The sequence below is a fragment of the Acipenser ruthenus genome, chromosome 19 (assembly GCF_902713425.1).
Source record: "Acipenser ruthenus chromosome 19, fAciRut3.2 maternal haplotype, whole genome shotgun sequence".
Taxonomy (NCBI): Eukaryota; Metazoa; Chordata; class Actinopteri; order Acipenseriformes; family Acipenseridae; genus Acipenser; species Acipenser ruthenus.
In genome coordinates, this window is record NC_081207.1 from 594,290 (window position 1) to 703,086 (window position 108,797).

At 45.5% G+C, this 108,797-nt stretch overlaps 11 protein-coding genes across 22 annotated transcripts in view; 1 reads left to right on the top strand and 10 right to left on the bottom strand.

Moving 5' to 3' along the window:
- Positions 1-5,416, bottom strand: part of LOC117424263 (fas-binding factor 1 homolog) — a 14,744-nt gene extending 9,328 nt beyond the window's left edge. For 6 of the 7 annotated variants that reach the window (XM_034928314.2, XM_034928313.2, XM_034928312.2 and 3 more), the window contains exons 1-11: positions 5,133-5,416; positions 4,997-5,024; positions 4,387-4,428; positions 3,907-3,994; positions 3,411-3,468; positions 3,258-3,308; positions 2,643-2,757; positions 2,305-2,391; positions 1,056-1,100; positions 737-865; positions 257-395 (exon numbers count right to left, since the gene is read on the bottom strand). In XM_034928314.2, coding sequence (XP_034784205.1) covers positions 257-395; positions 737-865; positions 1,056-1,100; positions 2,305-2,391; positions 2,643-2,757; positions 3,258-3,308; positions 3,411-3,468; positions 3,907-3,994; positions 4,387-4,428; positions 4,997-5,024; positions 5,133-5,135 — 785 coding nt within the window. In that variant the 5' untranslated portion in view covers positions 5,136-5,416. The remainder of the gene's footprint in view (positions 1-256; positions 396-736; positions 866-1,055; positions 1,101-2,304; positions 2,392-2,642; positions 2,758-3,257; positions 3,309-3,410; positions 3,469-3,906; positions 3,995-4,386; positions 4,429-4,996; positions 5,025-5,132) is intronic. The other variant, XM_034928310.2, reaches the window with a different exon arrangement.
- Positions 5,417-7,376: 1,960 nt separating this feature from the next.
- On the bottom strand, positions 7,377-10,491 carry LOC117424720 (inositol 1,4,5-trisphosphate receptor-interacting protein-like). The gene is made up of 2 exons (XM_034041388.3): positions 10,418-10,491; positions 7,377-8,939 (listed from the first exon to the last, which is right to left on the bottom strand). The coding sequence occupies exon 2, from the start codon at positions 8,873-8,875 to the stop codon at positions 7,727-7,729; it is 1,149 nt and encodes a 382-aa protein (XP_033897279.3). The 5' UTR covers positions 8,876-8,939; positions 10,418-10,491; the 3' UTR covers positions 7,377-7,726.
- Positions 10,492-13,427: 2,936 nt separating this feature from the next.
- LOC131698730 (inositol 1,4,5-trisphosphate receptor-interacting protein-like) lies at positions 13,428-16,613 on the bottom strand. Its single transcript, XM_058992248.1, has 2 exons — positions 16,510-16,613; positions 13,428-15,033 (listed from the first exon to the last, which is right to left on the bottom strand). Exon 2 carries the CDS (start codon positions 14,967-14,969, stop codon positions 13,779-13,781), a length of 1,191 nt encoding a protein of 396 aa, XP_058848231.1. The 5' UTR covers positions 14,970-15,033; positions 16,510-16,613; the 3' UTR covers positions 13,428-13,778.
- Positions 16,614-19,301: 2,688 nt separating this feature from the next.
- Positions 19,302-22,391, bottom strand: LOC131698731 (inositol 1,4,5-trisphosphate receptor-interacting protein-like). Its single transcript, XM_058992249.1, has 2 exons — positions 22,311-22,391; positions 19,302-20,836 (listed from the first exon to the last, which is right to left on the bottom strand). The coding sequence occupies exon 2, from the start codon at positions 20,770-20,772 to the stop codon at positions 19,654-19,656; it is 1,119 nt and encodes a 372-aa protein (XP_058848232.1). The 5' UTR covers positions 20,773-20,836; positions 22,311-22,391; the 3' UTR covers positions 19,302-19,653.
- Positions 22,392-25,641: 3,250 nt separating this feature from the next.
- Positions 25,642-28,577, bottom strand: LOC117424778 (inositol 1,4,5-trisphosphate receptor-interacting protein-like). Its single transcript, XM_034041481.3, has 2 exons — positions 28,465-28,577; positions 25,642-26,992 (listed from the first exon to the last, which is right to left on the bottom strand). The coding sequence occupies exon 2, from the start codon at positions 26,926-26,928 to the stop codon at positions 25,810-25,812; it is 1,119 nt and encodes a 372-aa protein (XP_033897372.3). The 5' UTR covers positions 26,929-26,992; positions 28,465-28,577; the 3' UTR covers positions 25,642-25,809.
- Positions 28,578-31,216: 2,639 nt separating this feature from the next.
- LOC131698732 (inositol 1,4,5-trisphosphate receptor-interacting protein-like) lies at positions 31,217-34,126 on the bottom strand. The gene is made up of 2 exons (XM_058992250.1): positions 34,046-34,126; positions 31,217-32,565 (listed from the first exon to the last, which is right to left on the bottom strand). The coding sequence occupies exon 2, from the start codon at positions 32,499-32,501 to the stop codon at positions 31,383-31,385; it is 1,119 nt and encodes a 372-aa protein (XP_058848233.1). The 5' UTR covers positions 32,502-32,565; positions 34,046-34,126; the 3' UTR covers positions 31,217-31,382.
- Positions 34,127-37,093: 2,967 nt separating this feature from the next.
- On the bottom strand, positions 37,094-54,669 carry LOC117424681 (envoplakin-like). The gene is made up of 22 exons (XM_034041295.3): positions 54,527-54,669; positions 50,036-50,135; positions 49,656-49,810; positions 49,404-49,527; positions 48,768-48,899; positions 48,554-48,595; positions 48,306-48,467; positions 47,611-47,718; positions 47,055-47,150; positions 46,443-46,553; positions 45,899-46,045; positions 45,488-45,642; positions 45,195-45,292; positions 44,413-44,585; positions 43,875-44,053; positions 43,547-43,685; positions 42,953-43,146; positions 42,495-42,645; positions 41,973-42,056; positions 41,733-41,843; positions 41,336-41,428; positions 37,094-41,076 (listed from the first exon to the last, which is right to left on the bottom strand). The coding sequence occupies exons 1-22, from the start codon at positions 54,574-54,576 to the stop codon at positions 37,648-37,650; spliced, it is 6,033 nt and encodes a 2,010-aa protein (XP_033897186.3). The 5' UTR covers positions 54,577-54,669; the 3' UTR covers positions 37,094-37,647.
- A 3,933-nt stretch (positions 54,670-58,602) lies between these two features.
- LOC117424138 (signal recognition particle subunit SRP68) lies at positions 58,603-69,284 on the bottom strand. The gene is made up of 16 exons (XM_034040249.3): positions 69,103-69,284; positions 67,942-68,008; positions 67,414-67,527; positions 67,062-67,257; positions 66,783-66,865; positions 66,371-66,480; positions 65,471-65,553; positions 65,106-65,246; positions 62,842-62,940; positions 62,379-62,443; positions 61,972-62,125; positions 61,782-61,876; positions 61,430-61,559; positions 61,024-61,099; positions 60,785-60,840; positions 58,603-60,566 (listed from the first exon to the last, which is right to left on the bottom strand). The coding sequence occupies exons 1-16, from the start codon at positions 69,191-69,193 to the stop codon at positions 60,339-60,341; spliced, it is 1,788 nt and encodes a 595-aa protein (XP_033896140.2). The 5' UTR covers positions 69,194-69,284; the 3' UTR covers positions 58,603-60,338.
- A 688-nt stretch (positions 69,285-69,972) lies between these two features.
- Positions 69,973-76,106, bottom strand: polg2 (polymerase (DNA directed), gamma 2, accessory subunit). 5 transcript variants are annotated; one of them, XM_058992251.1, is made up of 9 exons: positions 76,054-76,106; positions 73,732-74,268; positions 72,853-72,970; positions 72,308-72,413; positions 71,883-72,056; positions 71,500-71,640; positions 71,115-71,195; positions 70,753-70,853; positions 69,973-70,213 (listed from the first exon to the last, which is right to left on the bottom strand). In XM_058992251.1, exons 2-9 carry the CDS (start codon positions 74,192-74,194, stop codon positions 70,048-70,050), a joined length of 1,350 nt encoding a protein of 449 aa, XP_058848234.1. In that variant the 5' UTR covers positions 74,195-74,268; positions 76,054-76,106; the 3' UTR covers positions 69,973-70,047. The 5 variants fall into 5 exon arrangements, with proteins under 5 accessions (XP_058848234.1, XP_058848235.1, XP_033896464.1 ...); XM_058992252.1 differs by having other exon boundaries at positions 76,004-76,099; XM_034040573.3 differs by having other exon boundaries at positions 75,857-76,099.
- A 2,164-nt stretch (positions 76,107-78,270) lies between these two features.
- On the bottom strand, positions 78,271-84,300 carry LOC117424620 (probable ATP-dependent RNA helicase DDX5). Of its 2 annotated transcripts, none has more exons than XM_034041160.3 (13): positions 84,134-84,300; positions 83,364-83,535; positions 83,075-83,171; positions 82,803-82,936; positions 82,502-82,567; positions 82,263-82,404; positions 81,964-82,124; positions 81,685-81,857; positions 81,414-81,524; positions 81,251-81,312; positions 81,079-81,138; positions 79,482-79,703; positions 78,271-79,030 (listed from the first exon to the last, which is right to left on the bottom strand). In XM_034041160.3, exons 1-13 carry the CDS (start codon positions 84,172-84,174, stop codon positions 78,615-78,617), a joined length of 1,857 nt encoding a protein of 618 aa, XP_033897051.1. In that variant the 5' UTR covers positions 84,175-84,300; the 3' UTR covers positions 78,271-78,614. The 2 variants fall into 2 exon arrangements, with proteins under 2 accessions (XP_033897051.1, XP_033897052.1); XM_034041161.3 differs by having other exon boundaries at positions 78,893-79,030; positions 79,435-79,703.
- A 1,344-nt stretch (positions 84,301-85,644) lies between these two features.
- LOC117424306 (centrosomal protein of 95 kDa-like) lies at positions 85,645-105,671 on the top strand. Its single transcript, XM_058992272.1, has 22 exons — positions 85,645-85,850; positions 88,293-88,421; positions 88,765-88,872; positions 89,790-89,903; positions 90,170-90,281; positions 92,687-92,793; positions 93,197-93,319; positions 93,503-93,696; positions 94,683-94,752; positions 95,753-95,838; positions 96,518-96,702; positions 97,128-97,257; positions 97,365-97,482; positions 98,030-98,199; positions 99,794-99,886; positions 100,115-100,265; positions 101,233-101,408; positions 101,732-101,806; positions 103,145-103,297; positions 103,704-103,850; positions 104,020-104,091; positions 104,646-105,671. The coding sequence occupies exons 1-22, from the start codon at positions 85,829-85,831 to the stop codon at positions 104,820-104,822; spliced, it is 2,712 nt and encodes a 903-aa protein (XP_058848255.1). The 5' UTR covers positions 85,645-85,828; the 3' UTR covers positions 104,823-105,671.
- The last annotated feature ends 3,126 nt before the right edge of the window (positions 105,672-108,797 follow it).

Sequence of the window (108,797 nt, forward strand, 5' to 3'; positions counted from 1 at the left end):
TAGGGAGGGGAGGGGGAGAGAGAAGTCACTACTAACCTGAAATCAGCTGGTAAGTTTGCACTGTAATTTTGCAGTTTTCCCCATGGTTATTCTACTCATTTACAATACTATGGATTGCCACATTTTGTTATATATTCTTTACCATATCTCGCCGAGCTTTACGTTGCTTGCCTGTTTGCACAGTGCTTTATTACACTTTGCTATGCTTTTACTGTGGTAGACTTTCACACGTGATTCTTGTGTGGCTGGTACTCACTCCTCTGCTCTCCTTCTCCCTTTAGGACTCTCCCCGAAGCCCAGCGCTTCGATCAGCTCGTCCCCATCCTCGTCGAAGCTCAGCTCCTCCCGCTTCCTGGGCACCGCAGCCGGACGAGTTGGGGCAGAGGCAGGGGGGGCTGCCAGGGGTGGGGGGAGAAGGGGGGTTTTAAAGCAAGTACCACAGCAATACTGTAAACTTTATTGTGGGGCTGTTTTGTTTTTAAGCATTTTTTTTATAGAAGTGATTATCCAGGATGGTTGTTTGTGTGCACCTACATTGTTTATGCATTATTGTACATTACATACATAGTGTTAAAATACAACTTAAATGAAAAAAGCATTACTACATAATGTGTCAGTTTTGTGTCTTATTATTTTGTCGATGGGATCCCAGGAACTGGCAAGGGGGCTCTCCGGGACTTGTCACTAACACGGATATACAGGGTCTCCCATGCAGCAATGAGGGGTCTCAGCTCACCCGCCTCCTCCTGTTTGGTGCCGGGAGCCTCTGAGGGGGCGAGGTTGTCTTTCCTCTGTGGTGCCCATTGTTTGGAATCCTTTCCCTCGTCCTGATCATCCAGGAGGTCTTCTAAAGGGTCTTCCTCCTCTTGATAAGGTAGGGAGAGAGAAAGAGGGGTCAAGAATAACACACACAAGCCAGCCACAGCCAGCCTGCAACTGCAGGCTTCAGTGAAGCGGAAAGACAGAACTGCAGTGGAGACTTAATACAGGGAGAGTCTGGGACTGCTAAAACTGCTCCAAAACTGAGGCTAAAGGATGCATCACTGTCTCGTTACCTTTAATGCCAGAACTCGGGCCAAGGATATCGCCATCATCATCATCTATTGCAAGGACAGTAAAACAGAATGGGTAGAAAGAGAAAAGAAGTACTGTCTAAAAAGAGTAAGAAGAGGGTAACAGATCTGAGGACAGGAGTTAAAAGTAAGAACAGTCACATTGATTACACTGTAATCACACATACACTAGTTACATGCACTAATGTGACATCATTACCTTCATTTCATTGTACATGTGATATAATTGTAACTATGAAACTGCATGTGTTTTTCAATGTAATTAAAGGTTGCCTCCCACAGTCCTGGTTTAGTAGCAATGGTGTTCTAGTTGTTTCTAGTCCTATATTGTTCCCAATGGTGGTGAGAGTGCAGACTGGTCTCAGTGTCTCTGGGTCAATTGCAGCGTACCAAATTTAGTTCACTTGATGTGTCTAACTAGTGGATTAAGCAGGTTTAAAGTTAGGACACCTTCAAATCCCGATTGCAGCGTACCAGACGTGAATCATCACCGGTGGATCATCTGCTAAATCAGACTAAACAAGATCCTGATTGCAGCGTAGCAAGTCAGACTTGTGATGCTCCTGTTCAAGTGGATTAAGTTAGTACTGTGAAGGATAAGTAAATTAGTACGCTTGCTCGTTCTAAGCATTTACTGCTTACTGTACTTTTGTTTTGCAGAAACAGCTGCATTTTCCCTCTGAAATGACTAGTGCATCTGAAAACTTTATTCCATACATGTCTTATGTCTGTCACGTTCGGGCAAACAGATCCATGAGAATAAAGTCTTGCACAATATATATATAGGCCCTACATTTTATTTTATTTATGGCGCCCGGCCAGACTACAGGGGTCGCTGGTGCGCGGTGAGCCGAGGACACCCTGGCCGACCAAGATGCGCCACTCGGGAGCCCTAGGCCCTACATTTACAATAAACCTTTTAATCATGTACCTTTGATACTGTAATTTAATATATTATGTAATATTTGACTTTATGAAGCAAAATTTGATAATTCTATAGGGTGATGCAAAAAAACTTTTGGCCATTATATTAGTCCCCATTATCGGTCTAACTTCTTCCACTTGTTCTGAGTACCAGGATCATCTGCTTGGTACACCGCAATCAGGATTAAGTTGATACAGATTTTCAGGATTTTCTAGTCCGCATTTTGGTCCACTTGATGTGACTAAATCACTGGTGCGCTGCAATTGACCCTCGGTGTCTCAGGGACCGGTAAGATCCATCACATACCCTCGAATGTAAACTTCTTGTAGTGCCGAGCCGAGCCCGCTGGGGCAGAACTGGGCTTCCTCCCCTCAGACCGGGGCCCAGGATCCTCTGCACAAACACACACGGGGAGCAGGTTAGTACACATGCAGCACTGAACCAGGTCTTATTATGATGTCTTCCAGATTGGGGCAACAATAATGACTACAGAGGAACTTTTTATAACTTTGAAAATACATTTTGTATATTGTTTTTGCGTTTATTACTACTACACTGAAAAAAAGTGTTTTAGCAAAAAAAACTAAAGAAATTCTTTGCGCATGTAACATGCCGCTGTGCAGGTGGTTGCAGGCGGGACCCACCGCTCAGAGCTGCTTTGGGTTTCTCCTGCTGCTTCAGTCCACCTGACAGAGAACGACTGGGGGCAGAACTGGGCTTCTTCGACCCAAACAGATCTGCATCCATGTCATCAATATCCTGGGAAGAGGTTCAAGAAATAATACAGGTCTGTTTCCCAGTGAAGCGCTTGGGGATTTAAGATCATTGTTATAAAAGCCAGTTATCCTATCTATGAATTGTTGAGAGGGCACATTTACAGGGAAGGCAATAAGACTCCTATTGCATAGCAGTTACACCCATTCCAGGTTATACACTGGAGCTTGATTAGCTCCAGTGTATAGGGAACAAGCTCAGGTGTGTCTTAGTAAAACCAAGAATGGATCAAAGTGTTAGGCAATGGGAGTCTTACTTCCAGCCCTGCATTTACAAAAGGCATAACATTTTTCATATCACAAGCAAATGCTTAACACTACTGCATTATTTGTAAGGAAGATTAACCCGAATGGAGATTTTTGCTAAATGAAGCCTTGATAACATGATATTTTGTGCTTAACAAGCTTATAGAGAAGGCTAATCGTTGCTTAATTTATTTTCTTGATGTTTTTTCTAGATTTATGTAAAAGAAGAAACCGTTTTACCTTCATGCTGTCCAACAAAGCCAAAGGATCAGCTTCAGAGATGTCTGACCCCTATACAAACATGGGACCCAAACAAACAGCATGTGAATCACAGACGAACCGCACGTAACACACGAAAAGAAACTTCAAACTGCACCCCAGCTGCATTCCTACCTCGTCCTTGCCAGCCTCCTCCGCTAGCTTGCTGAAGAAGTCGTCATCAAGCAGAGACCTCGAAAATAAATAAATAAGTTTAAGATGAACTTGAGTTAACTGGACTGGCAGCTGGAAGTATCACCGCACTCAATCAAAATCAACGACTCCATATATTCAACCAAACTCTACCAATGTATTACAAGGTTAAGAAGGCAGTTCAGTGGTACAGCTACCTATTCAGTGAGGTCACAATCTTCTGCACAGCTCTGGCCTTGAAACCCAATCCACTCACGTTCTTAAATGCCAGGCAGGTCCTAAATCAGTTAACTGAAATTCAAACCAGAGCGGAATGGATGGAGGGCTGGAGGAGTGCACCAGTGCTCTGACATTCTGCTTGTAATAATAATGACGGAGGTGGCTGCTCCACCTGAGGCTGTGCTGTCCCCCAGGATGAACGCCCCTCTGGCAGGGTGCACGGTGTTAGGTCTGGAGGCCGCAGTCCTCTGGTACTCACTTTCTCCCGCTTCTCGAGGGCAGGCCCGCTGTTCTACCAGTGCCCCCCACACCTGCTGGGGACCTGCTGGTTTTGCTGGGAGTAACATCTGGATTAAAAAAAAAAACCACAGTATTAATGACGGCATCATTCCCCTGCTTTTCTCCTAAATCATTAAAGTTAGATTTATAAAATAGGATGTCGCACATATAGCGCACACAGATCTTAAAATACAAGTATGCAAATGTACTCATTGCAACTTTACATTACACATTAATAAACGCGCAGCTACACGCATCTCCCTTATAGAAGTTTCCCATAGTTAAGCTCAGAGAGGTATATTAGAAAGCACATTCAAAAACATGGTAACGGTGCTAAACGATTAGTATAATTACAGGGTAAGCATGTCAAAAATTCCTCAAAACTACCGCGCAGATGTACACTGGTTCAACTGTATACGTAGTGTATATCTACGTGTCTGATTTGATAAAGAGGACACACCGTCATCCCCAAGAAGATCACCCAAAACATCATCGATGGAGTCTGAAAGAAAGAACGAAAACAAGGGTCAATGTAGGAAATGCAGCGTTCACACTGACTCACACTTTGCATTGGCAGCGTAATTTGTATCGGTTATACAGTACTATGTTTGAAATGTATATTGATTTGGGGTTATGTAGGGGTTCAGGAAGTGAGCATGAGAGAGAAACGTGAGTGGCACTGTAAGCGAGACTAAACTGCTGCAGTATCCCTGTGCTCTGTACGCCTCCTCATACCGTGTGCTCTCCCAATTAAGCCCCTTCTTGTGTCTCGACAACTGATACACAAGCCTTAATCCCACAATCTTCTCAAAGGAATTCGTTCTCAGAAGATGCCTCGCTAGAACAGCGGCCCGTTGTTTGTGTTGGGATTGGGCGAGTCAGCGGTTGTTTGGTAACGGAACATAAACATCACAGAGTGGGTTGAACTGCGGAGTTGCAAATCAGGGCACTTTAAAATCTGTACCTTCCAAGCTCAGGTATTCATGAGGTAAATAAAGAGACACTTTCTACAAGAGGACAGGAAGCCGTCAAGCAGGTTATAAACAATAACAAATTCAAAAAATACTTACTTCTCAGGGCTTTCTTTTGTTTCCCAGCCTGTAAAACATATTTTTAAATGATTCATATTATTATACTCACTAAAGTGGGTAGAAACTAAGGCTGGCTGACTGCATTTAATTGATGCATTAGCTTCGTTACACTTACCATATCGTCTTCACTGTTTTCGACATGAATGAATCACAGCAGAAGCGTCGCGCGGTTACCATGGCCACCTGCCTCGGTTCTGTGCACTTTGTAACACATTTCTATAGACGTGCCCGGTCTAATTGTCATGACGAATGCCCGCGAGTTAAATGCAAAAACCTCCCTTTGTAATCAAGCTGCATTAGGATATAAATAGAAGAAAAAGCAACAGCTCCCCAACTGACACGAAAAACTACTGTAGCCGGCCGGTTCCTCTTCCTGTCTGTGATGTGGGAGCAGCAGTGCACACTGGGATATGTAGTCCCCTCACTTTGAATAACTTTGTGGACAACCGTAACGCAGACCTTGTTTACACATCACCCCTTCCTTGAATATTCAATTTGCCAACAATATAAACCAACATATAACCTCCCTCCCTCTCTCTCTCTCTCTCTCTCTCTCTCTCTCTCTCTCTCTCTCTCTCTCTCTCTCTCTCTCTCTCTCTCTCTAATTGATATACAGTGGCAGGGCATCCTGTTGATCAGCTGTTTATCTGAGTTCTTCTGGTCGTGTATGTGCTTTGAAAGATGTCGTGTGCTGTTACTGCACAGCTCTGGCCAAACGTTTTGTATCACCCTATAGAATTCACTTTAAATTATGTCTCAATCCTAAAATTCTAGATGATGCAAAACTTTTGGCCATAGCTGCGTGTCGGAGGGTTTTGAATGGCAGGTAACATGAATATTATTTATTATTATTTATTTCTTAGCAGATGCCGTTATCCAGGGCGACTTACAATTGTTACAATATATCACATTTATACATTATACAGAGATCACTTTTTTTTTTTTTTTTACATACTTTTACTGGAGCAATCTAGGTAAAGTACCTTGCTCAAGGGTACAGCAGCAGAGTCCTCCACCTGGGATTGAACCCACGACCCGCCGGTCAAGAGTCCAGAGCCCTAACCACTACTCCACACTGCTGCCATATTGTGTGCAAGCCTGTTCTCATGCAGTGCTCCAGTACAGTGTGTCAATGTCACAGTGATGTGTTCTCAAGCAGTGCTCCAGTACAGTGTGTCAATGTTACAGTGATGTGTTCTCAAGCAGTGCTTCAGTACAGTGTGTCAATGTCACAGTGATGTGTTCTCAAGCAGTGCTTCAGTACAGTGTGTCAATGTCACAGTGATGTGTTCTCAAGCAGTGCCCCAGTACAGTGTGTCAATGTTACAGTGATGTGTTCTCAAGCAGTGCTTCAGTACAGTGTGTCAATGTCACAGTGATGTGTTCTCAAGCAGTGCTTCAGTACAGTGTGTCAATGTCACAGTGATGTGTTCTCAAGCAGTGCTCCAGTACAGTGTGTCAATGTCACAGTGATGTGTTCTCAAGCAGTGCTCCAGTACAGTGTGTCAATGTCACAGTGATGTGTTCTCAAGCAGTGCTTCAGTACAGTGTGTGTGTGTTACACTTACCATATCGTCTTCACTGCTTTCGCCATGAATCACAGCAGAAGCGTCCGGCGGTTACCATGGACACCTGCCTCAGTTCTGTGCACTTTGTAACACATTTCTACAGACATCCCCACGAGTTTAATACAAAAACCTTCCTTTGTAATCACACAAGTTTAGGACAGTTCAGGCTTTTCAACTCACTCCGCAATGCATTCTGGTAAGTGTAGTCCTGTTGTGAAAGGTACCCGAGACAGGTCAAACGTACCAGAATGAATTGAGGTGAGAGTTGAAAAGCCTGAACTGTCCCACACTTGTTGAACATGGAGTCATATGGTAACCCTAGACCAGAGGCGCTCCTGGAACTTCTGTACCCCTGACGTAGTGCACAGGGACTGGATCCTGAACTCCTGCACCCTGCTCTGTGAAGCTGGATCCTGAACTCCTGCACCCTGCTCTGTGAAGCTGGATCCTGAACTCCTGCACCCTGCTCTGTGAAGCTGGATCCTGAGCTGTGCATCCGGAGCATATCCCGTTGAGCGGTGCATTGTCAATCTGCAGTGTGTGGGGTTGGAAAGAGGGACACCTACCATCCTTGTGTTTTTTAAAGGGAGCTCAATGTTCACAAAACTTACTTTCAGGCAGCCTGTACCACTTGTGATCCCTGAGGTTAATTCTCTCACACTATACTGGATTAGTTACACAAGTTTAATAAGTGAGCAGGAGAGATGGAGAGATGAAGATAGAGAGGGTCTGCGCTTTTCAATTGGAAACTACAGCTTTTGAAAAAAAAATGAGAAAAGTTTTGCTTTTTTTAAAATGATTAGTTTATTTATTTAAGTGATTCCCATTGAGACTGTGACTTCCTTTCCAAAGGAAAAACCTGCCAAACAGAAACTGATACAATTCAGCAATAGTATATTACAGGAAAACATAAACCAACTATCTATCCAGGCTTTATCAGAACAACGATCCCGTTACACAGTAATTCACACTACATTCAGGGAATAGGAGGGTACAGAATTACTCACTACAATGGCATGCATGAATAGGTATCATTTATATCTGGATATTATAGCAGGTAAATTAAGGACTAGTCATTGCATATAAGTGGGGCTGGTTCACGTCATGCTACCACGCACCAGGACTGGCTCTCATTCAGATATTATTTCAGATGTTGGCGGAGGATCTCATCGAGGTTATTACTGATTTCAATCAGCCTCAGCCTGGCCTGCTCCATAGTGGTTTTGCTGACGTACTCCAGCAGGTTTGCTTCGGTGTGGTGGAAGAACTTCACAGGGACGCCCAGGTGCCATTGCGGATTCTCCAGATGGCGCTTGTTCCCCAGGAAGATGTGCGGGATCCTGTCTTCACCCAGTCTGTCAATCAGGTATTCGATCATCTCTCTGAGCCGCTGTTCCAGGCAGCCGGCAGCCCAGGCCTGGGGAGAGGACTTCATAACCAAGTGGAAGAGAGCGGTCTTCAGGTAGTAGGAGCGAAGCCCGTGGGTGAAGTGGGATGAGGGACGGAGCTTACTGTCGTTCTCTCTGAGGTACTTGAGGATCTGCAGGCACTTGAGGTGGCAGGAATTAGAGGGCAAGACACGCTTCATTTCCTTAAAAAAGTCCCTCTCGCTGGTGGAGAAGGACAGCCTCCATGTGGCCTCATTTGGAAGGTTGATCTCACTGGAGCACTGCTTCGCGACGAGGAAGGCGTTCTCATACTTGATAGCCGGCACGATGTCGATGTTCAGCTCCTTCCCATCCTTGGTCACGAGAAGGTTCCTGGCAGGATCGTGCTGCTGGAACCTGAAGGTGGATCCAGGGAAACGCTTTTCGAGTGCTGACAGGGTGCGGTCAGATAGAGACTGGAACCACTTCCGGATCTTGTCAGCCGACAGCAGAAACCCGTAACCACGAGCATCTGTGCAGAACTTGGTTTTGAAATCTTCATCCTTCTTCCAGGTGGATTTAGATTGTAATTGAAACTTTTGTTGAGATCCAGTCTTGACAATCCCGAAGCGGCTGGGAACGTGCGGATCAGTGTCGCAGAAAACGATCTGTTGCACGTTGGTCTGGATCGGCACCATGAAGTCAAACTCCAGCTCTGGCTTCACCTTCACGCCCTCGAAGGAGCTCCCGGTGCCGATGGGCTCTCTCCCGATCACCGGGTCTCCGTCCCGCCGGTGTATCTGAACCTCTTGCAGGAGAGTGCGGACCACCTGTTCTGCAAACTCTCTGTACCGGAGCAACTCTGAATCTGGGAACGTCACCTTCCTTGTGTAGAGATCTTCAAGCAACTGCGGAGTGGACATTTTGTTTTGTTTTTCTGCGTTTGTCTCTTTTCGTAGATTTCAAACAAATCCAGTTTCCACCCGCCTGTCAACAATGAAAAACAACACAAAACAGAAGACTAGTTTAGTGAATGTTTGCAAGAATCTGCCCTGTGATTCAAAGTTGTGTTTAGGATGACAATCCTTAGCTTTCCTGCTCTCCAGCACTATTGAGTCTTCCTCTGTACCTTTAACACAACATCATAAGCAAGTAATGATTATTATTAAGAAAAAAAACACATCTCTTAAAATTTCAGGATCTAGCCAACTAACGTTTCGACACAAGTGTCTTTATTGTGCTGATAGTCTTTCTAACACATTAGATAAGTTCAAAGGCATGAAAAGCATTCAATTACAAAGAGTCGAATTCTTAGGCAATTTAAAGCAAGTCATATCTGTAGAAAAAGGGACGAGCACATCCCTTTTCTTTATGTGGGGGGGGGATTCAACATGATAAGATAAGAAACTGGGCACTGAGGAAAATGACCACTGAGTGATAATTAAGAGTATGAATCTCGGCTTCAAGCTGAGAGAACACTGTATATGATATTAAAAGTGTAGGGAGAGCCACCTGCTTTGTTTTATGATAAGAAGTTGGATATAGAGGTTGGGGGCTTCACAGTCTCTGTTTGAGACGCCTTTCTCTGAGGAGACTCTACGGTAGGACTCTGAGGGCCTCTCCCTGGGATTTCCTTATTGCTTTGTAAGCTTGTTTAACACTAATAAAAGCGTGTGGTTTCACTCAACCCTTTGTGTGACCTTGTCTCTGTTCAACTGCTGGGGTTCCTAGAATCTAAATTTAAATAAGGAGCTTTTCATTCAGAAGGTTTTACCCTTAAAAGCAACTTCTACAAACAAATTGATTTATAACAGTATATAAATAAGTACTTTTTATTATGAATTGCAAATTTAAATATGTTAACAATGTAAAGTACAGCTTAATATCTATGGTGATATTTTCCGTATTTATTACATCATTTCTGTTGTGCAAATTACAAATATATATCCTTCGTCTAGATCAGGGGTGTCAAACTCAGTTCCTGGAGCGCCGCACTGTCTTCTGGCTTTCGTTCCACCGGATCTCTCAATCACTTAATTGGTCTAATTATTTGATTAACTGGACACATTTAACACTTCTCTTCAGGCCTCAATGTTTCACAGGTCGTGTACCTTGAATCAAGTGCATTTTTAAAACCATCAACTGTAAAAGACCTTGAAAAATATGAAATATGTCAAATTCAACAAATAATTAGATCAATTATGTTAATTGAGAGCTTAAGTTGGAATGAAAACCAGAAGAGGCTGCGGCCCTTGAGGACTGGAGTTTGACCCCCCTGTTCTAGACTCTTAAAAACTACAGATGATCGACATCAAAGAAAACAGATTTCAAACACACGGTTTTGTGCAGATAACCCTAAATAGTCTCCCGGATTCTTAATGTGTTTTACAGCTTTCATAAATACAGACCTGCAGTGCAGGCTAACAGATCCAGCTTTCTTTGTGCTGTTAATCAGCCAGACTTACCTGAAACGGAGAACTCTGCTTGTCCGAGGGTAAGGAAGTGTCTGTGAGAGGAGACACCAGACAGGCAAATAGGGTTCTAACTGTACCTTGTGACTTCCAGGAACAATGCAGTGCCCTGTTCAGAAAACGAAAGTGAAACTTACCAGACATACTGCTGATCTACCAGACATACTGTACATGCTATTGATCTATCAGACATACTGCACATGCTGCTGATCTCCTACCACACATACTGCACATGCTGGTGATCTCCTACCACACATACTGCACATGCTGCTGATCTACCAGACATACTGCACATGCTGCTGATCTACCAGACATACTGCACATGCTGCTGATCTACCAGTCATACTGCACATGCTGCTGATCTACCAGACATACTGCACATGCTGCTGATCTACCAGACATACTGCACATGCTGCTGATCTACCAGACATACTGCACATGCTGCTGATCTACCAGACATACTGCACATGCTGCTGATCTACCAGACATACTGCACATGCTGCTGATCTACCAGACATACTGCACATGATGCTGATCTACCAGACATACTGCACATGCTGCTGATCTACCGGTCATACTGCACATGCTGCTGATCTACCAGACATACTGCACATGCTGCTGATCCACCACACATACTGCACATGCTGCTGATCTACCAGACATACTGCACATGCTGCTGATCTACCAGACATACTGCACATGCTGCTGATCTACCAGTCATACTGCACATGCTGCTGATCTACCAGTCATACTGCACATGCTGCTGATCTACCAGACATACTGCACATGATGCTGATCTACCAGACATACTGCACATGATGCTGATCTACCAGACATACTGCACATGCTGCTGACCTACCAGACATACTGCACATGCTGCTGATCTACCAGACATACTGCACATGCTGCTGATCTACCAGACATACTGCACATGCTGCTGATCTACCAGTCATACTGCACATGCTGCTGATCTACCAGACATACTGCACATGCTGCTGATCTCCTACCACACATACTGCACATGCTGCTGATCTACCAGACATACTGCACATGATGCTGACCTGCCCTCGGCTCATGTTTTTGTGGATGGATTCTGGATTGAGCCTCTTTCCTATTATCCTCCAGTAGAACTAGCTCCCTGAGTGTAGGTGGGGATCGTCTCAGAGCTATGCAGTAGGACTAGCTCCCTGAGTGAAAGTGGGGATCGTCTCAGAGCTGTTCAGTAGGACTAGCTCCCTGAGTGGGGATCATCTCAGAGCTTTTCAGTAGGACTAGCACCCTGAGTGAAGGTGGGGATCGTCTCAGAGCTGTTCAGTAGGACTAGCTCCCTGAGTGAAGGTGGGGATCGTCTCAGAGCTGTTCAGTAGGACTAGCTCCCTGAGTGAAGGTGGGTATCATCTCAGAGCTGTTCAGTAGGACTATCTCCCTGAGTGAAGGTGGGGATCGTCTCAGAGCTGTTCAGTAGGACTAGCTCCCTGAGTGAAGGTGGGGATCATCTCAGAGCTGTGCAGTAGGACTAGCTCCATGAGTGAAGGTGGGGATCATCTCAGAGCTGTGCAGTAGGACTAGCTCCCTGAGTGAAGGTGGGGATCATCTCAGAGCTGTGCAGTAGGACTAGCTCCCTGAGTGAAGGTGGGGATCATCTCAGAGCTGTGCAGTAGGACTAGCTCCCTGAGTGAAGGTGGGGATCATCTCAGAGCTGTGCAGTAGGACTAGCTCCCTGAGTGAAGGTGGGGATCATCTCAGAGCTGTGCAGTAGGACTAGCTCCATGAGTGAAGGTGGGGATCATCTCAGAGCTGTGCAGTAGGACTAGCTCCCTGAGTGAAGGTGGGGATCATTTCAGAGCTGTGATCATGGTACCTGGTCAAGGGAAGCAACCATTAACTCCTAATGCAATCGCAGCCTGGCAGAAACTTCAAGAGCATGTTTTTCCTCTGTTTCAAAAAGGGTGGACTTGTTACATACATGCACCAAACTTAAAAGACAAGAGTCTATAACATAGGGCTTATGCCCTTTATATATATATATATATATATATATATATATATATATATATATATATATATATATATATATATATATATATATATATAACCCTTTTTACACACTTTAAACTTCAGTACAGTTTATAATGACAGTGCCCACAATAGACTGCATTACCCAAAAATATATTCAAACAAAACACTGTACAGCTGCACCACACACACGACTACAGCTCTCATTGCGCTCGCGCACCTTCTTTTTTTTAAGCACCCAAACAAAAATAACTAGAAAAAACAACTATCCTTAAACGTTATATCTTTGGCAAATCATATTTTTAAAAATCATATTTTTTCCCCTTCAACAGAACGAATTCAACTTTAGTAAGTCGATCTAATCAGTAAAATCTGTGGATTATAAAGAAATTCCTAAATATATTTGCAAAATATAGCTATACTAAACACAACTGTATCGTTGGCCTATTAATTTTTGAACACCATTTGTTTGCTCATCTTTTGACAAACTGAGTTAATTAATGACAATTACTGTTAATAACAACTGCCTTTTTTAATTTAGTTGTCTCGACTGTGCAGTGGAAAAGAGGCAATGGAGTCATATGGTAACCTGTGGGGCTCCATGAACTGTGCACCCCTGACATAGTGCTTTGGGACTGGATCCTGAACTCTGCATCCTGCTCTGTGAAGTGGGTGAGCTCATCCCCTTGAGCTGGAGCAGTGCATTGTCAATCTGCAGTGTGTGGGGTTGGAAAGAGGCACACCTACCTCATCCTTGTGTTTTTTAAAGGGAGCTCAATGTTCACAAAACTTACTTTCAGGCAGCTTGTACCGTTTGTGATCCCTGAGATTAATTCTCACATCATAGTGTTCTGGGTTGCGCTGCCACACTATACTGTATTAGTTACACGTGTTTAATAAGTGAGCAGGAGAGATGGAGATGAAGAGAGGGTCTGTGCTTTTCAATTGGAAGCTTCCGTTTTTGAAAAAGTTATGCTTTTATTTAATTCTTAGTTTATTTATTTAAGTGATTCCCATTGAGACTGTGGCTTCCTTTTCAAAGGAAAGCCTGTCAAACAGAAACTGATACAATTCAGCAATAGTATATTACAGGAAAACATAAACCAACTATCTATCCAGGCTTTATCAGAACAACGATCCCGTTACACAGTAATTCACACTACAGTCAAGGAAGAGGAGGGTACACATTTATTCGCTACAATGGGTAACATTTATTGCATTATTAGGTATCATTTATTACTGACTATCATCGCAGGTAAATTAAGGACTAGTCATTGCATATAAGTGGGGCTGGTTCACGTCATGCTACCACGCACCAGGACTGGCTCTCATTCAGATATTATTTCAGATGTTGGCGGAGGATCTCATCGAGGTTATTACTGATTTCAATCAGCCTCAGCCTGGCCTGCTCCATAGTGGTTTTGCTGACGTACTCCAGCAGGTTTGCTTCGGTGTGGTGGAAGAACTTCACAGGGACGCCCAGGTGCCATTGCGGATTCTCCAGATGGCGCTTGTTCCCCAGGAAGATGTGCGGGATCCTGTCTTCACCCAGTCTGTCAATCAGGTATTCGATCATCTCTCTGAGCCGCTGTTCCAGGCAGCCGGCAGCCCAGGCCTGGGGAGAGGACTTCATAACCAAGTGGAAGAGAGCGGTCTTCAGGTAGTAGGAGCGAAGCCCGTGGGTGAAGTGGGATGAGGGACGGAGCTTACTGTCGTTCTCTCTGAGGTACTTGAGGATCTGCAGGCACTTGAGGTGGCAGGAATTAGAGGGCAAGACACGCTTCATTTCCTTAAAAAAGTCCCTCTCGCTGGTGGAGAAGGACAGCCTCCATGTGGCCTCATTTGGAAGGTTGATCTCACTGGAGCACTGCTTTGCGACGAGGAAGGTGTTCTCATACGCGATAGCCGGCACGATGTCGATGTTCAGCTCCTTCTTATTCTTGATAGCCGGCACAATGTCGATGTTCAGCTCCTTCCCATCCTTGGTCACGAGAAGGTTCCTGGCAGGATCGTGCTGCTGGAACCTGAAGGTGGATCCAGGGAAACGCTTTTCGAGTGCTGACAGGGTGCGGTCAGATAGAGACTGGAACCACTTCCGGATCTTGTCAGCCGACAGCAGAAACCCGTAACCACGAGCATCTGTGCAGAACTTGATTTCGAAATATTCATCCTTCTTCCAGGTGGATTTAGATTGTAATTGAAACTTTTGTTGAGATCCAGTCTTGACAATCCCGAAGCGGCTGGGAACGTGCGGATCAGTGTCGCAGAAAACGATCTGTTGCACGTTGGTCTGGATCGGCACCATGAAGTCAAACTCCAGCTCTGGCTTCACCTTCACGCCCTCGAAGGAGCTCCCGGTGCCGATGGGCTCTCTCCCGATCGCCGGGTCTCCGTCCCGCCGGTGTATCTGAACCTCTTGCAGGAGAGTGCGGACCACCTGTTCTGCAAACTCTCTGTACCGGAGCAACTCTGAATCTGAGAACGTCACCTTCCTCGTGTAGAGATCTTCAAGCAACTGCGGAGTGGACATTTTGTTTTGTTTTTCTGCGTTTGTCTCTTTTCGTAGATTTCAAACAAATCCAGTTTCCACCCGCCTGTCAACAATGAAAAACAACACAAAACAGAAGACTAGTTTAGTGAATGTTTGCAAGAATCTGCCCTGTGATTCAAAGTTGTGTTTTTTATGACAATCCTTAGCTTTCCTGCTCTCCAGCACTATTGAGTCTTCCTCTGTACCTTTAACACAACATCATAAGCAAGTAATGATTATTATTAAGAAAAAAAACACATCTCTTAAAATTTCAGGATCTAGCCAACTAACGTTTCGACACAAGTGTCTTTATTGTGCTGATAGTCTTTCTAACACATTAGATAAGTTCAAAGGCATGAAAAGCATTCAATTACAAAGAGTCGAATTCTTACGCAATTTAAAGCAAGTCATATCTGTAGAAAAAGGGACGAGCACATCCCTTTTCTTTATGTGGGGGGGATTCAACATGAAAAGATAAGAAACTGGGAGCTGAGGAAAATGACCACTGAGTGATAATTAAGAGTATGAATCTCGACTTCAAGCTGAGAGAACACTGTATATGATATTAAAAGTGTAGGGAGAGCCACCTGCTTTGTTTTATGATAAGAAGTTGGATATAGAGGTTGGGGGCTTCACAGTCTCTGTTTGAGACGCCTGTCTCCGAGGAGACTCTACGGTAGGACTCTGAGGGCCTCTCCCTGGGATTTCCTTATTGCTTTGTAAGCTTGTTTAACACTAATAAAAGCGTGTGGTTTCACTCAACCCTTTGTGTGACCTTGTCTCTGTTCAACTGCTGGGGTTCCTAGAATCTAAATTTAAATAAGGAGCTTTTCATTCAGAAGGTTTTACCCTTAAAAGCAACTTCTACAAACAAATTGATTTATAACAGTATATAAATAAGTACTTTTTATTATGAATTGCAAATTTAAATATGTTAACAATGTAAAGTACAGCTTAATATCTATGGTGATATTTTCCGTATTTATTACATCATTTCTGTTGTGCAAATTACAAATATATATCCTTCGTCTAGATCAGGGGTGTCAAACTCAGTTCCTGGAGCGCCGCACTGTCTTCTGGCTTTCGTTCCACCCGAGCTCTCAATCACTTAATTGGTCTAATTATTTGATTAACTGGACACATTTAACACTTCTCTTCAGGCCTCAATGTTTCACAGGTCGTGTACCTTGAATCAAGTGCATTTTTAAAACCATCAACTGTAAAAGACCTTGAAAAATATGAAATATGTCAAATTCAACAAATAATTAGATCAATTATGTTAATTGAGAGCTTAAGTTGGAATTAAAACCAGAAGAGGCTGCGGCCCTTGAGGACTGGAGTTTGACCCCCCTGTTCTAGACTCTTAAAAACTACAGATGATCGACATCAAAGAAAACAGATTTCAAACACACGGTTTTGTGCAGATAACCCTAAATAGTCTCCCGGATTCTTAATGTGTTTTACAGCTTTCATAAATACAGACCTGCAATGCAGGCAAACAGATCCAGCTTTCTTTGTGCTGTTAATCAGCCAGACTTACCTGAAACGGAGAACTCTGCTTGTCCGAGGGTAAGGAAGTGTCTGTGAGAGGAAACACCAGTCTGCACACCTGTATACCTGTACCTGACAGGCAAATACGGTTATAGCTGTACCTTGTGACTTCCAGGAACAATGCAGTGCCCTGTTCAGAAAACGAAAGTGAAACTTACCAGACATACTGCACCTGCTGCTGATCTACCAGACATACTGCACATGCTGCTGATCTACCACACATACTGCACATGCTGCTGATCTACCAGACATACTGCACATGCTGCTGATCTACCAGACATACTGCACATGCTGCTGATCTACCACACATACTGCACATGCTGCTGATCTACCAGACATACTGCACATGCTGCTGATCTACCAGACATACTGCACATGCTGCTGATCTACCAGACATACTGCACATGCTGCTGATCTACCAGACATACTGCACATGCTGCTGATCTACCAGACATACTGCACATGCTGCTGATCTACCACACATACTGCACATGCTGCTGATCTGCCAGACATACTGCACATGCTGCTGATCTACCAGACATACTGCACATGCTGCTGATCTACCAGACATACTGCACATGCTGCTGATCTACCAGACATACTGCACATGCTGCTGATCTCCTACCACACATACTGCACATGCTGCTGATCTACCAGACATACTGCACATGCTGCTGACCTGCCCTCGGCTCATGTTTTTGTGGATGGATTCTGGATTGAGCCTCTTTCCTATTATCCTCCAGTAGAACTAGCTCCCTGAGTGTAGGTGGGGATCGTCTCAGAGCTGTGCAGTAGGACTAGCTCCCTGAGTGAAAGTGGGGGTCGTCTCAGAGCTGTTCAGTAGGACTAACTCCCTAAGTGGGGATCATCTCAGAGCTTTTCAGTAGGACTAGCACCCTGAGTGAAGGTGGGGATCATCTCAGAGCTGTTCAGTGGGACTATCTCCCTGAGTGAAGGTGGGGATCATCTCAGAGCTGTTCAGTGGGACTATCTCCCTGAGTGAAGGTGGGGATAGTCTTAGAGCTGTGCAGTAGGACTAGCTCCCTGAGTGAAAGTGGGGGTCGTCTCAGAGCTGTTCAGTAGGACTAACTCCCTAAGTGGGGATCATCTCAGAGCTGTTCAGTAGGACTAACTCCCTAAGTGAAGGTGGGGATCATCTCAGAGCTGTTCAGTAGGACTAGCTCCCTGAGTGAAGGTGGGGATCATCTCAGAGCTGTTCAGTGGGACTATCTCCCTGAGTGAAGGTGGGGATAGTCTCAGAGCTGTTCAGTAGGACTAGCTCCCTGAGTGAAAGTGGGGGTCGTCTCAGAGCTGTTCAGTAGGACTAGCTCCCTAAGTGGGGATCATCTCAGAGCTGTGCAGTAGGACTAGCTCCATGAGTGAAGGTGGGGATCATCTCAGAGCTGTGCAGTAGGACTAGCTCCCTGAGTGAAGGTGGGGATCATCTCAGAGCTGTGCAGTAGGACTAGCTCCCTGAGTGAAGGTGGGGATCATCTCTGAGCTGTGCAGTAGGACTAGCTCCCTGAGTGAAGGTGGGGATCATCTCAGAGCTGTGCAGTAGGACTAGCTCCCTGAGTGAAGGTGGGGATCATCTCAGAGCTGTGCAGTAGGACTAGCTCCCTGAGTGAAGGTGGGGATCATCTCTGAGCTGTGATCATGGTACCTGGTCAGGGAAAGCAACCATTAACTCCTAATGCAATCGCAGCCTGGCAGAAACTTCAAGAGCATGTTTTTCCTCTGTTTCAAAAAGGGTGGACTTGTTACATACATGCACCAAACTTAAAAGACAAGAGTCTATAACATAGGGCTTATGCCCTTTATATATATATATATATATATATATATATATATATATATATATATATATATATAACCCTTTTTACACACTTTAAACTTCAGTACAGTTTATAATGACAGTGCCCACAATAGACTGCATTACCCAAAAATATATTCAAACAAAACACTGTACAGCTGCACCACACACACGACTACAGCTCTCATTGCGCTCGCGCACCTTCTTTTTTTTAAGCACCCAAACAAAAATAACTAGAAAAAACAACTATCCTTAAACGTTATATCTTTGGCAAATCATATTTTTAAAAATCATATTTTTTCCCCTTCAACAGAACGAATTCAACTTTAGTAAGTCGATCTAATCAGTAAAATCTGTGGATTATAAAGAAATTCCTAAATATATTTGCAAAATATAGCTATACTAAACACAACTGTATCGTTGGCCTATTAATTTTTGAACACCATTTGTTTGCTCATCTTTTGACAAACTGAGTTAATTAATGACAATTACTGTTAATAACAACTGCCTTTTTTAATTTAGTTGTCTCGACTGTGCAGTGGAAAAGAGGCAATGGAGTCATATGGTAACCTGTGGGGCTCCATGAACTGTGCACCCCTGACATAGTGCTTTGGGACTGGATCCTGAACTCTGCATCCTGCTCTGTGAAGTGGGTGAGCTCATCCCCTTGAGCTGGAGCAGTGCATTGTCAATCTGCAGTGTGTGGGGTTGGAAAGAGGCACACCTACCTCATCCTTGTGTTTTTTAAAGGGAGCTCAATGTTCACAAAACTTACTTTCAGGCAGCTTGTACCGTTTGTGATCCCTGAGATTAATTCTCACATCATAGTGTTCTGGGTTGCGCTGCCACACTATACTGTATTAGTTACACGTGTTTAATAAGTGAGCAGGAGAGATGGAGATGAAGAGAGGGTCTGTGCTTTTCAATTGGAAGCTTCCGTTTTTGAAAAAGTTATGCTTTTATTTAATTCTTAGTTTATTTATTTAAGTGATTCCCATTGAGACTGTGGCTTCCTTTTCAAAGGAAAGCCTGTCAAACAGAAACTGATACAATTCAGCAATAGTATATTACAGGAAAACATAAACCAACTATCTATCCAGGCTTTATCAGAACAACGATCCCGTTACACAGTAATTCACACTACAGTCAAGGAAGAGGAGGGTACACATTTATTCGCTACAATGGGTAACATTTATTGCATTATTAGGTATCATTTATTACTGACTATCATCGCAGGTAAATTAAGGACTAGTCATTGCATATAAGTGGGGCTGGTTCACGTCATGCTACCACGCACCAGGACTGGCTCTCATTCAGATATTATTTCAGATGTTGGCGGAGGATCTCATCGAGGTTATTACTGATTTCAATCAGCCTCAGCCTGGCCTGCTTCATAGTATCTGGTTTGACCCCCTTCAGCAGGTTTGCTTTCGTGTGGCGGAAGAACTTCACAGGGACGCCCAGGCGCCATTGCGTAATTGCCAGATGGCGCTCGTTCCCCAGGAAGATGTGTGGGATGTTGCCTTCACCCAGTCTGTCGATCAGGTATTTGATCATCTCTCTGAGCCGCTGTTCCAGGCAGCCAGTGGCCCAGGCCTGGGGAGAGGACTCCATAACCAAGTGGAAGAGAGCGGTCTTCAGGTAGTAGGAGCGAAGCCCGTGGGTGAAGTGGGATGAGAGACGGAGCTTACTGTCGTTCTCTCTGAGGTACTTGAGGATCTGCAGGCACTTGAGGTGGCAGGAATTATAGGGCAGGACACGCTTCATTTCCTTAAAAAAGTCCCTCTCGCTGGTCGACAAGGACAGCCTCCATGTGGCCTCATTTGGAAGGTTGATCTCACTGGAGCACTGCTTCGCAACGAGGAAGGCGTTCTCATACGCGATAGCCGGCACGATGTCGATGTTCAGCTCCTTCTTCTTCTTGGTCACAAGAACGTTCCTGGCAGGATCGTGCTGCTGGAACCTGAAGGTGTATTCGGGGAAACTCTTCTCGAGTGCTGGCAGAGCTTGATCAGATAGAGACTGGAACCACTTCCGGATCTTGTCAGCCGACAGCAGAAACCCGTAACCACGACCATCTGTGCAGAACTTGGTGTTGAATTGTGACTGAACAGGTGGTTGAGATCCAATCTTGACAATCCCGAAGCGGCTGGGAACGTGCGGATCAGTGTCGCAGAAAACAATCTGTTGCACGTTGGTCTGGATCGGCACCATGAAGTCAAACTCCAGCTCTGGCTTCACCTTCACGCCCTCGAAGGAGCTCCCGGTGCCGATGGGCTCTCTCCCGATCACCGGGTCTCCGTCCCGCCGGTGTATCTGAACAGCTTGCAGGAGAGTGCGGACAACGCGTTCTGCAAACTCTCTGTCCCGGAGCAACTCTGAATCTGGGAACGTCACCTTCCTTGTGTAGAGATCTTCAAGCAACTGCGGAGTGGACATTTTGTTTTGTTTTTCTGCGTTTGTCTCTTTTCGTAGATTTCAAACAAATCCAGTTTCCACCCGCCTGTCAACAATGAAAAACAACACAAAACAGAAGACTAGTTTAGTGAATGTTTGCAAGAATCTGCCCTGTGATTCAAAGTTGTGTTTAGGATGACAATCCTTAGCTTTCCTGCTCTCCAGCACTATTGAGTCTTCCTCTGTACCTTTAACACAACATCATAAGCAAGTAATGATTATTATTAAGAAAAAAAACACATCTCTTAAAATTTCAGGATCTAGCCAACTAACGTTTCGACACAAGTGTCTTTATTGTGCTGATAGTCTTTCTAACACATTAGATAAGCTCAAAGGCATGAAAAGCATTCAATTACAAAGAGTCGAATTCTTACGCAATTTAAAGCAAGTCATATCTGTAGAAAAAGGGCACATCCCTTTTCTTTATGTGGGGGGGGGGATTCAACATGATAAGATAAGAAACTTGGCACTGAGGAAAATGACCACCGAGTGATAATTAAAAGTATGAATCTCGGCTTCAAGCTGAGAGAACACTGTATATGATATTAAAAGTGTAGGGAGAGCCACCTGCTTTGTTTTATGATAAGAAGTTGGATATAGAGGTTGGGGGCTTCACAGTCTCTGTTTGAGACGCCTGTCTCCGAGGAGACTCTACGGTAGGACTCTGAGGGCCTCTCCCTGGGATTTCCTTATTGCTTTGTAAGCTTGTTTAACACTAATAAAAGCGTGTGGTTTCACTCAACCCTTTGTGTGACCTTGTCTCTGTTCAACTGCTGGGGTTCCTAGAATCTAAATTTAAATAAGGAGCTTTTCATTCAGAAGGTTTTACCCTTAAAAGCAACTTCTACAAACAAATTGATTTATAACAGTATATAAATAAGTACTTTTTATTATGAATTGCAAATTTAAATATGTTAACAATGTAAAGTACAGCTTAATATCTATGGTGATATTTTCCGTATTTATTACATCATTTCTGTTGTGCAAATTACAAATATATATCCTTCGTCTAGATCAGGGGTGTCAAACTCAGTTCCTGGAGCGCCGCACTGTCTTCTGGCTTTCGTTCCACCCGAGCTCTCAATCACTTAATTGGTCTAATTATTTGATTAACTGGACACATTTAACACTTCTCTTCAGGCCTCAATGTTTCACAGGTCGTGTACCTTGAATCAAGTGCATTTTTAAAACCATCAACTGTAAAAGACCTTGAAAAATATGAAATATGTCAAATTCAACAAATAATTAGATCAATTATGTTAATTGAGAGCTTAAGTTGGAATTAAAACCAGAAGAGGCTGCGGCCCTTGAGGACTGGAGTTTGACCCCCCTGTTCTAGACTCTTAAAAACTACAGATGATCGACATCAAAGAAAACAGATTTCAAACACACGGTTTTGTGCAGATAACCCTAAATAGTCTCCCGGATTCTTAATGTGTTTTACAGCTTTCATAAATACAGACCTGCAATGCAGGCTAACAGATCCAGCTTTCTTTGTGCTGTTAATCAGCCAGACTTACCTGAAACGGAGAACTCTGCTTGTCCGAGGGTAAGGAAGTGTCTGTGAGAGGAAACACCAGACAGGCAAATAGGGTTCTAACTGTACCTTGTGACTTCCAGGAACAATGCAGTGCCCTGTTCAGAAAACGAAAGTGAAACTTACCAGACATACTGCTGATCTACCAGACATACTGCACATGCTGCTGATCTACCAGACATACTGCACATGCTGCTGATCTCCTACCACACATACTGCACATGCTGCTGACCTCCTACCACACATACTGCACATGCTGCTGATCTACCAGACATACTGCACATGCTGCTGATCTCCTACCACACATACTGCACATGCTGCTGATCTACCAGACATACTGCACATGCTGCTGATCTACCAGACATACTGCACATGCTGCTGATCTACCAGACATACTGCACATGATGCTGATCTACCAGACATACTGCACATGCTGCTGATCTACCAGACATACTGCACATGCTGCTGATCTACCAGACATACTGCACATGCTGCTGATCTACCAGACATACTGCACATGCTGCTGATCTACCAGACATACTGCACATGCTGCTGATCTACCAGTCATACTGCACATGCTGCTGATCTACCAGACATACTGCACATGCTGCTGATCCACCACACATACTGCACATGCTGCTGATCTACCAGACATACTGCACATGCTGCTGATCTACCAGTCATACTGCACATGCTGCTGATCTACCAGACATACTGCACATGCTGCTGATCTACCAGACATACTGCACATGCTGCTGATCTACCAGACATACTGCACATGCTGCTGATCTACCAGACATACTGCACATGCTGCTGATCTACCAGACATACTGCACATGCTGCTGATCTACCAGTCATACTGCACATGCTGCTGATCTACCAGACATACTGCACATGATGCTGATCTACCAGACATACTGCACATGCTGCTGACCTACCAGACATACTGCACATGCTGCTGATCTACCAGACATACTGCACATGATGCTGATCTACCAGACATACTGCACATGCTGCTGATCTACCAGTCATACTGCACATGCTGCTGATCTACCAGACATACTGCACATGATGCTGATCTACCAGACATACTGCACATGCTGCTGATCTACCAGTCATACTGCACATGCTGCTGATCTACCAGACATACTGCACATGCTGCTGATCTCCTACAACGCATACTGCACATGCTGCTGATCTACCAGACATACTGCACATGATGCTGACCTGCCCTCGGCTCATGTTTTTGTGGATGGATTCTGGATTGAGCCTCTTTCCTATTATCCTCCAGTAGAACTAGCTCCCTGAGTGTAGGTGGGGATCGTCTCAGAGCTATGCAGTAGGACTAGCTCCCTGAGTGAAAGTGGGGATCGTCTCAGAGCTGTTCAGTAGGACTAGCTCCCTGAGTGGGGATCATCTCAGAGCTTTTCAGTAGGACTAGCACCCTGAGTGAAGGTGGGGATCGTCTCAGAGCTGTTCAGTAGGACTAGCTCCCTGAGTGAAGGTGGGGATCGTCTCAGAGCTGTTCAGTAGGACTAGCTCCCTGAGTGAAGGTGGGGATCATCTCAGAGCTGTTCAGTAGGACTATCTCCCTGAGTGAAGGTGGGGATCGTCTCAGAGCTGTGCAGTAGGACTAGCTCCCTGAGTGAAGGTGGGGATCATCTCAGAGCTGTGCAGTAGGACTAGCTCCATGAGTGAAGGTGGGGATCATCTCAGAGCTGTGCAGTAGGACTAGCTCCCTGAGTGAAGGTGGGGATCATCTCAGAGCTGTGCAGTAGGACTAGCTCCCTGAGTGAAGGTAGGGATCATCTCAGAGCAGTGCAGTAGGACTAGCTCCATGAGTGAAGGTGGGGATCATCTCAGAGCTGTGCAGTAGGACTAGCTCCCTGAGTGAAGGTGGGGATCATTTCAGAGCTGTGATCATGGTACCTGGTCAGGGGAAGCAACCATTAACTCCTAATGCAATCGCAGCCTGGCAGAAACTTCAAGAGCATGTTTTTCCTGTTTCAAAAAGGGTGGACTTGTTACATACATGCACCAAACTTAAAAGACAAGAGTCTATAACATAGGGCTTATGCCCTTTATATATATATATATATATATATATATATATATATATATAGATATATATATATATATATATATATATATATAGATAGATAGATAGATAGATAGATAGATAGATAGATAGATAGATATATATATAACCATTATATATAACAATTTTTACACACTTTAAACTTCAGTACAGTTTATAATGACAGTGCCCACAATAGACTGCATTACCCAAAAATATATTCAAACAAAACACTGTACAGCTGCACCACACACACACAACTACAGCTCTCATTGCGCTCGCGCACCTTCTTTTTTTTAAGCTCCCAAACAAAAATAACTAGAAAAAGCAACTATCCTTAAACGGTATATCTTTGGCAAATCATATTTTTAAAAATCATATTTTTTCCCCTTCAACAGAACGAATTCAACTTTAGTAAGTCGATCTAATCAGTAAAATCTGTGGATTATAAAGAAATTCCTAAATATATTTGCAAAATATAGCTATACTAAACACAGCTGTATCGTTGGCCTATTAATTTTTGAACACCATTTGTTTGCTCATCTTTTGACAAACTGAGTTAATTAGTAACAATTACTGTTAATAACAACTGCCTTTTTTAATTTAGTTGTCTCGACTGTGCAGTGGAAAAGAGGCAATGGAGTCATATGGTAACCTGTGGGGCTCCATGAACTGTGCACCCCTGACATAGTGCTTTGGGACTGGATCCTGAGCTCTGCATCCTGCTCTGTGAAGTGGGTGAGCTCATCCCCTTGAGCTGGAGCAGTGCATTGTCAATCTGCAGTGTGTGGGGTTGGAAAGAGGCACACCTACCTCATCTTTGTGTTTTTTAAAGGGAGCTCAATGTTCACAAAACTTACTTTCAGGCAGCTTGTACCGTTTGTGATCCCTGAGATTAATTCTCACATCATAGTGTTCTGGGTTGCGCTGCCACACTATACTGTATTAGTTACACGTGTTTAATAAGTGAGCAGGAGAGATGGAGATGAAGAGAGGGTCTGTGCTTTTCAATTGGAAGCTTCCGTTTTTGAAAAAGTTATGCTTTTATTTAATTCTTAGTTTATTTATTTAAGTGATTCCCATTGAGACTGTGGCTTCCTTTTCAAAGGAAAGCCTGTCAAACAGAAACTGATACAATTCAGCAATAGTATATTACAGGAAAACATAAACCAACTATCTATCCAGGCTTTATCAGAACAATGATCCCGTTACACAGTAATTCACACTACAGTCAAGGAAGAGGAGGGTACAGATTTATTCGCTACAATGGGTAACATTTATTGCATTATTAGGTATCATTTATTACTGACTATCATCGCAGGTAAATTAAGGACTAGTCATTGCATATAAGTGGGGCTGGTTCACATCATGCTACCACACACCAGGACTGGCTCTCATTCAGATATTATTTCAGATGTTGGCGGAGGATCTCATCGAGGTTGTCCTTGATTTCAATCAGCCTCAGCCTGGCCTGCTTCATAGTATCTGGTTTGACCCCCTTCAGCAGGTTTGCTTTCGTGTGGTGGAAGAACTTCACAGGGACGCCCAGGCGCCATTGTGGATTCACCAGATGGCGCTGGTTCCCCAGGAAGATGTGCGGGATGTTGCCTTCACCCAGTCTGTCGATCAGGTATTTGATCATCTCTCTGAGCCGCTGTTCCAGGCAGCCAGTGGCCCAGGCCTTGGGAGGGGACTCCATAACCAAGTGGAAGAGAGCAGTCTTCAGGTAGTAGGAGCGAAGCCCGTGGGTGAAGTGGGATGAGGGACGGAGCTTACTGTCGTTCTCTCTGAGGTACTTGAGGATCTGCAGGCACTTGAGGTGGCAGGAATTACAGGGCAAGACACGCTTCATTTTCTCAAAAAAGTCCCTCTCGCTGGTGGACAAGGACAGCCTCCATGTGGCCTCATTTGGAAGGTTGATCTCACTGGAGCACTGCTTCGCGACGAGGAAGGCGTTCTCATACTTGATAGCCGGCACGATGTCGATGTTCAGCTCCTTCTTATTCTTGGTCACGAGAAGGTTCCTGGCAGGATCGTGCTGCTGGAACCTGAAGGTGTATCCGGGGAAACTCTTCTCGAGTGCTGGCAGAGCTTGATCAGACAGCGACTGGAACCACTTCCGGATCTTGTCAGCCGACAGCAGAAACCCGTAACCACGACCATCTGTGCAGAACTTGGTGTTGAACTGTAATTGAACAGGTGCTTGAGATCCAATCTTGACAATCCCGAAGCGGCTGGGAACGTGCGGATCAGTGTCGCAGAAAACAATCTGTTGCACGTTGGTCTGGATCGGCACCATGAAGTCAAACTCCAGCTCTGGCTTCACCTTCACGCCCTCGAAGGAGCTCCCGGTGCCGATGGGCTCTCTCCCGATCACCGGGTCTCCGTCCCGCCGGTGTATCTGAACAGCTTGCAGGAGAGTGCGGACAACGCGTTCTGCAAACTCTCTGTCCCGGAGCAACTCTGAATCTGAGAACGTCACCTTCCTTGTGTAGAGATCTTCAAGCAACTGCAGAGTGGACATTTTGTTTTGTTTTTCTGCGTTTGTCTCTTTTCGTAGATTTCAAACAAATCCAGTTTCCACCCGCCTGTCAACAATGAAAAACAACACAAAACAGAAGACTAGTTTAGTGAATGTTTGCAAGAATCTGCCCTGTGATTCAAAGTTGTGTTTTTTATGACAATCCTTAGCTTTCCTGCTCTCCAGCACTATTGAGTCTTCCTCTGTACCTTTAACACAACATCATAAGCAAGTAATGATTATTATTAAGAAAAAAAACACATCTCTTAAAATTTCAGGATCTAGCCAACTAACGTTTCGACACAAGTGTCTTTATTGTGCTGATAGTCTTTCTAACACATTAGATAAGCTCAAAGGCATGAAAAGCATTCAATTACAAAGAGTCAAATTCTTACGCAATTTAAAGCAAGTCATACCTGTAGAAAAAGGGACGAGCACATCCCTTTTCTTTATGTGGGGGGGGGGGGATTCAACATGAAAAGATAAGAAACTGGGAGCTGAGGAAAATGACCACCGAGTGATAATTAAGAGTATGAATCTCGACTTCAAGCTGAGAGAACACTGTATATGATATTAAAAGTGTAGGGAGAGCCACCTGCTTTGTTTTATGATAAGAAGTTGGATATAGAGGTTGGGGGCTTCACAGTCTCTGTTTGAGACGCCTTTCTCTGAGGAGACTCTACGGTAGGACTCTGAGGGCCTCTCCCTGGGATTTCCTTATTGCTTTGTAAGCTTGTTTAACACTAATAAAAGCGTGTGGTTTCACTCAACCCTTTGTGTGACCTTCAACTGCTGGGGTTCCTAGAATCTAAATTTAAATAAGGAGCTTTTCATTCAGAAGGTTTTACCCTTAAAAGCAACTTCTACAAACAAATTGATTTATAACAGTATATAAATAAGTACTTTTTATTATGAATTGCAAATTTAAATATGTTAACAATGTAAAGTACAGCTTAATATCTATGGTGATATTTTCCGTATTTATTACATCATTTCTGTTGTGCAAATTACAAATATATATCCTTCGTCTAGATCAGGGGTGTCAAACTCAGTTCCTGGAGCGCCGCACTGTCTTCTGGCTTTCGTTCCACCCGAGCTCTCAATCACTTAATTGGTCTAATTATTTGATTAACTGGACACATTTAACACTTCTCTTCAGGCCTCAATGTTTCACAGGTCGTGTACCTTGAATCAAGTGCATTTTTAAAACCATCAACTGTAAAAGACCTTGAAAAATATGAAATATGTCAAATTCAACAAATAATTAGATCAATTATGTTAATTGAGAGCTTAAGTTGGAATTAAAACCAGAAGAGGCTGCGGCCCTTGAGGACTGGAGTTTGACCCCCCTGTTCTAGACTCTTAAAAACTACAGATGATCGACATCAAAGAAAACAGATTTCAAACACACGGTTTTGTGCAGATAACCCTAAATAGTCTCCCGGATTCTTAATGTGTTTTACAGCTTTCATAAATACAGACCTGCAATGCAGGCAAACAGATCCAGCTTTCTTTGTGCTGTTAATCAGCCAGACTTACCTGAAACGGAGAACTCTGCTTGTCCGAGGGTAAGGAAGTGTCTGTGAGAGGAAACACCAGTCTGCACACCTGTATACCTGTACCTGACAGGCAAATACGGTTATAGCTGTACCTTGTGACTTCCAGGAACAATGCAGTGCCCTGTTCAGAAAACGAAAGTGAAACTTACCAGACATACTGCACCTGCTGCTGATCTACCAGACATACTGCACATGCTGCTGATCTACCACACATACTGCACATGCTGCTGATCTACCAGACATACTGCACATGCTGCTGATCTACCACACATACTGCACATGCTGCTGATCTACCAGACATACTGCACATGCTGCTGATCTACCAGACATACTGCACATGCTGCTGATCTACCACACATACTGCACATGCTGCTGATCTACCAGACATACTGCACATGCTGCTGATCTACCAGACATACTGCACATGCTGCTGATCTACCACACATACTGCACATGCTGCTGATCTACCAGACATACTGCACATGCTGCTGATCTACCAGACATACTGCACATGCTGCTGATCTACCACACATACTGCACATGCTGCTGATCTACCAGACATACTGCACATGCTGCTGATCTACCAGACATACTGCACATGCTGCTGATCTACCAGACATAGTGCACATGCTGCTGATCTACCAGACATACTGCACATGCTGCTGATCTACCAGACATACTGCACATGCTGCTGATCTACCAGACATACTGCACATGCTGCCGATCTACCAGACATACTGCACATGCTGCTGATCTACCACACATACTGCACATGCTGCTGATCTACCAGACATACTGCACATGCTGCTGACCTGCCCTCGGCTCATGTTTTTGTGGATGGATTCTGGATTGAGCCTCTTTCCTATTATCCTCCAGTAGAACTAGCTCCCTGAGTGTAGGTGGGGATCGTCTCAGAGCTGTGCAGTAGGACTAGCTCCCTGAGTGAAAGTGGGGGTCGTCTCAGAGCTGTTCAGTAGGACTAGCTCCCTAAGTGGGGATCATCTCAGAGCTTTTCAGTAGGACTAGCACCCTGAGTGAAGGTGGGGATCGTCTCAGAGCTGTTCAGTAGGACTAGCTCCCTGAGTGAAGGTGGGGATCATCTCAGAGCTGTTCAGTGGGACTATCTCCCTGAGTGAAGGTGGGGATAGTCTCAGAGCTGTGCAGTAGGACTAGCTCCCTGAGTGAAAGTGGGGGTCGTCTCAGAGCTGTTCAGTAGGACTAGCTCCCTAAGTGGGGATCATCTCAGAGCTGTGCAGTAGGACTAGCTCCATGAGTGAAGGTGGGGATCATCTCAGAGCTGTGCAGTAGGACTAGCTCCATGAGTGAAGGTGGGGATCATCTCAGAGCTGTGCAGTAGGACTAGCTCCCTGAGTGAAGGTGGGGATCATCTCTGAGCTGTGATCATGGTACCTGGTCAGGGAAAGCAACCATTAACTCCTAATGCAATCGCAGCCTGGCAGAAACTTCAAGAGCATGTTTTTCCTCTGTTTCAAAAAGGGTGGACTTGTTACATACATGCACCAAACTTAAAAGACAAGAGTCTATAACATAGGGCTTATGCCCTTTATATATATATATATATATATATATATATATATATATATATATATATATATATATATATATATATATATATAACCATTTTTACACACTTTAAACTTCAGTACAGTTTATAATGACAGTGCCCACAATAGACTGCATTACCCAAAAATATATTCAAACAAAACACTGTACAGCTGCACCACACACACGACTACAGCTCTCATTGCGCTCGCGCACCTTCTTTTTTTTAAGCACCCAAACAAAAATAACTAGAAAAAACAACTATCCTTAAACGTTATATCTTTGGCAAATCATATTTTTAAAAATCATATTTTTTCCCCTTCAACAGAACGAATTCAACTTTAGTAAGTCGATCTAATCAGTAAAATCTGTGGATTATAAAGAAATTCCTAAATATATTTGCAAAATATAGCTATACTAAACACAGCTGTATCGTTGGCCTATTAATTTTTGAACACCATTTGTTTGCTCATCTTTTGACAAACTGAGTTAATTAATGACAATTACTGTTAATAACAACTGCCTTTTTTAATTTAGTTGTCTCGACTGTGCAGTGGAAAAGAGGCAATGGAGTCATATGGTAACCTGTGGGGCTCCATGAACTGTGCACCCCTGACATAGTGCTTTGGGACTGGATCCTGAACTCTGCATCCTGCTCTGTGAAGTGGGTGAGCTCATCCCCTTGAGCTGGAGTAGTGCATTGTCAATCTGCAGTGTGTGGGGTTGGAAAGAGGCACACCTACCTCATCCTTGTGTTTTTTAAAGGGAGCTCAATGTTCACAAAACTTACTTTCAGGCAGCTTGTACCGTTTGTGATCCCTGAGATTAATTCTCACATCATAGTGTTCTGGGTTGCGCTGCCACACTATACTGTATTAGTTACACATGTTTAATAAGTGAGCAGGAGAGATGGAGATGAAGAGAGGGTCTGTGCTTTTCAATTGGAAGCTTCCGTTTTTGAAAAAGTTATGCTTTTATTTAATTCTTAGTTTATTTATTTAAGTGATTCCCATTGAGACTGTGGCTTCCTTTTCAAAGGAAAGCCTGTCAAACAGAAACTGATACAATTCAGCAATAGTATATCACAGGAAAACATAAACCAACTATCTATCCAGGCTTTATCAGAACAACGATCCCGTTACACAGTAATTCACACTACAGTCAAGGAAGAGGAGGGTACAGATTTATTCGCTACAATGGGTAACATTTATTGCATTATTAGGTATCATTTATTACTGACTATCATCGCAGGTAAATTAAGGACTAGTCATTGCATATAAGTGGGGCTGGTTCACGTCATGCTACCACACACCAGGACTGGCTCTCATTCAGATATTATTTCAGATGTTGGCGGAGGATCTCATCGAGGTTGTCCTTGATTTCAATCAGCCTCAGCCTGGCCTGCTTCATAGTATCTGGTTTGACCCCCTTCAGCAGGTTTGCTTTCGTGTGGCGGAAGAACTTCACAGGGACGCCCAGGCGCCATTGCGTAATTGCCAGATGGCGCTCGTTCCCCAGGAAGATGTGTGGGATGTTGCCTTCACCCAGTCTGTCGATCAGGTATTTGATCATCTCTCTGAGCCGCTGTTCCAGGCAGCCAGCGGCCCAGGCCTTGGGAGGGGACTCCATAACCAAGTGGAAGAGAGCGGTCTTCAGGTAGTAGGAGCGAAGCCCGTGGGTGAAGTGGGATGAGAGACGGAGCTGATCATCGTTCTCTCTGAGGTACTTGAGGATCTGCAGGCACTTGAGGTGGCAGGAATTATAGGGCAGGACACGCTTCATTTCCTTAAAAAAGTCCCTCTCGCTGGTCGACAAGGACAGCCTCCATGTGGCCTCCTTTGGAAGGTTGATCTCACTGGAGCACTGCTTCGCAACGAGGAAGGCTTTCTCATACGCGATAGCCGGCACGATGTCGATGTTCAGCTCCTTCTTCTTCTTGGTCACAAGAACGTTCCTGGCAGGATCGTGCTGCTGGAACCTGAAGGTGTATTCGGGGAAACTCTTCTCGAGTGCTGGCAGAGCTTGATCAGACAGCGACTGGAACCACTTCCGGATCTTGTCAGCCGACAGCAGAAACCCGTAACCACGACCATCTGTGCAGAACTTGGTGTTGAATTGTGACTGAACAGGTGGTTGAGATCCAATCTTGACAATCCCGAAGCGGCTGGGAACGTGCGGATCAGTGTCGCAGAAAACAATCTGTTGCACGTTGGTCTGGATCGGCACCATGAAGTCAAACTCCAGCTCTGGCTTCACCTTCACGCCCTCGAAGGAGCTCCCGGTGCCGATGGGCTCTCTCCCGATCACCGGGTCTCCGTCCCGCCGGTGTATCTGAACAGCTTGCAGGAGAGTGCGGACCACCTGTTCTGCAAACTCTCTGTACCGGAGCAACTCTGAATCTGGGAACGTCACCTTCCTTGTGTAGAGATCTTCAAGCAACTGCGGAGTGGACATTTTGTTTTGTTTTTCTGCGTTTGTCTCTTTTCGTAGATTTCAAACAAATCCAGTTTCCACCCGCCTGTCAACAATGAAAAACAACACAAAACAGAAGACTAGTTTAGTGAATGTTTGCAAGAATCTGCCCTGTGATTCAAAGTTGTGTTTAGGATGACAATCCTTAGCTTTCCTGCTCTCCAGCACTATTGAGTCTTCCTCTGTACCTTTAACACAACATCATAAGCAAGTAATGATTATTATTAAGAAAAAAAACACATCTCTTAAAATTTCAGGATCTAGCCAACTAACGTTTCGACACAAGTGTCTTTATTGTGCTGATAGTCTTTCTAACACATTAGATAAGCCCAAAGGCATGAAAAGCATTCAATTACAAAGAGTCGAATTCTTACGCAATTTAAAGCAAGTCATATCTGTAGAAAAAGGGACGAGCACATCCCTTTTCTTTATGTGGGGGGGGGGGATTCAACATGATAAGATAAGAAACTGGGCACTGAGGAAAATGACCACCGAGTGATAATTAAAAGTATGAATCTCGGCTTCAAGCTGAGAGAACACTGTATATGATATTAAAAGTGTAGGGAGAGCCACCTGCTTTGTTTTATGATAAGAAGTTGGATATAGAGGTTGGGGGCTTCACAGTCTCTGTTTGAGATGCCTGTCTCTGAGGAGACTCTACGGTAGGACTCTGAGGGCCTCTCCCTGGGATTTCCTTATTGCTTTGTAAGCTTGTTTAACACTAATAAAAGCGTGTGGTTTCACTCAACCCTTTGTGTGACCTTGTCTCTGTTCAACTGCTGGGGTTCCTAGAATCTAAATTTAAATAAGGAGCTTTTCATTCAGAAGGTTTTACCCTTAAAAGCAACTTCTACAAACAAATTGATTTATAACAGTATATAAATAAGTACTTTTTATTATGAATTGCAAATTTAAATATGTTAACAATGTAAAGTACAGCTTAATATCTATGGTGATATTTTCCGTATTTATTACATCATTTCTGTTGTGCAAATTACAAATATATATCCTTCGTCTAGATCAGGGGTGTCAAACTCAGTTCCTGGAAGGCCGCAGTGTCTTCTGGCTTTCGTTCCACCCCAGCTCTCAATTACTTAATTGGTCTAATTATTTGATTAACTGGACACATTTAACACTTCTCTTCAGGCCTCAATGTTTCACAGGTCGTGTACCTTGAATCAAGTGCATTTTTAAAACCATCAACTGTAAAAGACCTTGAAAAATATGAAATATGTCAAATTCAACAAATAATTAGATCAATTATGTTAATTGAGATGTCAAGTTGGAATGAAAACCAGAAGAGGCTGCGGCCCTTGAGGACTGGAGTTTGACCCCCCTGTTCTAGACTCTTAAAAACTACAGATGATCGACATCAAAGAAAACAGATTTCAAACACACGGTTTTGTGCAGATAACCCTAAATAGTCTCCCGGATTCTTAATGTGTTTTACAGCTTTCATAAATACAGACCTGCAGTGCAGGCTAACAGATCCAGCTTTCTTTGTGCTGTTAATCAGCCAGACTTACCTGAAACGGAGAACTCTGCTTGTCCGAGGGTAAGGAAGTGTCTGTGAGAGGAAACACCAGACAGGCAAATAGGGTTCTAACTGTACCTTGTGACTTCCAGGAACAATGCAGTGCCCTGTTCAGAAAACGAAAGTGAAACTTACCAGACATACTGCTGATCTACCAGACATACTGCACATGCTGCTGATCTACCACACATACTGCACATGCTGCTGATCTACCACACATACTGCACATGCTGCTGTGCTCCACACCCGCTGCATAACAGTTTAAATGTTTCAAAGTTACCCAAACGTTGAGAGTTCAGAATGTTTTCTCTACCTTGAAACGATATCCGAACAATGCATGTGAAATACAGATGATGGCATTATCCAGCAGGTAGTATACAGTGCCAGGTTCTATAATACATATTCAGTGTTTATTCATTGTCACGCACACACAGTAGTGGTGTTCACACATCATCTCACACACATTACTACTGCAGTCATTCATTACAAACTCTTTTTGTTATGGTTTGTCCGAATGGTAATTCTGATTATTTTAAAGTACAAACGTTGTGTTTAATCTGAAATACTTTGGAAATTAAACATATTCAAAATGCCCCGACCACAAATCAATTTTCCTACAAGCAGTCCACGCCACTGACTAAGCCCCACCCATTCCCAGACAGGCCACACCCTCTTCACGATAAAGCCCCGCCCCTCCCCTGCGTGCGGTTGAGTGGTGATTGGCGCGCCCACTCATACACGTTGCCGTCGTAGCGGCCCAGGACGGAGCTGAGCATCTCGAAAGCATCGAGGAGGGCCACAGCGTTGGGGTGCAGCTGGGAGAGCAGCTCCTTCAGACGCTGGCTCACCTGGTAGATCGGGGGCCCTCTGAGCCTGGCTTTACATGGCGTCTAGTAATGCAGACGGTGTTCGTCCAAGGGGTCTGGAAGATGGGAATCGCTGCATCCATTTTTAAAACACCTTCAGTATGTTGTTTAACATTATGAGATGGGGCTAATAATAAAAGATGGTAGCGTTTAAATGTAGCGCAGACATTGAAAAAGGATGCAAAGTAAGAATGTGGCAACAGACAATTCTGTAAATATAGCCCCTGGGGAATGCCATTAAAGGTGGCCAGTCTCCACTGTGCATATTTCAAAAAAGGATTTCCGTGCGTTTCTACTTTGTATTCCCCGATATTGAATGTCATTCGTGGCTACTGTAATGTAATATAGGCTAAAACGTTACTGCGTATTACCTTTTAGCTCAGGGCGGTGAGCGTCGGATGTAGTAGCCACTAGAGGCCGCTAGAGGGTGCAAAAGAAACTGTTGAAATAATAGTAACAGTTGATAGCGACAGTTCGGTTTAGTGGTAGGTGTAGAGGTTAGGTGTGAGTCAACGGTATTGACAATGTCGACCCAGGTGACTTTTTCGACCTGAAAAAAGAAACAAGGACCAGGGGTCACAAATGGAGATTAGATAAAGGGGCATTTAGAACAGAAAATAGGAGGCACTTTTTTACATAGAGAATTGTGAGGGACTGGAACCAACTCCCCAGTAATGTTGTTGAAGCTGACATCCTGGGATCAATAAGCTACTAACAACCAAACGAGCAAGATGGGCCGAATGGCCTCCTCTCGTTTGTAAATCCAGGATATGGGTGAGCAGCTCGGTCTGGAAGGTAGCAGAGTACCGCAGAGTCCCGCTCTTTGCCAGTGTCTGGGTTCATGGGTGGGATCAATAGATATAGGGTGCTAATAACTGTCGCACAGGGAAGCAAGCATGCAAGTTTAAAGGAGGAATGATTGTAAATACGTGATCTTTTTTGTTTTTAAGGTTCTCACGGGCTTCTTGGAGCCCTTCCTGCCCATTACCGGGTCACCGTACATGACGCTGGGGGAGTGTGAGAGCAGAGGACGTGGGACACAGGCTTCGGGGCGTGAACCAGAGCGGTTGTGAAAAAGAGAACAGTGAAAAACTCAGATGTAGAAAAAGTTATTTAAAAGCAGCGTCAATAACAGCAGCCTTCATCAGGTGCTAGGGATTCACACTGGAGGCAGGTCGGTTTAAATGTATACATTGTGAGAGTTGCAGGCTCCCTTTATTAACGTGTCTACGTTTTCAGTAGCTCCTCCCGTGTGCTCTTGGTATTGACCTGGTGGGGCCTGGGGCCAGTGCTGTGTTCTGAAATGTTCTCCTCCATCCAGCAGATGGCGCCAGAGTGCTGCGGGCCCGCATGCTGACCTGCGTGGAAGGGGTTAACCTTCCACGCAGAGGAGGTTCTTCCAGGAGAGGGAGAGGGAGAGGGAGGGGGAGAGGGGCACACCCATTCCGCACACCACCACCGGAGGGCCCTGCTGACCAGATCGCTGGCTGAGTGGCTATACTGCGGGAGCCACAGAACTGAATGACAAGAGGACTGCTGCACTCTGCAGGGTCGTACTGGGACCAGCATGGCGGCTGACTGGTTTAGACCATAACTGGGATACCCAGTCCCTGAGCTTCTCAAACCAGCTACTCCTCACACCGCAGCCCAGAAGTGGTAACATTAACCCTTCCATCACTGCAGCTAGTCTCAGCGTGAAGACAATGTGAATGGGAACCCTTCGCAGCTTGTTTGGGCTTTACTAAATACACTGTTGTGCAGGTTTTGGTTTCTGCAGTAAAACCCAATTCTTTTTGCTGATGTAGAAATAATAAATAAAGTAACACATGGTTTATATTTTAGTTTTGAACCCATTCTCTTTGTTATTTGCAGTAGTCCTGGCCGTGTGTCTCCAATGTTAAGATATGATTAGACAGTAAATGAAAAATGTGACATATTGTACTACTCTTACGGCTTCCGGTAGACTTTTTGCGATATAATTTTGTAGTTTCTTTGATTACATGATGTTAAATAAAATATCTAAATTATATTCATATATTCCCCCCCTCCCGTTGGGGCTTTTGTTCCATTGAGTTTTGTAGTGTGGGCTAGCATTGCCTGTGCTATTTCAGGAGACGTGGGTTAAAACAAGGCTAACATGGACGTAGATAAGAACAAAAAAAACAGACAGTAGGTTCAACGTAATGAAAATTTAATAAAGTATAATCTTGAAGTACAGCAGTGAACAATTTACCAAAGAGGCTGTTCTAGTGTGTGTGTATATATATACACACACACACACACACACACACACACAATCTGTGGGTTAATCCTTCAAGTGCACAGACTGCATCAAGACCCATCCACCAGACTAACACAATATCAAAGTTTGATAAGGACTGCATGGGATCTTGTAAGTTGTAATGCCTTTTTTAAAAATATTTTTTATTGCTAGTATCCCAACAGTTTTAACAATGAAACTGTATTAAAAAATATCAAAAGAATACGTTTTTTTTATGTTTTAAAGCATTTTGTTTGCACACCCTTCTTAACATAAGATAAAACAAGGCTAAGAGACTGAACCAAATAGTTACAGGGCAGCACAGGGCTTCCTGTTAAAAGCTGTGTTTAGTCTTCACCTGGACGTGGCCCGTTTAGTTTTCAATGAAATCGGGTAGACCGAGCTATATTTATGTCCATCAGAGCTGGAGGAGAACGGGACCCATGTCAGGAAGGTGGGGGGTGGGGTTCAGTAATTCAGGCTGGAGTACAGCGTGTTGCTCAGCTTGTTAACTGGCCTGTAGGTTGCATACGACTGGCTGTTGGAAGACGCTGGCAGGAGGAGGAGGCCGGTGTGCTCGTCCGTGTGGCAGCGATCCATGGCCTCCTTGTAGTTGATCTTCTCCTTGGTGACGGGGTCGATCAGGTCCTTGGCGTAGTTGACGTCCTCCTGGAGCTCCCTGGCCATGCTGCCGTCGATCATCTTCCTGGTGACGGCATCCTGCAGGTCGATGCGCCCGGCCTGCTTGGGATCTACCAGCCCCCCTGTCAGGTACTGGGCCTCCATGTAACGCATACCGTTGTCCCGCGGCATCCAGCCCTTCTGCACGGCCTCACCGACGGAGAGCTGGTTCTTGGTGACTGGGTCCTCCACCCCGGTGAAGGCTTTCTGGGCGTTGAGCAGCCTCTGGAGTTGCGCGTTATCGATCAGGCTTCGCTCGGCCGCCTTGTGGACGGAGTAGCGGTCCCTGGTGGAGATGTCGATGATCCCGCCCGTGGCCGCCTGCATCTCCAGCAGCTTCTGCCCAGTGATGGGGTCGATGAGCTTCCTGGTCACGGCGCTGCGCACAGACATCGTGGTGTCCGTGCTGGGGTCATAGATCCCCGCGATGGGGAAGTTATCCTCCTGTTGGGAGCTGGAGACGGTTCCAGACTGGTAGCTGAAGTTCTGTAGGTGTGTGGTGGAGGAAAGCAACGGGGCAATTGGTTTGGGCTTGGTTTCGCCAGCCACCAGAAGGGCGAACTCGGCGATGTGGAGCTTGCCTTCCCTGAATCTGCGGACCTGCTCGGGAGTCACCCGGTTTTGTCTGAGCGCTTCGTCGATGGAGTACTGCTTGCCACTCTTTTTGTCCAGGAGCATCTGTTCACCGGAGCTCCTGGTGGTGATCTCCTCCCAGTCGCACTCCTGCTCTTGGAGTATGATGTACTGGCTGTAGTCGATCAGGCCTCTCTTGTAAGCCTCGTAAGGGGACATGTTTTTGCCCGTATCGGGGTCGAAGATGGAGATCTTGGTGGAAAGGTTGCTTTCGTACATGTGCATCTCGTTCTGCTTCTCCTCATTCTTCAGTTTCTCCAACAGCTCCCGGAGGGTGAGCTCCCTCTGGCGGAGCTTGTCTTTCTCCTGCAGGATGTCCTGCTCCAGCCGCATCATCTCCGTCTCCATCTTAATGCTCTTCTCCCTGCTTACCAGACTCCTCTCACTCATCAGCTTGGAATGCTGCTGGTAGGAGATGCTCATATGCTGCTTCTCCATGTCCAGCATCTTCAAGTCCTTTTCAACAGCCTCCTTATCCCTGCGTAGGGCGTCCCTGGTCTGTATGAGCATGGCCTCCTCCCGGGAGATGCTGCTCCTCGTGTTCTCCAGTCTGTTGAGACGGTCCGAGAGACGCTGCAGCTCATCCTCTGCGTCCCGCCTTGTGTTCCTCTCCTGGTTCAGCTGGTCCCTTATCCTTGTTCGTTCACCTTCCACCAGTCTGTCTTTCTCTACCCTGATCACCTCTTTGTAGACTGTCTTCTCCATGGACTTCTCCCTGGTCAGGACCTCCACCTTGATCTGGATGTTCCTGAACTCCCTCTCCAGCCTCAGGATGTCGTTCCTCTCTTTCTCCAGCTCGCCCCGCAAGCTGCTGGATACCTTCTCCAGGTGGGGGTCTCTCTCCACCTTCAGAACCTCCTCCATGATGATGTTCTCCTCGATGGGTGGTGGGGCCGAATTGATCTCTGTGATGCGGGTCTTTATTTGCCTGAGCTCCATCTCCACTTGGATCTTCTTGCTGCGATCGTCCTGTTGGTTCAGGATCCTCTCCTTCTCCTCCACCAAGGCACGGAGCTGCTGCACTTCCAGCTCCAGCTTCCTTCTGGTCTTCACCTCCTCGTCCAGACTCCTGCTCAGCTTCTCATGCTCCATGGCCTGCCTGGGGTCCTTCTGTAGCCGTGTGACTTCCTGGACCACCACCTTCTCCTGGGGCTTCTGCCTCTCGAGGAGGATGTATGTGTTCTGCAGGTCGAAAACCTTTTCCTCCGTCGCTCTGCGCTGCTGACCTTCGTCACGCAGCTCCCTCCGGAGCCTGTCTGCTTCCTTCTCCAGGAGGGGGTCGTTTTCATACCGGATCACCTCCTTGGTAACTAGCTTGGTTTCCACCTTGGACTTCTCTACCTTCCACTCGTCCCTCTCCTTGCGCATGCGGAGCAGCAGCTCATAGGAACTGTTGTAGCTGGAGTTCTGCCGCTCCAGCTGCTGCTTCATCCTCTCAATCTCCCGCAGGGTCTCTGGGCTCTTCTCCAGTTTCACCACTTCCTGGTTCACCTCTTTTATTTCCACCTTTGGCGGCTGAGACCTCAGGGCATTCAGGTCCACCATGACCTTATTGATGTCTACCTCCAGTTGTTCTCGTTGCTTGGTGGAATCCTGCAGCTCTCTCCTGAGGCGGACCAGCTCCCTCTCTGTTTCTGGGTCAACCTGGAAGATTTCCTTGACAATCTCCTTGATTTCCACCTTCTGTTTCATCACGTCCACTTGTGTGAAGCGGAGCTGTAGGTTGGTAAACTCCTTCAGCAGGTTGGAGGTGGAGTTCCTCTCCTCTTCCAGGGCAGTGCGGAGCCTAGCAGACTCATTGATGAGCATGGGGTCCTGCTCCACTTTCTTCACCTCCTTTGTGATGATCTTGGGCTCCACTGTGGGAATGATCCTCTCCAGGGTGTTGATCTGGCTCCTCGTTTGGAAGATGAGGTCATTCAAGGATTTGCTCCTCTGGCTTTCGTCAGCAATCTGCTTCTCGAAGGTCCTGCATGCCATTAACATCTCAGGGTCTTTCTCTAACTTTACCACCTCTTTCATCACCATCCTCTCCCTGACTTTGGGCTTCTGCTGCTCCAGGATGGTGATCTCAGTCCTCGTGTGCACTGTCTCGCTCTCCAACTTCCACAACTCTTCTTTCAGTCTGCGGATCTCTTCTCTCAGTTTGGCTGCGTCTCTGTCCAGCTGGGGGTCAGGCTCAATCTGGGTCACTTCCTTGGTCAGCAACTGGGGCTTGATGGTCTTCATTTCCTTCTCCAAGACTGTGATCTTTTTGCTTGTCACGTCGATTTCAGTCTGGATGGAGGAGCGCCTCATGTTCTCATCTTCTATCTTGCTCCTCAGGGTGAAGAGGTCGCTCTCCAGTTTGGGGTCTCGGTAGTACTGCACCACCTCCTTCTCCTCGATCCTCTCCACCCCTCTCCTGCCCTTCAGGATCGTCAGCCTTTTCCTGGTCTCTGCCAGCTCATTCTCCACGCGGGTGCGTCGGGAGATCTCATTCTCCAGATCAGTCTTCAGGCTCTCTGTCTCGTTGATGCTTTTCAGCTGGCTGTTTTGCTGGAGTTGCTGTTGAATCACCACCTGATTGACTTGCTGCTCCTTCTGCAGATCGGAACAGAGAATGCATGAATTGGGGGAATTGTTATAAAGTCTACAAAATGCATACATGTAATAAAAGTGGTCTCTTTTTTTAATATGATCACACAGACAGTCTTTACACTACTGCATTTTTTTGTGTTATTTAGAGTCTCCACAGTTGCAAAAATTGTGAAAAGTTGCTAACCTTTACGATAGCAATCCTTGATCTTTTTTTAAAAAGTAGTATTAACATATTTTTCAAACATGTATAACTCCACGGTACCTTTCCCATGACCTTGCTAGCATAATCCAGCTGGTTCAGGAGCTGCTCGTTCTCAGCAGAGACCTGAGTGTAGTGGCTCACCAGGTCCTTCTCCTAAACATTAAAAAAAAAAACAAGCAAGCAGTCAAGAACACAAACTCAGACAACTGGTTCCGGAGCTGCTCAGATCTCTGTTTCCCAGTTTTCTAAAATGTAAATGATTGTAAAAAAAAAAAAAAACACAGTTTGGTAGTCTCTTTTTTTTCAATTTGCATTGAATACACCTTTTTAATTTGGTGTTACCAAGTGAAAAACAGGTGGGGAAAGTGTTATAAAGGTCTGAGAAATCTTGATGTTACAGACCCCCTTGGTAGTTAATGGGACGGGTCCAGTCTAGTTTGCCGGTGTCCAGTCTTACCTGTTTCTGGATGCTGTCTTGTAGGGGGGTGGTGCGCAGCCTCTTCGCATCCTGCGCACCGATCGTGGGGTCCAGGGATGAGCGGTACTTGTCTGAGACTGTGTCGTATTCCTTTTAAAAAGGGGAGAAAGACGGTATTAATTAAGAAAATTGACAGAACGATGGCTGTCCAACTGCCTTTTCAAACTGTTTTATGTTTTTTTTTCATTGTATGGATAAAATAGTTTGCCCAAAACGTACATTGAGGAGCATCTGAAGGTCTTGGGAGAGGTCGACGGTCCGGTCCATATCACCTGCCTTCCTCTTGATGTCTTCCACAACCCCCTGGAAAAATGTCACAGAAAGTTTAAGAAATTGCTGTCTGAAACTCCCAAATAATGTATCTAGTTATTTTGTGGTGTTTGGATTACTGTCTCTGGAGACTAAGAACAGCCCCACTCTCATCCATAGAGCAGTGATAGCACAAGCAGTGGCAACGTGAGGGGCAGTTCAGTCCCGACGCTCATCCGATCCCTCTTGGCATCTCTGTTTGAGAAGTGCCAGCTGATGGCTTCATGAAAACGTGTGGTGGTTTTGTGCCGTGAGACTATTCTAAGCTGGAACTGAACCCAGATCTCCAAGAGCAGAGAGAGGCATAATGCATTAACCAACTCCCTAGAATCACGCAGAAGCCTCACAAACTGGGCTGTGGTTAACAAATGAAGCTTCGTTCTGTAATTATGCAGGGCGTTGAAATGGGGCCTGGGTTCCTAACCCCCTTACCTTCTGGGAGGTGTACTTGTTGGTGACCTGGGAGAGACCATCGCTGCTGCTGATCTTGTTGTTGGGTAGATTGTCCATGAAGTTATTCAGGGATTGGCAGGAATTCTGCAGGCTCTGGTTCTTTCGACTAGCTTCCTGCGTGAGCTGCTCTCTGGTCGGGAGAGGAGAGAGGAGAGGGAGGAAGGTTACATCTTTGTATTTTAATTTCTTATCAAAACTGCACTCGGTGAATATTTCTATATTATGGTTCTGTAGAAACAGCCACAGCAGTTGGTGTTCATGTGCTGAGGATTCACTGACTGGCTGGCTGCCCGAACATGATGCTCCAGACCGTCTCAGCATCAAGCATCATGATAACCAAACGCTGTCTTATTTAAAAAAGTAACTGAAGATACAATAGGCTGCTGAGAGAATAGAACCCCAGTGCATTTCTAAGAAGTGAATTCCTGTGTGCTCACCTCTGACCGATCTGGCTGGCCACGTTGGCGTATCGTTCTCGCAGTCTCTGCACTTCGGCCTCTTGCTTCTTGATGTCGGGGCAGTACTCCTGGAAGCCCTTCTGCAGGGAGTTGCACTGCTGCTGCGTCACATCCAGGTCTTTGCCCAGCTTCATCAGAACATCATCCTTCTCAGACAGATCGCTCTTCATTTTCTAAAGGAGGCAAGGGGCGGCGGGGTGCGATAAAAAAGGGACGTTATCTCACAGCAGAGACGGGAGCAGAGACAGGAGAGCAGGGGACAAACACACACCAGACTTGTTTTTATGTTGTGTTTAAAGCTAAGTATTTGGAGACAGTGTGGCCTAGTGGCTGGTAGGATTGTGAGGGAGACAATGTGGTCTGGTGGTAAAAGCTAAGTGGATGGGAGGCAGCATGACCAGGTAGTTAGAGCTGAGAGACAAGGAGGGAGGCAGAGTGGCCAAGTGGTTAGAGCTGAGCCACTGGGAGGGAGGTTGTGTGGCCCAGTGTAGATCTAAGGCCCTTGTGGATACAGTGTGGCACAGTGGCTTGGGCTGTCCCATCACAGGTCGGGAGTGTTCAGAGTATGCCCACCTGGAGCTCCCGGTTGCGTTCCTGGATGGCGCTGGGGTTGTTGACGATGCCCGTGTCTGCTGCCAGTTCACGCTCAAACTTGGAGATGATGCCGTCCGCCTTCTTGATGTCATTCTCCAGATTCAGGGCAGCGTTGGCTCTGATGGGGAAACAGACGTGACGTTTATGTTCTCCAATCCGATTATTTCGCACCCCCTTATTGGTGTTGAATTCCTCAGGAATGAAACCGTCACTATGAATCCACAGCCAGTCTCTCCTCTTATCCAGACTGCACCGTGAACGTCACGCGGTGTTGTTTCACACCCGCTAGACGGAGGCTGGCACTTACTTCTGCGTGTACAGGCTGGACAGGGCGCTGACCTCGTCGTACTTGCTCTTGACGTTGTTCAGTTTGTTGGGCAATGCCGCTGCTGTGGGGCCGGTGGGCTTTGTGGAGAAGAAAGCCTCAATCTCCCGCTGGGCCACGTCCTTCTCCATCCCGATGCTCTGCAGGGCTTTGTTGGTGCGCTGCATGGGGGAACCAGAGATTTGAGTGCGACACAGACTCCACGAGTCCGATAGGCAACACTGTCACCTGCGACCATTACCCTCTCCAGAGGCACTGTATATTGTACTGTACGATGCAAAATGCATTGAAGAAGTTAACTAGCCATCACAGATATATTGTGAACAAAAATCCCTTAAGAATAATACAATGCCCCCCATTAATAAGGCATCCCTTCATGCTGTGGAACAGGTTATGGCTCCCAGTTGCCCCGCAATGCTGTTCCACTGGCACTTTCATTCTCGTTGCAAGGTGACACACAGACAGCGTGGTCTCGTGACTGTGGGGTCCCACTATAGCTCTGTTTGGGCTCTGGCCTCACCTCCTGGTCCTGGAGCTGGGTGCTCACGTCCTGGGGCGCGGAGCTGCGGTTCAGTGGAGCTCGCAGGCGGTTCACGATGTCCTTCTCTGTCTGCACCAGGTCCCCGTTGATCAGGTCCAGCCGCTCAGAAAACTTCCTGGCCTGAGGCTCGTCGTTGCTGCTGTAGACGCCTCCTGGAAGAGATGGAGGGGCCCAGAGAGATTTAGGAAACTGCACCCCCGGGTCTCCCATCTAGGTCCCATTGCTCTATAGTACAGAACACATTATGGACTCCTTCTTGGAGCCAAAATGTCTCCCGTTGCATTACCTCCTCTGCAGTGCGATCAGAGGAGCTGCTACACTGGTAAAAGCCACTTGACAATGGCACCAAAGTATTATCACAACCAATACACGCTGTTTATCAGTTGCAGCACCACAGAACCACATCAGTGTGCAATCGTATCAGGGCAACACTGTGCAGTATTTGACACAGATGCATGTGTACTTATTGTTTGAATTGCTTTAGGCTGCTATGGGTTCTGCTATGCTGAGAGTAAGATGATGGTACTGTAATGGTACATTTGACATAACTTTAAGCACTCAAATCATGAGTTGTATTAAAAAAAAAAACTAAATTGGTTCCAGTAAGCCATTTTGTCAGAAACATTGGCTTTATTTTTGTTGTATTCCTAATTTGGATTTGCTTCTGCAACGGCGTGTCACTGGGATTTCCGACTCGTCTGTGTGAAGGGCATTGCGGATTGTCACTATGAAGGTGTAAGAGGGTTTGAAGCCGAGCGCACCTGCTTTCTGCGAGCGGTTCACCTCCATAGGCTGTCTCTTCAAGCTGCTCTGCAGGTCAGCCCTGTTCCTCTTCAGCTCGTTCATGTCATTATTCAGCCTGGCCGCCAAGCAGAGGAGACAAGTTATTCACTTTAACATTAATGGTCAGAAGAACAAGGTGAGAGGGGGGAAGACTTCTCTCTTTGACGTGCATAGCGAGGTAGCACTATACAGTACAGCTTATAAGAAGTGCAGTAGACAGCGTTTGTGTTCGTGAGTGTGTGAGCGTCCTACACAGACGGCAGTGTGGTACCTGTCCAGCTTGTCGATGGCCTCAGGGTCTGGGGGAGGGATGTTGAAGCACACTCCAGGGAGGCTCTTGGTCACCCCATTGCTGGCCTGCACCACCCAGTTCTCGTTGTCGGTGTTGTCTTTCAGGATGAACTTCTCTCCACGCGTCACCTCCGCCTGACAGGATGAGAAGACAGTCAGAACCATGCAGAGAGGCTCTGGGTGTAGTGAAGCAGCGGATAAGACCATTAATATGGTTGTGTTGAAACTAGAAATGTAGTAATATTATATTTTCATCATCGATGCCTTCTGGGACAGTCTACCTAATATCTGGCATAACCGATGTTATGTCAGGTTTACGTGGCATCTTATGTTCTCATTGTAAGCTGTCCCTGGTGACTGTATAAACATGCCTCCGATGAGTGGCTCTCACCTTGCCGTTGTCCCAGTCGCACAGGGACTCCACACCAACGGGTTTGGAGGTGCGGGAGCGGCGCAGTTTGAGAGGGGCGATGTAGGGGCTGCGCTTCTTCAGGTCCGCGAGCAGACGCTCGTTCTGCAGGATGCTCTTCTCCTGGCTCTGCAGAGACAGACACGCAGCGTGAGGAGAAGGAGAGAAGAGAGGGGCTACCCCTGAACACACAGCACCCTCCCCTCAAGCAGCTCCAGAGCCACTCTTAGCATCCCCCAGGCACGGCTCAGTTTTGTGGAGGGGCTGTGACAAGATGAAGGGTTAATACTACCACTGAGTTTGGGTTAAGACTGGTGGGTGGGATGACAAGGACAGGGACTTAGAAAGGAATGCAGCCAGTTGTCTTTGTTGAGGCTGAATAGCTTTCTCGTATTCCATGCAGCTGCATGAACAATGTACCCTGTGAACTTTAATAGTCTCCTGCATAATCTCTTGTTCAGAAGTACTGATACAATGCCTTCCAACCCGTTCCAATCCCACCCCCCCGGACCCCCCAGACCCTCACCTCGATAGTCCTCAGGATCTCACTGTTGCTTTTGAGGCCGAGGGATTTGGGGTCGAGTTCTGTGTTGAGCTTCTGGACAGACTGGGACACGGTGTCCACATCATCCTGGAACTGAAGAGCAGCAGCAAGGGAGAGAGAAACATGGCATCACTCTTTCCATTCATTTGAAATAGCCCTCCTGATAGAAACTCTTCTACAGACGAGAGGCATGCTGTGTGCAGCGTAGTGCTGAGAAGCAACACAGGGAGGTGCAGCGCCAGGAGTGCATTACAACATTCATTGTAGGCTTGTTACTGACCAGCCTGTAATCTCTGCATTTCACTTCTGTGTTGGTATTACAGCTTGACTTGGTAGCAGCAGCTGGATCATTCAGTGCAAGAACACAAGAGTCCGGGGTTGCCTTGTAATTAAGTGGCTTAAAACAGAACGACTAGAACTGAAGTTTCATGTGTGTAAGTTATGGTCCAAACAGGAGCCTGAGCAAGAACTCTGATCGCTATTACAGACGCCTTTAACAAAGAAATAAAGAACGGGATTCAGCATGTGCTCATAGCAGTTGTGAGCTGTGTGTTGGTGTTTTGTGCAGCAATGCAGAAGATGGTGCTTCTCTACCTTTTTATAGTCCTCCACATTCTGAAGGTGGCTCTCCTGGCAGATGCAGAGGTTCAGTAAGCTCTGCCACTCGTTCCGAACCGCGTCTCTGTGTGCCTGAGGACAGAGAGGAACCGCATTACAGCTCTGAAAGTGGGGCAGAACCCTCAGGCACCCCACCCCTCCTCCACGCTGTCAGACACGCGCATGCTGTTCTGGAATTTAGAGTCGGTCCATCTGTACCGTTTTTACTGCATTGATCACTCACTCATAAACTAAAACATGAACTACAATGCTCCCTCCATTATTTTTTATTGGGTAGTTCACAAATGTGTTTAATTCACGGTTAGGCCATGTTAGCAGAAAAATGAACAAGTGCTATACTTTACTGTAGAAGAGCCCTTCTTTATTCACAATTTTCTTATGTGTGAGACAGATTGTGAAATCCTGACGTGGCACTGTGCTAATACTATGTGCTGAAAGATCCTGAAAGTAAATAATAATTGCAATCATGAACTCTCCAGCTCTCATCCGTTTCTGTGCAGTGCAGGTGCGAGCCAAGCCCTGCTGCTCTCACCTGGATGGTGGGGCTGGCGGGATGCTTCATCTCAATGAGCCGGTCCCCATCGTCCTGCAGCTTGTTCACCTCGCTCTCGTGGGTCATCAGGCTATTGGTCTTGAAATTCTGAGGGGAGACAAGCCAGCATGGAGCTCAGCGTCTCCCACTGTCTGCTGGGAGGGCTAAGCGCAAGATGTTCAGGATAAAGCTATGAGTCCAGTACTAAAGACCGTCTGTCCATAAAGACTGCATTTAGAGGGTGGCTTTAGCAGTCGCTATCTGTGTAGACAGTAACTATACATTGGCTTTATTTCATTTGTTCTTCCCTCTTTCTCTTTGTTTCTCATTTCTCTCCTTCCTTCTCTTGTCTTTGCCTCTCCCCGCTCCCTCTCCCTCTCTCCTCACCTTGTACTGCCTGCACACGTCAGCAGATTCTCCCTGCCTCTCTCTCCTTCTCCCTCACCTCATACTTCCTGCAAACGTCTGCAGATTCTCCATGTCTCTCTCTCTTCCTCTCCCTCCCGCCATCCCTCTCTCCTCACCTCGTACTGCCTGCGCACATTGGCAGATTCTCCCTCTCTCGCCTCACCTCGTACTGCCTGCGCACGTTGACAGATTCTCCCTCCCTCTCCCTCTCCCTCTCCCTCTCCCTCCTCACCTCAGACTTCCTGCACACATTGGCAGATCCTCCCTCTCCCTCCCTCTCTCCTCACCTCGTACTGCCTGCGCACGTCTGCAGGCTCAGCCATGCGGTCGCTCCAGTCCCGCTTCAGCACCTGTTCCTGCTGCTCGTTCAGGTAGGTGAGCTCCTTGGTGCAGCCCTGCATGTAGTCGTACAGACTGCCCAGGTAGTGCCTGCGCCACTGCGAGTTATCCTGGCGAGGGAAGACACTGTGAGCACGGGACACGCCAAACAGTAACACCACATTTCAGAGCCATGTATGTCTGTTCCAATTCTTACCAACAGATTCTTGTATTGCTCCTGAATATTAGCATACTGTTCCTGAAATAGAAAAAAAAAAACACAATTCATGATTTTGTTTTGAAGCGATTTACACAGGGTTGCTGGTTTTACTGTTTTCAATCTGTGGCCCGTACTGGTCTCACAGGACCCCTGATCGAGGGTTTGTGGTTTGGGGTGTGGGGTTTGAGGGGTGGGGTTTGGGGTGACTCACAGGGTTGTTGGTTTTGCTGTTTTCGATCTGCGGCCCGTACTGCTCCACCTCCTTGTGCAGGATGTTGTGCTCTGCGATCTGCTTCTCCAGCTCCGGCAGGGTGGGTCCATACACCCCTCCATTCACCTGCCTCTGCAGAGACAGACACACCGTCAGCAAGGGAGCTCAGCAACACAGCTCTGCTTTTAAACAGGTTATGAGCAGCTACAACCAAAAACTAGACAAAGCCGTTCTCACACGTCAAATTGATTCCCACTGCCTTCTCTCATTGGGTCCTCGTCAGCTGATCTGAACGCAAGCAGATCTCAATACTGACCTTCTTTAAATCACTACACGGGACCCTGGCGCTGTACACAGAGTCTCGCCTGCACTGTTATGCAAGTTAGATTTTCATAACATTCCTACACACATTTCTATTTCCTCAGTGGTGGTATTCAGCCTCTATTACGCCTGTTTTTTATAGAGTCCCCATAGTGAGCAATCTCCCTGTAAAACTGCTTAATAATGCAATTCAAGTTTATCTGATCCTCCTTCTAACAAAGTGAATGCAATGATTTTGCCTATTCAACACATGTCTTTTGTTTTCACTATAAACCTAGGACACAGTAAAGTGTGGTTGGCAGAACCCCTCCTAACCTGTTTCTTGTTAAGAATTTGCGGCCAGTCAATTCCGGAGCCTCTATCGGGAACGTCCAGATGATCGTAGACCTCCCGGTACTGAACGCAGGCCTTGGACCAGCGCTCATGCAGCAGCTTGACACTGGGGAGAGAGAAGAGACAGTTACACTTTCTGAAGCACAACTCATTTCAAACGCCTCTTCACTATGGATCAGCCCCTGTGCTTTATTCGCTGGAGATTATTTGGGAGCTCCGTTGGCGATGACTCACTCTTTATCGATCTCGATGGCCTGGGGGTGCTGCTTCTTCTTGGCCTTGTCGACATCGAGGAACAGGTCCTTCAGCAGCCCCTCTGCGTCGGACAGGTTGTCTGCATTCACCTTCTGATACTCGAAGGCTTTGCCTTTCCTCCGGTTGGATTGGTCCTGTAGGAGTGAGCAGAGAACATTACAAGAGAGCACAGCACCGTGCTGACTGATACAGGCAAGAGACGACACTGACGTTCTGCCCAAATCTGACAGAAACCCAACCGTGAGCCAGCTGCTAAATGAATGTGTGAAAATGTACTGTGGGAAGCGGAGACAGACAGTCGTGTAGTTCAGTCCTGACTGCACTGAGACGGGAGCACAATCATGAAGCGTCGCACTTACCACAGTGAGTTTTTCCTCAGAGCTGAGAATGTCCTTTTCCACCTGGTCCGCATTCTTCTGCATGCGAGCGATCAGCAGAGCCAGATCATTGACCTCGGACCTGAGGAGAGGGGGCAGGGACACCGTCAGTCACACCAGCACTTTACTACAGTCATAATCATAGCAATAAAGTAGTGAAAAGTGGGGGTTCAAACTTGGTCAACTCATTTATACCTTAATAATAATGAGCACTAGTCTAAACACCATTCTCAGCTCTCCAGCGCTGTCATTACCAGTATCTTAATAATAATGAGCACTAGTCTAAACACTCCATTCTCAGCTCTCTCCAGCGCTGTCACCCTGCGTCTAAACAACATGCACAGAAACACTGGTCAGAGCGCTCTCGCTCTCTCTCAGCACAGTCACACTGGAGCCCAGTCCATATCTCGCTCAGCTGGTCTGCTCTGTGGTCCGCAGTGAGTCAGGTCTGGGTGTCGGATGCTGCCTGACAGGTAGGGTGACCTCTGTCTGTCTGCTGCAGGATTGGCATCGAGCCTAGGGAGGGGCTCACAGCCACAAAAGCAACTTCCTCCACACCCAGAATTCCACGCATCTCTCACATTCTTCTGCAGAGGGCTGATGAATCACAGTGCCTATCTCTATTGCATTGCTTCGAGGGGCATGGCCTCCAAATACCTGCGGGGCAAGTTCCAATAATGTGTCCAATGACACTCCTCAATCCAGCGAAGACAGAAGGAATGGGACTCTGGCGTGTCAATTATTGATATTTATTTTTTTGTTGTGGTTGTCAATAGCACCAGTGCATTGAAAGGGTTTATGGTCTATGCTGTGATGTCAGTCTTGCACCTTGTACAGGTGTAACCTGTTCAGAAAGTGGACCTGTTGGAAACACCCAAACTGATCTAGTTACTGCGGTACTGTGGTTCAGCCTCTCTGTGTTTAATCCTCATACTGCACCAATTCAAACCACAAGGCTGAAACTCCTTGATCTTATAGAAATGTACTGCAAAGCACAGTGCAAGGAGGTGCCCCTTTTCAAGAGTTAGAGAGCGGTATGCATTGTTACTTTGTACATTGATCACTCCAAAGCTATGTGATGAAATATGATCAGCAGTTTAACCATTCATTGATCTTATTCTCTATCCTTTAAAAGCCCCCCAGGATAACAATATAACCTGTTTTGGGGGGGACCCTGTGCAGCACCCCTGTATTTGCAGACAGCGATACATCTTATCTAAAACATTTATGACTGCACAGGTCCCACCATCAGAAACCTCTTACTGATGCAAAACACAGTGAACTGGAATGAACTCATCTGGAACTAACTCATCCCAGGTAAAACAATAAGGAGCTGAACCGGACAGACACAAACTGAACCAGGCCTGTGTGCGCTGGATAAGCACCTCCACCTCGCCCTCTACACCCCATCCAATCTGAAGAGATCGACCTGCACTACGCCACATGCGGCGCACTGTTTGAACAGCACGGACTCCTGATCTACCTCTATACTGTAAACAGACAGAGAGAGGAGCCTCCCTGGAAGGATCTGGTTCAGGGCAATGCTGACGCTCTGTTTACTGTCTCTCTGAGCTCAAGTATATATACTTGAATATCTCTCTGAATGGACGAGTTGTTTTTCTAGTGTGATGGCCAGCATGCTCGTTTAACAAACACAAGGTCGTCGGCTTCTACAGGTCATGAGCCAGTTCCTTCCAGGATCATCTACTGATCACTCATTTCAATTTGCAAATACCTCCTGAAAACCACAACTACGTGTGCAGCTGTTCCATGTGAGCAATGCAGCTGCAGGTGGTTTGGCGAGGGTTAGCCCGCCCGGGTCTTGTAGGATCTCTCCTCCCACACGGGAACAGTGTGTTGTCATTGTGTGGAGAGATTCATCAGCACGGATCGCACCATGCCTTTAAAACCCTTTGACCCACATGGAAGAGAAGAGTCCTTGTTTATCATGTAAACAGAGAGGGGATTCCTGTTCTCCAGCTGGGAAACGCGTGGAAGACATCTGTCTGATTCGCTCTCCGCCACTCTCACTGCAAGTGGTTAGAACGCAGGAGGTGTTCATGTAGCAGCAGAGTTAACCTGCCCTGTACTGAAATGTTCTTCAGCTGCTTCTATATTCATGCAAATATGTGCTGTGTGCATGCTGTTAAAGCCACAGGGTCCATGGAATACGTACCACTGCAGTCTGTTTGCTGCATTCCTCTGTGCTTGATTTACAATCACAAAGAAACCAGAGTGGGACGCTACCAGCTGTGGCATAGACCTGATATCACGAGACCGCAGCGTTATGTAAAGAAACCTGTATAGCCTGTGCATGGCCTGAAGCGAAAATAATACAAGAAAATATAATTAAAGGCTGTCACCACACCTAGAACAAAGTAAATGCCATCGTGAGATCAGCAGGCATCACTGATTGCCCATTGCAGGGTGTGGTTGCATCGCCCACGCTGGCACAGGCTGCCTTTGGACCTTGTTTACTGATCATTAACAGCTATTTTTATTATACACACAGCAGTGAGGAACCGCTCTGGACAAAAGTGTTACATCACCCAGAATGTTAGGATTGAGACATAATCAAAAACATTAATACTAAATGAACATAATTGACATCTTTTATTTAACATCATTCAATCACAGACACTACAAAATGATATCGCGAAAGTCTACCGGAAGCCGTAATAGCAGTACAGTATTTCATGAAAGATTTTGAAATGTCACATTTTTCAATTTGTCCGTTGTACATGGAAAACTACACAGCGTTGTGTAATTCGACATGTTAACGTAACGTTATTCAGCAGGTTTCATTTGACTTTCTGAAAGTAAATGAGTTCATTTTATAGTGGGATGCAAAACTTTTGGCTCTGGCTGTACATTAAATATTGAGATTAAGCGTTGCGTATGATTTTGTTTCAATCTACCACATTCCTCTTCCTTTTCAACAGAGAGGCATCTCAGCGAGCAGGTATTTGGTAACGATACAGAGAAACAGGAAAGGCCGGTATCCCTGGTGTGTCCGAGCTCTGCAGCTCAGTCACAGAGTCTGACTCCCTCCCCCTGCGCACTCCCCTGCTCAGTCAGAGTCCGACTCCCTCCCCCTGCGCACTCCCCTGCTCAGTCAGAGTCCGACTCCCTCCCCCTGCGCACTCCCCTGCTCAGTCAGAGTCCGACTCCCTCCCCCTGCGCACTCCCCTGCTCAGACAGAGTCCGACTCCCTCCCCCTGCGCACTCCCCTGCTCAGTCAGAGTCCGACTCCCTCCCCCTGCGCACTCCCCTGCTCAGTCAGAGTCCGACTCCCTCCCCCTGCGCACTCCCCTGCTCAGTCAGAGTCCGACTCCCTCCCCCTGCGCACTCCCCTGCTCAGTCAGAGTCTGACTCCCTCCCCCTGCGCACTCCCCTGCTCAGTCAGAGTCCGACTCCCTCCCCCTGCGCACTCCCCTGCTCAGTCAGAGTCCGACTCCCTCCCCCTGCGCACTCCCCTGCTCAGTCAGAGTCCGACTCCCTCCCCCTGCGCACTCCCCTGCTCAGAATGTGCTTTACAGTGTTAGTGGGATAACCGCAGGCATACTGCAAAAAGAGCATATGGACGCCCCTGGTTGGCAGTCTAATTTTTTCATTGGGTAAGGTAGTCCAAGACTAGTGCTAATCAAGGTTTGTGAAACCAGCCTTTAAGTACTATGTAGGTACACAGCACTTACATGTTAGTACAAGAGTCATACCTGTGCACGTTGTGTTATTACTTCCAGTTAAAATGCAGGGTCTGTTTCTAAATGTTCAATTAGAAATGCTTGAATGTGTCTGTATTTCACCAGAAATAAACTGAGCGGGGTCCAGATTCTTTTTTTTTTTCTGTCTTTCTTTTTTACATTAAACGATGCCCAATTTCAACATGAATAAAGGCATGTTTCTATTTGAAAATACATCACTCATTTTTTAAAGGAATGCAATAACTTCAAGTCAGAGGTGAACTGAATGCGTGTCATTTAACTCCTAAGCTTTGTGGAGAGATGCTTCCACACCCTGCGTCCACCACTCTCGCAGTATTACACGATAGCACAGCACAGACAGTTAGACGCAGTCAGATAACTTCATTTCACGGAGCGATCTCTCGGCACGGACATATGCAACCACCAGCTTCAAGCTGAATACATTTTCAATGTTTCTAAACATTTTATCAGAATAAAACTATCCTGTTATGTAAATGGGTGTGACAGATAATGGATCTGTATATAGCTTTTGTGACACCCGAATTCAAAAGCTGCGTCTTGGCTCATTGAATGAACAAACAAACACACTCACTCACTCTCACAAAAAAAACCTGCCCTTTTTCTTCTGTTTGTTTTTGTTTTAAAAAGCGCTCAACTAATTTTTTTCCCCCACTTTAAAAAAACGTCTTTGCAGTAACGATACCCCAGCTGGTTCTATTGAAATCTCCGTGCTGAGACGCACACAGGATAGCCTCAAACCTGTACTCACTTGCTGATTCTGGGGGGCGCCTTGATCGTTGCTTCTTTTTTCTTGAACATCCTGAGGGCTGTTTAGCGCAGTCCCTTCTCTAGATCCCAAACAGCTGTGTGCTCTTCTCCTATATCTCCCCCAGTGTGAAGGACACGGGGAGCGTTCTGTGGAGTTAAACTGCACCTATGCAGAATCCCCGCCCTGGAAACAGGTGTGTGTGAGAGAGGACTGGAACAACCCGTTTCTCTCTTTTTTTTTTTTCAAAGTACAGTTTGGCCTGACACTTGAAAGAGACTTGTCACCCCCGCCCTGCTTTAATTTCGACATTTACTGGCTATTTAAAACCCTTTGTTTGCTCTGAGGGAGCGTCTGAGATAGGTCTCCCGGTGTTCAGTTTCCATCGCGCTTCTCCAGATGGGGTTGAGTTCGGAGTTTGAATGTGGGCTACCTGATGAGAGTGTGGGTTTGCAGGGTATCTTGCATCAGGGCAGCGATGGGATAGTGGAGATTCTTACTCGTGGCTTATTGTCACATATGTACTCAAAGACTGCAATCAAACATGCAAAGTGTTGTGGTGTTCTATGCACGGGATGACATCCGTACACACGATAAGACCGACTGCAATTTCTATAGATTTGAAGATTTCGTTGATTGAGTTATTACCACAATAATAATAATAATAATAATAATAATAATAATAATAATAATAATAATAATTAAAAAACTGAATCAGAGAATGTATGTTAATTAATCGTTTGGTATGAACACTTGTAGAATGTATCATGCATTTGAAACATCACACGAATTGAATAAGAATTCACTAGCCATTCAGTCCGCATATAATTACATTGGAATTTACTGTAACAATGAATCTTCATATAGTTCTCATGCAATCTTTCTTGCAGTATTGACTCTGTGCATGTGTATATGTGCAGGCAGCAGTGTGGAGTAGTGGTTAGGGCTCTAAACTCTTGACCGGAGGGTCATAGGTTCAATCCCTGGTGGGGGACACTGCTGCTGTACCCTTGAGCAAGGTACTTTACCTAGATTGCTCCAGTAAAAACCCAACTGTATAAATGGGTATTTGTATGTAAAAATAATGTGATATCGTGTAACAATTGTAAGTTGTCCTGAATAAGGGCGTCTGCTAAGAGATAATAATATATGTTAGAATATAAATAAAAAGTCAGGTTTTGGGCTTTGTTTTGCCTTTGCGTTTACAGACACCTGGCAACTCTGTGCGCCAGTCCTGCGAACCTGTTTAAAAGTCATCTTTATTTTACCTGTTCGCTGGAAACATGTTTTCCTGGCTCTGGGGTCCATGGGAAGGTGCAGGAGATTCTGCGTGGGTCACCTGGAAAACTATCCTAGTGCAGGAAGGGAACATGGAAGACCAGGGTCCAGCCCAGCCCCTCCACACAGACCAAGTGTGAGCAGGAGAAGACATCTAGTTTGACTTTGTGTGTGTTCTAACTGCGCTACAGTCCCAAGACCAGTGTGTCTTTAGTGTACCAAGCCTGGTGTACCACCATAGTACACACACACACACACACACACACACACAGCAAGGTGTAATTAACACACAGTGCAGGTTTAAATTAAAGCAGAGGCAAGCTGAACTATCATACCAGCAGGAGTCTAGAGCAGGTTCTTATGCATCAAGCTGTGCTTCTATTCACAGAAACTGACTCTGAGAAAAATAATCAAATAGTTCAACTTAGAATTAGTTTGCAATTCACCAGATGACAGTGTAAACCTGTGAATGTATGAACTGGTACAGACACTGCTGAGTAAAGAAATACTGAAATCTGCTCAACAGAAGGGAAAGACGCACAGGCCAGTATCTGTTAGGGTTTCGAGCTGAGATTAGGTGATAGATAATCACATAAAGAACTCTTTGTTGAAAAGCCTCAGAGACTCATGAAGTGTTTTCGCCATTGGGGTGCAACACCTGTACCTGTCAGAATGCATTGAGCAGGGGAGGCTGGATCTCTCCAATTGAGAGGCAGCGCTGGTGAAACCAGGAGAATGTGGCTCTGCAGGTTTGCAGCGAGACCCCTGGGTAGACACCTGCATTCCACACATACACCGGCTCTCAGAGACATCATTTAATAACCTGATAGAAAAAAAAACAACCTTCCAAAAACTACAAGAGTTGTATTTTATTTAAGCAATACATCACTAAAATATTTAGTGATAACGCTGTAAAGAATGTGTATGGTGGCTGGCAATGAAAGCTGCAGAGTGAGTCAGACGGAGAGAGAGGGAGACAAGTGCAGGTGCTCTCTGGGTGGAGTGACGAAACTGGAACACCTTTCACAGACCGTGCAATTAAACCAAAACACAATCACACTGTTACTAACCATAAGGCCGCCTGATTGTAAACCTCCCTCGATGATGAGGGAAGTATCCATGGCAACGGGATCTCTATACTTAGACATGACAGGCAGTGCACTATAAATAGGATTTTGAAAAAATATGTTAAATATTGTGTTTAATGACCCTGTGTGGTTCATGGTGCAGTTTGCTGTATTTTGTTGAACAGCAGTACAGAGCACACTGTGACTCTCATCTGTGTTTTTATTTAGCAGGAAGAAGCAGGCAATCCACTGATCATATAAAATACATCACGGAACCTGACATTGATGCGACACAGCTGTCTGAAATACAGTCTGTGCCAGGTAGCTTCCAACTACACAATGTTATTCTTCTTTAGTTGTGTATTATAAAGCATGGCGCAGGGCTCTGTAAGATACAAGCAGAGCGGAAGTTCATGTGGGTCTGCTGTGGAGCCATCAGATCTGTGCTGTCCTCCGGCACTATAGGTCTGATGGCTTCGCTGTGGACCTGTAGTGCAAAAAAAAAAAAAAGACTGCTTGGCAGGGCACGTTTCGGAGGGCAATGCCAAATTGGGAAAAAATGGCATCAATTCAATTGGTGACTACTACATTTTTTATTAAAAAAAAGCGAGAAGATTGGGAGGGGATCCAGGGCTCACGAAGGCAGGGCACCTGGCCGCTCTGGAATTCATGGTATGCCGGCAGCTTTTCTAGCAGTTTGGTTTTTGAGAGACACGCCACTCTGGTATTGTGAACACAAATGTTTTGTTCTAAAAATCTGTACAGTTGAATGCCTGCCAGCATAGAGATCAGGCTGTCAGATTAGAAAGCAGGAATGGGATTCTCTCAGTGCTGAAGTTTCGCAGGATTCCAATCCACACAAAGACGACTGGAGGAGGTCAGGGACTTGCAGGTCATTGTTTGGTTCGATTTAGTTCCCTGGAAAATGAAGGACAGCATTCCCTGGCACAGGAGGAGGGAGATGATTTTTTAATTAGAGTGGGGGAAATGCTTTGAAAAAAAAATAAACCCAGCCCACTTGGCAACCAGTCTCATTGCATGCAGTGCCTTGCTGTCTTACCAGAATGCACTACTCAGCCCTGAAACTGGCATTTAAAAGAACAGCACAGTCCTGCATTTATTAGTTCTTTTTAGGAGGCTTCCTGAGTGGGGAAAGTCCTATAAAGAATATCAACAGCTGCAATTATACAGATTATCCAAATTTAAAATGTGCAACAGTGCAGCCAATCTGACCCAAGGCCAAACCTCCACTCTTGCATTTTGAGTTCAGCTACATGCTGATAGTAAGGTTTCCAACACAAATCTATTTCTAGAGACACTTAAGTCTCCTTTTGTCTGGGAGATAAAGAGAACGTGGCACCTTCACTGGTGAATGGCTTCTCCGATTTCTTGAGAGGGCTTGTTTTAAGGGCTGGGATGTTCCGTGTACATGCCTGCACTCCGGCACAATGCTGTCTGCAGGTATGTCTATCTTTAGATACCCATTAGCATGACACCCCAATAGCACAGCAATAGCCCATTCATGCCTCTTTGCAACTCTATCAAACACACATGGGTCTCTCAGGTACTGGACTGTGCTACAACCAATGGCTACATAAGGATGGCTCGACGTAGTTTAACTCGAAGGCTTTAATGTGTTTTGGACTGTGGCCAGTTTGCATACAGAGAAGTGCCGTAGCATTATTATTATTATTTTATTTTTAAACAAAACAAATAAATAAATACCACAACAGATTGTTTAAATGTGTCTTTTTATTATATATTTTATTTAAATCAGGATCCTAAAATTAAATCACAGTTTTCGTTGGTTTCCGACTATCATCCCATGTTCGCAAAACTTCATTTTAAACAGAAAACGATACCGTACGCTGACAGGTACGAAACATGAAAACTAGATTTAAAAAAAAAAAAAAAAATGAAGAAATTGAGATCTGTCAAAAGAAAATTGTATATATGCATTATATTATATAAGACTCAACTCAAATGGAAGCAATGCTACCCTCTCCTGTACAGTACCATGGTTTTGGTGTCACAGGGGTCAGCAGAGAATTGGGGATGGGGGTGACCAACAAGAACTAATTTAACATCTCCAGAAGTTCAAGTCGTCAGCTCTTCTGTAGTAGAAGTTACAGTGTTCTGGAGAGCCATGTGAAACAGTTAAAGAACCAGACTCTGCAACCACACAGCCCCCCCCCATCGACTCTGTAACCACACAGCCCCCCCCCATCGACTCTGCAACTACAGAGCCCCCCCATCGACTCTGCAACTACAGAGCCCCCCTCCCATCAACTCTGCAATCACAGGCGCATGCCCCCCCGACTCTGCTGGGATAACAGTGGAAGTGTAAAGGAATCCTGGTCTCATCCCTCACTCGGATAGGGATGCCACAGAACACTCAGAAGGGCTGCCCCTCTATTAGCTCCTTCACAATGCTGCTTTAGACTGGGACAGTCTCTGCTAATCTGAACACAGAAAGAGGGAGAAACACTGGAGTTGTGCAAAAGCGTTTTTTGTTTTTAGAACACGCTAGAAGATAAACAGCATTATCTATTAAATGCAGGCAGCCCCTATCTGGGGGAGGGTTAAAAGCATCTGTGGATGTATAAAAGCTGTTATAACACATAGCAGTGGTTCGGACAACTGTAAGGAAACAAGAGGACTACACTGCTGGAAAGAGCAGGGCGTGCCATGAAAGCCAATGGATTACCTTAACCTGGGAGGAGTTTTCATCAGGAAAGATCAAATTATTACATAGCAGTCCTGTGAAACCATTCATGAATGCAGGCAGCAGTCACCCAAGGAGGGTCATGATAAAAACATTCTAATTATTGAGTGATATCGTGCTTAGCACCTTCACACAACCAAGCCAGGAGCAGTGGGTTAGGGTTACTTGTTAAACCAGTGAAGCAGTCTTGCTCTCGTCTGTAGTGTGTGATCCTAGTGAATGGGGAAAGCACAGAGAGACACAGTCTTGCATTGGAATGCACTGTACTGAACCAGCAGGCAGCAAATAAGCAGGCGGAGGTTACAATGTGTAGCAAAGCATGTTTTAGAACCCCAATGACAGGTACTGAACATTAAGATGGGGGAGGAGAGACTGCTGCCCAGCCAGGCAATTCAACATAGAACAATGGATCCTGAAGGCGCTTAAGAATTCAAATTATATTTAAGACACTCTAGTACACTAGCCTAGATCCTTTCCCGGTTCTGGATTAGCTCTAGAACACAATTGCCTCAAGAATCTCAAATCTCAGGGTTCTTCAATCTAGCACCCTCAACCCAAGATCTGGATGTTCTAGAATGAGACCTCAGGTTTTGGGGGGTTCTAGATGCTTATGCAGCACCTCAGGCCTAGGTTAGTTACAAATGAAAAAAAAGAAAAAGAAAATGCTGACAGGGTTTGGACTGGACCTGGACCTCCACGAACCCATGTCCCTGGCACAGGTCCCCCAGCGAAGCCTGGGCACAGATTAGCTGCCGAAGCCGAAGATGCCCTTGATGTAGCCGGTCAGCCCGCCCTTGCCCTTCTGTTCCACCTTGTCGTCGAGAGGCGGGAAGGCCACGTGGTTCAACGCCAGGTCAAAGAACAGAGGCTTGCACGGGATTGGCTGGAACTCCGGAGGGAACGTCACCAGATTGGGCTGCTTCCCCACAAGGGAGGGGTCAAGGTGGAAGGCATCCAATCGGTCACAGAGAGGCTGCAGGGAGGGGAGGGACACACACTCAATACATCTGTCATTGTCTTTCACTGCACACCCATAGAGTATATCCTGAACCCAACACAAAGCCCAGAAACCATAACTCTAAATATCAGTTTTCATCCTGTGAAGGGTGCAAACCTAAGCACAGCACCCACGTTCTCTTAAATACATATTAATTCCACGTCTTAGGGGCCAAGAATTACCCAGCTTCTCACCTTGTTGTCTTTGACCTCCTGAGACTGCGAGGGAGTCTCGGCCGAATCCTCCGTATCTGAAACACAATCACCCATAACAATGAAACACACCATACTGAACTACAAACCACAGCACCCCAGCAGAGCTACGATGGCCATCCAATCAGACACATGGAGAGAACACCAAATCTCTGCTTATAGAAGACTTGGGAAGGATACGCTGTAGGAACATGGAAGCCAGGTCTCCTCTCTCCACTCACCCAGAATAGCTGCTGCCTGCAAGGAGTACATCTCAGCATTGACCTCAGTGATCAGCTCCTGAACATCAGGAAGGTCCTGAGGAGGCAAGAGAAGAGGAGCCAGACACACCACCCCATTATTATTATTATTACAGCTGAAACTCACAGCGTCTCTGCCATGCTGGCCGAGTACAAACATTAAAAAGTGAATGCGCTGGTCCTAGCAATAGAAGACCACTTTTGTAGCTCCACTGATGGAGAAAGAGGGGGTTCCAGCTGTAACCCCATTTAAAAGGCAGAGCAGTCTGTTAGCAAAGTGACAGGTGTCCCCCCCCATAAGTACAGTGCAGTGCTGGTACACCTTCCATGAACAGAACGCACCAGCTCTCCCAGTGCTTCCCAGTGCGTGAGCTGATCTGGTGCATACCTTCAGGCTGCTGTTGCAGGACTTGGCCTGCACCTGGACCTCCTTGGCGTACTTGAGGACCCTCTGGTACAGCACCAGGGCCTCACTCCACTTCTTCACTAGCACATAGGACTGAGCGATGAAGAAACACCTGGGAGCAGAGACACAGAGCCATTGTCAACACAAACACACCGTTAATACGATCTCGAGAAACAAAGCCATCAACACAAACATACCGTTAATACGATCTCAAGGAAGAGCCACCATCACCAATAATGACAATAGCAAAGGGGGGCCCGTGTAGATATGGGGATGCCTGTTTGCAAGCATCGTCAGTGCGTGTGTTAGTACTGGCTATGCTGGGCTTGCGTACCTGTATGCCTTGTAGACCAGAGTCTTGAGGGCCACCTCCTTCTGGAAGCTGTGATCATCCTCCATGCCCAGGAGCTGGGGCAGCTCTGCCAGGCTCTGGGACAAGACAGAGCGAGAGAGTTGAGTTGAGTTCAGGGAGTGCAGAAGTGCGAACATGCTTTGCTTTCACACTTCTCTAAAGCTGCGCTGACCTGCAGGATGATGTCGTAGAGCCGGATGAGGTCCTGCGGCCGGGGGCCCCTCTTGCTCTCGTCCGGCTGCGGCTCCTTCAGCTTGGCCTGCAGCACCCGGGCCATGCTCTCATTGCGCTTCACCACCGTCCACAGCTTGATGTAGGTCAGGTAGCTGCAGGCAGACACAGCCAGCGTTACACGAGAGACGCGTACTGCTGGCATTCACACACCCAGGCACCCTGCTGCATGTATCCTGTGCACAGCCGCTCCTACAAGGCAGGCTAACAAACATGACTCCCATTGCACGGCTATCCCCCCCTAGGAAAGTGCTCTGGGTGCTAGCTTACAAGGCTACTCTAGCACCCTGATTTCCTCTTCAGTCTCTGAATGGCACACACAGGGTGTGGAGAGCAGGGGAGCCTCACCTGTGCAGGTACTGCAGGTTGGAGACTTTGCAGGTCTCTCCGTCCAGAGCTCGATCACGCTGTTTCTGGAATGAAAAGTGAGAGAGAGAGAGAGAGAGAACAGTCAGTCACAGCCACAACGAACATGGAGGAGTCCCATAGATCCACAGTCACATGAGCATCATTTCGCAACAGAACACATTCAGATGTTGCTAAAATGGTATCACACATATTAGGCACCAGTAAGTCCTGCAATGAAACTGGGGCATTATCAGACTCCTTGCACTGCCCACAGCTGCCTGATTTCACATTGAGGAATGGTTCCTAGGTATAATACAAACTTCAGAAAGGCGTTGAGATGGTAAATAACAGCAGGTGAAACGTAACCCTCTCCTGTCACACAACTCCCCCCTCCTCCAATGGGAGCTGGAACAGGCCAGTCTCTCAGAACGAAGCCCCTCTCGGTCTCGTCTCCTCTACGTACCGCGTCTGCCTTGAGCTCCTCGCGCACGGCCTGGATGGCATCGCGGCTCTCGCTGAGCAGGGACTCGTACAGGCGCTCCTTCGTCTCCTCGCTGGCAGCCTGGGGGGGGGGGGGGGGGGGGGGGGGGCGACAAGGAGGACGGCAATGAGGAAAACACCTTTTTTGGGGGGGGCTAAAAAACTAATTTTGCTCCTATTGTTAGTCCCGTAATGATTTGTGGTTCACTGTGTGATGATTCAAAGTGCTGCCACTCCTCTCAGTGTGTCAGTCAGTACCCAGGCAGTGGCGTATCTCTCTCCCCTCCCTCAGTAATCGTCACTGTCGCTCAGCAACGCGAGGTATGCACTCAGTAGTAACCGCTAAAAGAAGAACGTTTGTTACAAAGCATGCAACCAATTCCTTCCAAACGAGCCCTTTTTCAAACCAGCAGTCGTGCAGCCCGGCCGCATTCTGTACATTTTTCTTTTTATACAACTTAGAAAAAAAATTCGGTGATCCCAACCTGCCCTGCACCCACTCTTATTGAGGAGCTGGAAAAGACTGCTCTCAGAGGGACAAGACAATCACAGCAACAGGAATATTTAGTGCAAGGTCAGGCTGGGAAGAATCTACTTAGTTACAGGAAGTGAAAAAAACAGGGATCATCCTGTACTGCTCCACACTCTGCTCTATTCTACTACTGCTCGCAATCAATTTTATTTTCTGTATCTTGTGCCTGACTTTACTCTTAAAGGTAACCGTATTCACGTTTAATTGCTCTTGTTTGAAATCATTCTTATCCATTTATTGTACTTACTACTTGCTCTTAATGGAATTTACTCTTATAATCAAATATTTGTAAGTTTAATTGCTCTTGGTCGTAATCGCTCTCAAACAATTTTACAGTATTTTTTATTTCCTCTCATTTGAATTTGCTCTTACTACTTGATTGTATTGTATTTTATCACTGCTATTATCTGTAATGTGATATTTTGTAATGTGATACTTTAATGTACTTTAACTGTAAGTCGCCCTGGATAAGGGCATCTGCTAAGAAGACATTAATAACAATAAGACTCCCATTGCACAGCAGTTTGATCCTCTCCTGGTTTGAGGATGAGTTTAATTATAAGACACATCTGAGCTTGTTACCTATACACACTAAGGCTAATTGTGCTCGTATTAAAACCTGGAATGGTGTACCTGCTATGCAATAGGACTCTTATTTTCATCCCTGAATGCTTTTATAGGAAATGCTTTACGGGAGATCTAGGGCCTGCTGTTCCACTGTCTGCAAAGTGGTCTTTAATGCATTTACTATTGAGGGGCAATTTGCCTGTGATCTGCCCACGGGGCAAAACACAGGTCACAATGCGAGTGCTGAGGCTGGGGTTGGGTTAAAACCATACCAGGGGATCTGTGTTCAACTCCTAGACTGACCCAGCCCTTGTGGGGCCATCCCCACCCCTTAGCTCTCTCTCTCTCTCTCTCTCTCTCTCTCTCTACTTTGGCTACACCCTGCTAATGCTCGAGTAACCGGTTTGCACTCTACAATCAACAAGAGAAGCTGCTGAACAGGGCTGGGAGGATGTCAAAGTGGTGCCTCAACTCCCTGGGAGCAGCAGTACTGAGAAAGAAAACAAACAGTTTCAGGAGTTACGCTGGCATCTGCTCCTGCACTCTCCCCTCTCTCTCTCTCCCCTCTCTACTGAGTGTGCTTCTAAACCACCCAACCACACCGCTCCCACCCTCAACATCTTAAAATAAAACCCAGTCTCCCAGTCCTCCCAGGAGCCACACAGCCCCCCCCCCCACCCTTAGAACAAGCTGCTCGAGGGCCCCTTACTCTGAACCATTAGCCACCCTGCCCTGTAGGATGACCACTACCTTTTAGGCCAACAGCTTTAATCCTTCAAGCAAATGATTTCCACATATTATTATTATTATTATTATTATTTTAATGTTTCATTTATGCCATTTCATTTGTACAGTGTGCTTTTTAATTTCAATACTGCGCTTCTCAGACCTGCACATCAAAGCAATGTAAAGGAATGCTAAGGGTGAGGCTGGAAGGGCACAGCCGGTCTGTCTGTGACTCAGAGGCTGGTGAAGGAGTGGTGAAGGGGAGAGGCTGCTGCATAAATATCTGAGACAGGTGCACAAGGCGAGCTGCTGCTCTTTAGGGATACAGCACCACCTGCTGGTGGAGTGAGGCAACTTCATTTAACAGCTGCTTTTCAACCAGTACCAGTTTTGCAACACCCTGCAGCCCCCTGGTGTCTTACCTGTGCGATGGCAGCCTCGTTGTCAGCCAGTCCGAGCAGAAAGATCCTCACTTTATCGATTTTCACAGGGATGGTGCGTCCCCTCCACTCCACCTCGCTCATGGTGGCTGCCTGCTTGGCACGGGTCTGAGTGATGAGAGCCTGTGGGAGGAGAAGCGAGGCGACTGAATCACACGCAACAGGCATAGGTAACAAGGTGTGTCTCATTAAACTCTCAGTAAAAATAGTCTCATAAGCCTGTGTGTGTGTGTGTGTGTGTGTGTCATATACAAACTCCATTACAGCACAACACAGTCCTGAAGAGATGTAGGCAGCACCACGGCTTCCCCCTCAGCGAGACCCTGGGAGACGTGAGCCGTACTGACCTCCAGTTTCTCTGCCATCATCTGCCCTCCTCCTCCAGCACTCAGCCTCATCTGAATCAGCTCGTTCATGGCATTCTGGTCCCCTAGAAACAGGGCAGGAGAAACACACAGCGAGGCGGTCACCGCATGGGAAGAGGCAGGGAGCAAACACAGGCTTCTGATAAGTAACTGTGGTCTCATGTCTCAGGGCAGAGTAAGCCGCACTGGAATACTCCATCTACTCTCCCTCCACCTTTGCATGGCACATTATTCAACAAGATGTCTTGAAAATCAGGTCAACCTTTAACAATGTATTACAGAAGTACACATGTAGCTCCATTTAGTTTGAATGAATGCCCAATGCAGTGGAGCCCTTTATACTACGCAACCAGTTATATCACAGCATGGCAGTGGCTCCCAATTTGCTCCATAATCCCAACACACCAGCACTTTCATTTATTGGAATAGCGTGCTCTGGTTACTATGGCTCCCGAACAGTGCTATAAAAAGGGGAGATTTGTGTACCAAGTGCAAGCTTCTTTGTAGTTGCACCGGAGTGTACATTCCGCCCCCTCCCCTCCCCTACAGTGACGCTCGCTCGCTGGCTCCACCCCCTCCCGTCACGCTCGCTGGCTCCACCCTCCCCCCTCCCGTCACGCTCGCTGGCTGGCTCCACCCTCTCCCCTCCCGTCACGCTCGCTGGCTCCACCCTCCCCCCTCCCGTCACGCTCGCTGGCTGGCTCCACCCTCTCCCCTCCCGTCACGCTCACTGGCTCCACCCCCTCCCCTCCCTGGCTCCCCTCCCCTCCCCTCCCTGGCTCCACCCCCTCCACTCACTCTCCCTGGCTAATACCCCTCCCTGGCTCCACCCCCTCCCTGGCTCCACCCCATCCCCTCACGCTCGCTCGCTGGCTCCCTCACCGATGTTGTAGGCACAGTAGCGAATGTTGGGGGAGATCTCCTCCACACGCTGATGGTACAGGACAGCCAGCTCCTCAGTGAAGGCACTGGCCAGCTTCTCGTAGATCGTCCTGAGAGAGGAGGGACAGGTCAAATCGGCCGCTCCCTTCAGCTTTTTAACAGCAAACATTTAAGTCAGCAGACTTGCACTTTACAGGTAAAGCAGTCCGAGACTGCTGATCTGATTCTGTGAAACCAGCCGAGAACCTTGACTAGGGTTCAGTTTGACATCCTAACATTTCTGAGTTGCTTTTTGTGAATCACTCGCTACAGTTTCCCCCTGCGCACCTTCATACTATTAAAAAGGTGGCATGACAAGAATACACCAATACCTCAAAATGATTTTTTTTTTTTTTTTTTTTTTTAAACTTACTTGCATTTATTGAAGGCTTCCATTGCAGCTTTCCACTCCTGCAACTCAAAGTGCAGCATTCCTGTCAGGTACGAATGGTAGGCCTGTGAAGAAACCAGCAGTGAATGTGCTGCAACACCAGGGGAGGTACAAGTACCAGCATGGCTACTGAACTCACTCTTACATTCAACTACAGATGCCACTACAGCGAGATGCCACCATGACCTCACTCTGCAGTCCACTGGTCTTTATATCAAGTGAACCTGCATTTACCAGTACTGTCCCCCCTCTCCCTCTCACCTGTGCCTCCAGCTTGGTCTTGGCGTCCACGCGGTTACTCTCACACAGCCTCTCCAGCTCCTCCCCGTGCTTGGCTGCCTTGCGCAGTCGGGACAGCAGGTGGAAGCGTTTGCGTGACTCGGTGTTCGCCTCCTGCTTCAGCTGCATGGAGTAGCTCCAGGCCCGCTCCGCGCCCATCAGCACCAGCAGCAGGTACCTTTGAGGAAGGGGATTGCAACCGTTACAAATCTACCAAGGCCTCCAGCCCAGCACAGGTCACTCCAGCTCAGTCGCAGCAGGATTCCCATGTGAAGGGTAACCAGCAGCATGCATGGCCTGCGATACGTTTCCGATGCAGTCTCTGCTGGAGTACCTGCTGTCAGACAGCATCTCCGGAGTCACTTTCTTGCCGGTGAACTTGTGCCGGTTCCCCATCTTGAAGCCGAGGGTCTTGCGGAGACGTCGGAGGCGTCGGGAGCAGTACCCCCTGAAAACACAGAACAAGTCAGATACACTGGGTGTCCCCATTCCAGGACTTACTACCAGCTTGATTAGCCCCAGTGTATACAGGGAACAAGCTCAGGGGTGTCTTATTAAACTCATACTAAAAGCACTAATATATCAAACTGCTATGCAGTGGGAGTCTTGTTGCCATCCCTGGCTGGAACAGATCCATCCTAAGAGCACAGTCTTCTACAGCACCTCCTCGATATTTTATCATTTGGTTAAGTCACTGTTAGGCAGGCATGTGGACAGTAAACTGTACAATCCTACATATTCCAGTGGAAGGGCTCTTCACCGACCCACTGTGCAAGTCACACAGCAGCGAGGTAGAGCTGCAATTCTCCAGTGACAGGACCAGTCCAGCTACAGCGGCGTGCATCAGTACAATGGGACTGACCTGTATCTCTGATAGTCCCCGTGCCTCAGACCATGCTGCTGCTGGGATTCCTTGATGATCTGCAATACTGCACGGCAGCGTCAAGGGAAGCTCTTTCAATTGATGCTGCATCCTCTACATCAGGGTTTCTCAACCCTGTTTGAACCCGGGACCGTCTCTGTCTCCCTTAACCCTGGGGGACCCCTTTGTAAACCGGGGATGGACACAAGACTCCCATTGCATAGCAGTTACACCCATTCCAGGTTTTACTGTGAGCTTGATTAGCCAGCCACAGCGTCTATGTAACAAGTGCAGATGTGTCCTCATAGTAAAACCAGCAGGAATGGATCAAACTGCTATGCAATGGGAGTCTTCATTCCATCCCTGTGCACCCAGATCAAATGAGCCGCATAATGATTATCAGCTTACAGATTGCACTGTAGCTGGTGAATCGAAACCACGTAAAAATGCAGTAAGCAAACAGCAGCGGCTCACAAAGCATGCTGTCTCATGCAGCGTATTCAACATTTACTGAGAGTGAACACAACACCGCAGGCAACACTTCCAGCCAGTGGGGGTGAGGTTTGATTGTCTCAAGTAGATTTAGATTCACACGTCTGTTAGTCTACCGGTTTATCTATCAACGTATAGGATCAGCTGAACACGTCGATGCACTGACATTACTACGAGAGTAGTACTGTACTAGCACGATTACTACACCGACCATATTCTCTACAAACACAAGTCTGTGTTCGTCATCCAGTTCCCTACCGATTTAAACACAGCAAATCTCCGAACTTAAAATATAGAATAAACAAAGACTCGATTTTCACAACTGTTGGTGTCGATGTTTTTATTATTATTATTATTATTATTATTATTATTATTATTATTATTATTATTATTTTAGCATTGTAACTTATTTCTGTCATGTTTGCTGATCCGTTTCAATGAAATGCAACATTATAAAGCATATAGTCACGACAGAGTACATTCTCAATCACTTATTAGACGAGTCAGCATTACACCACGCTGACACACAGTATCCCACAGTGTTAAGACACGTACACATTATAAACTACCCCAGCGCTCAGCCCCGCACAGCCCGCTACTCGGGGGTCCCAGAGCCGCCCCGCTCCTCCCGTACACCCCGATATAAATGCGGCCTGGGTTAAAGGATACTCTCGAGTCCCAGGCCCTCGTTGGGTTGGTTGTTTTCCTTGTTCTCCTCCATTCCTGCACCCCGAGCCTCGCCGCGTTTCTCCGCAGCCATCTTCACTCAACACACACCGGCACTTGGAATTATGGGACAGGCGGAATTACCCAGAAGGCTGTAGCTGGTGTAATGTCTCCGCACAGTACTGACCAAACTGCGCTCGTTTTTGTCCTTTTCTTCTTTTACATTGAAAGCAAACCTGGCAAATTTATTAACAGATAGTGTTTTTATCACATAGAATCCACGATGAGATGATACAGGGGTAGATATTTACTTTCTGATCAAAATAGAGCTCTGCTTCGCTATTTCTTGGTGTCTTCATCAAGTTTGTAATACACATGTGGAAATGATTTAGTTTATAAAGGCGGCACACACACACATATATATATATATATATATATATATATATATATATATACACACACACATATATATATATATACACACACACACACACACGTGTTTAAAACCTACTAAATTGCTAAAGGTATGTAACCAGGAGGTCCCCGGTTCAAATCCCACCTCAGCCACTGACTCATTGTGTGACCCTGAGCAAGTCACTTAACCTCCTTGTGCTCCGTCTTTCGGGTGAGACGTAATTGTAAGTGACTCTGCAGCTGATGCATCGTTCACACACCCTAGTCTCTGTAAGTCGCCATGGATAAAGGCGTCTGCTAAATAAACTAATAATAACTCGGCTAGCACACACAGAGGCGTATAGCAAGGAGCTGCAAGGTATTGTGGTGTATTCACAAAGCTTTGTTTAAAGAATGTGCATCTTCAGAATGTACAATGTAACCTTGAAAACGGTTGAATAAACATTTGAGACCTTACTGTCTGTTTAATATATGCAGGTACATGTTTTATTAAACCATTACAGTTATGCAATCTACAGAAAGCCTTCTCTCTCATCAGACGTTTTCCGCTGCCAGGATGTATTTGATGAGGAAGTTCTTGATGTGGGAGATGTGCATCACTTCCTTGATGCTGGTGTCTCTGTTCCTCAGCTGGATCAAACCGTTCTCCAGAGTGGAATCGCTGAGCAGGATGGTGAACAGGACCCCCATCTCATCATACCTGCAGACAAAAACAAAGACGCAGCGCAGTAACAAACTGCGTCTAACTGGAACGGGCTGCGTGGTGTGTGATGCGGCGCCAGTACGGATCCTGTGCTGTCCCGTCAGCGAGATGAGGTTAAAAGCTCTAGAACCACGAATGCATTGCGGTTAAGATGCTCGCTTGTGGTGGAGCTTTTAACCCTTAATGCATGAATTATTGAAAATAGCCAGCAAAAAAAAATGGATAAACACATAATATATTTTTAAATGACATTTAAAAATAAAAATTATATTGCTTTATAAAGGTTGAAGAAAATGCCATCCTATGAGGCGATCCTGCAAAAAAGGTAACACACTACCTCCTAGCCTCATGTGAGGCGATCATGCATTTGCGTTTTCCGTATGTCCCCCATATAAAGACCAGAAGAGTCTAAACTAATCCCATCTCACCGACAAGGAACAGAATCTGTAACTGCAGTGCACCGCACCACACCACGCTGCTGCCCGTTACATGAGCAGCAGCATCTGGAAGAGCCAGTGAAATAAATGCAGCCGTACTTGGAGTGCAGCTGCTCCAGCGAGGTTTGCATGGTCTCCAGGTATCCGGGCCACACCGCTATGTCCTCCTCCAACAGCTCCTGCAGCAATCCCTCACAAACCTGAAATTATTCCATTCCGCCCTGCGGGATTATTACTCAGAAACTTCCATTTTCTTCTCCTCTTTTTTTTGCAAGAGATTAAAACATGTCCTTTTTTGACTGCTGCAGCCTGACATACGGGCCTTGTGAAAAAACAAACCGACATTCGCAGTGTATAATTTAAAAACAATTAGACTAGCACTGTGCAAATCTACTGAGATTTCTTTCTGGCGAGACAGTAAGCCTGGATGTACTGTGTGCACCCCCCCCCCCGTACGGTACCTGTCTCAGCTCCAGCGTGGGTCCTCTGCCCATGTCCAGAGCTACTTTCACTGGAGCGAGACTTGGATGAAGCTTCAGCACCTAGAGAGAATAAAAACAAGAACTCCAGCTCTATATATACCACATGCAATGAGAGCAGGCATTCAGGATGGCAGCAGAGTAAACAGAGCAGCATGGTACTGTGACGCACGTTTCACAAAGAAGCAATAAAGCCTGCAGCGCACAAGCACCCTGTGCAGTAGAAAGAAAGCAGCAATGAGGCAGGACACCGAAATCAAATATGCAAATAAAAAAGAATGACATTGACGGGCCACACTGATGATTAACAAGGCGACTGTATAAGGAACAGACAACGATTCATTAAAAAAAAAAAAAAAAAAGTTACCTTTCTCTGGTGCAGTCTTTGTTTGCTGTCCACTTTCTTCAACTGCTGCAGGGAGTCGAACAGATAGGCCAGCACCCCCCTGTCCATGTTCCCACTCACAGACAGGACGTGGGGAATCACAGTCTTCCGTCCATCCCGACACTGAGGAGCAAACAGACTGTAAGACACCAGCCAGGACACAGCCTCATCTCAGCACAACATCTACCTGAGCACTTTGCATTAACAATAAGCTGTGAAAATGGGCGGATCCTTTCTCGAATGTTACTAAAGAGGGTCTGGAGTCGAATCATGCGGGTCAAACATTCTCGAAGGTCAGTATGACGTTCAGGCATGGGTCCACCTCCTTCAAGATGAATGCTGCGTGGTTGCGCCTGGGATCTGACCTGCAGCTTAGCCCTGTTGCCCTGGTGCGTCTCCAGCAGATCCCGGTCCCCCAGGCTCTGCAGGGTTTCGATGGGCTCCCTGCCCCAGGGGAAGCTGTAGTACAGCCGGGTCCCTTTGGTCCCACACTCATCCTGGAAGTCGCTGCTGCTGAAGTTCGAGGCGCCTGTAGCAAACTGAACAAGACCTTCGAGTTACAACCTCCACGGTGACAGCACCTTTCATCAGCTGGTCAACCCACAGGGTCAGCGGCACACTGAGTTTCAATTCACAGGGATCCTTTAAGACCCGACTTGACCCAAGCCTTTGTGATCGATCACTAGCGTTTGTGGGCTGAATAACATGCTCGCGTTAGTACGCTTTCTGATGCTTCCTTTGCTTTTTTGTTTTCTAATCTGCTGAAGTAATCAAGAGAATGGAAACCTACCTTCCTCCACCACTGCAGCCTGTGCCGCACCCAGAAGTCCAGCCACTGTCCAGCGGTGCGGGGGGAGCTGAACCACACCAGCGAGGCCAACATCGCCTCCCCTGTTCTGGAGACAAGAGCCAGAGCCGTCAGCTAGTGCAGCATTCGTGTCATTTCTTAACTTCCTAGTCATTTAAAAACTTTCACTCCAGAATAGACTCTACGCCACAGTGCAATTCACAACATGTTCCCCGAAAGGAAAGAAAAACTGTTAATGCAAATGATACTGGCAGCAAGCAACTCAGACACACTTGAGTCCCTCGGCTGACCTTCGGCGCTGCTTGCTGTTGCCTCTAGATTTGTAAAAGCTGTATTTACTCCCAGGGTTGTGTTCTTGAAGAATATCTGCTCTGTTTGTTTTCAGGTCCTGTTGAGGGAGGGTGCTGATCTGTTAAGGGTATCCAGATGAAGGTGTATTTTTTTTGCTCAATCTCTGATGTTGTGTGTCATTAACTGCAGGTCCCGTGGGAAGGTGGAAAAGCTCCCCCAGCAATTTAAGCGCTCACCTGGTGGTGCCTTCGCTGTCCGGGGCAGCTGGCTGGTAGCACACACCCATCTCAGCCAGGCCGAAGGGCAGCTTCCTGTTGACCAGGCTCAAGCAGTGAGTGTACTGCTCCAGGGCACCTGGGGGTCAGAGAGAGGGGCCTTAAACAAACCCTGCATTCAGATGGAAGTGTTACCCGGTCATGAGATATTTCAATATCACTTCCGTTTGTAGAACTGGTGTGCAGTAAAAGTGTCATTTTAAAGTGTTGTTAACATTCTTGAAGACCTGAATGCTCCTGTCCTTCTCTTTACTCAGCTTTTTTAACTGTACTCGGTTCTGATCCCATAAACCCTTAACAGACAGATTTAAAAAATAAAGCACATTCAATAAAAACTCCCTGAAGCCCGGATTACTGTACAAGTGTGTTTTCAAATAAGAACCTCTAACATGTTAGCACAGAAGTATGGGAGGGGTGTGCTCACAGGAAGCAAGGTGCTCCCTTTGTATTTACCATGAAATGTTGTAAACTGAGTTAGTGATGGGACATTATTACAACGTACTCTCGACATGGCCTAACAGCAGAGTGACCATATGATGCCATGTACACTAGGACAGTATGGGACAGTTTATAACTCACCCCCCAAGCATTCTGGTAAGTGTAGTCCTGCTGTGAAAGGTACCTGAGACAGGTAAATGCAGTGCGATGGAGACTGAAAAACCTGAACTGTCCCAAACTGTCCTGCTGGACCTGGAGCCATGTGGTGACCTTACCTAACAGTGAATTACGGCATAGTAAAATATATGGAGGGAGCCCTATCTGTGGAATTGCAACAGCACCACCGAACAGACGAACAGGTAACAGGGGTCTCGAAGGGGCCCTCTGCTCTCCAGCAGGCACCTTGCAGCAGCTCTGTCCTCAGGGTGGCGCTGGCTCTCAGGAGCCTCTCCACCTCTGCGGTGAGTTGCTCCACGCTCTGCCCCTTCTCTTTGAGGATCGCGGCCAGCGCTTCCCCGTCCACCAGCTTCAGGGCTTTCCTCCCCCCCGAGCCAGCCTGGTGCAGAGTGCTGAGCCCGAACACCTGGCCTCGGGACGTGGTCATTGACCTCCACCACTGCTCCGCCAGGTTCCTCCTGAGCACCATGCCCAGGGGCCCGTACCCGTGCCAGCCGGCAAGCAACGAGTCCTTCTCCACCTGCTCGCCGGTGATGAAGTGCCGGCCGCGGCACAGATCCGTCACAACGGCAGTGGGATCGGGGGCTTCGTCGCTCCTCGCAGAGTCTGCAAACTTTCTTTTCTGCCAGCCGAGAGAAGCGCGTCCTTTTAACAGACTGAGGTATCGCCTGACGCAGTATGTAGCCATTGTTATTCACGGTCTGACGGTTTAAAATAAATCCACCGGTTCCGTTTGCACGCCGCTGAAAACACAAGGGATGCCTGTAATGAAGAAGAAAAAAAAGAGAACACTGTTTATTTTACTGTATGTTTTACCCAAACAACTGTTGAATACAGAAGCCTTTTCTGTGTGTGGAAGCAAAAGTTTAAACCTCTTACTTTAATTAATGCACGAACATATAACTAAATCAAATCAATCTATCAGGCAAACGCTTTGGCTAATGCCTTCCTCAGGTAATCAATGTAATATTCTGTCATAGATACAATGACCGAATATATAACCCAAGTACAATGGGATCTGCTGACAAACAGCACCCCACGGTGCAACACCTATTATAATAATAATAAATAAATAATAATAATAATAATAATAATAATAATAATAAACTTTATTTTGTATAGCGCCCTTAAAAGCAATCATCTCAGAGCGCTTCACAATTAATAGTACAGAAATAAAATAAAAAGATTATACATAAAAAAAGCACAAGGAAATAAAACGATCATAAAAATGCCTTTCTAAAAAAGTAAGTCTTTAAATTAGCTTTAAAAAGAAGCTGAGTCCCTGATTTCTAGTGGAACTGAGTTCCATAATTTGGGGGCATAACAACAGGACTCCCTGTCGCCCATAGAGTGCAGGTGAGCAGGCGGGACACACAGCAGTGTGAGATCAGCAGAGCGGAGGTTGCGAGTAGGAGTGTAAAAAGATGAAAGACCTGACAGATAAGTCGGAGCTAGCCCATGAGGAGCCTTATATGTCAGCATTAAAATTTTAAAATCAATTCTGAACCTGATAGGCAGCCCAGTGCAAGGCCTCCAAGACAGGAGTGATGTGATCTCTTGAGCGGGACCGAGACAAAATTCTGGCTGCAAAGTTTTGGACAAATTGAATTTTAGTGAGGATGCTATTAGACAACCCAGCGAGCAGGGCGTTACAGTAAATCGATCCTGGAGAAAACAAAAGCATGACCCAGTTTTTCAGCTGCAGGTAGAGAAAGCATGGGACATTACATCGCACCTAGTGAGTGTTATATAACAATGTGCTTTGTAACCTGTAAATTATAACTCTGGGCTGGGGTTCTGTGTTGCTCTGTACATTTCTGTGACTGTGCAGCTTGTAAGCCATAATACAGTGTGACTGTGAAGGAAGCCAGAAACTAAACCAAACCGAGATCACGCGATTAAATTGATATCGACGCCGATATTTTAACACTTAAGTAAGAATGCACACTGTAAAAAGAAAGGAAAAAAAAAACACCTGACGGGTGGAAGCTACAGTCTAAACACAATACCGGTACACTGACAGCACGCCGCGTATACAGTGTATTGAACAGGATTACTCTTGGTCGTAGTTATAAACACTTCCACAGTGTCAGTACCTACGCTAAGCTTTACAGACCAGTCACTGGCTCCTTCTGCTGATGATAATGAGTGCAAACGCATTGTCTACTGCTAGGACAGATAAGGTCCTTTGTGATAAAGCAGAGAGGAGCGAATGGTTAGCTGTAGCGTTTAGAGATCATAAGGACACATATGTAACGCGAACTGGCACAGTTTGAAGACTGTATCAATTACCGGAATCTACACTTCAATGTTGCACTACTCTCTATCTGTAAAATCAGGATTGTCTGACCTGTCACCGCCTGTGCGCTACCGGCGTCTGCTCTGCGGCGGGTGTACGGAATACACAGCATTTATGTTTAAAACAAAGAAAGAAAAAAACATTTAAATAAATATTTCCTTTTGAAATAAATTCAGCAAATGACACGCTTCTACAAACTAGCAAATCGTGGAGGCGTCTTGATACGACCATGTATGTAGTGTGCATACCCACGTGGTACAGCGACAGCGACGAGCTTCCTCCTCGAACTGCACGTCATCCGCGCCGTCATTTTCATTCTATTACAACTTTATTAACAACTGCCTACCAGGAGCTGACAGCAAAGCTATGAGGCGCCGTTAGGGACAGAATTCAAACTGACACCTCATACATTACACACTGAAAATTGCATGCGGTACACACTGAAATCGTATACACTACATGGTGAAATCTCATACACACTTATGAAAGGCGCTATATAAAATCAAGATTATTATAATTAGTAGTATATATTATTATTGTTTATTTCCACAGACAGGTGCCTCATTCCCCTTTATTGTGCTGAAATGAAAAATTCTTCAAAAGTAAACAGAAGCCACTGGCATTGTCAAAAGTGCAAAAGTACTATTCAACGTCAACATAACTTTAAACAACACACAAAAAAACATCGTAAGACATTTAAAAACAATATATCTACAACAACTAAATCTCTATGAAGCTCATCAGAAAACCCGCTACGCCATGTTTGTTTTATTATTGTCATTGTGGAAAATAACATAACTGCCAATAAAGAAAATGAAAAGGAAACTGTGAAATCATAACATAACAGGGACCACTGTGTCCTCACAGCGCTGAGTGGTCCGGACCACTGTGTCCTCACAGCGCTGAGTGGTCCGGACCACTGTGTCCTCACAGCGCTGAGTGGTCCGGACCACTGTGTCCTCACAGCGCTGAGTGGTCCGGACCACTGTGTCCTCACAGCGCTGAGTGGTCCGGACCACGGGCCACAGAATGCTACAACCCCTTCTCCCTATGAAACAAACTGTTAATTTCTGAATTGACAGTGGTGTATACAAGGCGTGCTTCAGAGGATGCCCTTTGATCAAGTGCATTTGAAAGAGTATTTATGATTCCAGGTCTAGTTAAAATGTGTTCTATTAGCTCTGCCGCTGTACACCTCAATCCCTCCATTCTGACAACCTGCGCAACTGAAATGAACTCCGTTGCCTGACGCGAGAGTATTTTATGAAGTGACGTCACTGACCTTGTCTGAATTTTCACCGTGTAGTGTATGCGATTTCACCATGTAGTGTATGCGATTTCAGTGTGTTGTGTATGAGGTGTCAGTTTGAATTATGTCCCTAACGGCGCCTCATACAAAGCAGCACCCGATTTACAAAATGTACCTGCTTAAGGTGTAATTTATGTCACAATTATCTTATTTTTTCAAGTTGGATAAAACGTTGAACATCGGAATCAATATATACCACTCAAATAACTAACATAGCAGACTGAAGATTTGGAGCAGGCTACACGACTGAACACGTTTAGAAAAAAAAAAAAAAACTCGTAGCAATGCACGCAAACGCACATGGCAATTTCAGCAACGCGGAATTAGAATTACAGCGCACTTCGGTCCAGATTTGAACAGATTTTACCTCGATACCACCCTTCGGATGATGCCAGCGTTGTTTGTCGGTCAAGAAGATCCCATACGTTTTCTATATCTGCTCCATATCCCGGTCAGGGCGGTCTGTGGAATCTGGTATGCACGCCATTCATTTTTTTTTTTTTTCGTATAATACTGTAATTATCTTTTAGAATCATAACAGGTGCATTTTATGACAATGCAGTGATAGAAATCAGTAGCCGAAGCGTTATGAGATGTGGATACACATCGGTTTTAAGTGCTGCTTCTTTAAACACTGCAGGCTTAGGCTCAGTATATTAAATGAAAGCTAATGCAGTAGCGCTACCTTTATTTTTTTGTATGCCTTACACAAAACACGCTACATATGAGATGGATAGTCTGTTTCATAATGGCATTGTGATGTTTGTTTACTCTATTAGATCAGTATGTTTATTCCACATGAATCATTCACCCTCCGGCCAAACCAGCATGAAGAGGTGGAAAGTTGACAATGATTTGCTCACTTAATACAGGGCTTCACCTATGAATGATGCAAGTGGAGGACCAACATGCGGCATGTATATTAGAATACATTCTAGAGGGTGTTGAAAAGCCAACTTCACCACCTTGTCTTCAGATCCTAACCACCAACATTGTAAGATTATATTAAAAAATATATATAAATTGATACAGCAAGCCACAAGAGATGGAATATGGCAGAAAAAAAAATGTCTAAATGTATTTGAAATACATAATTCTTAAGCATACAAGATCTCCAAGATTACATTTACACAAAAAAAAAAACCACCACACAGCATACTTTTTTTCCTTTTTATTTGAAAAGGCCATGCATTGATGCATTGCCTTCTGTTAATATTTGAACAGGTCACTTTAAACATTTGCCTTTTAAATCATAAATCATTTCCTAGTACAAAAAAAAAACAAAAGACACTGAAGTTACTTCTGGAGGAATGTAAAACAAATTAAATAGTAAGAAAAAATGTGCACCATTACTAATCGCTGCACTGCAGTCTCAACAGTTGAGGTTTAAACATGTTACTCATTTCCACCCTGTTGTACAAAAATGAAAACAGTACAAGTCTGGATAACAAAATGTTGAATTTGTATAAAACACTGGACACGTCAATAAATTATTTTCATTCACTGGGGATATGCTGGGGGCATTGGGTAGCTCACCATTTGCTGGGGTTGCTGCTGCTGCTGTTGTGGGGTAAAAGGAAACTGTTGCTGGTTCATGCCGTTCTGTGCAGCACCTTGACCGTTTGTGCTAAATTGCTGGTTTGGGAAGCTTGGATTTCCATATGAAGAGGCCCCCTGGCTTCCAGAGCCATAGCTTGACTGTCCATTGTTACCATAGCCATTCCCATAGCCGTTCCCACTGTTGTCAAAGCTGCCCCCTCCATATCCACCACTTTGGGACTTGGTACCAAAGACTTTCTTGGGTCCACTACCAAAACCTCTATCGTTATCCTTATCCCTAAAACTACCAAAATCTCTCCTGCCAGAGTATCTATCACGCCGATCATCCTTAAAGCCACCTCTACCCCTGGAACGACCTGCAAAGCAATCATGTCAGGACAGTTAGTGGATTGCCTTCCCCAGGAAATGTACAGTCAATTACATAGGAAAATGCACCACATGGTCTACAAGATAAAATGTACACTTTCAGCTGGCATTCCCCCTCACCCCAAATCTTGAATTAACACATTTGTAGGCTATCTGTAGTTGTAAAAAAAAAATTGCCAACACAATTTAAGTCATCATACGCAAATAAGTGTTAATGTTTAATATTATGTTTAATGTGCGATATACCCACTCCCCTTTAGAGTACTTTAGCCAGTCAGGATGAAACTAATCAGGGTTAGCAAATTTAACACTTCTCCCCTGGTACCCACAGCCAGAAAATACCAAATCTTTACATTTAACAGGCCGAGAAGAGTAGAAAGATAACAAGGATTACCTCACTTGAGATATTTCATTAACGGTAACGATAATGACTGTATCTACCTCCTCTGTCTTCAACCATCTGGAGCAGCTTGGGGTTGATGGCTTGATTAGCCTCACGAAGAACAGAGACGAGGTCGTTCGCTTGCTTAAAGTTGCCAGGAGTAAAGAATGTATATGCTGTGCCTGTTTTGCTACTGCGGGCAGTTCGTCCAATTCGGTGAATATAGTCCTCAGAAGAGTTAGGGTAGTCATAATTGATGACAAATTTCACATCTTCCACATCTGTAAAGTGTTGCAGTGTGGCAAGGGAAATGTACAAAAAAAGATTTGCACACCACAACAGCCAGACCAAAAAACACAAGTTAGCAAAAACCAGGACATTAGACATTACCAGGGCTGTAAAGAATTAGCATTAGCATGACATCCAACTTAATCTAGTCATTACTTTAGTTCCACGGGAATACTACTGTGGGAAAAGAGAAACGATGCACACTCCATTTGCTGCCAACAATAACCTCCAATCCACCTCCCAAAAAAAAAAAAAAAAAAAAAAAAAAAAAAAAACACACACCAAAAGAAACTAGGGTGTTTAGATCTTACCAGTAAAGGAGTATGCATTCACTAGTCCATTCCCAAGTCAGCGAACTCCCCACAAATTGTCAAGTGACATCCAGGTGCTTCTACGCAGTAGGGCCGCTATGTGCACTGTAGCCTCCTCGTGTGCCAATAGGACCTTACAGTTGATAAGTCATTGAAGGTCCCTTTTCCTTACACACTCATAAGAAGCTTGCTATAAAGGCCACACTGCTCATCTTGCCAAGACCAAAACTAGGAGGGAAATTCTACTGACCCCCTACACTGATCAAATAAATAAATAAAAAAGCCCCTCAAGTCATCAAGGCAAGATCTTCCAAGAAGCCAGTACTCACTTGAGAAAATGTCTCTCGTTGGCAGGTCTCGACATGACTTTAAAAACGCAGACGGGGGAGGAACTTGATCATGGAATTTAGAGTGAGCTTTTTTATTTTCCAGTTGCTCTTACTAGATGTCCCACTACAGTCGCTATGTGCCAGTACACCAATTTTATACAAAGGTGCAAAAAGATAATCTTCAACTGCTCTCTCCACTTGAATACAACTGATGTTTTGAAACAGCAACGTACATTTGCGAGACAAAGAAACCAGGTTTATTTTAAGTTTTTGGTGAACTTAATCTAAAGGCTTAAATAAAATTTAACTGAAAATAACGCAACAGCAAAATGCTCTGTGACAAACATGCAAGGCATGGGACAGAACAAAACTGTTAGGAACAGCGCTAGCAGTGAATGCAAGGATCGAGTCTCATGTAATCCATGGCGAGAGAACAGATATTTATGGAGAATTAGGCTGGCCACTCAGCCTTTTGAAGATTACTGGCACACAATGCCGAGTTCTCAGCATTTCATCTCTCTACTCGACTGGGTGGCAGCCAGTCGACCACTTCCAATAGTCCTCCATCCCCCTCTCGAGTCCTCGGACTGTCATGCCTAGGCCCTGCCACAAAGACTGTACCTTTAGGTGAGAAACTCAGAAAAATGCACAGAAGTTAAAGAAAGCAATATACTTTCTTTAAAGAATAGGAGGAATGGTATATCTATACCATCTCAAAAGACACTAACCTAGACCTCTGGAGGCAACATCCGTGGCAATTAGGATTGGTGCTTTCCCATACTTGAATTCTGAAATAAGAGGGAACATAAGAAATAAACGGAATGGATACAAGTTTACTTGTAGCAGTGTAATGTGCTACTCTGACATTTGTGGAAGGTAACAAGTTAATTCAATACATACCATTCAGAACCCAGTCTCGTTCTTGCTGACTCTTGTCACCATGAATACCCATTGCTGGCCATCTGCAAAGAGGACACCAGCAAGGTAAGGGCTCAAGTATTCACAGATGCCTTGGCCAAACAAGTACTTCAAAACCACAGGTGCCAGTTCACAAGATACATACCCATCTCTCCTCATCCTCCTTGTAAGTTCATCACAGCGTCTCTTGGTCTCCACAAAGATAATGGTCTTGTTTTCCTTTTCACTCATGATTTCTTCCAGCAAGCGGAGAAGTCTAAAATTCATACACACATCTCAATACCAGCAAATCAGACATTCAATAGCCAGATTTAATCAAAGCATCTAGATAACTATATGGGCACGACTTTAAACACATTGCTGCAAAATAAAACGCATCCTAAAGCACCCCCCCCCCTCTTAATTCAGGAACTCACTTGTCATCCTTCTCACTGTCATTGCACACATCTACAATCTGCAGGATGTTGTGGTTTGCACTGAGCTGCAACGCCCCAACATTGATCTGAATGTATTCCTTCAAGAAGTCTTCTGCCAGCTGACGTACTTCTTTGGGCCAGGTTGCACTCCACATAAGTGTTTGTCTGTCAGGCTGAAAAGATAATTGAGGGATTATACAACCCTGCAGCACTTAGTTACATTTCAGTTATGTTTCCCCAACATCTAGCAAGTATTTGGGCTCAAAAAAAAATAAATACCCTAATCTGATCCACAATCTTCCTAATTTGTGGTTCAAAGCCCATGTCAAGCATTCGGTCAGCCTCGTCCAGCACCAGGTAAGTACATCTGCGTAAATTGGTCTTCCCAACCTCTAAAAAGTCAATCAGTCTTCCAGGTGTTGCAATACAGATTTCAACTCCTGAAAAAAAAAAAAAAACCACAAGTGTCACAATTTTAGAAAATGTGCACACTTCTTGATGTTATATCGCCACTCACTTTACCCTGAAATTTAATTAACTGAACCAATAGGACACCCAAGAAAAAAAAAAAAACACACCTCTTTCCAAGTCCCGGATCTGCGGTCCTTTGGGAGCACCACCATAGATGCATGTGGTCTTCAGTCGTGATGCTCTTCCATATTCAGCAGCAACTTGCTGCACCTGTTGGGCCAGTTCTCTTGTTGGAGCCAGCACTAGGCACTAAAGATAGAAATATTACACATTTAGACAAACCATTTCTCTCCACATTCATTTGCAATAAAAGAAAGCAATGGGCATTCAATAAGGCGTCACTTACAATTGGTCCATCACCATGCTCCAGGAACGGCTGGTGGTTAATGTGTACAATTGCTGGCAACAGGTACTGAAAGGGAGAAAAAAAATAAATGATGCAACTTCAGTTGTACCCAGTTTATAAAGATGATTTATAAAAAAAACACAATGTTCCACATTGTGCCTAGAGAATTCCTTCTAATTTTATAGAAACTAAATTAAATGGCAAGTTTAACAATACTGCATTTCAACTCAAGTCCTGCTCTCAATTTCTGCTCTTCCAGAGTTAGAGTAAGATAGGCAACATGTACAGCAAGATGAATTACCGAGAGGGTTTTTCCAGATCCGGTTTGTGCAATCCCAACCATATCCTTGCCACTCAGGGCTACTGGCCACCCTTGTGCTTGGATAGGAGTTGGTTCTGTGAAATTCTGTTTGGTAATCACATCCATTACATAAGCTGAAATGAAAGAAAGCAAGTTAGTTTGCAAATATTGCAAGCCTGTTACTTTACAGCAGAATGCTATCTGTATGCCATCTGCTGTTAACTAGAAGCATTTATGGTCAGCCAAATAGGTCACAAAATGTGTACACTTACTTGGGAAGCTTGCTTCGTGGAACTTCATTATGGGGTTTGGGCAGTCCCGGCATTTTACAGTGACTTCTTTGGTTCTTCTGTACAGTTCAACTTCTTGCTGCAATACAAAATTAACAGTACGTTTGCTTAACTATTTGCAATAGTTGCTTTTACAGTACCTCACGGAAGACGAAACAAAAGCAGCTTACAGTTAAAATGTTTATCTATCCACACTATCTCGTTCAGATATTCGCCTTGATGGAAATCGACATTTCGCCGACCAACTGTTACACCACGCTTTTATACATACCGCAGTCCTCCGGGTCACATCGGGGTGTTCCTGGTAGAAGTTCTTCTCAAATTTTGGCAACTCGTCAAGATTCCAGTGTTTTTTCCTAAGTCTTTCTCCAGGATTTCCGAATTTCTTTCCGGGGGGTCCTCCTCCGCTCCTGCTGCCACCGAAGCGAGGGCCACCGCCAAAGCTGCAGAGCACACGACTCGCTTGTTAAACCAACGACCACAAACTGGGGGGGGGGGGGGGGATTGCTTTATTTCGCCTACCAAAGGGATTTTGGTCAGTTCCATCCCAACAGCTCAACTTTATACAAGATACGAGGGCGATTTTTTTTGGTAGCTGCGTCACATTCTAATCTGCTGCCATTTTGCAGTCTGACCAGCAGCGGAACAAAGAAACCGGCCGGCATTTTGTATAGCGGCCATTACATGCGGATAAACGCAACGGAGAAAAGAAATACCTTCATTCATCCCCAACAATGGTTAGATACATTTCAGAAATATAACTAGTATGTCATTTTATCGCTATCCGCGCCAAATAACAAAAAATAATAATTTTATAACAGTGACGAACACAAAACCAGCTACAAAATTAATACAATAAAAAATACCAAGTCTAACCGTAACCGATAAATACATTTTTAAAAAAAACCGCTATATTATTTTAATACAAAACCGACCTTTAAAAAACAAAAAGCAACGAACATCGATATTTGAACACTTGACCGCGTGGCGTCCATTTTACACATCCTACATATACTGCGTTTTATTTGTTTTTAAACTTACCCTCTATCTCTGCCGCGGTCTCTGTCGGAAAATCCAGGCATAATGATGATAAAAGTAAGGAAGAGTCACTAAAAAAAATAAATAAACCAATGTTTCGAAGGACAGGACTGTTTTGTTGAATCACTTGCCGGCAATACTGGTGCTGTCAATGCCGGCTTCTCCGTCCTCCCGTCGGGTTTATATAGCAACCGGAAATGAACCCTCACGAGCTAGTCACAGCCGCTGTGTATCCACCCGCGCGCGCAGGACTCGCTCTGCGTTGTTAACGGCACGTGCTGGCACGGGCGTAGGAAGCAACGGATTTGCAGTATTAAAAACAGCAAGGGACAAGAGGGGCTCTGGACACTGAAATAAATATAGTTAACTTTTTTCCTCATTATTGTATATGGGGAAAAAATTGCATCCCATTGGGGCAATCATGCATTTGCATGTTTCATAATATACCCCCCCCCCCCTCCCCATTTAAAGACTAGCCTGTTTTATCTGTCTTTATGAGGTCGCCATGCATAAGGGGTCCACAATAAACGATGCATTTTGAGGGAAAACGTCTTCAGCTTTTATTTAATATGTGGCAGATATTATATCAAAATATCATACTGCAAAACAAACCCTTATCTAGACAGTTAACGCCATTTTTTAAAATTATTTATAAGCAATGGCCACTGTTACCAGTTTAACAGTTTTATTATGAAACGAAAGAAAAAAAAACAGTCTTATGTTTTACTCGGTAATCGGTCTACAAAACAACATATTTAGCCAGAGGATTAGAGTGTAGCTCTCTGGTAATAAACAGAGATGAAGAAATGAAACAGCCATGTTTGCAAAATAATAAAGGGGTTGTAAGGGGTGTATTTAAATCCAGCCCTTCCAGATTTTTTTTTTTGTTCATAAAATCCTATGACGCATGTAGAGATAATGGACAAATTAATTAATAAAATGAATTGAAACAACATGGACGTTGTCACGCCCACTGTTATTTCAGGTAATGTTTTTATTTTGTTATTTGTGAGAAAATCTGCTTTTTTTTTATCAATCTGGCTATCATTGATAAAAAAAATGTAGGTTTGCATTCATTTTCATCCTTCTACGTATAGCGCTCTTGGAATGTTTTCTTTGTTATATAACTTGCCATTGTAGGCTACCATTATAATAGTAATAAATACAAATAAAACACATCCTGAATTAACCTGTTTCTCTTTTTTTTTTATGAGAAAAGGTTTTTTTTTATGTAAATAAATGTGGGACTACTTTCTTTCAGTCCTCGGCATGATACTACGGAATCGTGGAAAATAATGTAATGTGTACTTCCTTTGCCGGTAAATGACGTAATTAAAAGCACATTTTAATTAATAATTATACATTATTGAAAAATAACAACAACCATATATGGTGAATTACTTTAGTATCCGAAACCGGCGAAAGAGACGAAACATTGAAAAAAGTACAGTTAAATAAAATCATTAATCACGCCCTGTACAGTTTCTGCCGTGGTGACGTTATAACCGGTTTAAACTGCCTGGTCTCGGCAGCCAATCAGGTGTGTTCCTTGTTTTAAATGCCCGGACCCTGAAACTGAGGTTTCTCGGATGTGAACGCGAATGCAGATCTGTGTGTTTATTGGGAGAACAATCATACGTCAACTGTATTGTTTTCTATTTTTATTATTTGTAGATGATTTTGTTTTCTTAATTTATCATGGGGACCCAAGAAGAAAAAGGTCAGTACAGTAGATTAATACAAATAAAAACATTTATTTAGCAACACACACCCGGACCTTCTGTCCGAGAAGGCGTTTTTTGATCAATGTTGCTGGTTTGATTTTTGACTTGTGTTGGGTACAAACCGACTGACAGACAGTACCGTACAGCTTTGTACAGCCTGGGAATAACAATATAATAAGCACATTGATCTATAATATCTCCACCCTTCATGTGCTGTAATGTAATAGCTCTAAACGGGAAGATTTTCCCGAATACTGAATTTAAATCGAAAGAATGGTCGTAATGTTAGTGGTGGTGGTGTAGTCTGTTTAATGTAATATTACGTGAATCTTTTGTGTTTGGAATGTGTGTATATATATATATATATATATATATATATATATATATATATATATATATATATATATATAGCGCTTTAGAATAAAATCATGAATTATTTATTATATATTCTTTTCTTGTCACTTTATATATTTTTATTGTCACGGGTCTTAAGAACTGGGTTGCAAGAGGAAACACGACTCGGGATTAGATTATAAAGTTTCTTTTTTTGTATTTGTGCCTTGTGTTTATATATTAGACATATTGAGATATGTACACGTAACTTTCACTGTTATTGTATTTGGCATGCTTCCTAATGTTTTTTTATTGTGGAAAGACAGTAGGGTGTCGCTTGTATGGGTCTGTTTTTTTTTTTTTTTTTTTAATAGAGTAATGGGATACTGCATTTGCAAGTGATGCATTCTTCTTATGAGTTCGTTCAGTAACAGCTGGTCCATTGCTAACGTCTGTGTCAACTCTGGCGGCTACAGCAGTTGGTAGAGCGGCAAAGCAATGCTTGTGGTTCAGAAACTACAACAGATTTATATTACACATTAATGGTTTCCTATTTACTTGAGGTAGAGAGGTCAAAGAACGCTCACTGCTACCAGTGTGATAGCCCCTTGTACCTCGCTGTTATTAAGTTATCACAATGTACTTCCTAATTAGACAGTTCTGTCGATACTGTAACTATGTGGGATATGTTGTGAATTGTACCCCTTTTAAATGTTTCTTAACAGACCTTGCTAGTTAATTGTTGACTCCCACTTGCTGGTGTTGAATCTGTTCTTCATAGTAAAATGTGGGGAACGTTTGGTACATCTGATACAAGAGAAAACAGTCTCTATGGATTCAAATCAATGTCTCGTTGATGTTGCACTACTAAAGAGATGGATTTCTTGAATTCAAATGAATGCAGTGCTTGTATTGTTTGTAGTGTGACTGGTTATGAAAGAGAATGATGGTGTGGGTCTGGGATGTAGAAGATGCCCAGCTAACCTGTAAGAAGCTCCATTATTTGAAAACTAATCCATGCGCTGGTTTTTAAATCTAAACCCCAATAAGCAAGCCTATACACTATAGAGTGAAGCCCAGGACTACCTGTAGCACACACTGAGTGTCTGTGTGTGATGTGATGAGTCCAGCAAGCCTATACACTATAGAGTGAAGCCCAGGACCACCTGTAGCACACACTGAGTGTCTGTGTGTGATGTGATGAGTCCGGCAAGCCTATACACTATAGAGTGAAGCCCAGGACCACCTGTAGCACACACTGAGTGTCTGTGTGTGATGTGATGAGTCCAGCAAGCCTATACACTATAGAGTGAAGCCCAGGACCACCTGTAGCACACACTGAGTGTCTGTGCGTGATGTGATGAGTCCAGCAAGCCTATACACTATAGAGTGAAGCCCAGGACTACCTGTAGCATACACTGAGTGTCTGTGTGTGATGTGATGAGTCCAGCAAGCCTATACACTATAGAGTGAAGCCCAGGACTACCTGTAGCACACACTGAGTGTCTGTGTGTGATGTGATGAGTCCAGCAAGCCTATACACTATAGAGTGAAGCCCAGGACTACCTGTAGCACACACTGAGTGTCTGTGTGTGATGTGATGAGTCCAGCAAGCCTATACACTATAGAGTGAAGTCCAGGACCACCTGTAGCACACACTGAGTGTCTGTGTGTGACTTTATTGTACTTTATAACTGCTCTTATCTGCAATGTGATATTTTATAATGATACTTTGTACTGGGATATTTTGTAACCCCTGTAAGTCGCCCTGGATCAGGGCATCTGCTAATTAATAATAATAATAATAATAATAATAATAATAATAATGTGATGTGTCCAGCAAGCCTGTACGCTGCACCTTGAGATTTGAATTATTATTATTATTATTATTATTATTATTATATTATTATTAATGTGATGTGTCCAGCAAGCCTGTACGCTGCACGTTGAGATTTGAATTCTTCTTCTTCTTCTTTTTTATTATTATTATTATTATTATTATTATTAAAAAATAATGTGATGCGTCCAGCGAGCCTGTACGCTGCACGTTGAGAGTTCCTATGTAACATGTCCTATACCATGCTGTTCTCTCCCCACTCCTGCAGACTGGGTTGATGCTGCCAATGATCTCCTCAGAAAGTGCCATATTAACCTGAGGATGCAGAAGGTATCGGACTGCGGTGCCTCTGTCTTTGTGTCTCTTTACCAGGCGATTTTAGGGGAAGGAGTTCCAGGTAAGGCATTCCTGTTGTTGCTGTAAAACAGGTCACAAGTCTGGCAATAGCGAAGCTTTCTTTATCCAGGTAAAGCCCATTTATGTTGTGGACCCATTGAATAACCTAAACATTAGCCATAGATGGACATTTGGAAATGCAATATCTAGCAGCAGACATCTAAACAGCGGTTTTATTGCACCCCCCAGGGGTGATAAACATACAAAACGACATCCAGTCAATCCAGTGAGGCTGGGTTATACATGTCAGGCTCCTCCATGTGTTGCTTCCCCCTGAGTTTTATTCCACGTTGCTCCGGTTGCTGGGCAAAGTACAGCTGCTGTGATTGTGCTTTTTTCTGCAGATTACATTGCTGTTCCCAGGAGTCAGGAAGACGACTCTCACAACGTGCAGGCAGTGATCGACTCCCTGGCGCTGGACTATCTGCAGATCAGCTTGTCTCACATCACAGGTGAGAGGCTTTATTAAAACGCGTCTCCCGAGACGCACCTTTGCACAGCTGTTGGTTACAGCATGTAATGCAAAGTGCAAGTTTCAAGCACACCAGAAAGAAGCATGCGTTTGCATGCAACACCAGTAGTATAGGAACGATAACTCCACTCCAAACACTGTGCACGTTAGCCATGTGATACTCCACTGCCATGCCTGGCTGTGTCCATGAGACGCACAACATCTGAATTAGTCCCTCGCTTGGGTAGTTTTGGTGAAATGTTACCAGCTTGTATTTGGATGCGAGTCTGTGTTTAAAAACAGATATTTGAATATTGAGTCTAGCTGCTGAAGGGCATTTAACTTCAGATTTTGTAGATCAGACTATTTTAAAAATGCTTTGGCTTGGGGCATTGTGTACCACACACACACACACAGATATGAAAACAAGAACGAACATTGACTGGGAACTGAAGGGCTTGCCTTAACAATATATCAACTGTGTTTCAAACTGAATGAAGTGAGCATTATTTGGAACATGGAAAGATGCAGGACTAAATTATGTGGAATACTAAAAGAAAGCAATTTTTTCAAACTCCTGTTTGAATTGATTAGTTTCTTTTAGCGTTCTAAACTCGGCTGTGTTGAGAATGATGTTAAGCTGCTGTTTCAAGTGAGACGGGTGAACCCTTTCTGAATAGATTGGGAAGGGGGGCAGCGGTATCCCCCTACTGGTCAGATTACTGCATTGACACGAGTAACAGAACTAATACCTCTACTTAAAACTGTTCCAAAGATGCCATTACTGTGGACAGCACAGCAGATTCACAACATTCTCCCTGTGATTACAGCACAGTCAGTCAGGATCTGGCTGAGGCGCACTCATCCCTAGTTTCAGATCTGAACTGCGACTGTTTTTTTTTTTTTTTTTTTCTACAGGAGAGAACATTGTACGAGGAAACAAAGAATCTATCAAAAATCTTCTGGACATTTTTGAGGGGCTGCTTGAATACCTTACGGAAGAGATAAGCGAGACGTCTTCTCAGAGCGGAGGTGACTGTTTTTTGTATTTCTCTCTCAATGAAGTAAATAATTCACAGTGAAGAATACCCTCCGAACACCAGCACACACCCATTGGATATCCAGACAAAGCCTGCAATTACGACCACCTGTGCAGTATTCCAGAAGGTATCGGGTTCCCAAAGCTGTTTTCCTCTGTGTCGTGTAAGCCAGGTTGATGGTGGTGTTGTTGAGTGTGTTCTCTACTGTAAGTAATGCAGAAAGTGCACTCAATGGACATTGTGTTGTGTTTTGCACAGATGATCCAGACCCCAGGGAAAAGGATCCTGTAGTTCCCAGAGTGCTGTGGGAGGATCTTGAGGACCAACACAAAGAGGCTCTCCCTGCAGCCAAGCCATCATCATCCAGAGGGTGAGAGAGACCACTGCTCCACTCCCGGCTGCACAGCCAGGGTTGGGGGTAATCCCTTCAATTCCTTTTTAAAATCCATTCCCAATTCCAATCCCCAGCCCTTCAAAGGAATTGGAATTGATATTTTAGAGTCATGAGAATTTGTTGGGGTTATTCAGCTGTTTTCATTTGAAGCCAGTTTAATTGACTGACAAACAGCGACTTTGATTGTAGTAATTTGTCGCCACTGTGAGAAGCTCATTTTAACAGAATACTGCTAATTACATTTTTGCTCAGTTTGGATGGGTTGGGATTGGGGGTTCATCCCAGCCCTGTGCACAACACGGCCACACTGGGCTTATTTCCATCACTGTGTACAATTCAACTGTACAGGGGTGTGTGTGTGTGTGTGTGTGTGTGTGTGTGTGTGTCGATTCTATACGTGTGTGTGTGTGTGTCGATTCTATACGTGTGTGTGTCGATTCTATACGTGTGTGTGTGTGTCGATTCTATACGTGTGTGTGTGTGTCGATTCTATACGTGTGTGTGTCGATTTCTATACGTGTGTGTGTGTGTCGATTCTATACGTGTGTGTGTGTCGATTCTATACGTGTGTGTGTGTCGATTCTATACGTGTGTGTCGATTCTATACGTGTGTCGATTCTATACGTGTGTGTGTGTCGATTCTATACGTGTGTGTCGATTCTATACGTACGTGTGTGTGTCGATTCTATACGTGTGTGTCGATTCTATACGTACGTGTGTGTGTCGATTCTATACGTGTGCGTCGATTCTATACGTGTGTGTCGATTTCTATACGTGTGTGTCGATTCTATACGTGTGTGTCGATTTCTATACGTGTGTGTCGATTCTATACGTGTGTGCGTCGATTCTATACGTGTGTGTGTGTCGATTCTATACGTGTGTGTCGATTCTATACGTGTGTGCGTCGATTCTATACGTGTGTGTGTGTGTGTGTGTGTCGATTCTATACGTGTGTGTCGATTCTATACGTGTGTGTCGATTCTATACGTGTGTGTGTCGATTTCTATACGTGTGTGTGTGTGTGTGTCGATTCTATACGTATGTGTGTGTCGATTCTATACGTGTGTGCGTCGATTCTATATGTGTGTGTGTGTGTGTGTGTGTGTCGATTCTATACGTGTGTGTGTGTGTCGATTCTATACGTGTGTGTGTCGATTCTATGTGTGTGTGTGTCTTCTGTACAGGTGTGTGTGTCGATTCTATACGTGTGTGTGTCGATTCTATACGTGTGTGTGTGTCGATTCTGTGTGTGTGTGTCTTCTGTACAGGTGTGTGTGTCGATTCTATACGTGTGTGTGTCGATTCTATACGTGTGTGTCGATTCTATGTGTGTGTGTGTCTTCTGTACAGGTGTGTGTGTCGATTCTATACGTGTGTGTGTGTCGATTCTGTACAGGTGTGTGTGTGTCGATTCTATACAGGTGTGTGTGTGTGTGTCGATTCTATACGTGTGTGTGTGTGTCGATTCTGTACAGGTGTGTGTGTCGATTCTATACAGGTGTGTGTTTAGATTCTGTACATGTGTGTGTCAATTCTGTACAGGTGTGTGTGTTGATTCTGTACGGGGGTGTGTGTTTGTGTCTGTCTATTCTGTACATTCTGTACTATTTTCTCAGTGCTCTTTAAAGTAAACATCACAGGACTTCTGAGACTGCAGCAGTATGCTATTGGAATGTTTACATCCCAATAAAAGCACGCTCTCTACCTGTCCTGGCCATTTCACCTGGTGTATCGGTAGGGGCTACCCAAAACAAACCAACATGACATTCCCATTATGTAAAAAAAATTAAAAAAAATAAATAAACCCTGGCTGGTAAAATCCTCTTTTGAATGGCTTTCTTCTAACTCCAGTGTGTCTCCCTGGATTAGGAACACAATATAGTGTGTTTGTGATAATGCCTGCCAATCCCTTTTTTAAAAGCAGTGATGCACATACTCTCATTACATAATCTGTACAAAACAGCAGTACATGCGGGCGGGTGTGCTCCCTGGTTACACATCGCGGTTATAATGACTGGGGTCTGCACAGACGATTACACAATGTCATAAAGGACTGGAGATGAAACGGCTTGATGTTCCATCACCTTCTGTGAAGGTCAATACAGGGTGGCATTGTGATTACAGTGCTGCGGAGCTGATTATCCTAAAGCTACAGTGCCCCGCGATCGCTTTCAATTTTCCCTAAAATGCGATTCTTTGGTGTTCTCTCTGTTTCCTGCACTCTTTCATACTCTGTCCTTCAGTGTATAATCATTCCCCAGAGCAATCCATAGGTGTCGTGTAGGTCAGGATACAAAGCTTTCCACCTGCTGCCCATTGCCATTCGGAGCTCCTGCAGGGTCTGAAATCGCAAGTGATTTGTTTTGTGCTGGTACCTCTAGGTCCTCCCAGTCATCTCTCCCGTCCTGGGACGCTGAGGGCTCGGAGTCCACGACTGAACTGATCCGGCTGGGGGACTCGGCACACACTTTCATCACCAAACAAGACAGTGAGTCCTTTAATCTGCCTGCCCCAGCGCCGGCACTGCGGTTACAAACACTCAGCACTGCTCCGTTTAGAAACGCTAAAGGAAATGGAATCGTTTCATTCACAAAACGTTTCGACTAAAAGTCATTTGAGTTTGTTCAGCTTCTTCTGGTGTTTCTGCTGTGGATTTTCAGCGCTTCGGTAGCCTCGGTACAATGCACATGTTTCAGGTCCGGTTGTCCTTTATGTGTCTACTTGTGATACAGAGAACAGTATCGTGCAAGCCCTGCCATTTCCTCATGCTTTAATATGCATTGTGTAAATCTATGTTTTAAAAGTAGATTCCAGCTCTCTTGAACTGTAGAGGTATTGAATCATGTTGTTTTTATTGTATAGTCTTGGTAAAAAAATGATTCTGGTTTCAGCCAGGAAAGGTGAAGCTTCTCAGTATGGAAGCCGCCTTGGTGCTGAGTGGACTAACGGGAACAAGGAGACAGGAACTTCATCAGCCGGGTCTGGACCTGCTCCCAGGAGCAGAAGAGAACCGGGTGAGCGGGCAGAGAGGGGGGCAGATGGAGAAATGCAATTTAAACGTACAATTAAAAAACTAATGGAGTAACGTCAAAATACACAGTTTTAATTCTATTTCCCCTCATCTTTAAAGTTAAATGACCCTTTTTGTTTTAATCCTCAATTCACCTTGTCTTTGTGTGTGTGTTTCTCCTGCACAGAGCCCACTGCCCCCCTGCCTAGCACATCCTTCTCCTCGGACCCCCTGAACGCCAGTGCCACCCAGCTGGGGCACCCCATTCGCCAGGCCATCCCTCTGCAACCCCCCTACCAGCCCCCGCAGCACAGACCCGACCCGTGGAGCACCCAGCCACCGGGCCCTAGGGATGAGGAGCCAGCGCCCCTTCTGCAAACAGTAAGAGGCTTCATTAACAGCCACACACTTTGTGAAATGAGCATTTAAAAACAAAAAAGTCCTTGTTGAATTGAGGAGGAGGAGGAGGGGCAGGGCATTCCTGTAGTTTTAGAGATTATTTTTCTTGTCTGATTTCGCTACACGGCATGCAGAGGCTCAGGAGAATGATTTCCATGCCGAAGCCGGATGAAATAAAACAGAAACCTGTTGCCACATGTCAACGTCACACCAGTGGTGTCTTAGGAATGTTAAACCGTGGGCTCGCGTGAATCATGAAGTTGTGTTTTAACAGTGCAATGTACCAGCTGTAGCACTGACGTCAGGGGCAGGGCTGGCCACTTTGCATACAGATCAGGAACAAGGAAGAAAAAACTGAGCTAATCCTTTTAAAATAGATTGATGGTTCTTGTCGAGTTTTCGCGACAGCAGGACTTTGATCTGTTTATCTCCATGCACAGTGTAACTGCCTGGTTCTATTAAATAATAAAATAACATAAAAAAACTACTTCCTGTATTACTCTTCAGACTTCCTAAATTGCACTGTAAAAAGTCTTTGTACAGAATACTTTGTTATACTTGTATTGATATTTAATTTCACTTCCTAAAGTTGGTGTTGTGGTCAAACACAGTAAAGTCCCAGTGACGCTGTAGTTACAGGGTGTTTATTTATTCAATTTGAAATCTTCCTGCTGTTTACTTCTGCTTGTTCTGGTATGTTCAGTAAATATTAAGTCGTGTTAATTTTGAAATAAATAAATACAATCCTGTCCTTCCCGTCTCCCTCCCAGCTGTGTGCAGAGCCCTCCCCTCCCCCTGTGGTCCTGGCGTGTGCAGTGTGCTCATCTCAATGTGTTAACTGGCTGTCGTGCTTCTCAGTTCACAGGGATTGTGCAGCAGGGGCAGCGTGTGAAGCTGTGCTTTGTGAACAGGGCTTACCCTTTGTGTGCCTCCAGCTCTCTTCCAGTTTGTTCTTTTGTTTCTGACAGATCCCTGGCCCATCAAGGGCAGTGTCTGACAGCACCGCTGTGAACGGGACCCAATCAAGACTCTCTCCAGGTGAGAGACTTTTACCTGACAACGAGCAGAGCTGCATGGGGTCCCTAATCCTGTTACCTGTGCGCTTTAAAAACCCTTTGTGTGTGTGTGTGTGCGCTTAAGGAATGTAAATGTGAAACTGATGTATACTTCATTTGTTTTACAGTTTGCTGCATGTGATTCCCAAACTCACCAAAACTGGCTTTTTTTGAAAGCCTTCATGTAATATTATCAACTGTTAGCTGTTACAAAAAAAAAAAAAATGGAACCATGTAAACACAATGGTGGGGATATCGGTGTTTTCTTCCTGTGTGGCATCCTGCCAGCGGTGCATTTATAAACAATATTAGAAATGATATCGCAATTAGTCGTTTTTTTTTTTATGAATTGATTTATTTTTCGTTTTTGGTGGTTTTCTGGTCCTGCCGTAATTAAATCTCTTAGACTGCTGCTGAAAAACCAAGTCTGTATAGAAGTACCCTTGTGACACCAGCATGCAAAACATTAACTTTGACTGTGGTTGTTCTGAAGTCTGAAATGCCCGTAACTCTGAAGATTAGTTTTCAGTGGTTTTAATAAATGTGTACACCTGCTATCTACACCCTCAATCTGAAGAATAATACAAGGATACAGCACAGTAATGCAATACTCATATTGTTAGAATGTACTATAAATGGAAAAAGGCTAAATTTGAAGTTACCATTGAAATCGTAACTGTAGCAAAAACTCAGATTTAAACATCCTGGAAAATCTGGGTTAAGGGTGTGCTTGTTTTTAAACAGCATGCATTCCTGCAGCTTGCTCAGTCATTCAGCATCCTTTGGCTTGGAAAAAAAATGTTCCCAGTAAAATTGCCCATACTTGCTTTGAAATCTGCCTCACCTTTCTGAATGCATTTGTTGGTACAGTAATTTTGCACGCATGGTTGAGAGATTGCATACTTCCGGTTGAAAGTGGGGGTTCGGTAGAGCGGGCAGTTCGTGAGTTTGGGGTTCTTCTGAATATCTTTATTTCTTTGCAGAGAGTGAGAAGTCCTCGTCCAGCAGCTCCAGATCAGCTAGTCATAAGAAGCCTGGTCCTGCTGTGGATCGGGAGAGAGCGAAGGAGGTGCCGATATTCAGCTTTTAATAAAACTGCACAAACACGAATGACACTCTGGGGGCTTGTGGTGTTTCTGAGGGATGTGCTTTGAAGGGTAAAGCCCGGCTGAGCTGTGCAGTCCCGTCCTTGCATTATTCCAGCATTGTGGAATGTAGGATATCTGGGCTGAACAGAAAAATGATGCCAGCTAGTTTCCCTGTTTACGTTCTGTGTCTGGCATGATTTATGTTACAATTACATATTTGTAAAGGTCTGCGGTGAGGGAATGTAGCTGCTCTAAACAAACAACCCTTGCTTTTCCACTCCTTATTTTTTTTAACTATTTGCTAAAAATCAGTGTCATATAGAGCAGGTGGTGCTAACAAAGTTGAAAACACTGTGGGTTTCTCTGTTGTTGAAGGAAGCAAGTGTGTTTTGCAGATGCCACAGACTTAACAATACAATTTCCAATGTCCTTTCTATGAAACACTCCAAAGGGATGTACATAATAAAACAAAATGCCTTGTAAAACAAATAGCTCTGAAATCTTGACTTAAAAATGAGCACCGATGTCGGAGCCCTGAGCTTTATTGGCAGAGAGTTCCATATGCAGGGGGAGCACGGTACCTGAGTGCAGTCTTGAGCCCAGCCTTTGGGACGCTGGACAGCCCTGACGTCATGACCTCCTGTATCGATTGTCTTGCAGAGCTCCGTCTCGGCCCCGAAGAGAGTGGCGTTCCGCACGCAGCCTGACGTCCGGCTGATGAGCCTGCAGGGTGGGCTGCAGGAATCGAGGGTCTGGAGCTCCGAGGAGGAGGGGGACCCCACCGATCTGCTGAACCGCTCCAGCCAGCGGGATCACAGAGCCCCCCAGGAGAGGACTCTCATCAAGTAAGTCGCATTGGACCACTTTCAAAAGGAAACCTGTTCTGGTGCTGAAATAATTCTGAGTGTATTTGCAATAGAAGCTCCTGGTTTCACAGACCTGGATCTGGCTCTGATCTTGCACTACATCACCTGAAACAACAGGAGGCAGTCCAAGATTAGTGCTGACCAGGGTCTGTGAAACCAAATGCAGCTCTGAACTAGGATCGCCATCTTAATTATCATTAAAACTCTCAACATTGCAGACTTGTGTAGCGCTCGGGGAGTGTTCACTACTCAAAACGTCTGACGGTCTAGAAAAGATTTATGGTACCCACTCGTGGTATTCCTAGTTTGCACACCGTAAGTTAGTATTAGTATTTTAAAGGGGTTGAAACCTTGAGGTTTCCCTGTGGTTTTCATCATTGTCTTTTTCTTTCCTGCTTGGCCAGTGACAGCAGCCTGTATGATGGTGGCGTGACGGAGCCGCTGTCCCGACGGAGGGTGAGGAACAAGCTGGCGGAGCAGGAGCTGCAGGAGATGTCAGCCAAGCTGTCCCGCAGGCTGGAGGAGCTCGACTTGGTGAGTCTGGAAGAGAGAGGGAGGGAGAGGCCTCTCTATCAGTATTTTTCTTGCTGATTTATAATGATATGTATCTAATGCTTGTGTTTTCCTCCCTGTCCCTGAAGATGCTGAAGCAGGCTCTGGGAGAGACGGCTGGCGCGAACGAGGCGAGGGGGGAGGAGGACAAACTGTCTCACCACAGCGACAGCTTCATGGAGTGCCATCGAACCAAGAGACAGTCAGGTAGAAGAGAACAGAACAGCACGTCCCTACAGACGCATTCACAATGAGCCCCAGTGTTTGTTTTTTTTACTGTTTTTGTGTTTTCCACAGTTGATGATTAGTTGGAAAATGTATCCGCGCATGTCTTTTTAATAGCTTGACTTTGGGCTGAACAAGGTGGTAGAGATCTCCTTCATTAAACTGCGGAACAGGTTATAAGGCAGCATGGTCAGGGCTCCCATTTGCTCCACTAGCACTTGTATTGTTGATATAAGGTGGAACACAGATTGCATAATTTCTTACTTGTAGCCCTGACTACAGCATTGTAAAGGCGAGAGCACTGTGTATAAATGTGATGTTCCTGCTAATTTAAGAGGTTAGTGTCTGTGTTTAATGCACAGGGGATGTTAAGAGGTTAGTGTCTGTGTAACTGGTTTAATGCACAGGGGTTGTGAAGAGGTTAGTGTCTGTGTTTAATGCACAGGGGTTGTTAAGAGGTTAGTGTCTGTGTAACTGGTTTAATGCACAGGGGTTGTTAGTGACTGTGTATCCTCTCTTCAATGTGCAGGAACACCACACCCCAGGAAACCCCCACGCACACGCTCCCTGTCCCCCTCCCCTCCCCGTGCCAGGCGCGCTCTGCAGGGCCAGTTCGAGGACACTGTCCCCCGGGACCAGATGCAGCACATCCGCAGAGAGGTGCAGAGAGAGCGGGATCTGCAGAGGAGGAAAGCAGGGGTGAGAGAGACTGAGAGAGAGGTGCAGAGAGAGCGGGATCTGCAGAGGAGGAAAGCAGGGGTGAGAGAGACTGAGAGAGAGGTGCAGAGAGAGCGGGATCTGCAGCGGAGGAAAGCAGGGGTGAGAGAGACTGAGAGAGAGGTGCAGAGAGAGCTGGATCTGCAGAGGAGGAAAGCAGGGGTGAGAGACTGAGAGAGAGGTGCAGAGAGAGCTGGATCTGCAGAGGAGGAAAGCAGGGGTGAGAGAGACTGAGAGAGAGGTGCAGAGAGAGCTGGATCTGCAGAGGAGGAAAGCAGGGGTGAGAGAGACTGAGAGAGAGGTGCAGAGAGAGCTGGATCTGCAGAGGAGGAAAGCAGGGGTGAGACTGAGAGAGAGGTGCAGAGAGAGCGGGATCTGCAGAGGAGGAAAGCAGGGGTGAGAGAGACTGAGAGAGAGGTGCAGAGAGAGCGGGATCTGCAGAGGAGGAGAGCAGGGGTGAGAGAGACTGAGAGAGAGGTGCAGAGAGAGCGGGATCTGCAGAGGAGGAAAGCAGGGGTGAGAGAGACTGAGAGAGAGGTGCAGAGAGAGCTGGATCTGCAGAGGAGGAAAGCAGGGGTGAGAGAGACTGAGAGAGAGGTGCAGAGAGAGCGGGATCTGCAGAGGAGGAAAGCAGGGGTGAGAGAGACTGAGAGAGAGGTGCAGAGAGAGCTGGATCTGCAGCGGAGGAAAGCAGGGGTGAGAGAGACTGAGAGAGAGGTGCAGAGAGAGCTGGATCTGCAGAGGAGGAAAGCAGGGGTGAGAGACTGAGAGAGAGGTGCAGAGAGAGCTGGATCTGCAGAGGAGGAAAGCAGGGGTGAGAGACTGAGAGAGAGGTGCAGAGAGAGCTGGATCTGCAGAGGAGGAAAGCAGGGGTGAGACTGAGAGAGAGGTGCAGAGAGAGCGGGATCTGCAGAGGAGGAAAGCAGGGGTGAGAGAGACTGAGAGAGAGGTGCAGAGAGAGCGGGATCTGCAGAGGAGGAGAGCAGGGGTGAGAGACTGAGAGAGAGGTGCAGAGAGAGCGGGATCTGCAGAGGAGGAAAGCAGGGGTGAGAGAGACTGAGAGAGAGGTGCAGAGAGAGCTGGATCTGCAGAGGAGGAAAGCAGGGGTGAGAGAGACTGAGAGAGAGGTGCAGAGAGAGCTGGATCTGCAGAGGAGGAAAGCAGGGGTGAGAGAGACAGAGAGAGGTGCAGAGAGAGCTGGATCTGCAGAGGAGGAAAGCAGGGGTGAGAGAGACTGAGAGAGAGGTGCAGAGAGAACAGGATCTGCAGAGGAGGAAAGCAGGGGTGAGAGACTGAGAGAGAGGTGCAGAGAGAGCTGGATCTGCAGAGGAGGAGAGCAGGGGTGAGAGAGACTGAGAGAGGTGCAGAGAGAGCTGGATCTGCAGAGGAGGAAAGCAGGGGTGAGAGAGACTGAGAGAGAGAAACTGAGACTGAGACTGCATGCCTCGAGTCCCAAAGCTTCAAATGATCTAAGCATAATAGTTTTACTCCGTTCAGCTCTACAGTGAAAATGGCTTAATATACAAATATTATATTCAGTTATTGTTGTTGTTTATTATTATTTATTTTTCTGTAGATTGTGGGCAGAGCCTACGAAGATGTTTTGAAAAGCTATAAAGGAAAAGAACGGATTCAAATTTCAAAAGAGAAGGCAAAGGCCAAGGAAACGGTAAGCACGTCTTTAGGATGGGAAACGCATCCCGAAACATTGCTCAGTGATACTGTGGAAGATAAAACAAAGAGACCTGTGCTTTTCACACCATTGAGAACCCAGTGAGACCCGGAACAGATTGGGACTTTATTGGCATGCTGAAGTAATAGGCGCTGTGCTGTCTGAGTGCTTGACAGGTTCTGTATAGATTGTACCTGCTCTAACTGTTCTGCATCTGCCCTCCAGGAACAAGAGTACAAAGAAAACCTCTACAAGGATGCCCCCCTCACACCCAAGAGGTCCCACATCCCCCCTGCCAAGCCCACCCCTCACACACCCAGAGCCAGCCAGGGAACACCAGCCAGAGGGGTCGCCCGACCGAGCAAGGCACCGCCCAGTAAGATCCACAGTACCAGGGCGGTACTGGACCGGAGTCTACTCCCTAGAACCTTTAACATTGTCTAATCACCCCCTTCTCAACATCGCCACATACCACAAACACATTGAAATGAGCCGCACACGAGAGCAGCGTGGCAGGTTTTAAGATCGTGGTATTAAGATCCATTGCTGTATTTTTTTTTTTTTTTTAATTATTAAAATTGACCGCTTTGTAGTGTACGCTGGGAGGAAATGTTCTGAGCAGGGAACATGATCACCAACTAGCCATCCTTTTTTTTTCTTTTTTTTTTTTTTCACGTGACTCTCCACGTCTCTCTGCTGGTTCTGTGTAGCGGAGCTCTGAACTGGTTGAAACTTTGAACCCGCGCAGCTCAGCAATGCCTGCGTGTGCTCGATCAGCATGTAGTGCATCCACTTTGAAGTGTAAATCTAAGAGCTGAAACTAACTGAGACGAGCTTGCCTCTGATTAGTGTTCAGTGTTAAAGAGAAGTCACTCAGATGTAAAGCCGCAGTGTAAGAATCAAACTACGCTCTCCTAATGACTGGAAAGGAATACAACATGTTTTTGTTTTATTTAAAATGTAACATAACTAAAAATAAGTTCTTCATGCAGATGGGAGGGCTCCAGGGAACTGGTTTTGTTACAGTAACGGTGTTTGTTTCCTTTCAGAATGATAGGGGTGTGTGTTTTGTCTGCTGTCAATTTATTATTTCACGCTGTGTTGAAAAATAACATCCACGGGTTTAAAGTGTTTGGCATTGTGGGATTTTTCTAAAAAAAAACAAAACTAAGAAACTGCACAAATGAACTGTAACCAGACACATGCGGCTGGTTTCACAAGCACCAATCAGCACTGATGTTCGTTTAGAGGAAGGTCTGTGAAACCAGTCGAGAGCATGTTGTAACATTAGTACTTGTATCGTTGGTTACAGTGTCTCTCTCTCTCTCTCTCTCTCTCTGCAGTGAAGATTAAAGACAACGACCTGCTCCCCTTGCTGCTGGAGGAGTTCCCCTGCCTCCACGTCTCGCCTCACGCCCTCAACAAGATGTGGAAGCAGCAGTTCAGGCAGATCGAGCAGCTGACCGGCTCAGTGTCTGAGCAGGAGCAGCAGCGATCCAGATCCAAGCTCAACACGGAGGTGAGGAAGGAGGCTGTGTATCCAGGAGGGGAAGCAGGGGGGCTCGGTTCAGCCGTGAACCACATGGACAAACCCATCATCACAGTCCCTAAGGGTTTAGTTCTACCTGTTCAGTCTAGACTGGAGAATCTGCCCTGGCCCATGCAGTACTTTCAGAAAGCACCAGAGACCAGCAGGTCCTGGAGGTTCTAGACACAAGCGTGACTGTAGCCCTTAACAGAGTGTGCGTGTATATCATAACGGCTGGAACGCACAGGATGCTGGAATTGGTTTTTGCAGCGATTGGCTACCATGCTGACCCTGTCTCGTTGTGCGACCCGCAGGTGGAAGAGGCCCAGAGGAAGTACGAGCTGCTGGTGGAGATCATCCGCAAGGAGCAGGAGCACAACCAGAGACTGGTGAGTGAGGAGGAGGGGACACATCCAGACTGTGAGTCTATGTGGATGGGACAGAGGGATAAAATCCTGCAAGGAGAGAGGAGAGAAGGGTACACGACCAGCAATGGGCAAGAGAGAAAAGCAGGCCTGTACGGTACAACCAGCGACTGAGTCCCTATGTAGAGGGAGAGGGAAACGGGAGATCTACACCCAGAGATAGACGTGCTGCTCAGAGAATCAGGGCTGGGTCAGCAGGGACACGTTTCCAAACCTGCTTACAATACCAGCCCGATTTTTGTGCGTTCCTGCAGAGAGCTATTGCTGGGAGAACATGTTCCCGTCCTCATTAGCAAACGATGTTAATGAAGCAGCAATGAGCTGTGTGAGAGTGCAGCAGTGTACCAGGAATCCACATTGTCTGCGCCTGTTTCACTTTTATAAAGGGCAAGATTTCACCTTCCCCCATCCTCTCATTTTTATATATTTTTTTTCTCTTGTGGTTTCAGGGGTTTTTGTGTGAGTATCCAGTACATTCTCTTTAATGTTCTGTATAGTGGTGGTGTGCTGCTATTGTAATAGAAAGTAAACTCCTTTTACTGTAGTGATTTGTTTTTAGCGTGGCTGTTGAAGCGCTGGGTGTGTTTTTATTGTGCTTCGTTTTGTAAAGGGGTGGGGTGTGTTTCATTTGTTTCCTCTGTGACCTTGGACGTTGTATTTCAGTAATGGCAGCTGGTTAGTGTTTATGTTGGTTAGTTGTTGTGCGGGGTGGGTGTGTTCAGTTAGTTAGTGCATTAACAAAGCACTGAAACCCACGATTTCATGTATCACATGTTCGTTGTGAACGCCATGGCTCTGGTTACAGCCAGGCCCACTGCAGATGAAGTAGGCTACCCTGCCCTTACAGCTCTGGCAGCAAACCCAAACAGACCTGAACCACGAGCCCTGTCTGACATCGTCTCAAAAACAGACTTTCTGAACCGCGTCTCGCATACGCAGCACAGCTCTGCCAGATTAAAGGTTATGTTTGCTTACCTTTTGAGTGTGACGCTGTTGTGGTGTCTTCCAGCTTGCCTGTCTGCTTTTACAACATCTACATCTAGCGATGATTGAATGACTATTAAAACACTGTAGAAACTTGCAGAAACAGGGACATCATTTTCCAGGTTCTGCCTTGCCTCAACCTGCAACCACACTCAACACACTTCCTAGTACTGTCATTTTGCACAGAACTCCACGCAGAGGCGTGATTTAACCCACTGCCTAGTACTGTCGTTTTGCACAGAACTCCACGCAGAGGCGTGATTGTAACTCGGTTTAATCTGTAAATGTGTTTCAGCAGTGCTTCTCTCTCTTTTCCAGAAAGACTTCAAAGACCGCATTCGACAGCAGAAGTCTGCCCAGAGCAGGATGAGGGAGCAGAGACAGCAGGTCGCTCGGGCGAAGAAATATTACAATGACTACCACGTGCAGCTGCGCGCCAGGATGCTGCGCTCCAGGACCAGGGAGGAGAGGGTGCGTGCTTTTATAAGAGGCTTTACTCTGCAGTACTAATAGCAATGAAATAACGAAGGGCAAGGGAAATGGATTACACTTTTGTTGAAGGTTTTGAATGCCAGACCAAATCAAAGCATTTCTTAGACGGCCTTCCTCTCCTATTCTATCTGCAGTTGGATTCTAGACAGTAGTTTTGCTTCCCTTTTAGTGTGTTCTGCCTTTCTGAACAGAGCTGTCTATTTGTTAAAATGTCATAGTGTATTTCAGACTGTCCTGCTCTGCATGCATTGTTGACTGGGCTGCAGTGCACATGTAGGGACAATGGTTTGTGTTCACTACTCTTGCCCTGGTTAACATTCATCCTGTCCAACAGTATTCAAACCTTAAACAGCGTGCTTACAGAACCGGATGTTGTTTTTGACAGATATTCAAGAACCTGTTTGAGGAAGGCCTGGAAATCCAGAAGAAGAGAGTGCGAGAACTGCGCTCCTATGCCAAGGACCAGCGCGAGGAGCACAAGAAAAAACACAAAGAAGAGCTGGAGTCCATGGAGAACTATTACAAGGACCAGGTAGGACCAGGGCTTGAGACTGGGTGCAGTGCAACTTTCCATGGGAGTTGCTTATGCAGCTATAAGGGAAGAACCATTTATAAACTCTCTTTTTGTATTTCATGCAATACACAGATTAACTCCTCTTTTACACACTTCATCCCTAACACTTTCTTCTCATTTCTTTCAGTTTTCTATGTTGGCTGAAACGCTCGCCCAAGAACAACAGGAAGTACAAGTTAGGAAGAAAGCACAGGAAAAGGTGAGAAGCGGCAGAAAAGACTGCGTACCACGACTTTCACTTGAGCAGGTTCCACACACGGACAGCTGCAGCTCCTTCTGCGTTCGAAGTCTATTCCTGCCTGTTCTGTCTCTATTATAAAACAGGAATGCAGCGCATGTCCTACAAAAGTTCATTTCTAACATAACAGATATATTTTCCTTTGCTGTATACCAAAAAGGAGAAGGCAAGCAGGCTGTCATTGACTGTTTGTTTTTGGCAATCAAAGGGAGCGGATTCTGTCTGGTTAGCTTGGCTCCTCATAATATATAGAGGACCCTGATATTAATGTGACACCTCCATCTGAAATTTCTTTGTGTCAGGTGGAAATAATGTCACTTTAAAAATTGCTATGCTGTTTAAAAAAAAAACCAAAAAAAAACAGTTGTTTAAATATATGGTATAAAGTAAAGTTTAGGGTGCTGTAACAGAATCTGCCTTTCCACTCAAGGACAGAGCAGCCAGTAGACCCACTGTGCCCTCTCAGTCTATCCCAGCACCGTGTCCAATGCAGCCTCTCCTCACTCTCTCCACAGGCGCTCCAGAAGATGAAGAAGGAGCTCCGTGGGAAGATGGAGCGTGAGATCGGGGAGCTGCAGGAGATGATCGTGCAGAACGATGACGACGTGTACTTCCGCGAGCTGGAGGCGGAGCGGCTGAGCCGTCGTGTGCACATGGCTTCCTTCCAGTACAGCGCAAGCCATCTGCTGTGAGACCATCACCCACGCTGGCTTCCTTCCAGTACAGCGCGAGCCCCCTGCTGTGAGACCATCACCCACGCTGGCTTCCTTCCAGTACAGCGCGAGCCATCTGCTGTGAGACCATCACCCACGCTGGCTTCCTTCCAGTACAGCGCGAGCCATCTGCTGTGAGACCATCACCCACGCTGGCTTCCTTCCAGTACAGCGCGAGTCCCCTGCTGTGAGACCATCACCCACGCTGGCTTCCTTCCAGTACAGCACGAGCCCCCTGCTGTGAGACCATCACCCACACTGGCTTCCTTCCAGTACAGCACGAGCCCCCTGCTGTGAGACCATCACCCACGCTGGCTTCCTTCCAGTACAGCACGAGCCCCCTGCTGTGAGACCATCACCCACGCTGGCTTCCTTCCAGTACAGCACGACCAGGACCACCGCATTTTTTTTTTTTTTTTTTTCTAACAAAGTGCTTTTAATTTTTTTAAATTGTGTGTGTGTGTGTGTGTGTGTTTTTCTGGAGTTATTTAATCATTATTTTTATGCATTTCTTAAGTGGTTACCTAGTGTGATCCCTTCGTTGTCTTTCATAAAGGCAGATAAGCTGATTGGGTTTTTTATTCCTATAATTGATCTGAATACTACATCTATTCCAGGACACTAGTAATGAAGAGAGACATTGCATTTGAATATGTGCGAGTCATTTTAAGGTTGTATAAATCTCTTTTGATTTTGTATATTGAGTGGGCGTGGAAGAAGAACTTTACTTTCTGATGTTTTAACAATGTAAAAAAAATGACTGTACAGAACAGAAAAATCAGGTTTTAAATTATTTTAAATCTTTTATTAAATCTTTGTGTCTGAAAAGGAGGTTGTGTCACTGGTTGTTTTAAAATTTAACTGTTTTGCAGTCCTGCTCCTGCCACAAGGTGGGGCTGTAGGGCTAAATTCAGCCCCCTTTTTTGTTAAACTAGGGGTGCAAATCGTTTTTAAAATTGGTGCTAAACTGTTTTGAAAGTTTAGCACCAGAGAGCCAATGAGAAACTGTCATCATCTATGGTTGCTAAAAAATCAAAAAATTTAATGTTGCTGGTGCTGAATGAGGTACCCTGGCCCTAGAATCTAGCGCCACATTTGTGCCCTTGACACGGACACACACACACACACACACACACACACACACACACACACACACACACACAAAATCCCAGCTGCAGCACACACACACAGATACAGCAGACCAGGTGTATGCACACAATAAGAATCTATAAAAAGAAATTTCAGGCAGCAACAGCCCCGCCTTCCTCTCTCCTTATGGCCTGGGGGGGGCGAGACCCCCCCCTTTCTATCCTCTCCTACCTGCTCTTCATCTTCATCCTCCTCCCTCCACAGGGCAGGTCTTCTCCTCCTCCTGTGGAAACACAACCAACATCATTACTTACCTTCAGGAACTCACCTCCGGGACCAGGATTCGAACCGCTGTCTTCAGGGAGAGAAGGCCATGGGATTAGCTCACTGCACCACCAGCTCCTACAGGAAAGCTGTGCTTCACACTGAATATTAGCTACATTAAACAAGTCTTTGAAAATAAAGAATCAGTCAGATTCGAACCCAGTCCCCCAAGGAGAACAGCACAGCATGCTAGTGAACTAGCCACCTGTGCCATCTCACCTCCATGGAATAGCTTGGAAGGTGGGGGGGCTGTTGCTGCGTGCACAAGTCTCTCAAACATTTGTACTGTGCATTCGATAATAGAATGAAGCCTTATTGAATGGAATGCACACAATAAGAATCTTTAAAACAGGAGTGCATGCACTGGGGTCACGTTCCATTAGCCTTCTGCTCGTTTAGTAAAGACCCCTTATCTGTTCCCCGATGGCAGGCTGTGCTGCACAGTGAAGGGTACGCTTGCTTCTACTCGGCTCAGTTTCACACTGTCATTTTTAAATGAGATTATATAATGCTACTGTGCTGCTTCAGTTTTTAAAAGGGGTCTGGCAAAACTACCCACAGAGCTAGACTTCAGCACTGAGAACCCGCCGTTCCTGAGTGCCAGCCGAGCCCACAGCTGCTTAAAGCAGCCGCTTGCTGGTAACGTTTGAATTGGCTCATCAGTGCCTTCCTTGAATACTCAAACAACAGAATCACACTCAGACCACTTTTCTGTTAAACATATCGATGCTGTGAGGGTGCAAACAGCATGTTGTTTATTATTGCTCATCTTATGCATGGTACATACAAGTTAATAAGAAACACGTTTTAGTATCTGTTTTCATTCAGGTGTGTTCTTACAGTGGGGGGGGGGCAATGCTGTACACACTATGTAATAAATACAAAACGAATGACACGATGAAACTAGAACACATGGGAATTCAGGAAAACCAAAACTAGACCAAGCTTACATCCAACTCCAAAACAAAAGAAAAATGTCAATATTCTATGAGAAACGAAATATTGAAAGTTTTCTGCATCCGTTAATGCAGGATGCAGTTCAAGTGTTCGAAGCAAACGGAGTGTGTTGAAACCAGCAGGCAGCAAGGGCTGCGCTCTCCTTGCTAGATGGGTTTCTTCTGTGGACAAACCCATGATAATGCAGCATCAGTGTGTGTGTGTGCTCCAGACCCCAGCATGTGTGCACTGGACATGGAAGAGAATGATACTCTCAATGGGAATCAATATAGAACGATTTGGTTATTCGACGGCAGTAGCCATTTTTTGTAAGCAACTCAAGTGTGTAAATGTGTGCAAAATGTTTGCTTTGAAGAAACAAACACAAAGGTAAATAAATGATGTATTTGCAATCTGTACAGAGCACCACAAAAAACAGAGTCTTTTACAGAGGCTAATCAATGAGCCCGGCAAAGACACCATTAATAAAAACAAAAGAAACTAAAATGTGTTATAAAACCGTCCATGGTCATCATAGCCTGTTAGAGACAGGCAGCAATACAAGGGTTAAAACACCACGAGAATGCTAGAAGAGATGCGATGGTCTACGGTGAGAACAACAGAAAATAAATATTCCAACAAACCCATGAGAGCTTCTTAGAGCTGTGGCCAAAGTTAACTGGGAGAAGAGGATGCAGCCCCTGCCTGCCTCAGTACAAACCTTGCTGCAGAACCCCCACAACTCAAAGGGCAATCTGTTTCTGTTTGTCTGGGGTGAGGATCACGTTCAAAGAAACAGCAGTGCCCCCCACCCCACCAGCCAGCATGCTACCTCCCAAAAAAAAATTGACAAGATTTCACCTGAGCATGTAGAAGAGTCAAGGGCTGGAGGGGTTCGGAGTGATTATAAAAACCAACCTGTTGCAGAAATCCCTGTCACCTCAGAGCAACGAGACTGCCCAGGCAGAGGCACACCACCATGGGCAACTGCAGCACTATCAGCCCTGGCCACAGAGGGCGCTGTGTAGAAGTGTTACTGCATTTACTGCTTCATCTCCAGGATCCAGACGATATCAAATACTGCAGCATTAGACCCAGAATGTTCTGCACAATGTAGCCATGTCACTTTATAATCACCCCGTGTGTAACTGCAAAGAGCAGAAAGATCAACCATATACATAAAAATTATATATATATATTTATATATATATATATATATATATATATACACACACACACACGCTGTATAACTAAACAGGTTAGGGTATTGTTTCCATTCAGTACAGGGTATACGCTGGTGTGAATGGATTTTCTTTAAGGGTATAAGCAAGTTGTTTCAGTCCAGCTACCAGGGGTTTTAAAGCGTGCAAGTGTCTGTTGTGACTAACCTTGCCTCCACCCACTCTAACACAGAATTACAACAAACTGCATTCACGCTTCTTTATCGGTATGATTTAGGCACTAAAGCCTTAGCGTTGGTGTGGATTTGTAGAGATTCTGTCCTCTCCCTCCCCCCACGTCATTATTCTGTTCAATCAGAACAGACAGGGTTTGTAGCTATTAGTACTAGATGGAGGTGGGGTTTAAAAAATATATACATATACA

Bases quoted from the DNA above. Each gene is read 5' to 3' on its own strand.
- LOC117424778 (XM_034041481.3), bottom strand. From the start codon at position 26,928: ATGTCCACTCTGCAGTTGCTTGAAGATCTCTACACAAGGAAGGTGACG.
- LOC131698732 (XM_058992250.1), bottom strand. From the start codon at position 32,501: ATGTCCACTCCGCAGTTGCTTGAAGATCTCTACACAAGGAAGGTGACG.
- LOC131698730 (XM_058992248.1), bottom strand. From the start codon at position 14,969: ATGTCCACTCCGCAGTTGCTTGAAGATCTCTACACGAGGAAGGTGACG.
- LOC117424620 (XM_034041160.3), bottom strand. From the start codon at position 84,174: ATGCCTGGATTTTCCGACAGAGACCGCGGCAGAGATAGAGG. The intron at 83,536-84,133 runs GTAAGTTTAAAA...TGTGCTCTGCAG, and splicing joins GACCGCGGCAGAGATAGAGG to CTTTGGCGGTGGCCCTCGCT. The intron at 82,568-82,802 runs GTAATTCATCTT...TCTCCCTTTCAG, and splicing joins GATCTGGAAAAACCCTCTCG to TACCTGTTGCCAGCAATTGT.
- LOC117424681 (XM_034041295.3), bottom strand. From the start codon at position 54,576: ATGTTCAAGAAAAAAGAAGCAACGATCAAGGCGCCCCCCAGAATCAGC. The intron at 45,643-45,898 runs GTGAGAGCCACT...TCATCCTGTCAG, and splicing joins GCGACTGGGACAACGGCAAG to GCGGAGGTGACGCGTGGAGA. The intron at 43,686-43,874 runs GTAAGTGCCAGC...TTTCCCCATCAG, and splicing joins TCCAGCCTGTACACGCAGAA to AGCCAACGCTGCCCTGAATC.
- LOC131698731 (XM_058992249.1), bottom strand. From the start codon at position 20,772: ATGTCCACTCCGCAGTTGCTTGAAGATCTCTACACAAGGAAGGTGACG.
- LOC117424306 (XM_058992272.1), top strand. From the start codon at position 85,829: ATGGGGACCCAAGAAGAAAAAG. The intron at 90,282-92,686 runs GTGAGAGAGACC...TGGTACCTCTAG, and splicing joins AAGCCATCATCATCCAGAGG to GTCCTCCCAGTCATCTCTCC. The intron at 104,092-104,645 runs GTGAGAAGCGGC...CTCTCTCCACAG, and splicing joins GGAAGAAAGCACAGGAAAAG to GCGCTCCAGAAGATGAAGAA.
- LOC117424720 (XM_034041388.3), bottom strand. From the start codon at position 8,875: ATGTCCACTCCGCAGTTGCTTGAAGATCTCTACACAAGGAAGGTGACG.
- polg2 (XM_058992251.1), bottom strand. From the start codon at position 74,194: ATGGCTACATACTGCGTCAGGCGATACCTCAGTCTGTTAAAAGGACGC. The intron at 72,057-72,307 runs GTAGGTTTCCAT...GGTCTTGTTCAG, and splicing joins GGCTGCAGTGGTGGAGGAAG to TTTGCTACAGGCGCCTCGAA. The intron at 71,641-71,882 runs GTCAGATCCCAG...TTTGCTCCTCAG, and splicing joins GCAACAGGGCTAAGCTGCAG to TGTCGGGATGGACGGAAGAC.
- LOC117424138 (XM_034040249.3), bottom strand. From the start codon at position 69,193: ATGGCTGCGGAGAAACGCGGCGAGGCTCGGGGTGCAGGAATGGAGGAG. The intron at 68,009-69,102 runs GTATCCTTTAAC...GCTGCCGTGCAG, and splicing joins CGAGGGCCTGGGACTCGAGA to TATTGCAGATCATCAAGGAA. The intron at 65,247-65,470 runs GTCAGTACGGCT...CTCCTCCCACAG, and splicing joins TGATGGCAGAGAAACTGGAG to GCTCTCATCACTCAGACCCG.